Here is a 131,769-nt window from a genome sequence, read left to right as displayed (position 1 = left end):
AATATAAATAATTAGGGCTCTGGGAAGGCAGGCAGTTAAAAACAAAAATGAAAAAATGAAAAAATTGCCTGGGGCTGAAAGGGTACATACTCAGACTGGGTTACTATTAGTACTGGGGTAGAAAGGGGGTCAGTATTGGGCTCTTTCCCCTTTACTATGTTTATAAATCTTGTAGAGGAATTGCACAGTAAAATATAATATTTTGCAGATGATATTAAACTGTGTAAAGTAATTTAAAGAAAATGTGTCACCAAATTCAGTTATTTTCTGATTACAAATGTATTTATTCTATTTCCTGAACTTGATTATGGGGGCTGCCAACTTGCCTGAGCAGTTCTTAAATTAACAGAAGGTGCAAAGGTCATTGTACAAGGAAAAATTACACTGAAGAAAAATATAAACGCAACACTTTCGGTTTTGCTCCCATTTTGCATGTGCTGAACTCAAAGATCTGAAACATTTTCTACATCCACAAAAGACCCATTACTCTCAAATATTGTTCACAAATCTGTCTAATCTGTGTTAGTGAGCACGTCTCCTTTTCTGAGATAATCCATCCCACCGAGATTTTGTCAGCACATTCAACTATGTAAAGAACAAAGTATTTCAGAAGAATATTTAATTAATTCAGATCTAGGATGTGTTATTTTTGTGTTCCCTTTATTTTTTTGAGCAGTGTATATAGGTATTGACATGGAAAAAAATAAAAATAAAAAATCATTTAAAAGTATGTAAAACCTAAAACATGATTTAAACAATAGGTCATTTTCTGATGACATTTTCCCTTGAACACAAAAGAGAATAGTATACTGCTACAAATGAATCTGGATAGATTGGAGGCTTGGGCAGAGAAGTGGCAAATGAGGTTTAACACTGAAAAATTTAAGGGTATGCACATAGGAAGGGAAAATACATATCACCAGTACATACTAAATGGGCAACACTGGTTAAAGTGGCATGACAAGGATTTACCAATTTTAGTTGACAGCGACAGTAAACTATACTGAGGCAACCACTGTCAGGCAGCTTCTCCTACTAAGATCAAGGGATGCATCAAAAAAGGCAAACAGATACTGTTGCAGAAAATAAGTATAAACCCATTGTGCCAACCAACTAGTTTGATTTTGGGCTAGTTCTGAGGGAGTTATCCTGGCGATCCACTGGTTTTCACCCTTCAACCCCCTATACAGGGAGCTAACCTTCACTGCAAAGGAGCCTCCAGACAACTACCTCTTGGAGCAGTTACAGTATGGTTGGCTGCTGACCTACTGGAGTCAGGGACACCAGTACAAAGTACTGGGGAATCAGGTAGTCAGGAAACAGGCAATGGCCAAAGCAGACTCATCTCAGGGACAGGACTCATCTCAGGTTAATTTGCATATGTATCAAATCGATTTTTTTACACAATAAAAGCACACAGAGCTATGGGAACTGGGTATTGTGGATGTGCTAGCGGCCATCTAGCAACCCATGTCCTCAGCTCTATACACAAAATCCCGGTGACAGGTTCCCTTTAAGGTCCTTAGCTCTGTCTGCTACAGGGAAGGCTTCCATTACTTTTTGGCTGTTGGAAGCAATTTTATGAAGATGCAGGTTGGATTCTGCCAGCATTTGCTTTGCTTTACGGAGGATGGAAATTGCATCTTCAGGTGTGCTAGCAGAAGCAAGTCCATCATCTACATAGAAATGTCTCAATACAAAGTGTTTGGCTTCTTGTCCATAGCACTCTGCATTTTTCTGGGCAGCCTTTTGCATGCAGTATATAGCGACAGCAGGAGAGGGACTATTGCCAAATACGTGCACTTTCATTCTGTACTCGACAATTTCTTTGTCTATGTCATTGTCTTTGTACCAGAGAAAACATAGAAAGTCTCTGTGGTCTTCTCTGACAAGAAAGCAATAAAACATTTGTTGCACATCTGCTGTGAAAGCAACAAGCTCTTTTCTGAAGCGCATGAGGACACCTAGCAAAGTATTGTTTAGGTCAGGGCCACTCAACAGTACGTCATTTAAAGAGACTCCTTTATACTCTGCGCTGGAATCAAAAACTATTCTGATTTGGTTAGGTTTGTGTGGATGGTAAACACCAAACATTGGTAGATACCAGTGTTCCCTGTCTGTCTCAAGTGGTCCTGCAACTTCAGCGTGATCATTGTCTAGCATCCCCTTAATAAATTCAGTGAAATCTTTTTTCACTTCTGGCTTTCTCTGCAGTGTTTTGCTGAGTGAATGCAAACGCTTAATTGCTTGCTCCCTGTTACTAGGCAAAATACGTCTGGGTGTGCGAAAGGGGAGAGGGGCCACCCAACTGTGATTGTCATCTTGGTAAGCCTCTCTATCCATAATCTGAAAGAATATCTGATCCTCTATAGAGAGGACCTGTTTATCATCATCTTTAGTTTTCTGGAACACTGTAATCCCTAGATTGTCTATCTCAATGTTGGAATTGACATCTTCTTTACCATATAGTGTAGAAGAGTCACAGTGTTGTGTTGACCTGCCAAAGCTTTCCTTGACAACGAAGCTGTTGTGACAGGGACTGAGAAGGGATGTGCGTCCATTTGTTAACACAGACGTCTTCAAAGTGTTGATGTTGTCAGGCTGGTGCACTGTCCCCAGGCAAACTTCTCCTACAATGACCCACCCCAGGTCCAGTCTCTGAGCATAGGGGGCATTATAAGGTCCATTGATTTGCTGGCGCACCTTGTGTACCTGAAGGATGTCTTTCCCAAGAAGTAGGATAGAAACATCTGGCTCAACAGCTGGGATAAGGTGAGCAATTGAGCGGAGGTGAGGGTGGTGATGGGCAACTTCTGAAGAGGGAATCTCAGTTTTGTCGTCAGGTATCATGCCACACTCTATTAGGGTAGGAAGTGGGAACTGCACTTTCTTATTGAAGGATTTAATGGTAAAGTCAGTAACTCTTCTTCCTGTGGTTTCAATTGTCCCCGCACATGTCCTTAGAGTGTATGGAACTGCATTGGCCTTAACCCCTTAAGGACTCAGCCCTATTTCACCTTAAGGACTTGGCCATTTTTTGTACTTCATGACACCAAAAATTTGGAGAAATTAGCAAATTTCAAAGTTTCAGTTTCTCTACTTCTGTAATACATAGTAATACCCCCAAAAATTGTGATGACTTTACATTCCACATATGTCTACTTCATGTTTGTATCATTTTGGGAATGCCATTTTATTTTTTGGGGATGTTACATAGCTTAGAAGTTCAGAAGCAAATTTTAAAATTTTTCAGAAATTTTCCAAATCCCACTTTTTATGGACCAGTCCAGGTCTGAAGTCACTTTATGAGGCTTACGTAATAGAAACCACCCAAAAATGACCCCATTTTAGAAACCACACCCCTCAAGGTATTCAAAAGACTTCATGGCAAATGGACATAAAATGTAAGAATTTAGATTTTTTGGAAAATTTTCCAATATAATCAATTTTTTCCAGGAACAAAGCAAGGGTTAAGGCTACGTCTACACGACGACATTTTTCGCGCGACATTTTGTTGCACTAATGTCGCGTGACAATTTTTATAATGGCAGTCTATGGTGTCGCACTGCAACATGCAACATACTGCGACTGCGACGCAACAGTCGCAGAAAATCCATTCGACAAATGTCGTCGTGTAGATGTAGCCTAACTGCCAAACAAAACTCAATATGGGTTGCCCTGATTCTGTAGTTTGCAGAAACACCCCATATGTGGTCCTATACTACTGTTTGGCCAAACGGGAGGACATGGAAGGATGGGAACGCCATATGGTTTTTGCAAGGCAGATTTTGCAGGACTGGTTTTGGTTATACCATGTCCCATTTCAAGACCCCCGTTGCACCCCTAGAATAAAAATTCCAAAAAAGTGACCCCATCTAAGAAAGTACACCCCTCAAGGTATTCAAAACTGGGTTTACAAACTTTGTTAACCCTTTAGGTGTTCCACAAGAGTTAATGGCAGATGGAGAAACAATTTTGGAATTTCAATTTTTTGGAAAATGTTCTATTTTAACCAATTTTTTTCCAGTAATAAAGTAAGGGTTAACTGCCAAACAAAACTCAATATGGGTTGCCCTGATTCTGTAGTTTGCAAAAACACCCCATATGTGGTCCTAAACTACTGTTTGGCCAAACGGGAGGACATAGAAGGAGGGGAACGCCATATGGGTTTTGGAAGGCAGATTTTGCAGGACTGGTTTTGTTTATACCATGTCCCATTTCAAGCCCCCCGTTGCACACCTAGAATAGAAATTCCAAAAAAGTGACTCCATCTAAGAAAGTACACCCCTCAAGGTATTCAAAACTGGGTTTACAAACTTTGTTAACCCTTTAGGTGCTCCACAAGAGTTAATGGCAGATGGAGAAACAATTTTAGAATTTCTATTTTTTGGAAAATTTTCCATTTTAACCCTTACTTTATTACTGGAAAAAATGGGTTCACAGCCAAACAAAACTCAATATGGGTTGCCCTGATTCTGTAGTTTGCAGAAACACCCCATATGTGGTCGTAAACTACTATTTGGCTAAACGGCAGGACATAGAAGAAGGGGAACGCCATATGGTTTTTGGAAGGCAGATTTTGCTGGACTGGCTTTTTTTGGGTTCGTCCCTTCTTTCCAGTATGGGGGACCACACCTGGAAAATGGACGATCCGGGCGCCTCCAATTCCCGAGGTACTCCGGCCAGCTCTTTCCCGGTCACAAAAAATCAGGGCCTTGAGGACTGCCTCATAGAATTGGAGGAATGTCCCTGTGTTGCCAGCGCTCCGGGACAGCACAAAAGAGTTGTACAAGGCAACCTGTACCAAGTAGACCTTTTTTGTACCATGCCCGGGTTTTGCGCATGGCGTTATATGGCTTGAGGACTTGATCAGAGAGATCAACTACTCCCATATACCGATTGTAGTCGACGATACAAACGGGCTTGAGGACCGTTGCCGCGGTACCTCGCACAGGGACAGGAGTGATGCTGTTACCGTGGATTGTGGACAGTATAAGGACATCCCTCTTGTCCTTATACCTGACCAGCATCAGGTTTCCACTGGTAAGGGCACGGGTCTCACCCCTGGGGATAGGTACCTGGAGGGGGTAGGCAGGGAGGGCGCGTTGATTTTTCGGCACGGTCCCACAAGCGGACGTGGATCTGGCGGCAAGGGACCTGAACAAGGGAATGCTAGTATAAAAGTTATCCACGTACAAGTGGTAACCCTTATATAGCAGTGGGTGCATAAGGTCCCACACGAGTTTCCCGCTAACACTTAGAGTGGGGGGGACATTCTGGGGGATAAATACGGGAATCTCGCCCCTCGTACACACGAAATTTGTAAGTGTACCCTGAGGTACTCTCACAAATTTTGTACATTTTCACGCCATACCTCGCCCGCTTAGTGGGAATGTATTGGCGAAAACGGAGTCTCCCCTTGAACACAACGAGAGACTCATCAACCGCGACCTCCCTTCCAGGTACGTAGGCCTGCGCAAATTTGGCCCCGAAGTGATCGATGACCGGCCGTATCTTATACAGACGTTCATAGGCAGGATCACCTCGGGGGGGGGGGGGGGGGGGCATGCTGCATTATCTGCATAATGCAGGCATTTCCAGATGGCCTCAAACTGGGGGCGTGTCATGGCCATACTGTAGAGTGGGGTCTGGTAGAGGACATCCCCACTCCAGTATTGCCTGACACTGGGTTTTTGCACTAGACCCATGTGCAGCACGAGGCCCCAAAACTTCCTCATCTCGGCTGCACTGACCTGCGTCCAGCCACCGGGTCTAGCCAAAAAGGAGCCCGGGTGCTGAGCAACAAACTGTTTTTTTTTTTTTTTATTTATCTTTATTTTAGAAAGCATAATATTAATACATGAACCAATATTAATCACATCAGTGTACATAGTATAACAATCATAAACATCATTATATACAAATTCTACACATCATCCTAAGTTTACTCCTGAGATAATAGGAAATCTAAGAATCTCTCCCCCCCCCCCCCCCCATTGGCTGTCGTCCACTCCGTTCAATCAAGTGTGACATAATATCAATATTAAATATATTAAATATAGCTACGTAGTTCTGCGTGCGACTCTCCGTTTCCTTTCAATATCCTCATATATTTTAATTTGTTGAAGGTATTAACCCCACTCCCTTGTCGAGGGCGGGGAGACAGAACCCCAATACTTGATCAATATAACTTTCGCCACCATCAATCCCCTCATCCAAATCCGTCTGACCTGGGGCGGGACTTCCACTTCTGACCCATAATCTCCAAAGATCACTATCAAGATCCCCGGGTTATAGTTCATTGAAGACTCCTTTTGTAGGGTAGAGAAGACCTCATCCCAATATTTTCTTATTTTACTGCAGCTCCAAAGCAAATGGACATAGTTCGCATTAACATATCCAAATTTAGGGCAGCAACAATCCCGGTCTTTATTTTGGGGAAATTTTCCTTGGGTTTTGGGCGTATAGTACAATCGATGGAGGATCTTAAATTGGATTAATCTATGAGCACTGAAAACTCGCCTTTCTCACGTTCCTATAGATAGTGGACCACTGTAGTGGAGAGCAGTTCAACTCTTGCTCCCACTTACTTGGGCTTTTAAAAGGTGTTACAGTTGCCAGTGCCATTCGGAGTTTAGCATATAATCTAGATATCTTCACCTTCTCAAACTTCTGAGCGTCACAGTAATCAAAAAATATATTCTCTCGCGGAAAAATACAACCCCTATTCCTAGAGGCTTCAAATATAGGTTTCAAACGTGCATACATAAATAAATCTAATGGTGAACTATCGGTAAAACCAAATTCCGAAAGTGATTTAAAACGACCCAAGTGAAAAAGGTGAGACACCCTATTGATGCCATTACGTGACCAATAACCAAAATCTGTAATTTTGAAGAATTCCTCCAGCTCCCCATTCCCCCGGGGACTTTAAGGATCTCCTTCAGCCTGTTCCACACCCTCTGTAGTGAGCAAGGGATCAGCAAGGACCTCCTCATTCCCATAGACCCAGTCTCCAGACATGCAAAAATATTCTCTATTGGTTTATCGATAACTTTATTCAAATACCGAGAGAGTAAGCTCTCTTTCCAATAACAACAACGCTGAATCTGTGCACATAAATAATAACCTTGAAAAAAAGGTAGTGACAGCCCACCATCTGCCTCCGACAACCATAAATATCTCTGCTTTATACGCACCATCTTCCTTCCCCAAATTAGGTCGTTAATCAAGGTCTCCAATCTATGAAAGAAGATATCGTCGATCCAAATGGGGGAAGCACACATCGGGAACAAGACTATAGGCAAAATAATCATCTTAATCAGTGCTATTCGATCTGTCTGTGCCAGTATCAATTTCCGCCAAGCGCTAATTTTGGCCCTAACTTTATTCAAAACTGGGGCCAAATTAAGCTCATAAAACCTATTTATAGGAACCCCAATCTTAACCCCAATCCAAGGTATCGTTAGGGACCAAAACGCGGACTCGCTTCCCTTCATCTACAGCTTTCCGGTTCAGCAGGAGGAGCGATGACTTTGTCCAGTTGATCATATAGCCTGATAGTTTACCATAGTCTTCTATTACCTCTATCACATACGGGAGGATTTTCCAACCCTGATCCAGGAACAGAATCACGTCATCTGCATATAGGCTTATTTTATCGCTCACTCCCGCCACCCCGAAGCCATCTATACAATTATCTAAACGGATCCGACAAGCCAACGGTTCAATAAAAAGAGCGAAGAGGAGGGGAGACAGGGGACAACCCTGTCTCATCCCTCTCCGCATCATAACAGGAGAAGACCTAATACCGTTGATATTGATATATGCAACCGGCTGTTCATATAGCATTTGGGTCATTTCCAGAAATAGATTCCCAAGGCCAAAGTGAGACATCGTAGCCCACAAAAAAGGCCACTCCATCCTGTCAAACGCCTTTGCGGCGTCTAAGGACAGGATGGAGTGGTCTATACTGCCCCCAACAGACAAATTCAGATAGACCCTATATAGACTCATCTGTATTTGGCGGCCCGGGATAAAGCCAGACAAGCTATAACCCTCTTCAGGCGATTAGCCAAAATTTTTGCAAAAATCTTATAATCCGTATTTAGGAGCGATATAGGTCTATATGACCCCATATCGCATGGATCCTTCTCCTTTTTTAAGACCAGGATAATCCCTGCCTCTCTAAATGATGGAGGTAAAGAGCCGGATGCACAGGATTCATTAAAAGCCTGAAGTAGGATCGGCAGGAGTGATTTGGCATGGTACCTATACATTTCAAACGGCAATCCATCTGGGCCGGGAGATGAATTATATTTTAAGGAGGGAAGAGTCGCTTGGAGTTCCTCCAAAAGGATGGGGGAGTCCAACATCTCTCTATCTTGGATAGATAGCTGGGGGAGCTCCAATTGTTGAAGATATTGATCCATATCAGTACGGTTAAGCATAGACTCAGATTTATAGAGGGTAGAATAATATTTCACAAATTCCTCTCTAATCTCCTCTGCGGATCTCACCCCAGTTCCTTGTGGATTCCTAATTTCTCTTATACTGGTAACCTCTCTCTGGTTGGCCACCAAACGAGCCAAAGACCTGCCCGTTTTACCAGATTCGCAAAAACGATTATGGCCTTGGAATATGAGCTTGTGTTGTGCTTTTTTATATAAGAGTGTCTTAAGCTGTGAATTAGCCTTCTTTAACTGATTGATGTATTGCTCCTTGTGGCAGTCAATTAATGCGGCACGTAAACTCCTTATTGACTCTGTATGTTGTTGTTCCCTACGCCGTAATTCCATTCTAAACCTATTAATTTTATTAAAGTATAGGCCCCTAATATGGGCCTTCAAAGCGTCCCACACATAATGAATGTGTGTTGAGCCTACATTGAAGCCCCAAAATTCCTGAATATCCTGGTCTAATCGGGATTGCTCCCCTATCACATCAAACCAGTGCGGGTTCAATTTAAAAGTTCTTCCTGAAGTTGGGGCCTCCGCAAACACAATCAGAACTGGGGAGTGATCCGAGATTCCATGAGGTTCGTACTTCATTCTCAGGACGCGACCGCACAAATCCCGGCTTGCAAAGGCCAGATCAATACGGGATATTGACCCGTATGACTGGCTAAAACATGAAAAGGTTTTTTTATTGCCATAGAGGTGGCGCCAGATATCGACCAGCGCCAGCTCCTGGCACATAGCAGTCAAAGGGGACCCAGTGCGACCACGCCCAGAAAGCGAAGAAAACCGGTCCAGCTCAGGGTCAGGTACTGCATTAAAGTCACCTGCCACTAATAACGCACATTGATTTTTTGTGGATATATATTTGGCTAACTGTGAAAAAACCGTTGATTTAAATGGTGGGGGTATATAAATAAAGGCCAATATCACCTCATGCCCTTTCCAATACCTGTGAAGGAATACATATCTCCCTTCTTTATCAATCACACTGTCTAGCGGTTGGAACTCCATCCCACGATGAATATATACACTGACACCTCTTGCATAAGAAGAGTAGCAAGCGTGGTACTCAAGAGAAGGCCATTTCCTTTTCAATGTATAAATTCTGTCTGATATTGCATGGGTCTCTAATAGTACCACAATCGCAGGCAGATGACGAACCACAAGATCAAATACCACCGTCCTCTTCACTCTGTCTCCCAGCCCTCTCACATTCCAACATAGGATGTTACACGGCATATCCTATGAGTAGAGGTAATTCCAAATCCCCCATCTTAACGGAGAGGCACGCATAGCTACTAAGCAAACGACGGCAGCCAATCCCTCCCTTAAACCCACCCCCAAAAAAAACCCTGCATGGTTGACAAGGCATTTCACAATACCCATCAACCTCTCCCCTTCCACCAAACCTCCCCCCGCCACCTCCCCTCATTAACCTCCCTCCTCGCCACCTTTTCATACTATTTCATAGACCCCTTGAATCCAGCCATTGCACCGCCTCCGCCTGTGTGGAGAAGAAACGGACAGAATCATTATATACCACTCTCAATTTAGCGGGATATAGCATTGAGTACTTAATCTTTGCTGCAATCAATCTTTTTTTCACATCAAAAAAAGATCTTCTTTTACTTTGGGTCTCTCGCGAGAAGTCAGGGAATATTGATATCAGGTTACTATCAAAATGTGTTTCTGTTACTTCTTTTTTACGTCTAAGAACCCAGTCCCGGTCCTTTGAGCAAACAAATTTTGCCAAGATTGCCCTAGGAGGGGCCCCTGGAGGAGGTTTTTTAAAGGGGATTCTGTGGGCCCTTTCCACACAGAAGGTAGATGCATCATAATCTGGCCCCAAACTTTCTACCAACCACTTCTGGATAAAATTCGACGGGTTATCCTGTTCTACACCTTCTGGGAACCCTACTAACCGCAAATTCTATCTGCGAGACCTATCCTCCAGCTCTACCACTTTCCTTCTTAACCAAGAACGGTCTTCATCTACTTCGAACTGTTGGGCGTACAGGTTTGTCTGCTCCACCATCAGATTCACAAATGGGTCACTGAAAAAAAAAAAAGTCAATTTCAGTGAAGCCCACTGTGGGAATCTGGATTCCTGGATTGCCAACAAAACCTGGAATCTCGGGCTCAAAATCCACTAGGGATTACCAGCTAAGTTCACCGGTAGGGGGCTCCGGTGGGCTTATTTGGTGGGCCGGGAAACCAGTACGAGCCCCAGGGCGGCTCGTACTGGTGTGGGCCACAAGGTCCCTAGCATGTGGGGCCCCTGGCGGCGTCTCCGCCGCCTTGGGGGCTCATTGTCATCAGATGATGAGGAGGATGCGGATGACAAGAGGAACGTGGGGTCATCCTCATCCTCACTGGGGCTCTCGGAGTCGGAGGCAAGCTGGGCGTGTGTGTGTATGAGCGTGCGTGTAAAACTTTATTGTATGTGCGTGTGTGTGGGGGCACGGATGTTCAAAAATAATAATGGACAAGTGTTAGAAAAAAAAAAGTTCAAACTTGCTGATCAGCGGTGGGGCGGGCAATGCGCTAACAGTGGCCGGACGCTAAGAGTGCCGGCCACAGTCAGCGCACACAAAAAAAAAAAAAAGTGGTGGGGGGGGGGGGCTGGTGGCAGTACTCCAGGGTGGGCCTAGGGTCTCACAGCTAAGTGCTGTGGACCCCAACCACCAGAGACAATAAATCAAATAAAGTTGTTTTTTTTCCCCCTAACTCACTTTTCCCTTCTATCCCTGCCTAATCGTGCCTCTCCCTCACTGACCCTAACCTACCTGGAGAGTGATGGGTGCAGGAGGGTGATGGGTGCTGACGGGGGGATCACAGGAGCTGGTGCTGGATGGTGCAGGTGCAGCAGCAGGAAGAGGAGGGGAGAGAGGAGCGCCGGGAGTTTGAATCTCCCGCCTCTCTCCCCGCACCAATCAGCACCAAGGACAGCACCGCTGCCCCCAAATGCTCGGACTGTGATGATTTCAGCGGACATCCTGTTCAGATTAACCCCCGCCGCAATGTATTTTTAAAGTTAGGACGTACCGGTACGCCCTGGGTCCTTAAGGACTCGGCAAACATGGCGTACCAGTACGTCCTAAGTCCTTAAGGGGTTAAGGTTAAAGATATCAAAGAAATCTGACTTTGCAAGGGATCTGTTGCTCTGTTCATCTAGCACTGCATACATTTTCACTGCCCTTTCTCTCTTGCCAGTGGGATACACAGTCACTAAACAGATTTTAGAGCATGATCGTGCACTCTTGCCTTGTCCACATCAGGGCCGGCGTCAGAACCCGGCACACACGGGCAAGTGCCGGGGCCCACTGTAAGTTAGGGGGCCCACTCGTTTTCGTGCTACTTCAGTTAGTAGTTTACATACTTCAGTTAGTAGATAGTTCATGCTGCGCAGCGCCTCTCTCACATGATCTGACTCCAGGCAGAGCGTCTGTGCGCCGCACAGCGTTAGTATATTTTCCACAGCGCACAGGCACAGACTGTACAGTGTATGCCGGCCCTCAGCCAGCAGCAGGACTCGTCTCGGCGCAGCTGCAGAAGATTCAGACAGGACGCATAGCCGAGCCCAGAGAAAGCCTGGCCAAGCCGACTGCCGAGCCCAGAGGAAACCTGGCTAAAGCTCAAGATGAATGCTGCTGGACTCGTTTTAAATTTAGAATTCAGGTACTACAACAGACAGACCAAGACCAGTTCATGTAGTATGTTACATGGGGGCCTGCCTGCCGCCTGGGGCTATCTACAGTGTCAGTGTATACCAAAATAAAGGCTCAAAGGAGCCAATAATTGAACAGAGGACAATTACCATGTGGTGCTTTGCTCAGCAGCACACATGCCAAAACACAATATAAACTCCTATAAGAAAATACCAGAAAGCATGAAATTTATTATACAGTTCATTGGCAAAAATTCATAAGAGGAAATTTTCCTCTTATGAATTTTTGCCAATAAAGTGTATTATTGATTATTATTTTCTTATAGGAGTTTATGTTTTAGGCCTCATGCACACGGCCGTTGTGTGCCCACTGCCCATGGCTGTATTGAGGCCCGCATACGGCAGGTCTGCAACGCAATACATGGGCACCGGCCCATGTGCACTCCGCATCACAGATGCGGACCCATTCACTTGAATGGGTCCGCAATCACAGAGATGCAGAACGAACGCATGGATCGGAACCCCATGGAGTGCTTCCGTGGTGTTTCTGGCCGTGCCTCCGCACCCCAATAAAAACAAGATTTTTGTGAACTCACCTGTAAAATCTCTTTCTCGCTTTATTCATTGGGGGACACAGGACCGTGGGTATAGCTTGCTGCTGCCACTAGGATGCGACACTAGGCTGAAAGCTGTTAGCTCCTCCCCTGCAGGCTATACCCCCTCCAGCCTGGAGAGAGCATATCAGTTTGTGCTTCAGCAGTAGGAGAAACAGTACCGAAACAAAACACAACCAGTAAGGACCACTGCCCAACAAAAAAACCAAACCGGACACCAGCCCCAACCGGCAACTCGGACCCACTGGCCTCATAATAAAAGAAAAAATGGGTGGGTGCTGTGTCCCCCAATGAATAAAGCGAGAAAGAGATTTTACAGGTGAGTTCACAAAAATCTTGTTTTCTCGCTCATATCATTGGGGGACACAGGACCGTGGGACGTCCTAAAGCAGTCCCCGGGGCGGGAAACAACCACTGGCCCAGAACAAAACCAACTCCCTCCGGTAAGACACTACACTGCGGCCTGCAAAACTCTGCGGCCAAGAGCAGCATCCGCCGAGGCGAAAGAATGCACTCGGTAAAATTTCGTGAAGGTGTGTAAAGAGGACCAAGTCGCTGCCTTACACAATTGAGACGCCGAAGCGTGGTGAAGGTGAGCCCAAGAATCCCCGAACCGCCCTGGTAGAGTGAGCCGTGATACCGGGAGGAGGAACCTTGCCCTTAGAGCGGTAGGCCTCTGCAATGGTCGATCTAATCCACCGAGCAATCGTCACCTTCGAGGCTGCCAAACCTTTACGAGGACCTTCCGAGATTACGAACAGGGAGTCCGTACGTCTAAAAGGGGCCACCACTGCCAGGTAGATCCGCAAGGCCCGTACCACATCCAGACGGTGGAGAGCCACCTCCCTAGGATGAGAAGACTCAGGGCAAAAAGAGGGCAGAACAATGTCCTCATTAACATGAAACGCCGACACCACCTTCGGCAGGAAGGACGGCACTGTCCAGAGTACTACCTTGTCTTGATGAAACACCAAGAAGGGCTCTTTGGACAAGAGAGCCGCCAGTTCCGACACCCGCCGGATGGAGGTAATTGCAACCGGAAACGCAACCTTCCATGAAAGCATGCGAAGGGAGACTGATCGCAGAGGTTCAAATGGCTCGGACTGGAGCGCTACCAGCACCAGATTCAGGTCCCAGGAATGCAACGGTGGCCGATAAGGGACTGCGGTGTGAGCCACTCCCTGTATGAAAGTCTTGACCGGACCCAACACCGCCAGTGTACGCTGGAAAAAAATGGAAAGAGCAGAAACCTGACCTTTCAGCGAACTCAGAGCTAGTCCCAGCTCTAAACCCGCCTGAAGGAAAGCCAGCACCGTAAGGAGGGAAAACTGCCTGGGAGGAAAATCCCTGTCCTCACAGAATTTGAGGAAAAATTTCCACGTCCGATAATAGATCTTGGCGGAGGAGGGCTTCCTAGCCCTAATCATCGTGCGAACAACCGCATCGGAGAAACCTCTTTGCTTCAACAGGAAGGTTTCAATAGCCACGCCGTTAAACATAGCGTATTTAAACCCTGATGGAAGACTGGGCCCTGTGAGAGCAGGTCGGGCCTGAGTGGAAGGGGCCACGGCACGTCTCCCGGAAGAAGAATGAGCTCTGAGTGCCAAGCTCGACGAGGCCAGTCTGGGGCGATCAGAAGCGTCTGAATGCCCTCCATCCTGATTCTGCGTAGGATCCAAGGTAGGAGCGGTAATGGAGGGAACACGTACAGAAACGTAAAGTTGTCCCACGGAGCCACGAGGGCGTCCACGTCGTACGCCATCGGATCTCTTGCACGAGACAGAAAGCACGGGAGTTTGTGATTTAGCCTGGACGCCATCAGATTCACTTCCAGGCATCCCCACCGGAGACAAAGGTTCTCGAACACCTCCGGATGGAGAGACCACTCCCCCGAGTCCACCGTCGTTCGGCTGAGGAAGTCCGCTGTCCAATTGTCCACACCCGGGATGAATATAGCCGAGGTCACCGGAACATGGGCTTCCGCCCACTGCAGAATCCTTGCGGCCTCGTTCATCACCGTCCCGCTGCGAGTCCCCCCTTGGTGGTTGATATAGGCAACCGCTGTAGCGTTGTCCGACTGTATCCTGACCGGACGGCCCTGCAAGTAGGGGGTCCAATGGCAGAGGGAGAGGTAGATGGCCCGGAGCTCCATATATTGATAGGTAGTTTGGACTCCGACGGAGACCAAACGCCTTGGGCTGTCCGGGTACCGAAGACCCCTCCCCAGCCGCGGAGACTGGCGTCGGTCGTGACCACCGTCCATGACACTGGAAGGAAGGACTTCCCCGAGGACAGGTGGTCCGGTACCATCCACCAGCCAAGAGCCGCGCGCACTGGGTGGGACAGAGAGATCCTGAGGTCCAGAGAATCCCGGGACTTGTCCCAGGAGGACAAAATGAGCCTCTGAAAATCCCTGGTGTGGAACTGGGCGAATGGAATCGCCTCGAAGGAGGCCACCATCAGGCCCAGTACTCGCATGCAGCTGCGAATCGACACCCTGCGGCGCTGAATGAGCAGACGCATTGTCCTCTGAATGTCCGATCTCTTGTCCAGTGGTAGACGCACCACGGCAGCCTCGGAGTCCAGTGTCATGCCCAAGAATCTGATCTGAGTGGTGGGAGACAGGCATGACTTCCTCAGGTTGATTATCCACCCGAAGCGAGTGAGGGTGCTCATCGTAATCTGAAGACTCTCTTCGCATTGAGCCGCTGTAGGTGCCTTGATTAAGATGTCGTCCAGATACGGGAGAAGAGTAATGCCTCTGGAACGCAGAATCCCCAGAAGAGGGGCAAGAACTTTTGTAAATACTCGCGGAGCCGTCGCCAGACCGAACGGCAGAGCGACGAACTGGTAATGAGCTGCCTGGATGGCAAATCGAAGGAACCGTTGGTGGGCTGTGGCGATGGGGAGATATGCATCCTGGATGTCTAAGGACACCATGTGCTCCCCTTTCACCAGTAAAGCAACCACGGAACGGAGGGACTCCATCCTGAACCTTTGAACCCGCAGATAACGGTTCAACAGTTTTAGGTCCAGCACTGGCCTCACATCGCCCTCCTTTTTGGGGACCACAAACAGGTTGGAATAAAAACCCGTAAACCGCTCCTCCAAGGGAACAGGGGAAATCACCCCCCGTGAGAGAAGTGACTGGACTGCGTGCAAAAGAGCCGCGGCCCGGATGGGATCCCTGGAGGGCTGGGAGAGGAAGAAGCGGTTAGGGGGGAAGAGACCTGAACTCTATTTTGTAGCCCGAGGAGACAACCTCGAGCGCCCATGCGTCCAGAATATGGGGGTGCCAAATCTCCTGAAACAGGAGAAGACGCACAGGTGGGGACAAACCTTCATGCTGAAGGCTGCTTACCTGGGGCTGTGCGAGGCTGCTGAGGCCGCGGACGCCAGGCCTGCTGGGGCTTAAAGGATGGTCCTTTCCGCCGATCCTGATTGGGCGGCCCTGCCGCTGAGGTGGGTGCTGAACGGGTGCCCGAAAAGCGGCGAAAGGACTGAAAGCGAGAAGATGAAGTTCTGGACTGAAAAGGCCGCTTTGCCCTGGGTTGGGGCAGATGGGTGCTTTTTCCACCCGTAGCCTCCGAAATAATCTCATCTAATTTGGACCCAAATAGCCGAGACCCCGAGAACGGAAACCTCAACAGGGAGCGCTTAGATGAGGAATCGGCTTTCCAGGCCTTGAGCCACAACTCCCCGGCGGATGGAAGTGGCGAGAGCTGAGGAACAGGCGATCATAGTCCCAGCATCCAGAGCCGCTTCACAGAGATATTTCCCTGCCTGAGAAATTTGGAGCGCTGACGATTGAAGTTCAGCGGGAGGGAGGTCGGACGCTATGTCCTGGTTCAAACGGAGGGACCACTCCGAAACTGCTTTGGCTACCCAGGCAGAGGCGAAAATCAGCCGCAATGCCGAACCGCTCGCCATAAAGATCGACTTAGAGAGTGACTCTATGCGGCGGTCCACTGGATCCTGGAGGGACGAGCCATCCGCCACCGGGATGGTAGTGAATTTTGCCAAGCGAGCAACCGGTGGGTCCACCTTCAGTGGGGAGGACCATTTGTCCATGGACTTGCGTGGAAAAGGGTAGAGTAGGTCTAGGCGTTTCGGAATAAAGAAACGCAAACCTGGCTGGTCCCAAGCCTTCGTGGCAACGATAGAAAAATCGTCGTGTAATAGGAACGATTTGGGGTTCTGCTTCGTACGCAGAAATGACACCCCTTGTTGGCTAGTGGAGGGAAGGTCCTCCTGAACCTGGAAGGTGTCCCTTATTGCCGATATCAGGCTATCCACCATGGATGCAATCTGAGAAGAGTGCTCCGGATCCATATCTGCATCCGAATCCCCAAGCTCTCCTTCTGACAGTGAGTCACCTAAAAGGGAGGACGCCTGTGAATGGGATCCAGGAGCAGGGGGGGATGCTGAGGCGTCAGAGGAGGAACGGGTGCCTGCTCTGGGGCGCTTACTAGGAAGTCTGCCTCTGGTTTGTGCGCAATGCGACTGTGCGGGTTGCGCCGGTGGTGCTTTCTCTACCAAACGACCCAGCAATGAAAGGGTGGAATGGGAGATTTTTGAGAGGTCTACCACTGCCCGTGACAGGGACCTTGCCCAGTCTGGTTCCCCCTGGACAGGCCGCTCCAGGGCTTCTGTGGGCTGTTGTGCCCTAGGGGGATGGCTCTGTGCAGGTTTCTGACATGCAGAGCACAGTCATAGTGACTGACCACGAGGGAATTTCTCCGAACATAAGGAGCAGGCATAGTAAGTGGTCCTACAGGGTGCCTGGTGGGGGTCAGTGGCCGGGTCAGACATGGTCAAATCTCCTGCTGGATGGGGGTATCGATTGCCTACCGGTATGGAGGTCCCAGGTCCCGTGTCCTACCCACGCAGCGCCGAGGAAGAATCAGGAAGCTGAATCAGGGCGGGAGAATAAGCCACGCCCCGTCCAGCCCGGGACTGGCAAGCCACGCCCCCTTCCAACCTGTGACCGTCAAGCCACGCCCCCTTCCAGCCCGGGAACGGCAGCCTAATGCTGAAGTGAGGTCAGAATGCCTATGTTCCCCATGTCCGGCCCTGACCGCAGCGGTACTGGAACCGCTGCGGCTGAAAGGTAATGTGTGCTATGCCGCCGCCTCTAATAAATAGACCCAATATGCCGCAGAGCGGCCGTGCGGCGAGAGCAGTGAGGCCGGAGATCGGGCTGACGGACGGACGGGCGGGTGGGGTGGAAGATGGAGGAGGTTCTCCTGCAGCTAGGGGAATGAAGCAGATTACTTACCTGTCTTCATCTGTGTTCTTCACCCTATGATGCAACACCAGCAGGGCCACCCTATGACCGCTGGCACCATGCGACAGGGGTCCGGGCAGAGAAGGGCTGAAGAGAGGGTGGCCCTCTTGCTGGGGGGAAGCAGGGGAGCGAGGCTGCCCTGGTCCACTTTGCCTTCTTGGGGGAGGCAAGGCGGTGACTTAGATACACCGACCAGCCCCCCGGGGATACAGGGACGCAGGCGACCCTGTGCCCCCTTCCAGTAGTCTGTGAATTAAAGATAAAAATAATAAAATCAAAAGAAAACATAAAAACGCCACCCTGCAAAGCAGGGAAGTCTGCCTCCTACGACACTAAGCTAAAAACTGATATGCTCTCTCCAGGCTGGAGGGGGTATAGCCTGCAGGGGAGGAGCTAACAGCTTTCAGCCTAGTGTCGCCTCCTAGTGGCAGCAGCAAGCTATACCCACGGTCCTGTGTACCCCAATGATATGAGCGAGAAATAGAACTTATTCAATTTTTTTGCGGGGGGCAGACGGTTAACAGACCCATTCAAGTTGAATGGGTCCGGATCCGTCCCGGCCGCTGCACGGACGTTGCCAGTGCATTGGGGACCGCAATGGATGCACAACGGCCGTGTGCATGAGGCCTAAGGGCTCTTTCATACGAGCGGATGGCGTGCGGGTAATCCGCTGTGTGAAAGAGTGCCAAGCCCCGCTCCGGACAGCAGAGACACGGAGCATGAACATGATTGAAGATGCTTCGTGCCTCTCTGTGACATTTTTACTACAAAATCACAGTGAGATACAGTTGTCACCATGATTTTGTAGCAAAAAGATCACAGAGAGGCAGAGAGTATTATCAATCATGTTAATGCTCCGTGTCTCTGCTGTCCGGGATGGGGCTTGGCACTCTTTCACGCAGCGGATTACCCACACGGCATCTGCTCATGTGAAAGAGCCCTTAGGCCCCTTGCAGACTAGAATTCCTCCCGCAGCGAGTCCACATCGCAGCACCCAGCCTGACCTCCCAGTGCTGCCGGAGGTCACATAGCATTATATTGATTGATCTAAACCTTAAAAGTTCTGGAATGTATTGGATAACACTGGCATAATGCTGTTAGTGTCATCTAATACATTCCAGGACTGTAAGGGTTACATAGCATCATAAATCAATATAATGCTATGTGAATCCTGTCAGTGCTGGGAGGTCAGGCCGGGTGCTGCGATGCGGACTCGCTGCGGGAGGAACGCTCGTCTGCAAGGGGCCTTAGCACAGGGGGGCCCACTGAGGCTTTATCGCCCAAGGGCCCACATGAACCTGGAGCCGGCCCTGGTCCACATACTTCAGTGCAATTAGACATTACCGAAGAAAGTGGGGTCTCTTGTTGCTCCCTGCCCTGATCTTTCCTGGGTTCTACAGTCTCTAGTGGGGCAGGAGCAGAGCTGCAATATGTCTCTCACTGCCACATTCTGTACATTCTACTGGTATTTTGCAGTCTTTGGCAATGTGATAAGTAGATCCGCAGCACTTAAAACAGATGCCATTTTGTTTAAGGAAGGACAGCCGCTCTGCAATGGGTTTGCTTCTAAAGCCTTTGCATTTCTTTAGTGGATGTGGTTTTTTGTGTATTGGGCAATGTCTATCAGGGTTTTCTATGGTGTGTACCTTGTGGGTGCTTTGGTAGTCTGTGACTTCTGAAGGTACTGCTGTTTTGTGTGTGGATACAAAGGTCCTACCGTGAGGTCTCTCAGGTCTGTGCGATTGATTGCCGCTGGTGGTGAAGATGAAACTGGGATCACTTCGGATTTTCGCTTGCTGTCGGACAAACCTAGAAAACACAGAGAAAGGGGGAAAAGCGACTCCATAATCTTTGAATTTACCTCCCACAGACATCCACTTGTCTTGCAGATTTGAGGGTAGTTATTCTACTATGGGATTAGTGCCTCTAGCTGTATCTAGATACGAAAGTCCTTGCAAGTAGCCATCCTCTTTGGCATATTCTATCTCTAGTAGAAGATCACTTAGTTCTTGTAGCCACACGTTGTCTCTGTAGCCCACCTTGGGAAAGACTTCAAGTTTTTTCCACAGTGCTCCTTCAATTACTTCTAGGAATCCATACATTTCTTCTAGTCTTTTCCAGGTCATGTTGAGTCCTGCTGCAGGGTTGAACAGGTTTGCTCTTCTCACCCTCTTAGCATGCTCTGCTGACTCAGTACCAAGCCATTTTATCATTAAATTAAGCATTTCTGCTGGAGATAAGTTTAGACCTTCAGTGGCATGCAGAAAGGAAGATTTCCATGCCCAATAGTTTTCAGGACAGTCATCAAATTGGAGAAAGCCTGAGCTAACCATTTCTTTGCGGATGAGATATTTGGTGACATCCACTGCACATTGTTGTTTGCGCATGTAATCTATAGGTTGAGGTGATGGGAACACTTGTTTTTTGTTCTTAGGGGTTTCTGGTGCTTCATTCTTGGTTTGCTGGCAGCCGCTGATGTGGTTGATTGGGCCTGCTCAGGGGGTATGTTGATCTCGGCCTGAATTCCTTTGCTTCAGGTTTAAGAGACTGTTCCTTTGTATGCACATCAGTAAGGTTCTGGATGTACTCACTTGCAGAGAATAGAGGTTTTTCTGGAACCTCTGAGTCTTTATATGATTTTTCACTTCCTGACCGACTTATTCCCATGTAGGCAGCGGCCTTTGCTTCAGCAACTGCAGTCTGTCGCTGTAGGATGAGCAATTTTGATTCTAATTCCGCTTCTTCTTGAACTATGGCAGCATGCTTATCTGCTCTCTCTTGAGCTAGGGCACCTTCCCTAGCTGCTCTCTGTTGTGCTAGGGAAGCTTCCCTAGCTGCTCTCTGTTGTGCTAGGGCAGCTTCCCTATCTGCTTTCTCTTGTGCTATGGCAGCTTCCCTAGCTGCCTCCTCTTGTGCCAGGGCAGCTTTCTTTGCTGCTAACTCCTGTATCATCATGGCTTCTTTTTCTGCGTACTGTAGCTGGACGCGGGCAGCTTCTGCCTTGGCACAAGCTCTAACTGCTGAGGAAATCTTGCTAGCCCGTGAAGATCTAGACACATGCGACTGTGCATCGTCTTGCTGGGCACTGGGAATGTCCTCCCTGCCTTGCTATGTCGGCGGTAGCGTGTCATCAGCCTGGTACTTTGTTCCTGATCTTAGACTCATGCTGCAGTAATGGCGTCTGTTTATTCCAGACCGCCACGTGGGTGTCTTTTTACTGTTCTGCTTCGCGTTATTGACTGTATAACACTAGTCAGACAGCTTAACAATAATTCAGAAGTCAAGAAACGTGAGACATCAGATCTGTATGTATTCTTTTTTCTGAATAACTTTGTAAAACTACAACAAAACATATGTCAATACATTAAACATAATATAGCAGCCTCACTCCATCAGTGAGAGTACTCACAGACAATTCCATCATAAGTCCAGGAATAGATAAAGAGCTCCTCTGCATGCAGCCTGCTAGATCCAGGAGCAGTCATGAAATGGAGAAAATACAGTTCCAGGTTAAAGGTTACTGCCTCTGACTCTGAGAAAAATACACTTCCTGTAAAGTTCTGGCAAAGTAGTAACTAACTTTGACCACTAGATGGCAGCAACGTCAAACATAACATTGCAGTATAATCTTTTCAGCACATTACATACATTTACTATGCACAAAATGGGCAGAACAGGGACCCATATTGTTTAATATCTTTATCAGGGAAATTGCAGAAGGTCTCGATGGTAAGGTGTGTCTTTTTGCAGATGACACAAAGATTTGTAACAGGGTTGATGTTCCTGGAGGGATACACCAAATGCAAAAGGATTTAGGAAAACTAGAGGAATGGTAAAAAATCTGGCAACTAAAATTTAATGTTGATAAGTGCAAGATAATGCACCTGGGGCGTAAAAACCCAAGAGCATAATATAAAATCAGTGATACAGTCCTAACCTCAGTATCTGAGGAAAGGGATTTAGGGGTCGTTATTTCAGAAGACTTAAAGGTAGGCAGACAATGTCATAGAGCAGCAGGAAAAGCTAGCAGAATGCTTGGGTGTATAGGAAGAGGCATTAGCAGTAGAAAGAGGGAGGTGCTCATGCCGCTCTACAGAGCACTAGTGAGACCTCATTTGGAGTATTGTGCTCAGTACTGGAGACCATATCTCCAGGAGGATATTGATACTTTGGAGAGAGCTCAGAGAAGAGCTACTAAACTGGTACATGGATTGCAGGATAAAACTTACCAGGAAAGATTACAGGACCTTAACACATATAGCTTGGAAGAAAGAAGAGACAGAGGGGATATGATAGAAACTTTTAAATACATAAAGAGAATCAACAAAGTAAAAGAGGAGAGAATATTTAAAAGAAGAAAAACTGCTACAAGAGGACATCGTTTTAAATTAGAGGGGCAAAGGTTTAAAAGTAATATCAGGAAGTATTACTTTACTGAATGAGTACTGGATGCATGGAATAGCCTTCCTGCAAAAGTGGTAGCTGCAAATACAGTGAAGGAGTTTAAGCATGCATGGGATAGGCATAAGGCCATCCTTCATATAAGATAGGGCCAAGGGCTATTCATAGTATTCAGTATATTGGGCAGACTAGATGGGCCAAATGGTTCTTATTTGCCGACACATTCTATGTTTCTATACACTTTATAGGAGGGTTGATGAGCTCATTAGTCAAACAAGTGAACACCGAGCAAATGGGGAATTAATCCTTGCAATGCTGAAGGGAGAGGTTCAATGAATAGACACTAATACACACACAGAAAGAGACCTAGCAACCAGGCTGCAGTCTGCAGAATGGCACACAGGAGTCTGACGGCTCCCACCAAGCAGAAGATAGGCGAGTGCTGCAGTGCCTGTGCGGGATGTCAGTGGGAATGGAGAGTTGCCATGGCAGGTTAAACCACTTTACAAATCACTAGTCAGACCACACAGAGTATTGTGTACAGTTCTGGGCTCCTGTACACAAGAAAGACATAGAAGAGCATGGCAGGTTCAAAGCTAGGCAATGAAAGTAACAAATAAAATGGGTGGACTCAAGTGAAAATTAGGGCTATTTAGTTTAGAAAAAAAAAAGAGACAGCTGAGAGGAGATCTAATAACTATGTATAAGTATATGAAAGGTCAATACAGAGATCTCTCCCATCATCTATTTATACAAAGTGCTGCAGCTATAACTAGGGGGTATCATCTATAAGAAGGCTTATACGGAAAGAAGGGAGTAATTTACTGTAAGAGCAGTGAGACTATAGAACTCTCTGCCAGAGGAGGTGGTGATGGTGAAGCGGCCTGGATGGCTTTCCCGAGTATAATATTACTAGCCAGGGGCATTGCTAGGGTCTCAAAAGATCCGGGGCCCAAGCCCCAATGAATATTGCCCAATTCTCTAAGTCAACCAATCTCCACCCCCACCCCCCCCTGCAAACACTAGCACTGAAGACATTTTGCTGTACTTGCTAAACAGCTATACAGCAGCACGTACCTTTCACATCCAGTGCCTCCCAGGTGACGTCTCCTCTGATGTAGATCTTCTCTGTCATCATCTTCTCTATTCGGTCTGCATAACTTCTCTCAGCCGCGCCTCGTCTTTGCAGAGTGTGAAACACAGACATCTTAGCTTCCTCACTTTTCTCAACCCCCAAATACTATCCTGAAGAAAAATGAGTGCCCCCCATAGTAATAGTACTCCTCATAGTCCCACCAATAGTAATTCCCTCTAGAATTCCCTCATTATTAATACTTCCCCCTACAGCGATAGTGCTCCCCAAGAGTGCCTCTATTAGTAGAAGAGCCCTCCGGTATTAATAATGTCCTTACAGAGCCCCTATTAGAAATAAGGCCCCCCCATTGTTATCCCAGTGGTAATAAAGCTCTCTGCAGACCCCTCAGTAGTAATAAGGCCCCCATAATGCTCTAAATAGAAATAATGTGGATCTATAAGTCCCTCCTATAGAGCCCCCAGTAGTAATAAGAACGCTTAATGTCCCCTGGATTTAAAATGTCCCCACAGTGCCCCCAGTATTTATAATGCCCCCCTACTGTTCTAATGCTCACCCTGAAGTGCCCCAGTATTTATATAGTCCCCTACCGTTATAATGCCCACACATTGCCCCCACTATTTATATTGCCCCCTACTGTTATAATGCTCGCCTTGAAGCGCCCCCAGTATTTATAATGCCCCCTGTAGTTATATTCCTCTGTTTACTGTCCTCAAAAATTATAATTCCTCAGCCCCTCCACCATACAGTCCCATGTAAATAACATTATTTCCCTTCTCCGCCATAGAGTCCTATGTAGATACCATCACACCATCTCTCCAGCCTCCTCCAATATACAGTCCCATGTACATAACATCCCTCTCTATCTACAGCCCTCTCAAAAATACAGTCCTGCCTTGCTGTGTCGGCGGTAGCGTGTCATCAGCCTGGTACTTTGTTCCTGATCTTAGACTCATGCTGCAGTAATGTCGTCTCCGTTTATTCCAGACCACCACGTGGGTGTCTTTTTACTGTTCTGCTTCGCGCTATTGACTGTTGTATAACACTAGTCAGACAGCTTAACAATAATTCAGAAGTCAAGAAACGTGAGACATCAGATCTGTATGTATTCTTTCTTCTGAATAACTTTGTAAAACTACAACATAAACAAAACATATGTGTCAATACATTAAACATAATACAGCAGCCTCACTCCATCAGTGAGAGTACTCACCGACAATTCCATCATAAGTCCAGGAATAGATAAAGAGCTCCTCTGCATGCAGTCCCACGTAAATAACATCACCCCCTCCCCAGCCACCTTCAACATACAGTCCCATGTAAATATCACCCCTCAATATTCAGTCCCATGTAAATAACTTCACCCCTAACATACAGTCCCACTTAAATAACTACAACTCTCAACATTGCTCTGCCTCTCACACTGAGTAACCTACCCCTTCACTTACCTCTCCTCATGTTGCAGACCTTACCACAGCTTCTCCACAGGACTTCTCTTCACTGCTGAGCCATCCTCTCCTGCACTGGTCACATGATGGTGACATCATTGCAGGTCCTTTTCAGCTACTGCATTTAGAACTGATCACATGGACTGTGATGTCATCACAGGTCCTTCAGCTCTTGCAAGGCATTAGATTACACTTTTTACATGTGCATCAAATGTTGTCTGTCCCACTGACCCATTTTTAAGCAATGGAAGAATAAATAAAGTTTTTTATATCCGAAGGTGAGTGCCGCATTTTTCTTTTTCTTGTGCACTGGATCTTTGAAGATATTGCCTGTCGATGCAGAGCACCACCGCATGATCTACTACATATGCTTTGGTTTGCATCTGTGACGTTATCAGTACAGGACTACTATGACATTCACGTAGTGCCACTCAAGCTTTTTCTATGCTATTATTTTTATATTATATTAGATTCAATTGTATTGCCCTCCTGAGGATGGCAATACAGTTGGATCTATCTGGCAGGCAGTACATGCGGGGCCTGGCGCCCAGGCCCTGAATGTTTTAACCTAGCAACGCCTGTTACTAGCTATAGTTACTAGAATTCTGGAGAAAGGTTGCTGATTCAGGTAATCAATCTGATTGCCTGATTTAAAGCAAGAAATTTATTTTTAATAACATGAGGAAAATTGGATGCAACTTCTAAGAGATCATTTCCTAGATGGACATGTGTCTTTTTCATATGTTACTATGAAGTTATTTGCCGATGATGGGGATACTACCAAACAGTTTCCCATCGAACATGAGAACAAAGAGGCCCAGGCCCATCCAGTGTTAATTTCTGGACAATGCTGCTCCTTTCCAAGAGATCTGATCTGAATGGACTGAAAATGTGAAGACAAGTTGCCATCACTTTTTATAACCTTTTCAACTCTTCCCCAACTAACATCAGTGATGAGAAAAAGGAAAAACTGCCCTGTGAAAATCTAGTAATAAAAGTAAAAAACTATATACACTAATGAACCTGTCGTCAGTAAAAAAACAAAAAAAAACAAAACACAAAATAAAGTGTACATTTTTACAAACTATTGCACAAATGAAAAAAAAGATCACATGGAATTTTCTTCCCACAAAAGTAAATAGAAAACGGATTCTTATGTGTAAAATACACAAATAATAACTTTAGGTTAGAAGGTTCCCAGTCGGCCATTTCATTGGGATACTTCCTAAACACCCAGAATCTGCTTGCTGTGGCCCATTGAACTGTATAGCTGGTGTGGGGATTCGCTCTGGGATAAGCGGGTGCAGTACAGAGGCAAAGCACAAGTTCATAATTCAAATGTCCATGTTTATTCACACATAAGGTCAAACAAAAACACTCTTTGCAAGGATGGTGTATGTTCACACAGTAGAAAGTATGTGCATAAAAAAACATCACCTTGTCGGCGGTTCTGCCTCTAGCAGTCCAAATGCAGACTTTAGGAGGCCTGCACTCCCAAGACACAGGTCTCAGCTTTCCAGCCCAACACAGAGCTCAGTTCCCACACCAGAGCTCCTCTGTCAGAGAGAGGTAATCACTTCCAGCTGACACTGCCGGCTGTTTTTTTTATAGACCAGTCAAGACCCGGCCTGGAATGTGGGGAGTAGTCACCCACCCGGCACTTTGCCTACCCGGATCAGCTATACAGCCATACTAAAATAGTAAAGTGTCAATCAGCATTAGCTGCCGCTGACACCTGAAAATACCGGCTCTTACTTTACCGAGGCCAGGAACCTTACATACCTTCCGTCAAAGACGGACCCTTGCGCCTTCCTGCACTGGTCATGCTTTACTACAGCAGGTCGTTAGAAGGCCCCTAGCTGCCTGTCTATACCTTATGTATACAGTGTAGAGCTTAGTCCCAGTATCCATAAAAAAGCATCCTATTCTGCACAAGCACTGGGCGCGTTAAGCTGCTGTTCAGAGCTTGAGCCACTATAAAGTTTATTGTGTAAGCAAGAAGTGTAGGGGGTTTTAGGGAATATTTTGTGCAATCAACTAGAATTTGTGGTGGAATATGGCAGCAAATGTTTAATTCCTATGCCACCATACTGAAGGGCTGCTATGAATCCCATTGGTAAAACACATGAGATTAGTAAGGAAGAAAAATTCACCGAAAGCAAAAACTATATCTACTAGAAGAAGGATATCAGCTGGTTCAGCTTTTTTGGACTGGTCTGTACAATATAAAACACTGGATCAAAAAAAATAATCAAGAAATCATATAAACTCAGCAGAAATTGAATAGTACATATTTAATCACACATGAAATATCTGTAAACATCTGTAGATGTAATATAAATTTTAAACATAAAGACATAATATAGGCACAATATAATATCTTAAAAACATATTTGACCAATTCTAAAATATGAAATATTAGTATTTCTGGTCAGGCTAGCGGATCACCAAGTGAAATTCCCATTACACACAAATTACATTGCAGGTTTGTTTGACAAAGGCTGTTTTTATTTTAACAATATTCTTTGATAGATTATGATCCCTGGTACACTTTATTATGTCACTCTCACTTATCACCCTAGCACACTTTAAAGCAAATATTTTGCAGCTCATATACATCTATTCATGAGACAACAAAATGTCCAAAGGGACTTTTTCATATTTAGCCGCCTTTTCATAAAGAATGAGTTGCATTAAATGTCAAAACCGTTTCTCCTGATCATAAGGGAGGCGATGAACTTACAAGCACCACTCCGGTGCTTTCATACACTGCAAGAAGGGTGGGATCTTTTTGAAAGACATTTCATTTAATAAGGACCTGTCACTTCTCTTGACAGGTTTTCTTTTTAGGAAATACTTGTATTCTCCACAAAAGTCTTGCGCATCTTTTCTTACAACTCTGCAGTATGCTGCTCCTATTATTCCTGCTGGGAATTTATCAATAAATTGACAACTTGGTATTAGCAGTTAGTGTGTGTCCCTACATAGTCTGACACCGTGCAATCAGTACGAAAGAACTGTGTAGGTACATACTCTTTGGCAAGAGAATTTGTAACACCTAGTTATTAAATTATTAATGAATATTTAAGAGGAATAACAGGGGAATGGAAGAATACTGAACTTCTAAGAAAAGTGCTTCAGAATTATTTCAGGAAAATACAAGTATTAACTAAAACTGACATGCTGGATCAGTACCGGTGGTGTGAACTTAGCCTTTATTGAATTAAAAAGTACTATCCCAGACCACCCCTCTGTTCTCCAAGCATACATGGCACAATAATATTCAAATTCTGGGTCTATGTTGTAGTCACCAGAAAGATGTTCTACTTACAAAAAGCACATGCATACAGTAAAATATTTAATTGGGGAAAAAGAGGGTTTCAGCAAAGTTGAGATTTGCCAATACATACTGTAGCAGCGACCCCTGCCTTTCACATATATAATATAACATTTTATCTGAACCAGAACACAACCTAATAAGAGGAAACAGAGTAAAAGGAATTGTGGATTGTGCTTTTCTTTAAAACAACTATATACAGATCATGTAGAGGTGCAAACTACCACTGAGGAGCTAAATGTCCAGGGTTTTATATTAGAATCCTGGGCAGTGAGCTCATGATGCATCTAAGCATAGAAAATGAGAGACAAAAACATAGATGAAGAGTCCTTGAGTCAGAAGGTGGGAACACCGCTCAGTCATTGCCACCACAAAGCTTCAGCAGGATCTTCTTGTAGTCTCCAGATGTGTCACCCTATGAAAGTGGAGCAAGCACATTTAACACATGGCACAACATTCCAATTTTAAAACATTATACTTTGCGTTCTGTGCAGGGATTTTCTTAGAAAATATTGGGCTCCTAAATAATATTTTGGTAAACACCCTGCCTCCATACTGATGTGAATGCTGATATGACCATTGGCCACCTGCTCATTAAGACATTTTCACAATAGGTAGATTTTGTTCATGGACTCCACACAGAAATTCTGCAGCAAACTATGGTGAAATTTAAGTGAATAGGGGTTGTGAAAAAATCTGCACAGTTTTCAAATCTACAGCATGGGCTAGTACAACTGCAAATGCTGCCATTTTAAAACATAATTAGGCCCAGTGCAACTTCGGATGTCTTCACAGTTGCTTTACCTCGCCAGATAAAAAAAAGTTGATTAAACCTACTTACATACTTTCCTTATTTTAACTGCCCGGTTGTCTGATTTATAAACGGCCCACTCCTCCTCTGTGCAACCACATGACTAGTGACATGATTAACCACTTCCAGACCGGGCCATTTACCCCCTTCCTGACCAGGCCAAATTTTGCAAATCTGACATGTGTCACGTTATGTGGTAATAACTTTGGAACACTTTTACTTATCCAAGCCATTCTGAGATTGTTTTCTCGTGACACATTGTACTTCATGAAAGTGGTAAATTTGAGTCAATATATTTCCCCTTTATTTATGAAAAGATCCTAAATTTAACAAAAATTTTGAAAAATGTGCGATTAAATTTTTTTTTTATTTCTCTGCTTTTAAAACAGATATCTCATAAAATATTTATTACTTAAAGGGGTTCTCCGGGCTTTTAATATTGATGACCTATCCTCAGGATAGGTCCTCAATATCAGATCGGCGGGGGTCCGACACCCGGCACCCCCGACGATCAGCTGTTTGAAGAGGAGGCGCTGCCTCCTCTTCACTGTTTACCTTCTAGCCGTCGCCTCTGCAGCGGTGAGCAAGTGTAATTACACCCAAGCCATCCCATTAATTTCAAGGGGACGGTCGTAAACTAATGTAAGGGCACACGACAGGGCGCAGAAGAAAAGGAGCGCCATATGGTTTTTGGAAGGCGGATTTTGCTGAACTGGTTTTTAGATGCCATGTCCCATTTGAAGCCCCCCGATGCACCCTTACAGTAGAAACTCCCAAAAAGTGACCCCATTTTGGAAACTAGGGGTTAAGGTGCCAGTTTTATTGGTACTATTTTGGGGTACATATAATAATTAATTGCTCTATATTACGCTTTTTGTGAGGCAAGGCAACCAAAAAATGGCTGTTTTGGCACTGTTTTTAATTTTTACAACATTCATCTGACAGGGTAGATCATGTGCTACTTTTACAGAGCAGGTTATTACGGACACGATGATATAAAATATGCCTACTTTCTTTGTTTGTTTCAGTGCTAGCCCAGCGGTCTGTGTCGGCGCCGCTGCCCCTATCAGCAGGCACGGGCTCCCTCTTTTCCCTCCTGCCGCCCAGCTAACAAACACGGGCAGAAACTAACTTGGCTCTGTTTCCTTGCTGCTGGAGACTTGCACTGCTGCTGAAGCTTGCGTGGGTGTGTCTCTCTTTCCTATGTGGCAACACATACACGCCCTCTGTCTCAGCAGCCAATGGCCGGATTGCAGCTTGTATTTAAAGGCACTTCCTGCTACAGGAAGTTGCCTGAGCAACCTCAGTGTCTAGCTTGTCTAGTCCCAGTGCAAAGGTGTTTATCTTTACTGCCTTCCTGTGTACCGAATCCTGCTATTGAACTCCTGGACTTTGCCTGTTTGATGCCTGCCTCTGACCTCGTTTATGGACTTTGTTTTCCGCCTGCCTCTGACCTAATCTGTAGAGAAGTGAGGAACCGCACTCTGTTCAAGTAGTATCACCGGTGCCGATCAAGGGCTTATTAGGCCGTATCCAAGTGATAAACATTTGAGGCACTCAGTCTGGAAGTTTTGCAATTCAAATGTATTTTTAATTTTTTCATTTTTCTGCATCATCCATATGCCCGTGGTAAATTAAGGAATAACAGATTATTTCTGACCAGACGTTTCGGTCACGGTGGACCTTCATCAGTGGTCATGTTATCTGTGTACTGGATAAAGGTTTGCCTGGGCGCTGGATGCAGGACCCAGCGCCCAGGCAAACCTTTATCCAGTACACAGATAACATGACCACTGATGAAGGTCCACCGTGACCGAAACGTCTGGTCAGAAATAATCCTTCCTTATTCCTTAATTTACCACGGGCATATGGATGATGCAGAAAAATGAAAAAATTAAAAATACATTTGAATTGCAAAACTTCCAGACTGAGTCCCTCAAATTTTTATCACTTGCCTCTGACCTAAGACTTCGCTTACTGACATTGCTGGATCGCTGCCTGTCCTGACCCGGATCCTCCTGGCCACGCTCGTCCCCTCGGTGCTTGCGCCGAGCACTCTGACCCCCTGGTCAGCTGCCACTGACTTGGGGACTACTCTGGAGTGGCACCTGGCAGCTACCCTACGGCCCAAGCCTATCCCCACCATCAGGGGCTCTAGTGAATACCAGGTAGCTGCTTAGTTACGCCCCTCCGGAGTATACCCAGTCAGTGGCGCAGTGGGTCCACACCCGCTTGCATAACATTCAGTTTTACATAATAAAGCATTTTTGAAAAAACAAAGTTTTTGTGTCTCCATTTTCTGAACGCCATATTTATTTATTTTTTCTGCCGATCGTCTTGTGCAGGGGCTAATTTTTTTGCAGGAAGAGTTTCCGTTTTTATTGGTACCATTTTTGGGTACATATGATTTTTTGATTATTCATTATTACACTTTATGGGGCAAGGTGACCAAAAAATTGGTTAAGCACAGTTTTTATTTATTTATTTTTACAGCGTTCACCTGAGGGGTTAGGTCATGTGACATTTTTATATGGCAGTTCGTTACGGACGTGGCAATACCTAATATGTATACTTTTTTTTATTTATTTAAGTTTTACACAATAATAGCATTTTTTAAACAAAAAAAATGATGTTTTAGTGTCTCCATAGTCTGAGAGTCACAGTTTTTTTAAATTTTTTGACCGATTGTCTTAGTTTGAATCTCATTTTTTTGGAGGATGAGGTGACAGTTTGATTGGTACTATTTTGGGGGGCATATGCCTTTTTGATCACTTGGGGTTGCAATTTTTTGCCAAAGAAATGGCTTTTTTGGCACTGTTTTTATTTTTTACGGTGTTCACCTGAGGGGTTAGGTCATGTGATATTTTTATAGAGTTGGTTGTTACGGATGAGGCGATACCTAATATACACTTTTTATTATTTATTTCACTTTAACACAATAATAGCATTTTTGAAACAAAAAATTATGTTTTAACCCCTTAAGGACGCAGGGCGTACCGGTACGTCCTAACTTTAAATCATTATGCCGGCGCCGCAGGGGTTAATCGGAACAGGATGCCGGCTGAAATCATTCAGCCGGCATCCTGTCACGATGCCAGGGGGGGTCACATGTGACCCCCCCCCCCCGTGTCGGCGATCGCCGCAAACCGTAGGTCAATTCAGACCTGTGGTTTGCTGCGCTTTCTGCAGTTTCTGATCCCCGCGGTCCCTGACCGCGGGAATCAGAAATTTTAGTGTCCCTAAAATATCGATTTTCCACCCCCCCTGCATGATTTTTTGCCGGTGGGAGGTGCAGGGGCGGTGCGGGAGGTGAAGCAGGCGGGATCGCGATCCCCCGCCCGCCTCCCCTTGAATAATCGTTGGTTTTTAGTGGGTATACCAGGGTACCAGCACATTGCTGACACCCTGGTATAAACGGCTGACATCTGTGCAGATGTCAGCCGTTTAACCCTTTCCATACCACGGTCCGTACGGACCGCTGTATGGAAAAAGTTAACAGTAAGAGGGAGCTCCCTCCCTCTCCCATCGGGGGACTGCTGTGCCTTTGCAGCCCCCCGATGGAGAGGTTGAGAGATCCCAGACAGCCCCGTCCTTACCCTTCCCCGTCTGCGAAGTTCTGACCACTACTGAGCAGACGGGGAAGGTTCGCATGGCAACAGGACGCCGTCTCAGGCATCCTGCTGTCCATGGTGCTGAACAGATCTGTGCTAAAGGCAGAGATCTGTTCTGACAAAGTTTAAGTAAAATACAGTACAAAACACTATATGGTGTACTGTACTGTATTATACAGACATCAGACCCATTGGATATTCAAGAACCAAGTGGGTCTGGGTAAAAAAAAAATGTAAAAAAAAAGTAAAAATCAAAAAACACATTTATCACTGATTAAAAATGAAATAAATAAAATTCCCTACACATGTTTGGTATCGCCGCGTCCGTAATGACCTGATCTATTAAAGCTCATGTTACTTTCCCCGCATGGTGAACGCCATAAAAATAAAAAAATAAAAACTATGAGGAAATTGAAATTTTGCCCACCTTACTTCCCAAAAAAGGTAATAAAAGTGATCAAAAAAGTTGCATGTACGCCAAAATAGTACAAATCAAACAGTCATCTCATCCCGCAAAAATCATACCCTACCCAAGATAATCGCCCAAAAACTGAAAAAACTATGGCTCTTAGACTATGGAAACACTAAAACATATTTTTTTGCTTCAAAAATGAAATCATTGTGTAAAACTTAAATAAATAAAAAAAAGTATACATATTAGGTATCGCCGCATCCGTATCGACCGGCTCTATAAAAATATCACATGACCTAACCCCTCAGGTGACCACCGTAAAAAAAAAAAAAATAAAAGCAATTTTTTGTCATCTTACGTCACAAAAAGTGTAATAGCAAGCGATCAAAAAGTCATATGCACCCCAAAATAGTGCCAATCAAACCGTCATCTCATCCCGCAAAAAATTAGACCCTACTTAAGATAATCGCCCAAAAACTGAAAAAACTATGGCTCTTAGACTATGGAGACACTAAAACATTTTTTTGGTTTTAAAAATGAAATCATTGTGTAAAACTTACATAAATAAAAAGAATTGTATACATATTAGGTATCGCCGCATCCGTGACAACCTGCTCTATAAAATGACCACATGATCTAACCTGTCAGACGAATGTTGTAAATAACAAAAAAAAATAAACGTGCCAAAAAATCTATTTCTTGTTACTTTGCCGCACAAAAAAGTCTAACATAGAGCAACCAAAAATCATATGTACCCTAAACTAGTACCAACAAAACTGCCACCCTATCCCGTAGTTTCTAAAATGGGGTCACTTTTTTGGAGTTTCTACTCTAGGGGTGCATCAGGGGGGCTTCAAATGGGACATGGTGTAAAAAAAAAGTCCAGCAAAATCTGCCTTCCAAAAACCGTATGGCATTCCTTTCCTTCTGCGCCCGTTCAGCGGTTTACGACCACATATGGGGTGTTTCTGTAAACTGCAGAATCAGGGCCATAAATAATGAGTTTTGTTTGGCTGCTAACCCTTGCTTTGTAACTGGAAAAAAATATATTAAAATGGAAAATCTGCCAAAAAAGTGAAATTTTTAAATTGTATCTCTATTTTCCATTAAATCTTGTGGAACACCTAAAGGGTTAACAAAGTTTGTAAAATCAGTTTTGAATACCTTGAGGGGTGTAGTTTCTTGGATGGGGTCACTTTTATGGAGTTTCTACTCTAGGGGTGCATCAGAGGGGCTTCAAATGGGACATGGTGTAAAAAAAACAGTCCAGCAAAATCTGGCTTCCAAAAACCAAACGGCGCACCTTGCACTCTACGCCCTACTGTGTGCCCGTACAGTAGTTTACGTCCACATATGGGGTGTTTCTGTAAACGGCAGAGTCAGGGCAATAAAGATACAGTCTTGTTTGGCTGTTAACCCTTGCTTTGTTAGTGGAAAAAATGGGTTAAAATGGAAAATTAGGCAAAAAAATGAAATTCTCAAATTTCATCCCCATTTGCCAATAACTCTTGTGCAACACCTAAAGGGTTAACGAAATTTGTAAAATCAGTTTTGAATACCTTGAGGGGTGTAGTTTATAGAATGGGGTCACTTTTGGGCGGTTTCTATTATGTAAGCCTCGCAAAGTGACTTCAGACCTGTAGTGGTCCCTAAAAATAGTTTTTTTGTAAATTTCTAAAAAAATTTAAGATTTGCTTCTAAACTTCTAAGCCTTGTAACATCCCCAAAAAATAAAATATCATTCCCAAAATGCTACAAACATGAAGTACACATATGGGGAATGTAAAGTAATCACAATTTTTGGGGGTATTACCATGTATTACAGAAGTAGAGAAACTGAAACTTTGAAATTTGCAAATTTTTTCAAATTTTTGGTAAATATGGTATTTTTTTTATGCAAAAAAATTAACTTTTTTGACCCAATTTTAGCAGTGTCATGAAGTACAATATGTGACGAAAAAACAATCTCAGAAAGGCCTGGATAAGTCAAAGCGTTTTAAAGTTATCAGCACTTAAAGTGACACTGGTCAGATTTGCAAAAAATGGCCAAGTCCTTAAGGTGAAATAGGGCTGAGTCCTTAAGGGGTTAATGTCTCCATGTTCAGAGAGCTAAAGTTTTTTATTTTTTGAGGGGTTCATTTTTTGCGGGATGAGGTGACAGTTTTATTGGTACCATTTTGTGGGACCTATGCCTTTTTGATCACTTGGTGTTGCACCAAGTAGCTTTTTTTGACACAGTTTTAATTTTTTAAAATTTTTATGGTGTTTATCGGACGGGGTGGATCATGTGATATATTTATAAAGCCGGCCATCACGGACGTGGCAATACCAAATATGTCTATTTTATTTTTTTAATTTTTATTACTTAATTGGGGATTTTTTTTTTTACATGTGAAACCTTTTTTATTTTCACTTTGCGTCCCCCATAAGGTCATACAAGACCTCTGGGGGACATTTAACTTTTTTTTTTACTATTGATTTCTCCTGTAACTGGGTCTGACATAATAGCCCCAGTTACGGGGTAAATACATCCCCCAGAGAGGCTGTACAGCAGTATACTGCTCTGGTCTGTGGAAGACCCGACAGCTCCTGCACTCTCCCGGACCCGGCGGTTACATGACCACCGGACCGGGACAGGAAGCACATAGCATTTCCTGATCTGTATACACAGCGCTCATTGAGCGCTGCGTATACAGCAATATAAAAGGCTGGGAACTGTCCCTGCCTTCTCTCTGGGGTGCCCTGCTGTCACTGTCTGATCAGAAATAAACAACCGCCCATAGGACGTTTATAGTCTAAATCATCCCTAGTGACTGGTACATTTTTAACCATTTTTTTCCCTTTATTTAACCACCTCAGCCCCCAGTGCTTAAACACCCTGAAAGACCAGGCCACTTTTTACACTTCTGACCTACCCTACTTTCACCGTTTATTGCTCGGTCATGCAACTTACCACCCAAATGAATTTTACCTCCTTTTCTTCTCACTAATAGAGCTTTCATTTGGTGGTATTTCATTGCTGCTGACATTTTTACTTTTTTTGTTATTAATCGAAATTTAACGATTTTTTTGCAAAAAAATGACATTTTTCACTTTCAGTTGTAAAATTTTGCAAAAAAAACGACATCCATATAGAAATTTTGCTCTAAATTTATAGTTCTACATGTCTTTGATAAAAAAAAAATGTTTGGGTAAAAAAAAAATGGTTTGGGTAAAAGTTATAGCGTTTACAAACTATGGTACAAAAATGTGAATTTCCGCTTTTTGAAGCAGCTCTGACTTTCTGAGCACCTGTCATGTTTCCTGAGGTTCTACAATGCCCAGACAGTACAAACACCCCACAAATGACCCCATTTCTGAAAGTACACACCCTAAGGTATTCGCTGATGGGCATAGTGAGTTCATAGAACTTTTTATTTTTTGTCACAAGTTAGCGGAAAATGATGATTTTTTATTTATTTATTTTTTTCCTTACAAAGTCTCATATTCCACTAACTTGTGACAAAAAATAAAAAGTTCTATGAACTCACTATGCCCATCAGCGAATACCTTGGGGTCTCTTCTTTCCAAAATGGGGTCACTTGTGGGGTAGTTATACTGCCCTGGCATTCTAGGGGCCCAAATGTGTGGTAAGGAGTTTGAAATCAAATTCTGTAAAAAATGACCTGTGAAATCCGAAAGGTGCTCTTTGGAATATGGGCCCCTTTGCCCACCTAGGCTGCAAAAAAGTGTCACACATCTGGTATCTCCGTACTCAGGAGAAGGTGGGGAATGTGTTTTGGGGTGTCATTTTATATATACCCATGCTGGGTGAGAGAAATATCTTGGCAAAAGACAACTTTTCCCATTTTTTTATACAAAGTTGTCATTTGACCAAGATATTTATCTCACCCAGCATGGGTATATGTAAAAAGACACCCCAAAACACATTCCTCAACTTCTCCTGAGTACGGGGATACCAGATGTGTGACACTTTTTTGCAGCCTAGGTGGGCAAAGGGGCCCATATTCCAAAGAGCACCTTTCGGATTTCACTCCTCATTTTTTCCTGAATTTGATTTCAAACTCCTTACCACACATTTGGGCCCCTAGAATACCAGGGCAGTATAACTACCCCACAAGTGACCCCATTTTGGAAAGAAGACACCCCAAGGTATTCCGTGAGGGGCATGGCGAGTTCCTAGAATTTTTTATTTTTTGTCACAAGTTAGTGGAAAATGATGATTTTTTTTTTTTTTTTTTTTTTCATACAAAGTCTCATATTCCACAAACTTGTGACAAAAAATAAAAACTTCCATGAACTCACTATGCCCATCAGCGAATACCTTGGGGTCTCTTCTTTCCAAAATAGGGTCACTTGTGGGGTAGTTATACTGCCCTGGCATTCTAGGGGCCCAAATGTGTGGTAAGTAGGTAAATGACCTGTGAAATCCGAAAGGTGCTCTTTGGAATGTGGGCCCCTTTGCCCACCTAGGCTGCAAAAAAGTGTCACACATCTGGTATCTCTGTATTCAGGAGAAGTTGAGGAATGTGTTTTGGGGTGTCTTTTTGCATATACCCATGCTGGGTGAGATAAATATCTTGGTCAAATGCCAACTTTGTATAAAAAAATGGGAAAAGTTGTCTTTTGCCAAGATATTTCTCTCACCCAGCATGGGTATATGTAAAATGACACCCCAAAACACATTCCCCAACTTCTCCCGATTACGGAGATACCAGATGTGTGACACTTTTTTGCAGCCGAGGTGGGCAAAGGGGCCCATATTCAAAAGAGCACCTTTCGGATTTCACAGGTCATTTTTTACAGAATTTGATTTCAAACTCCTTACCACACATTTGGGCCCCTAGAATGCCAGGGCAGTATAACTACCCCACAAGTGACCCCATTTTGGAAAGAAGAGACCCCAAGGTATTCGCTGATGGGCAAAGTGAGTTCATGGAAGTTTTTATTTTTTGTCACAAGTTAGTGGAATATGAGACTTTGTATGAAAAAAAAAAAAAAAAAAAATAAGCATTTTCCACTAACTTGTGACAAAAAATAAAAAATTCTAGGAACTCGCCATGCCCCTCACGGAATACCTTGGGGTGTCTTCTTTCCAAAATGGGGTCACTTGTGGGGTAGTTATACTGCTCTGGCATTTTCCAGGGGCCCTAATGTGTGGTAAGTAGGTAAATGACCTGTGAAATCCTAAAGGTGCTCTTTGGAATATGGGCCCCTTTGCCCACCTAGGCTGCAAAAAAGTGTCACACATGTGGTATCGCCGTATTCAGGAGAAGTTGGGGAATGTGTTTTGGGGTGTCATTTTACATATACCCATGCTGGGTGAGAGAAATATCTTGGCAAAAGACAACTTTTCCCATTTTTTTATACAAAGTTGGCATTTGACCAAGATATTTCTCTCACCCAGCATGGGTATATGTAAAATGACACCCCAAAACACATTCCCCAACTTCTCCTGAGTACGGCGATACCAGATGTGTGACACTTTTTTGCAGCCTAGATGCGCAAAGGTGCCCAAATTCCTTTTAGGAGGGCATTTTTAGACATTTGGATACCAGACTTCTTCTCACGCTTTGGGGCCCCTAGAATGCCAGGGCAGTATAAATACCCCACATGTGACCCCATTTTGGAAAGAAGACACCCCAAGGTATTCAATGAGGGGCATGGCGAGTTCATAGAAATTTTTTTTTTTTGGCACAAGTTAGCGGAAATTGATATTTTTAATTTTTTTCTCACAAAGTCTCCCGTTCCGCTAACTTGGGACAAAAATTTCAATCTTTCATGGACTCAATATGCCCCTCTCGGAATACCTGGGGGTGTCTTCTTTCCGAAATGGGGTCACATGTGGGGTATTTATACTGCCCTGGCATTCTAGGGGCCCTAAAGCGTGAGAAGAAGTCTGGAATATAAATGTCTAAAAAATTTTACGCATTTGGATTCCGTGAGGGGTATGGTGAGTTCATGTGAGATTTTATTTTTTGACACAAGTTAGTGGAATATGAGACTTTGTAAGAAAAAAAAAAAAAAATTCCGCTAACTTGGGCCAAAAAAATATCTGAATGGAGCCTTACAGAGGGGTGATCAATGACAGGGGGGTGATCAATGACAGGGGGGTGATCAATGACAGGGGGGTGATCAATGACAGGGGGGGTGATCAATGACAGGGGGGGTGATCAGGGAGTCTATATGGGGTGATAACCACAGTCATTGATCACGCCCGTGTAAGGCTTCATTCAGACGTCCGGATGCGTTTTGCGGATCCGATCCATCTATCAGTGCATCCGTAAAAATCATGCGGACATCTGAATGGAGCTTTACAGGGGGGTGATCAATGACAGGGGGGTGATCAATGACAGGGGGGTGATCAGGGAGTCTATATGGGGTGATCACCACAGTCATTGATCATGCCCCTGTAAGGCTTCATTCAGACGTCCGGATGCGTTTTGCGGATCCGATCCATCTATCAGTGCATCCGTAAAAATCATGCGGACATCTGAATGGAGCTTTACAGGGGGGTAATCAATGACAGGGGGGTGATCAATGACAGGGGGGTGATCAGGGAGTCTATATGGGGTGATCACCACAGTCATTGATCATGCCCCTGTAAGGCTTCATTCAGACGTCCGGATGCGTTTTGCGGATCGGATCCATCTATCAGTGCATCCGTAAAAATCATGCGGACATCTGAATGGAGCTTTACAGGGGGGTAATCAATGACAGGGGGGTGATCACCACAGTCATTGATCATGCCCCTGTAAGGCTTCATTCAGACGACCGGATGCGTTTTGCGGATCCGATCCATGTATCAGTGCATCCGTAAAAATCATGCGGACATCTGAATGGAGCTTTACAGGGGGGTGATCAGGGAGTCTATATGGGGTGATCACCACAGTCATTGATCATGCCCCTGTAAGGCTTCATTCAGACGTCCGGATGCGTTTTGCGGATCCGATCCATCTATCAGTGCATCCGTAAAAATCATGCGGACATCTGAATGGAGCTTTACAGGGGGGTAATCAATGACAGGGGGGTAATCAATGACAGGGGGGTGATCAGGGAGTCTATATGGGGTGATCACCACAGTCATTGATCATGCCCCTGTAAGGCTTCATTCAGACGTCCGGATGCGTTTTGCGGATCCGATCCATCTATCAGTGCATCCGTAAAAATCATGCGGACATCTGAATGGAGCTTTACAGGGGGGTAATCAATGACAGGGGGGTGATCACCACAGTCATTGATCATGCCCCTGTAAGGCTTCATTCAGACGACCGGATGCGTTTTGCGGATCCGATCCATGCATCAGTGCATCCGTAAAAATCATGCGGACATCTGAATGGAGCTTTACAGGGGGGTAATCAATGACAGGGGGGTAATCAATGACAGGGGGGTGATCAGGGAGTCTATATGGGGTGATCACCACAGTCATTGATCACGCCCCTGTAAGGCTTCATTCAGACGTCCGGATGCGTTTTGCGGATCCGATCCATCTATCAGTGGATCCGTAAAAATCATGCGGACGTCTGAATGGAGCTTTACAGGGGGTTGATCAATGACAGGGGGGTAATCAATGACAGGGGGGTGATCAGGGAGTCTATATGGGGTGATCAGGGGTGATTAGGGGTGATCAGGGGCTAATAAGGGGTTAATAAGTGACGGGGGGGGGGGTGTAGTGTAGTGTAGTGGTGCTTGGTGCTACTTTACTGAGCTACCTGTGTCCTCTGGTGGTCGATCCAAACAAAGGGGACCACCAGAGGACCAGGTAGCAGGTATATTAGACGCTGTTATCAAAACAGCGTCTAATATACCTGTTAGGGGTTAAAAAAAACACATCTCCAGCCTGCCAGCGAACGATCGCCGCTGGCAGGCTGGAGATCAACTCTCTTACCTTCCGTTCCTGTGAGCGCGCGCGCCTGTGTGCGCGCGTTCACAGGAAATCTCGCGTCTCGCGAGATGACGCGTATATGCGTGACTGTGCGCAGCGCTGCCACCTCCGGAACGCGATCCTGCGTTAGGCGGTCCGGAGGTGGTTAAGCCATAATAAAATTTGATATAAATTTAAAGGCTATGCACACCTTGTGGGGCAATATTTTTTTTATTATTATTGAATGGTACTCATTTTGAGCTAAAATATTGTTTTCATTTGGTCTTTATTAATAAATGTTGAACCCTTTTCTCTGTACAGCCTTGAGATTCTCTAGTAGCTGTCCTGTGTTTATGCTGTTGCCCGTCAGCTGCGGATCCTTATCTCTGACCTTATAAACACATTATAGCTCAATTCTTATCTTACTAATATGATTATGGCTTAAATAAATGCTTATGACCTTTTAGCAATTTAGAGATAAGGTTTATTTGATGATCGGCACAAAGTGAAAGTATGATTCACAAAGCTAGATAAACAGTTAACCCATTGTGACAGAACGGCTGAATATTTTTTAATAAAGACCAAATAAAAAAATGTGTTTTTTTTTTAATCCAAAATGAGTAAAGTGCAATCATAATACAAAATTGCCCCCAAAGGTGCTTTTAAATAGCTTTTAAATCTTATTTTATGTGTATGGCAAAATGGCCTGATGCAAAAAAAAAAAAGAAAAAAAAAAAAGTTATAGCTATGAATGTTATAAGGGCCGGGGAGGGATAAGAATTGCTTGTATGGGGCCCTGAAATTCCTAATGGCAGCCGAAACTTCCTGCTTCAACATAGTATTCAACAACTCTGTATCACACCCTATGGTTTAAGCAGCACTAATTGAGAATTCCACTATTGACATTATAAATATATTTATTTTGTGGATTTGAAATTCATGCTGATTTGTCCACAATGTGTGAATGGGGTTTTATAAATTTTATTAACTGTAGAGTTGACTGCAGGTCTTACATTTGGAATCCACACAGAAAATCTGCAGTAAATCCACCTATTGTGAATATGTCATAATGCAAAGGTGGCCCAAAGGTCCTCTACTTTATGGCTTATTCCAAGGTTGCGCTTTTTTGCATCCACTATCCTCTTTTACATGTCCTTTGTGCCGTAATGTATGTGAAATTACAGGAAAAACTTTTGGTTTTGTTGCACTGTCAAATTGTGGAAAAAAAGGAACATGTGAAGGGATAGTGGTGGTGGTGATAGCCACGAGCGTAAGGGAATTTTACACAATTGACAGGGCTGGATGGCTTTGCCTGCCCTCCCCCCATCCTACTGTCTCCATTGGAAGTACACCATTGGTACATGTCTTTTCTTACCGTGATATCTGTGTATAGAGATCTGCCATACATTCTTTTGTATTCCTGACGTATATCTAGCAGATCCACTTCACTCCGAGACACCATGATACGGATCAGAGTCTTGTCTTTTGTTCCAGCACCCTACACATCAGAACAAATGCACAACTGACACATTCTCTAGATATTGAGGACCCTGATAATAAAGATGTCACTAGCAATATTGAAGCAAGAAAAACAAATAAAATGTAGGAGTCCGGTCACCATATCCACATGATAAAATCCCATTCTTTACCTTCACTATGTTGGACGAGAAATATATTTGTTTTACCCCTTCCCACACAACACATTTTCCATTGTGGAAAGAAAGTACTTCAGGTAGCAGGTAAGTATACTTCCCTCCGCAGGTACAGCCACATGGGGAATTCTTCCGAAAACAACCCCCACCCTGAAGATTAACAACCCTTTTAATGATACTACAACAGTGCTTGCCCTTAGCAGTTTTATGTTTGGCAGGGATGCTGCCGTACATAAGGGTGACCCTCAGATACTATGTTCTAGACCTTTCCTGATATCATAACGTAAAGGCCCTAAAGCCTGTATTAAAACTGTCCAATTTTTTGGCAGAGAATCGCTAATGTGCATTCGCACTAACGCATCTGGAAATGTAATACTGCCGCTGATTGCCCGATGAACGTGCAAACACATGATCTTCGGGCAATCCAAATCTTTTGACATGTTAAAAAATTGTTTGCAGGTGGAAGATTGTGGCGTCTAATAACCATCTGCCGCCAGAAAACCACTATACAGCATAGGGGCGAGTGATGGCATAGTGATCACTCAGATATTGCTGCATGTAATACCAGTGGTCTCCTCTGCTAGAGAGCAGGCGATTGCCAGGAAGGAACGCTTCCCTCCCGTCAACCACATCGGGCTGTGTAATACAGCCTTAACTCTCTCAACTACATGTTCACCCTACTGGCTCATCAGGAAAATATTCAGAGTGGCACAGACCTCTGAATTATAAAGTAGCAGGAACTAGATTCAAAAGAAAGAAAGTGGTTTGTGGCAGCATTGAAATAGGAGTCCTGTTACTATGTTGCTATGAACGTCCACTCTTTTTTTGTACTAACCGAGACTTGTGCAAAAAATTGCCCCACTATGCATCCAAATTATCCCACAAAAGTCCACATGATGCCCATGTTGATAGAAAAATGGAAAAAAAAAAATGTCTGCATCATTAAGACAAAATATGCTATATTCTTAAACTGTAAATATTGGTACAATGTTCTCAGAAAAAAAGTTATTTGGTTAGATGCTTTAACTGGCTCTTTGTCCAAGGCTCATCTTATCACAGAAGCGGATACATGCTTAGAAGAAAGTCTTGTACACTCACCTTCATTGCTTTGTAGAGACGTTCCGCAAAGAAAGCTGACGTGTTTTTAAGGCATTTTACTGAAAAACACAAAGTACAGTGAATGTGAAAGTCAGCCCAGTTCTAAAATAGTTTGGTGGAAAATGGTAGTGTGTTTTAAAAAGCGAAAACTAATGAGCGCTTCCGGAAGCGCTAATTAGTACACAGTAGGGTAGCGGTAACTACAGCTCCCCTGGTGCTGGCTTTACTCATCTCTCCATGGTCTTTCGCCAGCCCCGGCGTTGCACTCTACTGTGTCCTGACTGTGTACAGCTTCCAGAACGTACTGCACAATGGTTTGGCACTGTGCAACGTCAGGTCATTGTGTAGCGTACTGGATCTCCCAAGGTCTACTGAAGATTGGGGTCTGATGAAGATTGAAGGTCTGATATGAGGTCTGATTAATATTAGGGGTCTGATCTGATGCCTACTGGAGGACTAATCATCTGAGGTCTGATTAACACTGGGGGGTCTGATGAAACATATTTTTTTCTTAATTTTGTTTTATTGTCAAGTACGTCTTATAAAGTGAAAAATACGGTATATATATATATATATATATATATATATATATATATATATATACACACACACACCCCTTAAGATAGGTGCACACGTTGTGAAAATTTTGCTGATGCTTGGTCCGGACCTGCAGGCAGGATAGATGGGATTTTGAAGAAAGTCCTCATCCACACACTGCTGAAATATTCCATGCATAAATTGACATGTGCAGCAAGTCAATTATCTCTGCGGATTTCACTATTTGCAAAGCATAGAGCGAAATCCATTTAAAATCTGTGACAATATCTGTCTCTCTGTAATTTGTATTCACTAACTGCATTCACACTAGTATAAAACATAAATAAAGCATATGATGAAGAAAGAGCAAATAATTTTGAGTGTCATAAAATAAAACAGTAAAGGGGGTCATTTACCATCTTCTATGACTGTTTCAGGCATAGAAAAAGGTCTAAATCTAAGACAGCTCGGAAGCGGTCTTACATTTAGAAGCGGCAGTGGATCTACTGAAGTTAGGAAGGGGCCGGCCTGTCTTCATAACAGGCGTATCCACTGCCAGGTATAGGGGTTTATTAAGACTGGCATCTGAAACGCCGGTCTTATTAAATGACCCCCTAAGTTCTAAAGTACCAGGAAAGCACTATAATAAATAATGAAGTATTTGTTTTCAAGAATCATCATTGAATAAATACCTTTTAATGTGAAGCTACACTTTTGAAGGCCTTTTAGACTAATAAAGTAGGGAACTGCATTATGAGACACTGCCTAATACACCCTAACATTAACCAAATTGCAGCCATTACAAGTAGGAACAATATGGGTAATAAAGGAGAACAGTCAGTGACGGCCAGCTTAAACCCTCTGCCCTTTTCGCAGAATGCAGACTGTAGTTAATGGCTACCTCCAATTCTATCAGTCGAACATTAAATTCTCAGCCTGAAAGAACTTTTAAACAAAAATAATAAACTTTTAATAAAGATCTTTTTGTAAAACATTCTCGGGGCTGACAACACCCTCTACAGTCTAAAACAGGCAAACAGGAAACCTTGCATGTGCAGAGGGATTTAGGTAATTACCATACACATCAATGGTGTCCTGATTAATGATCTGTGGTATCCTGTCATTAGATACATTCACCTATTTTGTATCAGTGAATTTATAACAAGCTCACAGATCACATGAGCCACTGCAGGTCAACATGCTAGGTGCACAGCAAGCCCACTGATAATATCACTTCCCAGTGTCAATCCATTCATCTGGGTGTAAGGGAGGCGCTGGAAGAGCACTGTAAATGGACTTATGGCAGTGTTACACAAAACTGTTGTCCGCACTGCAGATGAATATCTAGCAACGCTATAGGTAACGGCCGTCTGTCCTAGCTGGCGTGGACTCAGTTTAGGTAGCACACGCTAATTCACACTGCAGGTAAGTATCTGGCAATGTTATAGGCAACTGCCCTCTGCCCTAGCTGGCGCGGACTACGATTTGATAGAACACGCTCATTCACACATAATGCGCTCAGGCAATTGCCGTCTGCCATAGCTGGTGTGGACCTGGTTTAGATCCCACACATTCATTCACACATCATGAGCTCAACGAGTTTATGCATAGAGAAACCTCTCACACTTCATCAGGAGCCCAAAAATGTAGTGGCACGTTGCACAATTACATAGCCGCACTGTAGCATGTGTGTTTCGGCGGTGTATTGGCCGCGAGCGGCCCAGTACACGCCGGACTGAAATAATGTCAACCCCTCCTACCGGGGGTAGATACCGGCTCAAGGAGCGAATCATGGATATGGGCGCGTCCTCCGACACGCCCCCCCAACTCAGCCGTCACGCAGATATGGTAATGCATTGCGGGAGGGAGCGTGCACGCACATTGAAGGTACGGGGGAATCAAGATCGCGGCCCGTGATAAATGAGTGAGAGATACTCACTATGGTACGGCGATCCGATACGGTTGGCAAAAGGAAGAATGGAATAACACCACATATTGACATCAATTGTGAGAGTTAGCAGTATGACATAGAATAAATTAGACAGATATCCAAGTGAGCATCAAAGCCAGTTAGGGTACATATCCAAAAGGTCTTAAAGCAGCTGTTATTATAATATCAAACATCAAATATATGTATGTCACCTATGTCAAAAGACATTGATAGACTGAGGGTGACAGAACATACGTGATATCGCAGTGTGATACGGCATATAATTGTTATAAAGATATAACTGAATTGATCTCACAAAAAGAGCTCGTCGTTTATTTGCTGAAACAAGCATATGAGTTCACTTCATTGAGTCCCTTAGGATTCACTGTCTGCAATTTAAAGACTATTGGGTCTCCTTATAGCAGGGGTGGGGAACCTCCGGCCCGAGGGCCGTATGCGGCCCACGGTATCATTTCATGTGGCCCCCGGCCCCCTGCCAGAACATAATGTGAAAATGCTTATGACCCCTTCCATTATGGAAGCGGTCATTAGCATACGGGAGGCACAGGAAGGTGAGAACAGCACTGCACTGGCTGTCCTCACCTTCCCTGGTCTTCTTTCAGCCCCACACTGTGTCCTGACACATCCAGCGTCAGGACGCAGTGCACGTAGACGTGCACTATGACCTGACGCTGTGCGGTGTGAGGTGACAATATAGTGCGGCAGGAAGAAGAACAGGGAGGGTAAGTGAATCTGCCAAGAGGCAGCGCCGTACGGAGCTGGAGAGGTAAGTTTATTTGTTTATCTTAAATACAGTATCTGATCTGATGTCTGATTGGGGCTGATCTGAGGCTAAAGGAGGGTGGGGAGGGTCTGATGGGGGTCTGATCTGAGGCTTGGGAGGGTCTGATCTGAGGCTGGGGGTGTCTGATCTGAGGCTGGGGTTTGATAGGGGTCTGATCTGAGACTAGGGGGGCTGATGGGGGCTGATCTGAGGCTGGGGAGGGTCTGATGGGGGCTGATCTGAGGCTAGGGAGGGTATTATGAAGGTCTGATCTGAGGCTGGGGGGTCTTATAGGGGCTGATCTGACCCTGGGGGGTCTGATGGGGGCTGATCTGAGGCTGGGCGTCTGATCCGGGTCTGGTCTGAGGCTGGGGGTCTGATGGGAGTCTGATCTGAAGCTAGGAAGGGTCTGATTGGGGTCTAATCTGAGGCTTAGAGGTCTGATGGGAGTCTGATCTGAGGCTGATGTAGGCCTGGGGGGTCTGATAGGAGGCTGATTTCAGGCTGATGGAGGTGGGGGCAGATATTTTGCTGAGAAAGGGACAAAGGCAGGGACAGTTGCGAAGAAAGAGGCAGGGAGAGTGAAAGCTGGGTGAACCCCTCTCTGGACCCCCTGGGTTTAGCTTCCTGCCATTAATGTCAAATAAGTAACATTCTGAACTTAAAAATTAGACTGCTATGTGTGGTCAATATGGCGCCTGTATTGTATGTAATATACTGTATATATATAGTGCAGGCGCTATTTTGTGCTGCAAAAATACAGCCCTCTAGATTATTTTAATTGAAGTGCAATTTCTGTAACTTATCCCTAAGTCAATTATATGTTTGACCAAATACAGCAGTAAAAAATTTTTATTGAGAATTTTGTATGGCCCCCGAATGATGTTACAAATATCCAAATGGCCCTTGGCAGCAAAATGGTTCCCCACCGCTGCCTTATAGAGTAGTGTCACATCAATGTCGCCTCCGCGCATGGATCTTTTAACGTGGTCAATCCCTTGAAATGTAATAGCATTTGGGTTACCGTCATAATGATCACATACATGACGTGCCACCGATGTTTCACGGTTGTTTTTAATATCCAACAAATGCTCACCAATTCGTTTGCGTAGCTCGCGCTTAGTCTTGCCCACATATTGTAGTCCACATTGGCACGTAAGCAAATACACCACCTCTGTGGATCTACAATTAATTAAAGACCTGATCTTTCATTGGTAACAGAGCTTGTAAACCCGCCTTCCCTTATGTTGTTGCATGCCACACAAGAGCCACAAGGAAACGTACCCATAAGGCAATTTTTTAGCCATGTTGCCGATGTCGGTTCCTGATAGAAACTGTGGACCAAATGATCACATAGATTTGAACTATGTCGATAGGTGACAAGTGGACGTGTGGGTACGAAACTTCCTATGTCAGGGTCAGATTGTAAAATTGACCAATGTATCTGCAAAATCTCTCGAATCTGCTTTGTCATAGGTGCCTATTATTCTTGGGGGGGATTCGTCCTGTGTTGTTACTTTAGGACTTAAAAGTTGTTCCCTTTTGACACACACAGATTGGTGGAAAGCCTGTTTCAGAATTTCCTGTGGGTATCCTTGGTCACTGAACCGGGATCTAAGATCACGAGCAGCTCTTTTAAAATCACCTAGTTCAGAAGTTCCTTCTTGCCCTCAAATATTGTCCCTTTGGGATCCCTTTCTTGCGTGCAAAAGGATGTCCACTGTCCCAACGCAGGAGACTATTTGTTGCCGTTGAACAGATTGGTGACAATTCTGCCTTTTGTCCCCCGAGAAATGGTAAGATCTAGGAAAATGATTTCATGCTCGTTGATCTCTGATGTAAAGAATAGACCCAGCTCATTCACATTCAGTGCAGTTACAAATTGGACAAATGTATCTTGTGTCCCTTTCCACAGTACAAATACATTGTCGATATATCTGATCATTTATCACGCCGCGATCTTGATTCCCCCGTACCTTCAATGCGCATGCGTGCTCCCTTTCGGACTGTGTTACCATATCTGCGTGATGGCTGAATTGGGGGGCGTGTCGGAGGACGCGCCCATATCCGTGATTCGCATCTTGCGCCGATACCCACCCCTGGTAGGAGGGGCTGACATTATTTCAGTCTGGCGTGTACTAGGATGCTCGCGGCCACTACAGCGCCGAAACATGCACGCTACATTGCGGCTATGTAATTGTTTAGTGTGCCACTACATTTTTGGGCTCCTGATGAAGCGTGAGAGGTTTCTCCACGCATAAACGCGTCGAGCGCATGATGAGTGGTATCTGAACCAGGTCCACGCTAGCCAGGGCAGATAGCAATTGCCTGAGCGCATTATGTGTGAATGAGCGTGTTCTATCCAACCTTAGTCCACGCCAGCTAGGGCAGATGGCAGCTGCCTATAACATTGCCAGATACTTACCTGCAGTGTGAATTAGCGTGTGCTACCTAAACTGAGTCCACGCCAGCTAGGACAGACGGCAGTGACCTATAGCGTTGCTAGCTATTCATCTGCAGTGCAGACAACAGTTACGTGTAACACTGCCATAAGTCCATTTACAGTGCTCTTCCAGCGCCTCCCTTACACCCAGATGAATGGATAGACACTGGGAAGTGATATTATCAGTGGGCTTGCTGTGCACCTAGCATGTTGACCTGCAGTGGCTCATGTGATCTGTGAGCTTGTTATAAATTCACTGATACAAAATAGGTGAATGTATCTAATGACAGGATACCACAGATCATTAATCAGGACACCATTGATGTGTATGGTAATTCTGTAAATCCCTCTGCACATGCAAGGTTTCCTGTTTGCCTGTTTTAGACTGTAGAGGGTGTTGTCAGCCCCGAGAATGTTTTACAAAAAGATCTTTATTAAAAGTTTATTATTTTTGTTTAAACGTTTTTTCAGGCTGAGAATTCATGAATCTAATTCGAACGTAAATTACCCTATCCTTATTAGTAGTGTTTAGCAGAACATTAAATGCATCAAATATGTTGAAATTTTATTGATTTTGCTCTGTTGCCTAAATCCCTGCACTTCAAGTAATTCACTGGCAATTATATATTGGGAAATTCTCAAAATATGTAATGCATTAAAGGGTTTTTTCTGGGGAAAATAAGCTTTTAGCAAGTGCACACAGTCTGCATCTCTAGATTCATACTTATGTGTTCCCTGCCGCTCCAGTCCTCCGCGCTGCCTCTACTGTGCTCATGTTCCAGTCCCCGCAGTACTGACATCCTGCGCAATATGGGCATAGTCACATACTCTGCTGCAGCCAATGAATGGCTTCAGCATGAACATGGCCACAAGCAGCAAGTTGAGCTGGATGTCAACACTGCAGGGACACTGGATGTCATCACTGCACTTTAAAGGGATTGTCTCATTTTGAAAAAACTAAATATGGAAATTAAAAGATTATATAAATAAAATGCAAATGCAATAAAATGAAAAAACAAATCACTGCTTACCTCTTCACTTCCCTGCCAATCCAGTGATGATGCTCTGGCAGTGCCTCTCTTTACAGGCAGCTGGGCCTCAAAGGACCATCAATTTTGGATCAACGAGGGATTGAAGAGCAAGTATTGTGTTTTTGTTATTCTATAGCATTTGCGTCTTTTTTATTTCTTTGTTTTAGAAGCAAGATAAGCGTTTAAATAACTATATTTCATATTATTTGAATTTGAGATATACATGAAGGGTAAAATGATTTCTAAAAACTAAATTAAATAAAGTTCATGGCACATTTAAAGCCATGGCATTTTAGAAAATCCTCCCAAAAATACTGTAAAATGGGAAAAATGTGGAGTTTTGAAGAGGATGAGCATGTAAAAGACACAGCACAGCAACCATACATGCATGGACACAGAACACAATGGATCCTTGCAATACTGTCAATGACACCTGGAAGTTATTGGCAGTCTAAGAATTACCAGACATCATCTGGAAGCTAATATGTGATCAAAGCAAGAAAGAGAGAGATTACCGGCAATAATATCAACAAACTAGTTATAAACTGAGACCATACATATATGCAAAAAAATCATACATCAGCCTAGAAAAAAAGAGGCCAAAAATTTACCAATAGCCTACAGAGTATATAAAATTTCTGTCTTGCAAATGTTGCTAGCAGAATGCAAATGCAATTAATGGCAGCCTGTATTCCATAAATCAACTGGTCAGAGTGCCCAACAGTATACTGAAACTGCCCCCGCAATTGGACCATTTACACTGCTAGCAAAGGGCATAACAGACTGCCAAGTAGATAACCCTTTAAAATATTCATTCAGCTTCTGTGATAAATTTAGTGATAATACATGGAGTCACAAAACGAAGGAAACATCTTTTCAAATTCTGGTCAATTTTGAATAAGAGTGGTATTCCAGGATCAGCAGAGGTGCAAGACCCCGCCAATGAACTGTTTCTCCCACTGCTGCTCCCACCTGGGTGTCAATACAGAGAAGGCTGCCCTTAAAGGGGTTCTCCGGGAATTAAGAAAATTTAAATACTTAAATATTACTTTATTATATATATATATTCCTAAATACCTTTTTTAGTTATACTGGCTCGTTTTGTCTGGAGAGCAATCATTAGGATAAATAAAATGGCCACCGTCCTATTAGTACACACAACACCTGTCCTAATCACACAGGAGGACAAGTTACTTCACAACACTGAGCTAAAGAGCTGCCTCATTCTCCTCTCCTATTTGTCAGGGATTATGATCACGAATATAGTTTAATATGATCTTCAGCTGAATCTCTTTAACCACTTAAGGACCACAGGTTTATACCCCCCTAGTGACCAGGCCCTTTTTTACAAATCGGCACTTCACAACTTTATCGGTTTATTGCTCGGTCATGCAACTTGGCACCCAAATGAATTTTACTTCCTTTTCTTCTCACAAATACAGCTTTCTTTTGGTGGTATTTGATTGCTGCTGAGATTTTTAGTTTTTCTGATATTAATAAAAAAAAGACCGCAATTTTCTCAAAAAAAGTGTATTTTTAAATTTTTTTGGGTAAAATTGTTCAAATATAATTACATTTCTATACAAGTTTGTGTCAGAATTTATTGTGCTACATGTCTTTGATAAAAAAAAAATCCAATAAGTGTATATTTATTGGTTTGCGCAAAAGTTATAGCGTTTACAAATTATGGTACAAAAATGTGAATTTCCGCATTTTGAAGCAGCTCTGACTTTCTGAGCACCTGTCATGTTTCTTGAGGTGCTAGAATGCCAGGATAGTATAAATACCCCCCAAATGACCCCATTTTAGAAAGAAGACACCCCAAAGTATTCGCGGAGGGGCATGGTGAGTTTATGTATGATTAAAAAAAAATTCACACGCTAGCGGAAAATGACACTTTCTGAGGAAAAAAATAAAATAATAAAGTTTCCATTTCTGCTAACTTCTGGCAAAAAAATAAAAAATCTCCCACGGACTCACTATGCCCCTCAGTGAATACCTTGGGGTGTCTACTTTCCGAAATGGGGTCATTTGTGGGGTGTGTTTACTGTTCTGGCATTTTGGGAGGGGCTAAATTGTGGGCAACCATGTAAAGCCTAAAGGTACTCGTTGGACTTTCGGCCCCTTTACGCACCTAGGCTGCAAAAAAGTGTCACACATGTGGTATCGCCGTACTCAGGAGAAGTAGGGCAAAGTGTTTTGGGGTGTATTTTTACATATACACATGCTGGGTGAGAGAAATATCTCTGTAAATTGACAACTTTGTATAAAAAAAATTAAAAAGTGTGTGTGAAAAGACACCCCAAAACACATTGCCCTACTTCTTCTGAGTACGGCGATACCACATATGTGACACTTTTTTGCAGCCTAGGTGCACAAAGGGGCCCAAATTCCAAGGAGTACCCTTTAGGATTTCACAGGGCATTTTTAGACATTTGGATTCCAGACTTCTTCTTACGCCTTAGGGCCCCTAAAATGCCAGGGCAGTATAAATACCCCACATGTGACCCCATTTTGGAAAGAAGACACCTCAAGGTATTCCGTGAGGGGCATGGCGAGTTCAAAGAAGATTTATTTTTTTGGCACAAGTTAGCGGAAATTGATTTTTTTTTGTTTTTTCTCACAAAGTCTCCCTTTCCGCTAACTTGTGACAAAAAGTTCAATCTTTCATGGACTCAATATGCCCCTCAGCGAATACCTTGGGGTGTCTTCTTTCCAAAATGGGGTCATTTGTGCGGTGTTTGTACTGCCCTGGCATTTGAGGGTCTCCACAATCATTACATGTATGGCCAGCATTAGGAGTTTCTGCTATTCTCATTATATTGAGCATACGGGTAATGAGATTTCTTTTTCCGTTCAGCCTCTGGGAAAAAATGAACGGCACAGATTTCTTCATTCGCATCGATCAATGTGAATGAAAAAATCTAAAAATGTGCAAAAAAAAAAAAAAGAGGGGAAAGGCGTCTGCCAGGACATAGGAGCTCCGCCCAACATCCAAACCCACTTCAGCTCTTATGCCCTGGCAAACCCGATTTCTCCATTCACATCAATCGATGTGGATGAATAAATCATTGCCAGAATTTTTTTTTTTTTTATACAAAGTGTTTGCCAAAGCATATGAACACCGCCCCTCAGCTCATAAGCCTCGGCAAACGTATCTTTTTTACTGCAGAGGAGAAATCTCATCTTGCAGCGCCGCATACACCGACTTTGTGTAATCTGACAGCAGCGCAATGCTTCTGTCAGAATGCACATCAGTGCTGCAGCTGGTTGATCGCTTGGTCCACCTAGAAGCTAAAAAAAAAAAAAACAACAGGCAGCAACGCAATAAATTTGTTAACATCAACTTTTATAAAATTTATATAACATTTGAAACAGAACATTAACTTTTTTGCTTACCTGTGATTTATTTTTTATTTTTTTTACCTTTAGAGGACAAACCTCTCCTTCCCCATGGGACAATGTGTAAACCGCAAATCGCCCAGAGATGTAGCGAAGTACATTATGCACTTTGTCCCAGGTGAAAGGAGAGGTTTGTAGCAGCTCTGTGTGAAAGGGCCCTAAGACCCCTGTGTGCCTGTCCTGTGTCACGCGATCCCTACACTAATAGTGTACCTGTGTGTGGTACTCATACTCATGCATAGGGCAGGCTGGTCAGGACAGTCAGGACAAAAAACTGTGGTGTCACGCCTTATTCCACCCCTGCTACAGACACAAAATCTTTTTTTTGGGGAACGTTGAGTTGGGGTACCAGGATAGACACTCAGGAAGTGTCTGCCATGTAGCCGGCTCACTACATCAGGGACTTGGGGCACGGACCCTCCTGGATACAGGATTTCCGAAATGATCTCTTCATGGAATTTTAGGAAGGATCCTGTTCTCCCAGCCTTACTGTAGAGAACAAAACTATTATACACAGCCAATTGAATTAAATAAACAGACACCTTCTTATACCAGCGTCTGGTGCGGCGGGACACTAAATAGGGAGCCAACATCTGGTCATTGAAGTCCACCCCTCCCATGTGAAGGTTATAGTCGTGGACAGAGAGGGGTTTCTCAATGACTCCAGTTGCCCTTTCAATTTGTACAGTCGTGTCTGCGTGAATGGTGGACAGAAGGTAAACGTCCCTCTTGTCCCTCCACTTCACCGCGAGCAGTTCTTGGTCACACAAGGCAGCCCTCTCCCCCCGTGCAAGTCGGGTATTAACGAGCTGTTGAGGGAAGCTCCGGCGACTAGGTCGCGCGGTGCCACAGCATTGAATTCCGACTATATGTAAGTGCCGAAGGAGGGCCACGCTTGTGTAAAAATTGTCCACGTATAAGTGGAACCCCTTGTGGAGTAAGGGTGACACCAAGTCCCAGACAATCTTGCCACTGCTCCCCAGGTAGTCAGGGCATCCGACTGGCTCCAGTTTTGAGTCTTTTCCCTCATAGACCCTAAAACGATATGTATAGCCTGTAGCCCTTTCACAGAGCTTATACAGTTTGACCCCATAGCGGGCGCGCTTGCTGGGGATGTACTGTTTGATGCCAAGGCGCCCGGTAAAATGTACAAGGGACTCGTCTATGCAGATATTCTGATTGGGGGTATACACATCTGCAAACCTGGATGACAAATGGTCTATGAGGGGCCGAATTTTATGGAGCCGGTCATAAGCAGGGTGGCCTGTTGGGATGACAGGTTTTATTGTCAGTGAAATGCATAAAGCGCATGATGACCTCAAAACGTGCCCTGGACATAGCAGCAGAGAACATGGGCATGTAATGTATTGGGTCTTTAGACCAATAGGACCGCAATACATTTTTTTTAGTTAGACCCATGCTGAGGATAAGGCCCAAGAATATTTTAAATTCGCAAACTGTGACTGGTTTCCACCGGAAAGGCTGGGCATAGAAGCTTTCCGGATTGGCGGTTATATATTGTGTGGCGTAGCGGTTGGTTTCTGCCACAACTAAGTCATAGAGATCCGCGGTGAAGAACAGCTCAAAAAACTCGAGGGCTGATGGGGGAGTTACTGCACATGCCACCGTACCAGCTTGAACTGCTTTCTGGTGCTCGCCACTTCACCAGGGAATACGGCAGTGCTGGTAGAAGGTCCAGGATGTGCTGCGGTGCTGGTGTATGCCGCACCATAAAAAAGATCAGCGCTAGCACCACTCTGCTGCAAATAAGGCTCATCACGCGGGGTATGCAGAACACTGACATGGGGTCGGATACTCCTGACCATAGCAGGGACCTTAACCTCATCATCTTCGCTAGCGGTTAGAGTGCCACTGCTATCTACAGGTTCATATTCTGAACCACTGGATTCAGCTGGTGAGGCGTCCCCATCGCTTTCATCCATCAGGGCCAGAATCCTGTAGGCCTCTTCAGCGGAATACCCCTTTTTTGACATTTTGGGCTAACTAAATTTAGGGGGTATTCCTCTGAGACTACCCAGGAAAAAGAGCAAACCTGCCTAGTAAAAAGTAGTGCTTGCGAAGTAAAGCTGCGATCGCTAATAAAGATCCAAAAAGCTCAAAAGTGATCTTTATAGCGCCGCAGCGATTTTACGGTGTTTTTGCAGTGATCAGAAAAAAAAAATTCTGTCTCTGCGGTGGGGCGGACTGAACGCAAGTGTGGGCACAAGATTAGGCCTGATCAGCCGAACACTGCGTTTTCTGTAGAGCCTAAGGTGACCCTAATGTACTGATATAGATCTGATTGCGATCAGTCTTGATCACTTACAGATACTATATAGTACTAGTGCTGATTAGCGACAGCGATGCATTGTGGGTCATTACGGATCCGTTTTGCTCCGCATCCCAGGACGGAAAGCAAACCACAGCATGCTGCGGTTTGCTCTCCGGTATGAGAACGGAACAGAATGCATTTTGGAGCATTCCGTTCTGTTCAATTACGTTTTGTCCCCTTAACAATGAATGGGGACAAAACTGAAGTGTTTTTTTCCGGTATTGAGACCCTATAACAGATCTCAATACCAGAAAATATTAACGCTAGTGTGAAAGTAGCCTTAGAATGGAGCTCATGAGGAGACATGAAGTACAGAGAAAACGGACAGGATAGACTGTGGCAATGGAGACTGCATACAATTGCTGCTGCTCATTATCCCCACCCTCCTCTCTGTTCTTCATGTCTCCTCATGAACTTCTTTCCTACAGAGATTCAGCTGAAGATCTTATCAGCTGTATTCAGGATCATAATCCCTAATGAGCAGAGAGGAGGATGAGGCAGCTCTTTAGCTCAGTGTTGTAAAGTAATTTGTCCTGCTGTGTGAATAGAACAGGTTTTATGTGTACTAATAGGACGGCGGACATTTTATTTCCACTGATGATTACTCCCCAGACAAAACAAGGCATTATAACTAATGAAAGGCATTTGAGAATATAGTTATAATAAATATTTAAGTATTTTCATTTTCTTTATTCCCGGAGAACCCCTTTAAAAGGGGTATCCCAGTTATAACAAGTTATTCCCAATCAACAAGATAGAGGATGGGACCCCCACCGATCACGAGGGGCCCCGTACCCTTTGGAGCCGCCCTGTAATGGACAGAGCGGTTGGTCGGCAAAGCGTGCCATTCATTTCTATGGGAGCGCCAGAGATAGCTGAGTACAGTGCAGCAGTAGGACACCCACCAATCTGATAGTTATGCCCTATACTGTGGATATGGGATAACTTATTACAACCGGAATATCTCTTTAAGTTGTTCTCCACAACTCTCTGAAATCTGCAACGCATGGTCTGTATAGTGTCTACTTTACAGATATCTGTAGATGACAGGGATATTTGTATAAGCTCTTTCTAGCTCGGATCCTCAGATGTGCTTAATAATAAGTCACTCACCCACTGCTAGCATGCCTCTCTCCAGATCCCCGGACATTTCACGGCAGATACTCTTCTCCAAGTCCCGGTTGCACATTCTCTGGTACTCGGAGAAAACTGAGGCGAGAAACCGTATATGTAATAAATGAACACAGTAGAATACTGGCATTTGGTTATATATGCTTTATTATGGTAATACATTTATATTCTGATTATTAAGAAGAAACAGCTCCCTGTATCATCCATGCAAATATTTAGAGGCATATTTATAATTTCTTCTTGCGAAAGCAGCACTAAAATATTTTTTTTAGATGCTTTTTTTGGTACGTTTTTTCACTTGCTTAACCTAAGTGTACAAGTGTATGGAGAGGTATGGAAGAATAGCAAACGCTTGTTTATTGGGAGAAAGCATTGTTGATTCAGACACCAAAATCATTGTTTACACAGCATGATCTGCTGCCCAGAAACAGTGATCTGCTGCCCAGAAACAATGAATTTGTATGATGATGAGCGATTGCAGTAGCAATACTCACTTCCATACAGGGGACATGACTGCTGCACATAAATACAGCTTTCGCCTCCTCTGATGAGCAGGCAGCTACCTGAAAATAATGTTTCGTTCTTGATAATAGACTGCACAGTCGACCCTTGGGGGCCTTAAAGCGGTTGTTCGCTTTTGTAATATTGATAACCTATCCTCAGGATACGTCATCAATATCAGGTCAGCAGGGGGCCGACTGCCGACAACCTCGCCAATCAGCTGTTTGAACAGACTGCAGCGCTAGTACGAGCACTGCCTTCTGTGCAACGTTTACCTGTTTGCCGTCAACACTGCAGGGGTTGTCCGCTTTTGTAATATTAATGACCAATTCTCAGGAAAGGTCATAAATATCAGAGTGGAGGGGGCTCGACTCCCAGCATCCTCGCCGATCAGCGGTTTGAAGAGACCGCAGCGCACGTACTAGCACTGCCTTCTCTTCACTGTTTACCTGCTTGCCGTCAACATCTCAGCGGTGAGCAGGTAAAATTACAACTAGGCCGTCCCATTCACTTCAATGGAATGGCTCCTTGCTATTTAAGTAAATAGGACAGAGCCATCCCATAGAGGTGAATGGGCATGGCGGAGTTGTAATTACACCTACTCACCGCTGCGACGTTGATGGCAAGCAGGTAAACAGTGAAGAGAGGGCAGTGCTAGTACGAGCGCTGCGGTCTCTTCAAGCCGCTGATCGGCGAGGATGCTGGGAGTCAAGCCCCCTCCGCTCTGATAATTATGACCTTTCCTGAGAATTGGTCATTAATATTAGAAAAGCGGACAACCCCTGCAAGCTTGCTGAAGGATGAGTACACAGTAGCAGGGGCAGACTGGCCATAGATCTACAGAATCAGGTACTTATGCACCTGGCTGGCAACAGAAACTGCCCTCCTGCATTTAACTGTATTGTCATCCTCAGGACAGTGATGGCGGCAGTATTGTGTACTGCACTACAGTATTGCTGGCCCTGCCTACTTTTATTGGCTCTGCCTTTTGTCAATTTGGACCTGCCGACAACATGGGGCCACTTTTAGTTTTTTTTCCAGGGCCACTTTAAATTCCACCCCTGCATAGTGGAGGGGGAGAAGCATGGAGGGGTAGCTGGAGACAGGCAAAGACAGAGACTAAAGCTTAATAGTGAGTGATCTACTATCTGAATTAAGTGCTGTCAGTATATCGAAACCACTTAGTTCTGCCATTTACTGCCCTCCATTACTGCTGTTGTTTCTGAGGGTGTGCTACAGAGAGTTGGGAAGCAGGATGCCCTGTTTATCTGGGCAGACATTTTTCCAGCTAGTCTCCATCCACCAGCTCATAACGTTTAGAATTACAGACGGACTGCTAGAAATGTTAGCTACAAGTCATATAAAGGCCAGAAGTAGTGGTATTCCTCATGTACACGCACAGCAGCTCATTCTGAATAACCTTATCCTGAAATATCAGATCTGACACATAACCACCTATACTCTGGCTGATATGGGACCACAAAACACAATGCGCTGAGCAAATCAAGGTACTACATTTTCTTCCATTAAATTTAAATAAGCGACGTTGCATCATTTGACTATCCTTTTTATTAATTTTATTTGCTTGAAGATGTGAATTAGCCCTAACAGGTTAACCATTAATCTGATGGGCATAACTTTCAGCTAGAGCCTAGTATAAACAATGTGACCTATGGGGCCTTTAAATGCACACACTGCATACTGCTGGTTAATGGCTAATCCTGAGGATATGCCATAAATGCTTTAGATGGGAGCGCGTGGTAAAGTGATTCTTTTTCTATTATACACTGGATACTAGACTATCTTCTTTATCTAATCTGTTTTTCTTTCTGATTGCACATGTGTAAAGGTCACTGTGTAGGGAGGAAGTTAGCCGTTTCCAGTATCTATTGTATTCTGAATGGTAGATCCTTGGCTATCAGCCTCCAACAGTGGTGTTATCTGTCATTGTAATCCTGACTGTGAGAATGACATGACTGCTTAGAAATGATATCTACAGAACATAAAGGGGGAGATTTATCAAAACTGATGAAAAGGAAAATGGCCTTAGTTGCCCATAGCAACCAATCAGATTCCACCTTTCAATTTCAGAGCTCCTTTGGAAAATGAAAGGACCATTTTTTTTTATACTTAAAGATATGGAAAAATAAACAGCAGCCATTTTGTGACACATCAATCCCTTACTTATATCAAAAGCAAAGATAAAATGACAACACTGATTCTGTTGGACTACAGGTTGTATGGTGTGCCTGATCTCCTCGGGCACATATAGAAAAAAATCTTATATTTTTCACAGTTTGCATTGAAATGAGAAAGGATCACAAGAGAGAGTGGTATTAAGGGAGGAACTGTTACGCTTGTTTTATTTTCTTGGGTGTTTTCTAATTTTGTGTTCTTTTAATAATAAAATAAAAAAAAACACAGTTTTTATTAGCGAACAAAACAATACTTTTCCTTACCCGCATTAAGGTGTGCCCTACTGCGTGAACACAAGATGGCATTGAACTTAGACTCGTCTGTTCCCAGACGATTCTCTCCAGCTGCATACAACTCCTATAAACACACACAAACACAGAGAAAAGACATACTTATGTCCATATACAAAACAGAAACATATCCTAGATAAGTGACAAGCAGCAATATCACATTGATGCTTTATGATCACAATAAAGTGATCAGCAATTCAGTTAAAAAACCTAGCATCACTTCCTTCTGGTGTTGAAAATCCATATAGAGTTGGTTTACAGCCTTCACTGACTCTTCAGGGTAACACCCAGAGGTGCAGAAGAAACTGTTGCCAACCTGCAGCAGATGTCCGGCTTGTCTACAGATAAAACAGCACCAAAAGGTGGGAACGCCCAAAAGCATCAGACTGCTCTCAAATACTGGAGAATGAACACAAATCTTTCAGTGGTTCCTGCTGGCAAATATTACTCATGAATCTTAAGTAGAAAAGTGGAAAAATGCCAAATGTCTGCAAACTCATTCAGTGTACATTAATTCACTATGGATTTGCAAATACAAGGTCTTAAAGGGAACCTGTCACCTCCAACAAACATCCTAAGCCGGCAGCAGTACCTTAGAGTAGCCAGCAGCATGTTTGTAACTATCATTTTCTTCCTGCAGGCAGATAAAGGAAAAGCTGTAAAAACGATCTTTAATCCCCTTCCCGCGCGCATCTCTAGTCAGGCTTGAAGTCACAGAGGCAGCGGCCTCCTTGCTTCAAGTCACGGTAACCACGCCCCCTTCCCTGTGATTGACAGTGCTTATGCACGACAGTTCAGCTGGCTCTGACGAACTGCCGGCTGTCAGTCACAGGGAAGGGGGCGTGGTTACTGTGACTTGAAGCAAGGAGGCCGCCGCCTCCGTGACTTCAAGCCTGACTAGAGAAGCGCGCCGGCAGAGGATAAAACAATGTTTTTACAGCTTCTGCTTCATCTGCCTGCAGGAACAAAATGATCGTTACAAACATGCTGCTGGCTACTCTAAGGTACTGCTGCCGGCTTGGAATGTTTGTTGGAGGTGACAGGTTCTCTTTAAAAGCTAAAAGATAAAGGTTATCTCAGGTAAGTAGTGCATTAGTAATTAGAGAACCAAGAAAAGTACCTTCCCATCTCATCATACATGTCTATGGCATGTGCCCGCCTATGGGACAAGCATTTGTAGATGTATCCTTCCTTTTCTTTTGGTACGACTTACCATGAGATGTGATAACCAGATATCGAGATAACCAGACTTGAAGAAGATGCAACACAGTAACAGAGGGGGATTTATTAAGACTGGTGTTGTGCATGCCAGTCTTAATTTGTCCTGGTCTAATATGAGATGCGCCAAAATTATTAAGATGTCAGGCCTCCAGGAGCTGGACTCAATTTCTGGTGTAATGGATGCCAGTTTTCTGGCACACATAATGTTAAATGAGTTGGGGTTGTAGAGATCCTGCCTGCAGCCTGCCTCCTCCCACCCACTTTTTGGAAAGTGGCAAGGGTGTTGGAAAAAGTTAAAGAATTGCAAATTTTGTCACTTTAGACAAACCAAAGTTTGTTTGGTTGAACTTGATGGACTTATGTCTTTTTTCAACCGTATTAACTATGTAACTATGTCCGTTCAGTCCATATGTCCATCAGAATAACTTCCTGGATCAATGACCCTTCTCCAGAATTCTTCACCTTCTATATAGTTGCATTGTCTCACTGCTCTTACAGTAAAGAATCAACTTCTGTGTTGGTGTAGAAACCTTCTTTCCTCTAGGTGTAGAAAATGTCCCCTTGTTATAGTTGCAGTCCTGGGTGAGATCACTGCGTCGGGCTTTGATACAGTCATGAGTACCCACACTGACTTCTACAACAGCTATAGGAAAGGGTCTATTAACCCTTCCCAGATTGAAGGGCAGCAACGACTGCTTCTCTATAATTATTGCTGATGTCTTTCCTTCTTGGCATTATATTAGCACATGCATGACTGCCAAAACTTGTGCTTTTATAGAGGTGGTCACAATTAAGTTAATTAGCAGCACCTGTCTGCTAGTAACCCTCTTAATTCCTATGTAAGCATTAATGTGGCAGACAATTGTCAGGAGGGAAGAGTTCCCTCCCGGCAATCACCTGCTCAGAAACAGACTGCTGCTATTACATGCAGTGATCTCCTCATCGCTCGTCCCCACGCTGTGTGGTTTGACGGCGGCAGATCGTTATTAGACACCACGATCTGACACCTGCAAACGATCATTTTTTTCACATGTCAAAAGACTAGGATTGCCCGATGATGGAGCGTTTGTTCGTTCATTGGGCAATCGGCGGCAGTATTACACTGCAAGATGATCGTTAACAAGTGTTCATACGAACGCTCTGCGATCATCTACCAAAAAATTGGGCAGTGTAATACCGGCTTAACTGTGTAATGTCTGATGTGTTGTATTTGTGATGTGATGTATTTATCTAATGGGAAGACTTTCTAAGGACCAGATTTTTTTTATTTTGTTCTGATACGTAAAAGAATTCAAAGAGGTTGTACTTTGTTTTCTTATGGCTGTATGTATACATAGTTTTTAGGTCACTCAGCAGCCTTCTTTTTAAACTAAATAACCCTAATTTAGATATTCTTTTGGGGTATTGTAGTCCAATTATTCTATTTATTACATTAGTTGCTCGTCTTTGAACTGAAGCTTTCTTATGTCTTTCTTGCATATGCTAAATTTATTAACTCAGTGGTTGTGATGTCAAGAATTTTGCTAGCATGTTGAAATATTGTATTGACTTTGTATAGTGAGGCAGTTCTTGACAAAATTCATGTTAAGCTACGGTTGGACACATGTGGAGAATGGGAGTTCCCTGACATCTGTTCCATCTGTTGAGGTGACCAACAGAGAATGGATGGAGAGGTGACCATTTAACAGCAGCCTCCTCATACATCTGGAAAGATATGGAAACGCAAAGTAAGTGTGCTTAGCTGTTTCCATAACCTTCATGACTCCTCTGGGATCTGCATTTATTAAATATTTATGGCACAGCCTGGAGAAATGCCATAAAAGGCTGAATGAGCACTACCTATTCCAGAGAACAATAATAATAAAAATTCATCCATGTTCTCACCTGTACATCACGCTGGACCAGTGACATATCTACATGGGCGCTCTCATCTCTGTTCCCCTGGAGAGTAAAAAAAAAAAAAACACTTGGTGAACTCAAAATATAATAATAAAAGGGATAGCATATCCTAACTAGGGAACATCTTGTCACATAAGTGACACTGTCACCTTCAGTAATTCTCCATTATGGCAGGCTGTACTAAAATGATTAAGCCTGATTTTCAGAAAGGACTGGCCTTATTTTAAATGGTGCTCTTTGTTATGTTTTTATGTCCCCCTCCCGATATGGTGTACTGTTATATAGTCTACAAATAAACATACCACACAGTATTGTGTTTAAGTAGCATTTCCACATAGCTGTCTAAAAATGTAATCTAAAAAATATACTATACAGTGTAAATGCATAAACTGTATATGCAATATACAAGACACTGCTCAATTAAGATCGGCAAACAGTGATCAAATAAAAGCTCCACACATTAAAGGTAGAGTGTCAGCACTTTTGACCATGTTGCTGACAGCATTAGGTAGGCACTGGGAAAGGCAGAACGAACCTACCTTTTGTGAAGCTCATCAGGAGTAGTGTGAATATGAATTTTTATTCTGCCAGATTCTGCTCCTGCAGGCAGAGCTTCACTGTGAGGTGCTCTATGTATTGAGCTGCTTCAAAGACCTTTCCCTCTGCGTATCATGTGTAGTGGTCTCCTGGTTAGATCCAGACAGCACTTCACAGTGAAGCTTCGCCTCCTGCACACTTACAGCAGTAGAATCTGGGCGAATAAAACTTCATATGCACACTAATCCTGAAAAGAAAAGCTCAACAAAAGTTATGTTTATACTCCATGGTCAAAAGTGCTGATAGGCTCCATTTAATTTATCTGACATACTAAAAACGCTGTGCAGCATCTAAATAATACAACGAATATTAAAATTTGTGCTGATCAAAAGGCACTGGTTTGGCCAAGGATCCCTGTGCATCCCTAAGGCCAGACATGCGGTCAGTGTTAGTAAGATACATTTCAATTAACAGTATATTTTGGACTATAAGACACACTTTTAGCAAGAAAAAAAAATCTTGCTAAAAAGTGCCCGCCTCTTACAGTCTGCAGTCAGGGAGGACCTGCAGTGTTAGAACTCCCTGACTGCTTCTTTAATAATTTGGCAAAGTTTTTGTACAGTGCCATGCCCAACCAGTGAGAGAGGTGTGAATCTGCACTCCTCTCTCTACCTGCCTGACAATGGGGCCAAACCAGGAACATTATACAGCTGGCACTAGTGCACAAATGTGAGTTTTTATCAAAGATGTGTATGAGTGTCTGTATGCATGCATACGCAGCAGAACTGTGTGTGCGCATGTAGCAAAGCGGTGTGTGCAACAAAGTTGTGTGTGTATGCATGCATATGCAGCAGAGCTGTGTGTACATGCAGCAGTGCTGTGTTTGCTGTAAAGCCATGTGTGCAGCAAAGCTGTGTACAGCACACTGTGTTTATATGTATGCAGCAGAGCTGTATGTGTACAATATCAGGCACCCCCTGATCAGCTACTAGAAGTGGCTAATGCACTCCGATGAGTGGCATGGTCTGTAGTAGTGGACAAGTGTCATCACATTAATTGGCCACATGGCCTACAATGAATGGTACGGTGCTTGGTATGCTGCGAGGAGGGTGCTCACTGCAGTGGTGCAGCCTCTTCAAACATCTGATCAGTGGTGGTGCTGGGAAGTCAGACCCCCAATAAACAGATACCGATGACAGATACTGGGGACAGACCGTCAATATTGAACTCCTGGAAAACCTCTCCCTCGCTAATTGTTAACAATCTCTTCCTACATTAATGATAAAAATGTCCTTCCACACACGTGTTACACAGATCTTTAAATGTATAGCTCATGTGCAAAATCTTTATACTGACCATGGATATAATTCTACATGTTTTTTGCAAAAATCAACAAGCTCAGTTTTTCCCAGAGTTTTTCCTTCTAACAAAATTAGTGAGCAATCCAAACTTTATGTCACTGCATTGATATGTTCTGTGCCCTGCTGAATTTTTAATAGGCTGATAAATGGGAAACACAGGCAAACATAAAAATCTATTGCAATTGTAAGTGTGCACAGATGGGATTACCTGACTAAGGGAAATGAGCAGTCTTTGGAAGTGTCCAGATGTGTCACTCTTAAGAGATTGTTCCAGCGTCTTCTTAAACTCTGAAGAGAAACACAATGCATCACGTTAACTATGTATAGAAAGAAAGTGTAATCTAATTGTATTCTGAATAAAACCTGGGAATTTTACTATACAAATTATCTGGGCGATCCGTACAGACACTAATACAAAGCAAGATTAGCATCAGGAGCCTGGCACATTTACCTGCTTTATACACTCTGTTGATTTCCTGAATTTCTGCATTGGGCCTAGATGCTAGGATCTCAATGAGACATTCCTCATCTGTGCCAGCACCCTGTGAAGATACAAAGAGGTTAGAGGCCATTCTTTTCTGATCACACATATTACTGAGTTTGCATCTTTGCATTGCACTCACTTTAATGGCATCATGGATTTCATGGGCGTCATAAACGACTGGCGATTTAATCATTGCTAAAATTGTTTTCTCAAAGTTCCCAGAAAGTTCAGACTTCAGGTCCTTTATCAAATCCTAATATGAAAGGAAATAATATTCAGTTTGCCAAGTACATTCCTGTATCATATCAGGCCTCAGCAGCCACGTGAGGTACAGTTCTTTCATGGATACTGGTGTACAATATGAGAAACTCAGAGCATTGTCCTATTCTGTTCCATTTTTCCAGATGGATCCAAACTCACCCATTAAGTGTATGATAGTGGGAGAAAAACAGAAAAGCTGTGTCCGTAAACTCCTAAGGTGGCCATACACACTAGATACAAGCTGGTTGATGGTTGAACAGCAGTTATACCATGAAACAATTGAGTAATGTCGCACTAGAATGGGGTGGAGAACCACATAGAGGTGCACCCACTAATCAGACAACACCCAGTCTGAAAATGGTGAATAATATAAATAATGGAAGTGGGGCACACTCTAAAAGTATAGGGATCTTTAATGACCATATAAATAATAACAATACATTACAATATCAGCAAATATAGAATTGGATGTGAAGCAGCAGATAAAAATGGTACCGACAATAAAATGGGTAGTGAAATAAGATGGTTATAAAAGAATATACACTACAGCTATATAAAATACATTAAATCAGACAATATATTTAATAAATATAGATCCCAATAATAATTATACGAATATGTGCGTTAGATTCAAATATTCAATATAATAGATAGTTCACTGGTTGTATTTTATATTCCATATAGGATTTGGGCAATAATATGGGTTATCCTCTCCCGTAGACAGTCCTCTATCACCACTATATATCAATGATCAAAGTCCCAAAGTCTCAGGCATATGCAGCTTAACTGTTTAATTATACAGCAGTCAGGCTGTTCATACGCACAGCGGCGTCCCGCTGTATTTGGAGTAAGGAGCGATCGCTTGTTGGAGATATGCAAGTGCTTACCCGAGGGTCTTTAGGTGCTGGATCATGGGCTCTCGACTCGGTAAGTCCGTGCTGTCTCCGGTCTATCTCCGGTCTCAAGAGCTAGTAACCAGATTTGAACTTTGGCGCCAGTGAGGTTTGTTTGCTCCACGTGGTGTAGTTACCTCTCGTATAATAGCAGTGGCTCACTTCGGCACCTCGCTGGTTAAAAGGCAATTTGTCCAGGCTTCCTCGGACTTGCAGGGTCTCTCCGCTTATTGGGGGGATAGTACCAGACGCGTTTCGGGGATTTACAGAAATGACCCCTTCCTCAGTGGTTAATTTCCCCCTACTTGTGTTCCTCTTATATAGTGGATAAAGTATGTCAAAAGGACTGGTTCGGAATCCAGGATTTTTGGGATTGGGATCCCTAGTTTCTAGGATCCCATCTTAAATATTAAATATAGAATAAAATAAAAGAATCTCCATGTAAGATTTTAGAACATCAGATCAAAGCCGCATCCAAACCGCATGTTATTTCCATGTCACTTCATTTTATTTATCTCTGAAAATCCTCTATGAGATGTGACAGTTCAAAATTGTTTTCTTGATCTTAGTTATATGAACGAAAATAAAGAGAAGCGAATATTGTAGAGTTTTGAAGAGAAAGCCATTTTTATTAAAAAAAAAATAAAAAAAAAACTTTTAAAAAACACTTATAAAAACTCCAGGATATTGAACTATGAAGAAAGTTGCATTGGAGTTGCATTGGAAGTGTATATGTTCCCTATGAGATAGGTCGCAATAAGAGATATTGGACAATTGAACGAACACCCATAAATATAGAGACACTTTACTATATTAATATGTGTACACACAGAATAATACACAGCCAATTATTATGAGCCAGCCACCTGATTTTTTCACATGAATGCTTTCCAAAATCTGATTATCATTATAGCACTATAGCACTCCCGATGTGTCTACTACAATGTGTCTCTAAGGGTTAAACCCTGCTATATAACTACTGGTCGCCACTATAATTGCATTAGAAATCAATATAGTAAAAGTCTATGTAATATAATGATTATCTCTGAGACCTGAAGATTTTTTGAGGAAAAAAAAGGGAAAAAAAACCTTGGAGACACACTAAAGCCGCATTGCGACACAGGCGTTATCAATGCGTTTTCCACGATGTATATTATATATTTTAAAAAAATGAAAGTAGGCTTGATTTAGGGGAGACTGATCACTCACTAATGTCCCCATACCGTTGTTGAAAACGGATGCTCCCATATCTATTTATTTTACCTATATATGTCTATTACCTTTTCTATATTTCTGTCGATATTTTATATCCCCCTGTGTCTTGAATGTATTTATAAAATGGTTTACTTAATAATTATTTATGTAAATTTTTAGATCATTATGATAGGATAAATTACTGTGAATATATGTTTAAACCAGAAGCCGAAACTAGGGATCCCAATACCAAAAATCCTGGATTCCGAACCAGTCCTTTTGACATACTTGATCCACTATATAAGAGGAACACAAGTAGGGGGAAATTAACCACTGAGGAAGGGGTCATTTCTGTAAATCCCCGAAACGCGTCTGGTACTATCCCCCCAATAAGCGGAGAGACCCTGCAAGTCCGAGGAAGCCTGGACAAATTGCCTTTTAACCAGCGAGGTGCCGAAGTGAGCCACTGCTATTATACGAGAGGTAACTACACCACGTGGAGCAAACAAACCTCACTGGCGCCAAAGTTCAAATCTGGTTACTAGCTCTTGAGACCGGAGATAGACCGGAGACAGCACGGACTTACCGAGTCGAGAGCCCACGATCCAGCACCTAAAGACCCTCGGGTAAGCACTTGCATATCTCCAACAAGCGATCGCTCCTTACTCCAAATACAGCGGGACGCCGCTGTGCGTATGAACAGCCTGACTGCTGTATAATTAAACAGTTAAGCTGCATATGCCTGAGACTTTGGGACTTTGATCATTGATATATAGTGGTGATAGAGGACTGTCTACGGGAGAGGATAACCCATATTATTGCCCAAATCCTATATGGAATATAAAATACAACCAGTGAACTATCTATTATATTGAATATTTGAATCTAACGCACATATTCGTATTCGTATAATTATTATTGGGATCTATATTTATTAAATATATTGTCTGATTTAATGTATTTTATATAGCTGTAGTGTATATTCTTTTATAACCATCTTATTTCACTACCCATTTTATTGTCGGTACCATTTTTATCTGCTGCTTCACATCCAATTCTATATTTGCTGATATTGTAATGTATTGTTATTATTTATATGGTCATTAAAGATCCCTATACTTTTAGAGTGTGCCCCACTTCCATTATTTATAGCAGTTATACCATGGTTCCGCAGACCCAGTCATACACATTTTACCCTAAAAGGGTTCTTTCACACTAGCGTTATTCTTTTCCGGTATTGAAATCCGGTAAAGGGTCTCAATACCGAAAAAAACACATCAGTTTTGTCCCAATGTATTCTGAATGGAAAGCAATCCATTCAATATGCATCAGGATGTCTTCCGTTCCGTTCCTTGTACGGTATATGACTGGACAAAATAGTGCAGCATACGGATTTCTGGATCCGGCAGGCAGTTCCGGCAACGGAACTGCCTGCCGTATTCTTCTAACGCTAGTGTGAAAGTACCCTAAGGCTACCTTCACACTAGCGGCAGCCTTCTCCGACAGGCTGTTCTGGCGGGGGAAGAGACTGCCAGATCCGTGCTGCCGCTAGTGCACCGTGCCGCCGGAATTCCGCTCTGGTCCCATTGATGGAGGCCGGCGGCACAATGCACTAGCGGCAACACGGACCTGGCAGGCTCTTGCCCTGCCGGAGAAGGCTGCCGCTAGTGTGAAAGTAGCTTACGTCAATGGTGCCTGATCTGTTTTTTTGGTTACAGAAAAAAACGGATCAGGCGCCCACTGACTCAGGTTTGTTCAGTTTTTATTTAATACAAAACGGAGCCATCAGGATGTATTAAATAGAACGGATGCTTTTAATTCAGGTTTTAAGATCCCCTGCCGGATGTGAGAGTAGCCTTAGTTAAGTCACCATAAAACTGGTGACATATTCCCTTTAAAACATAATGGAACACAAAAGTTATTAGGGGCATTTATCAAGGTGTTTACACCACTATTGTATCATAAAAAGGTAGCAAATTATAGTGCACGCTGTATTTGAAGCCTAATTTGCAACTTTGTACTTCTCTTGCTACATCTATTGGCAAGTGGCAAGAAAAGTGGATGGGGCTTACCAGGAGGGGGCATGGCTTTCCGCATCCCAATGGATTTACATTGCACCAGAAAATAGCATAAATAATAGTTCAAATCTACGCCTGCCGGCTCATAGCTGGTATAGACCTAAAAGTTTGGTGCATGGACTGCCCGGAAATATGCAAAATCTATTATAGGGGTTATCCCACGACTAATGTAAAAATGATATAGTACATGACAACCAGTTCATAACAAAGCTAGAACCAGAGATCTCCTCATTCATTGCTCTGCTAGATTTATATCAAGCTGGCAGCTCAAGAGGAGTGTCTTTTCTGCTGCAGCTAAGGGGGCGTGTCTCAGCTCTCCCTATCATAGCTCAGGAGGCAGTTAAAGAATGAAACTGAGCATGTGCGGCCATCTCAGTAAGCAGGTCAAAGAAACAAGAAAAATAGCAGGTGGCGCTATACAGATACATTTTTTTGAATAACACATTGGCTATGCAAAATTTTTAATTACATGCAATTACAAAAGTATTCAGATCCAGGTGCTGATTTCAAACCTATAAAATATTTTTTGTGGGCAACCCGTTTAAGAGACCTGTGCCTCTTAACCACTTAGTGACCACCCATACGTGTTTTCACGGCGGTCACTAAGGGGCCTTGGGCTGGAGCGCCGCCTTTTTACAGCGGCACTTCAGCCCAAGTTAGCACTTAAATCAAGCGCTGGAGCTCCGTGCTCGCCGCTACCGGAAGTAGCTGAGGGCTCGGGGCAGTGATCAGAGACTGTGACAAGCGGTCTCTGATCACGTGATCGCCGTGATGCACTGTATCACGGCGATCACCGAAAATGTGCCGGCAGTAAACTTTCTCCCTCCTCTCATTTAAGAGAGGAGGGAGAAAGTCTCTGATGCAGGGATCGGGTCTCCCAGCTTCCCCATAAGGGAAAGCTGGGTCCCAATCCTCACCCCCCCCCCCTGCCCTCAAGAAAGATGGTGGCAGTGGCCCAGCACATGCGCACACTATAAGCCGGCCGCCGCAGCCCCTGCAGTATGTCTCTCTCCTCAGGAGGGTCCAAGAGAAGATACAAGCGGCACTTCTGCTTTCAGTGGTGCGGTGCGCGCGTCACGGGAAGAAGATCCACAGATAATGGTATAGTAAGGACCAGCACTCGCTTAAGTTATAATTTCAAATAGATTTAATGGTCACATACAAAGTTTGTATGTGACCATTAAATCTATTTGAAATTATAACTTAAAGGGTTTCTATCACTTCATATCACATATTTAGGTGTCAGACACTAGCGATCCGCTAGTGTCTGCTCTAACAAACCATCCTAATATGATAGGTTTTGGGGCAGCCGTTTTGCTAAAATAACAACTTATATCTATATGCTAATGAGCCTCTAGGTGCTATGGGGGCGTCATTAGCACCTAGAGGCTCCATCTACCTTCCTAAACTGCCGCCGCCCAGCGCATCCCTCCAGCCCGCCCATCTCCTGCTGAATGCGATGATCTGCGATCCTCTCCGTGCGCGTCTCTGTTCTGCGCATGCGCAGTGAATGCCTGACCGCTTCCCTTCTCAGACTAAAGAGAGGGGCTAAAGAGAGGTTGTACGACCAGTCACTGTCCTTGAATGCCAGCTTGTCATTATAGCCCTATCGGTGTTCTTGTATCTTGTGAACAAACTGGAATTTCCAACATAGTTGGGAGACATTTTGCTCTGTTTTCTTGCACTTGTTGCCTTGCACTACAGTTCATTTTTTTTCATTTTGGCGAGACATATGTTCAGGCAAATGCCTTTTTAGAAATCTGCCTCCCTTATAAGTGCACAGCTTCACTTCTACCCATCTAAAAATATTTTTTTCTCCAATTTCCTGTTAAAATGTTATTAACAATTTGAATAAAACCATATATACTAATTATTTCATCCTATAATAATTTAGCATTCAGCGTGCTTACTACACCACTAGATGCATGCTTTAAGGAATCTAGTTTTTATGTTCAATCATTTTTTATTGAATTACTGAGATGAAAGAAAATATAACGTGTGGGCCACTAGTAATTGTACATATTGCATAACAGTCTATTAAACATACATCCAGTAGTAACGTGTCATAATTCACAAGCACCAGGGCATCTGCTCAGATGCTGCCTACCTGGCGCCATTCTGTATGTTGGATTGTCATACAAAACATGTACTTTTTTTTCCAATAGAAACAGTGGTAAGGCTGCATAACATGTAACATTATATAACATTAGATAACAGTGTTTAACTTGCCAGACATTGTTTTTGGACGGTTTTTCAAGGTAAGCTGGATAATACACATATTTATCGTTCTTTATAAAGCGTTTTACGTCATAACGCCATAGGAGCTCTTGAGCAAAGGGCCCCAGGTAAGATACAGGTGTGCCGGTGACATGATGAAGGGAGTTAGTGCTCTTTCGTAACGGTATGTAGTGGCAACGGTAGATAGCACTTCATCTAGCGGTGGGGTCCATTTTTCCTTCCAATGTCATGTATTTATTAGCTTAGCTAAATAATATTATCAGTATTTTACAGCATAGTATTCTTTCTCTCTTTGGGAAAATATCCAGGTCCAAATAGAGTAAGGCTCTGTGTCATATACCACCTTAATAGAGTTTTCATTGCTGCCTCGTAGTGTGCACTACATTTGCAGGCTAAATTTGTTACAAGCAATGCAGATGTCCATTGCTGTGCGTCAAAGGAGCAGTCCAAGTCCTTTTCCCAGTGTAAAATTGGCCTGGTTTTCCTGAATGCACTATGGGAATCAATCAATCCGTACGCATATCTCATTATCTTGGCGGTGCTTTGAAGTATTGGCAACAGCTGTGCGTGTCATGTCTCAATTCCTTCATATTTGTCAGCTAGGAAATGTCTTATTCTCAGATATTTCAAAAATTCTTCATTTGGAATAGAATAGGTGTTCCTAAGCTGTTCAAAGGTGAGTATTGTTCCGTTGGAAATTAAGTGGGAGATTAACGTGATGCCTTTCTGTATCCAGCCTGAGATATCTAAGTCTTGTATATACAGTCGTGGCCAAAAGTTTTGAGAATGACAAAAATATTAGTTTTCACAAAGTTTGCTGCTAAACTGCTTTTAGAGCTTTGTTTTAGTTGTTTCTGTGATGTAGTGAAATATAATTACACGCACTTCATACGTTTCAAAGGCTTTTATCGACAATTACATGACATTTATGCAAAGAGTCAGTATTTGCAGTGTTGGCCCTTCTTTTTCAGGACCTCTGCAATTCGACTGGGCATGCTCTCAATCAACTTCTGGGCTAGTTCCTGACTGATAGCAACCCATTCTTTCATAATCACTTCTTGGAGTTTGTCAGAATTAGTGGGTTTTTGTTTGTCCACCCGCCTCTTGAGGATTGACCACAAGTTCTCAATGGGATTAAGATCTGGGGAGTTTCCAGGCCATGGACCCAAAATGTCAATGTTTTGGTCCCCAGCCACTTAGTTGTCACTTTTGCCTTATGGCATGGTGCTCCATCGTGCTGGAAAATGCATTGTTCTTCACCAAACTGTTGTTGGATTGTTGGAAGAAGTTGCTGTTGGAGAATGTTTTGGTACCATTCTTTATTCATGGCTGTGTTTTTGGGCAAAATTGTGAGTGAGCCCACTCCCTTGGATGAGAAGCAACCCCACACATGAATGGTCTCAGGATGCTTTACTTTTGGCATGACACAGGACTGATGGTAGCGCTCACCTTTTCTTCTCCGGACAAGCCTTTTTCCAGATGCCCCAAACAAATCGGAAAGAGGCTTCATCGGAGAATATGACTTTGCCCCAGTCCTCAGAGGTCCATTCACCATACTTTCTGCAGAAGATCAATCTGTCCCTGATGTTTTTTTTGGAGAGAAGTGGCTTCTTTGCTGCCCTTCTTGACACCAGGCCATCTTCCAAAAGTCTTCGCCTCACTGTGCGTGCAGATGCGCTCACACCTGCCTGCTGCCATTCCTGAGCAAGCTCTGCACTGGTGGCACTCCGATCCCGCAGCTGAATCCTCTTTAGGAGACGATCCTGGCACTTGCTGGACTTTCTCGGACGCCCTGAAGCCTTCTTAACAAGAATTGAACCTCTTTCCTTGAAGTTCTTGATGATCCTATAAATTGTTGATTAAGGTGCAATCTTAGTAGCCACAATATCCTTGCCTGTGAAGCAATTTTTATGCAACGCAATGATGGCTGCACGCGTTTCTTTGCAGGTCACTATGGTTAACAATTGAAGAACAATGATTTCAAGCATCACCCTCCTTTTAACATGTCAAGTCTGCCATTTTAACCCAATCAGCATGACATAATGATCTCCAGCCTTGTGCTCGTCAACATTCTCACCTGAGTTAACAAGACGATTACTGAAATGATCTCAGCAGGTCCTTTAAGGACAGCAATGAAATGCAGTGGAAAGGTTTTTTTTGGGATTAAGTTAATTTTCATGGCAAAAAAAGACTATGCAATTCATCTGATCACTCTTCATAATATTCTGGAGTATATGCAAATTGCTATTATAAAAACTTAAGCAGCAACTTTTCCAATTTTCAATATTTATGTAATTCTCAAAACTTTTGGCCACGACTGTAGATATTTAAATACTGGATAGGTACGGTACTTTGTCCCATGTAAATAATGATTCTCTGTCCGCTCTGATATGAAAGTCCCTCCAACACACTAGAGTGGAGTATGTTAGTGGAGAGACCCTCCTGAGCTGAGGTAGAATCTTTGTGTATTCAAAGGTGAGAGCTTTGAGTGTGGTAGGTGAGACCAGGTGACTTTCTATCTGGGCCCAGTTAGTATTTAATTCCCTTTTTCATTTCGATATTATTTCAACTTGTGTTGCTGTATGGTAAGCTTTTATGTTATGCACTCCAATACCACTGAATAATTTTTGTCTTGTGAGTAACGAGTATGCTATTCTGGGCTTGTGGTTTGTCCATATAAATCGTGAAACGCATCGTTGAATATCTGTGAAAAATCTGGTCGGGATCTGTATGGGGACCGTGCGAAATAGGTATAACAGCTTTGGCAAAAATAGCATCTTAAATGCTGCTATTCTCACTGTCCATGATATTTCAAATTTAGTCAGTCTCGAGGTTTCTTCTCGAATATGTGTCAGCATGAGTAAATAATTCTGTTTATATAGTTGGTCCATTGTGAGGGAAATTTTTGCTAAAAGATATTGAATTTTCTCTGTTTGCCAGTCCAATGGGAAACGAGCTGTTAGGTATTGTGTAGAAGAAGGAGTAAGGGAAATTGGCATAGCCTGCGATTTGGAAGTATTTAGCTTATACAAAGATAGTCGTCCAAATCGGTGGATCCAATCTAAAACCTTAGGTAAAGAACATTCAGGGTCAGATAATGTCAATATTACATCATCTGCATACAACGAGATTGTGTGTTCCTTGTCGTCGATGTGTATGCCTTTAACTTCTGTCTCAGCTCTAATCATGGCTGCCAGAGGTTCCATGCAAAGTATAGATATCAAGGGGGACAAAGGGCAGCCCTGTTGAGTACCGTTGGTTATATTGTAACTGTCTGATAATACCGCATTAGTCCACACTTTAGCTGAGGGTGCTGAATATAAGGCTTTTATGGCACTCAATATGCTGTCTCTAATGCCAAACTGCTCTAAGGCCGAGAAGGCGTGAGACCAGCCAATGCATTCAAACGCCTTCTCGGCATCCAGGGACACCAACAAAGCTAGCATTTTGTGAGAGTTTATGTAGTGTAGTATGTTTAGTACTCTTCTAGTATTGTCATAAGCTTGCCTGGTTTTGACGAACCCTACTTGATCTTCATAAATCAAAGTCGTCAAAAGAGGTGCCAGTCTGCCCGCTATTATTTTGGCATAGATTTTGAGATCCGTGTTGAGGAGTGAGATTGGGTGGAAATTGTGGCCTGTCTGGGGTTTTCCCCGATTTGGGTAAAGTGACAATTAAGGCTTGCTGGTTTTCTTTGGGCATGGACCCATCTAACATAGCTTTATGACAAATACGCAGCAGAGTAGGGGATAATAGATTCATATATCTCTTATAGTATTCTCCTGGAAGGCAATCAGGTCCTGGAGACTTATTTGAGGGGAGGCTTCATATTGCCGTCACAACCTCTGTTTGTGAGATGTCCCTGTTTATGTCCTCCAGTTGTGAGGCAGTGAGAGATGGAAGGTTGGCTTGCGCCAGAAAGGATTGAATGTCAGACGCAGAGGGTTGTGATGTTAACGGATCTTTCTTTAGGTTGTATGAGGATGCGTAATACTTCTGGAATTGGTCAGCTATTTTGGTTGGGTCAGTGATTCTAGCTGCGGTAGATGGGTCAAGCAGTTATGGTATACAGGATTTTGCCATCTGTGTTTTCAGTCGCCTAGCCAATAATTCTCCCGCCTTATTGTTTTGCAAATAATATCGTGCCTTAGTAAAGAACAGATGTTTGTTATAGTCTGCTAGTAAGTGGTCTCTTAGTTGTTTTCTAAGAGACTGCAACTGCGCCTTGTTAGATTGGGTTTGAGAGAGTTTGTTCAGAGTCTCAAGTTTTCGGATATCTTGGAGCAAAGATTGTGTTTTATGAGTTCTTTGTGTCTTAAGTATATGGCTGATTTTCAAAATTGAACCCCCGATGACCGCCTTATGGGCGTTCCAAAGGCTAAATGGGTTCTCAACTGAGCCTGCATTTAGTTCAACATATTGTTGTATGTCTTGTGCAATTGTTTTATTATGGGTGGGATGCAAGAATATGTAGGAATTGCATCTCCAGATAGAGGCAGGGGAGCGTTTATATGTTTCCTCTAGCGTAATAGTGACCGGGGCATGGTCAGACCATGCAATGGTGCCTATGAAGGCTTCACTGGTCTGCAATAGGGTATCCCTATCTACCAATATTAAATCAATTCTGGAGTAATTGTTGTGAGCCGCTGAAAAGAAAGAGTAATCTCTCTCAAATTTGTGTAGCAGTCACCAGGCATCATAGAGACCTTCTGCCCACAAGAGATCTCCCAATGGCGAGCTGGGTGTCCCGCGGGATGGGGAGTATTTATCTAACTGCGAGTTTAATACACAATTGAAATCTCCTAGAATCAGGAGCCTGCCTTGTGTTATTTTATGCGAGTGTCTGATCACTTTTTTACAAAACAGTGTCTGTTGTTTGGCGCATATATCGCGGTCAGGGTATAGGTCACATTATTAAATAGAGCAGACCAATATCACATATCTACCATGGGTATCTACATGATAATCTATCAATTTAAACGCTACCGCATTCCTAATAGCGATTAACACTCCTCTGGATTTCGATGTAAATTGGGACTGGAACACTTCTGGAAACCCATGGTCCTTGATGCGGTGCGCGTCTTTAGAGACAATATGGGTCTCCAGGGCACAAAAAACATCACATTTTAGACTAAGAGCTTCTGACCACATATGTACATTCAAAGACGCTATGCGCAGGACCATATTGGTAAAATGGGAATGTGATATTCTGTCAGGGTTCCCAGTGTGTCCAGACCTCCTTCAGCAATAGTATCCAACCTCTCTGGTTTTACATATCGTGATTGAAATATCTGACATAACAACAAAACAAGAACATAAAGAAAAATGCTCACAGTGTGGCGAGCAGAACTGCGAAATCGCAACGTGACGAAGTAGGGTCTCGCCCTGCTTAGCAAAGGCAACGTAACTGTAAAACTTTCCTTACGACTAGGACAGGTGAAGTCTCTGTCCTTAAGTTCCATCCTTGTAGGTCAGAGGAGGGGGGAAAGATCTCTCTGGGCTGTGATAGTCTCCATCGACCAGCGCCCGAGAATCACATGAAAGGTAATTGCTGTGCTTCCTTGAACTATTTGTATTTTCGAGGTCCATTCCATATTAGTATGTTGTGGAGCAGGTCTCCGCTTGGTATACGATGGAATCTTGATCTGCAATTTTTTAAGGTGATTAATGCCAGCTGCTGGTGTTTTAATAACTTCATTCGAAGAGTAGGCGAGTCGGGAAGCCCCATCTATATAGGATGTGATTATCTCTTAATGCTGCGGTAATCTGCGAAAATTCCCTGCGTGTTTGCAGCGTCACTGCAAATAGGTCCGAGTAAAGAGTGACCGTCTGGTATGGCGCAGGCAACTGAGGATATTTTCTTGCTGCTTGGAGTAGCTTTTCTTTAATGTGAAAGAAATGTACCCGTGCCAGAACATCTCTAGGCACCAAGTCCGCCAGATGCTTAGGCTTCGCCACTCTGTGGATTCTGTCGTTGTGGGAGGAGACCAGTTCTCCCATTTTTGTTTCTACATGTTCAACTCTGGTTTCTACTTCTTTAATAGCATCATAGCTTTAAGGGAGAGTTCTGTAACCTCTTTCTCTGTTACTGGTAAGCTATCAAATATGTTTGTGGGGTCTGTATCTAGGCTAGCAGTATTGGAGCAAGTGTCCCTCTTCTCACTTGTTGGTACAGTAGTATATTGCAGCTCCTGCGTCTGTGAGCTGTCCGTTGATACGCACCCCATGTACTGTGACTGGGAGGCAAGATGGCCGCCGCCACGTGTAGTGGACTCACCAGGAGGACCAGTCTTCGGTCTCCTTGGGAGGTTCTTCTGCTGCGAGTCTCCAGGGGTGGCGAGCCGCTGCTGCGTTTCGTCGAAGCGTCGGCCTCTCTCCCCACCACTTCAGAAGCAGATTCCGACGGGGGGTAACTTTTGGGGGGGGTGGGGGGGTTCTATTATTCTGACACTTATAAGCCTCTGCAACCTTGGCTTATTGCAGGAAAAAATATGTACTTCAAAAATTTATGTTAAAATGGTAAGTCTCCTAAAAAAAAGTTAAAAATTTTTGTAAGTGCAGCCAAAATAAAGATGTGGAAATATATTGCATCTTTCTCTCAAGGGAACAAATGTCCTCAGCGAACAGTTCAAAGTATTTGCTAAGGAGCATTTAAACTAGGAAAGGGGAGAAAAAGAGTGATAATCCAGCAGTCCAACTGCCCCCCGTAACAATGCCAGAAGATGCCAGTAGCACATAGGTTAAGAAATGACAAGCTCAGAGTCTAGTCTACAAATGCTCGCAGTTTAAGGAATAAGATCAATTAACTGGAGTCTATAATGGCATCTGAGAATATAGCTTTAGTGGCTGTTACTGAGACATGGTTCAATGATAGTAATGACTGGGATATAACAATACCAGGGTTCTCTCTATATAGGAAAGACAGAAGGCAAGAAAGGGGGAGGGGGAGCCCTGTATCTGAAAGATAGCATAAAATCTAATCTAATACAAGCTAGAGAGACCAACTTAGAGTCAGTTTGGGTTACGTTGCAGTCAAAGAATTAGATAATCTACTAGTTGAGAAAGTTATCATTATTAGAGTTTAATCTTCCTGATGTAAACTGGAAAACCAAAATAGCTACTGGGATTATTTCTACAGCAAGTAGTTGAGGAGCCAACCCGGAAGGAGGCCATTTTAGATTTAGTATTCACAAATTGGAAGTTGGTATCTGATATTACTGTAGGGGAAAGCTTGGGATCTAGTGATCACCAGTCGGTGTGGTTTACTATAAGTACAGTGACTGAGTCACACCACACAAAAACAAAAGTTTTAGATTTTAGAAAAACTGACTTTTCTAAAATTAGATTAGTGGTATACAAGTCCCTATCTGATTGGAACAGTTTCAATGGAGTCCAGGGGAAATGGGACTACTTAAAAGTGGCATTATTGAAGGCAGCAGATAATTGCATTAGGCTTGTCAGTAAAACCAAAAAAAGGAAGAGACCACTGTGGCACTCCACAGAAGTTGCCAAAATCATTAAAAACAAAAAGATAGCATTTAGTAATTATAAAAATTAAAAAAACGAGGATGACAGGTAAATTTATAAGATTAGGCAGAGAGCGCCCAAGCAAGTTATAAGAGCCTTAAAGCACAGGCAGAAGAGAAATTAGCTCAGTCAGTGAAAAAAGGTGGTAAGATATTATTCAAATACATAAATGAAAAAAAGGAAACTAAAACAAGGAATTACCAAATTAAAAACAAAAGAAAGAAGGTATATGGAAGAAGATAAAGAACTAGTTCACTGCCTCAATGAATACTTCTGTTCATTTTGTAACCATACTTAACCACCTCAGCCCCCCTAGCTTAAACACCCTTAATGACCAGGCCACTTTTTACACTTCTGACCTATACTACTTTAACCGTTTATTGCTCGGTCATGCAACTTACCACCCAAATGAATTTTACCTCCTTTTCTTCTCACTAATAGAGCTTTCATTTGGTGGTATTTCATTGCTGCTGACATTTTTACTTTTTTTGTTATTAATCGAAATTTAACGATTTTTTTGCAAAAAAATGTCATTTTTCACTTTCAGTTGTAAAATTTTGCAAAAAAAACGACATCCATATATAAATTTTTCTCTAAATTTATTGTTCTACATGTCTTTGATAAAAAAAAAAATGGTTTGGGTAAAAGTTATAGCATTTACAAACTATGGTACAAAAATGTGAATTTCCGCTTTTTGAAGCAGCTCTGACTTTCTGAGCACCTGTCATGTTTCCTGAGGTTCTACAATGGCCAGACAGTACAAACACCCCACAAATGACCCCATTTCGGAAAGTAGACACCCTAAGGTATTCGCTGATGGGCATAGTGAGTTCATAGAACTTTTTATTTTTTGTCACAAGTTAGTGGAAAATGATGATTTATTTCTTTTTCTTTTTTTTCTTACAAAGTCTCATATTCCACTAACTTGTGACAAAAAATAAAAACTTCTATGAACTCACTATGCCCATCAGCGAATACCTTGGGGTGTCTTCTTTCCAAAATGGGGTCACTTGTGGGGTAGTTATACTGCCCTGGCATTCTAGGGGCCCAAATGTATGGTAAGTAGTTTGAAATAAAAATGTGTAAAAAATGGCCGGTGAAATCCGAAAGGTGCTCTTTGGAATGTGGGCCCCTTTGCCCACCTAGGCTGCAAAAAAGTGTCACACATGTGGTATCGCCGTATTCAGGAGAAGTTGGGCAATGTGTTTTGGGGTGTCTTTTTACATGTACTCATGCTGGGTGAGAGAAATATCTCGGCAAAAGACAACTTTTCCCATTTTTTATACAAAGTTGGCATTTGACCAAGATATTTATCTCACCCAGCATGGGTATATGTAAAATGACACCCCAAAACACATTGCCCAACTTCTCCTGAGTACGGCGATACCAGATGTGTGACACTTTTTTGCAGCCTAGATGCGCAAAGGGGCCCACATTCCTTTTATGAGGGCATTTTTAGACATTTGGATCCCAGACTTCTTCTCACGCTTTAGGGCCCCTAGAATGCCAGGGCAGTATAAATACCCCACATGTGACCCCATTTTGGAAAGAAGACACCCCAAGGTATTCAATGAGGGGCATGGCGAGTTCATAGAAATTTTTATTTTTTTGGCACAAGTTAGCGGAAATTGATATATATTTTTTTTCTCACAAAGTCTCCCTTTCCGCTAACTTGGGACAAAAATTTCAATCTTTCATGGACTCAATATGCCCCTCACGGAATACCTTGGGGTGTCTTCTTTCCGAAATGGGGTCACATGTGGGGTATTTATACTGCCCTGGCATTCTAGGGGCCCTAAAGCGTGGAATATAAATGTCTAAAAATTTTTACGCATTTGGATTCCGTGAGGGGTATGGTGAGTTCATGTGAGATTTTATTTTTTGACACAAGTTAGTGGAATATGAGACTTTGTAAGAAAAAAAATAATAATTTCCGCTAACTTGGGCCAAAAAAAATGTCTGAATGGAGCCTTACAGGGGGGTGATCAATGACAGGGGGGTGATCAATGACAGGGTTGTGATCAGGGAGTCTATATGGGGTGATCACCCCCCTGTCATTGATCACCTTCCTGTAAGGCTCCATTCAGACGTCCGTATGTGTTTTGCGGATCCGATCCATGTATCAGTGGATCCGTAAAAATCATACGGACGTCTGAATGGAGCCTTACAAGGGAGTGATCAATGACAGGGGGGTGATCAGGGAGTCTATATGGGGTGATCACCCCCCTGTAAGGCTCCATTCAGACGCCTGTATGTGTTTTGTGGATCCGATCCATGTATCCGTGGATCCGTAAAAAACATACGGACATCTGAATGCAGCCTTACAGGGGGGTAATCAATGACAGGGGGGTGATCAGGGAGTCTATATGGGGTGATCACCCCCGTCATTGATCACTCCCCTGTGAGGCTCCATTCAGACGTCCGTATGTGTTTTGCGGATCCGATCCATGTATCAGTGGATCCGTAAAAATCATACGGACGTCTGAATGGAGCTTTACAGGGGGGTGATCAATGATAGGGGGGTGATCAATGACAGGGGGGTGATCAGGGAGTCTATATGGGGTGATCAGGGGTTAATAAGGGGTTAATAAGTGACAGGGGGGGTGTAGTGTAGTGTGGTGTTTGGTGCTACATATTACTGAGCTACCTGTGTCCTCTGGTGGTCGATCCAAGCAAAAGGGACCACCAGAGGACCAGGTAGCAGGTATATTAGACGCTGTTATCAAAACAGCGTCTAATATACCTGTTAGGGGTTAAAAAAATCGCATCTCCAGCCTGCCAGCGAACGATCGCCGCTGGCAGGCTGGAGATCCACTCGCTTACCTTCCGATCCTGTGAACACGCGCGCCTGTGTGCGCGCGTTCACAGGAAATCTCGCGTCTCGCGAGAGGACGCGTATATGCGTCCAGGAGGAATCAATCAACCACCTCCAGGAGGCGTCGCTGCGTTCGGCGGTCCGGAGGTGGTTAAAGGGCTTCTGTCACCCCCCTACAGTCATTTTTCATATTTTGGCTACTTAAAATCCTTACACTGCGATTTATCAATATATAGTGCTCTTACTCTTTTTCGTTCAGTAGTTTCTTCAAAAACGGGACTTTTATAATATGTAAATTACCCCTCTACCAGCAAGTAGGGCGGCTACTTGCTGGTAGCAGCCGCATCCTCCTTTTATAAAGACGCCCCCTCCTCATGTTGATTGACAGGGCCAGCGAGCGCTCTCGTCCTCTGGCTGGCGCTGTCTGCGCTTTAAATCTCGCGCCTTCGCCGTACCGGTCTTCAGTCGGCGCAGGCGCAATGATAGGAGGACGCTCACTCGGCCGCTCCTTCGTCAGTGCGCCTGCGCCGGGTGTAGATGTGACGTCATCGGCGCAGGCGCATTGAGGAAGGAGCGGCCGAGCGAGCGTCCTCCTCTCAGTGCGCCAGCGCCGACTGAAGACCGGTACAGTGCAGGCGCGAGATTTAGAACGCAGACAGGGCCAGCCAGAGGACGAGAGCGCTCGCTGGCCCTGTCAATCAACATGAGGAGGGGGCGTCGTTATGAAAGGAGGATGCGGCTGCTACCAGCAAGTAGCCGCCCTACTTGCTGGTAGAGGGGCAATTTCCATATTATAAAAGTCTGTTTTTTGAAGAAACTACTGAACGAAAAAGAGTAAGAGCACTATATATTGATAAATCGCAGTATAAGGATTTTAAGTAGCCAAAAAATGAAAAATGACTTTAGGGGGGTGACAGAAGCCCTTTAAGGTGAGGATTGTGGAACATCTAAAATCCCATGGATTGAAAGATGAAAAACAGCATGGGTTTACTTCAGGGAGATCATGTCAAACTAATCTTATTGATTTTTTTTATTAGGTGACTAAAATAATAGATGGCGGAGGTGCAGTAGACATCGCTTATCTAGACTTTAGTAAGGCTTTTGATACTGTCCCACATAGAAGGCTTATCAATAAATTGCAGTCTTTGGGCTTGGACTCCCATATTGTTGAATGGATTAGGCAGTGGCTGAGGGACAGACAACAGAGGGTGGTAGTCAATGGAGTATATTCAGACCATGGTCTTGTTACCAGTGATCTGTTATAGTGGTACCTCAGGGATCTGTTCTGGAACCCATATTGTTTAATATCTTTATCAGCGAAATTGCAGAAGACCTCGGTGGTAAGGTGTGTCTTTTTGCTGATGACACAAAGATTTGTAACAGGGTTGATGTTCCTGAAGGGATACACCAAATGGAAAAGGATTTAGGAAAACTAGGAGGAATGGTCAAAAATCGGGCACCTAAAATTCAATGTTGATAAGTGCAAGATAATGCACCTGGGGCGTAAAAACCCAAGAGCAGAATATAAAATCAGTGATACAGTCCTAACCTCAGTATCTGAGGAAAGGGATTTAGGGGTCATTATTTCAGAAGACTTAAAGGTAGGCAGACAATGTCATAGAGCAGCAGGAAATGCTAGCAGAATGCTTGGGTGTATAGGGAGAGGCATTACCAGTAGAAAGAGGGAGGTGCTCATGCCGCTCTACAGAGCACTAGTGAGACCTCATTTGGAGTATTGTGTGCAGTACTGGAGACCATATCTCCAGAAGGATATTGATACTTTGGAGAGAGTTCGGAGAAGAGCTACTAAACAAGTACATGGATTGCAGGATAAAACTTACCAGGAAAGATTAAAGGACCTTAACATGTATAGCTTGGAAGAAAGACGAGACAGAGGGGATATTATAGAAACCTTTGAATACATAAAGGGAATCAACAAGGTAAAAGAGAGAATATTTAAAAGAAGTGATATCAGGAAGTATTACTTTACTGAGAGAGTAGTGGATGCATGGAATAGCCTTCCTGCAGAAGTGGTAGCTGCAAATACAGTGAAGGAGTTTAAGCATGCATGGGATAGGCATAAGGCCATCCTTCATTTAAGATAGGGCCAGGGGCTATTCATAGTATTCAGCATATTGGGCAGACTAGATGGGCCAAATGGTGATTATCTGACGACACATTCTATGTCACTTCCGTGTCCCAACTTGGCTGCCGGCCGAATGTCATTGAAAGTGCATTTCTTACATTCCCATCTTGACTTTTTCGTCAAGATGGGAATGTAAGAAATGCACTTTCAATGACATTCGGCCGGCAGCCAAGTTGTTCATATGCTGTGCTTATGTTGTCTACTAATTCAGCATAGTTTGCAGCTCGTCTGTTCCCAAGGAAGTTCTGCACTACTAGCGCAAATGCATCCCAAGCTGCAAGACGCACTTGCTTTGTCAGATTCTTGCGCTGATCATAAGTCGTTTATTTGCCACATATGTAGAAGAAATTGTCTGGATCGTTAACACATTTGCGTTTATCCATCTTAAGTTTCAAAACTGATAGCACTATAACAGATCACTTTATCAAAATCTGTCCAGCTTGCCTTATATACTTACTGCTGACATCAGCCCAAGTGCATCCGAACAGGTCTGGACATGTCCATTGGAATATATCCAATATAATGCATTAATATTATAACTGAATAGGCTTTGCATGCATAACATAACCCTTTATTAGGACGTGTTAACCCTTTAAGGACCCGTACGGCGGAAGTCCGGTCCCCAAACATGTCACGTGCAGCGGGCGCCATAGGGTTTCTGCTATTTTAAATAGCACATGCATGCGATCAGCCATAAGGCTGATCGCATAAATTTTCCCTTTCAGATGCCATGGTCAAATATGACCATGGCATCTGCGCAGTCTGGAAGCGGAAGTCGTCCCCTTCCGCTCCGGTAACAGCGTTCCCCGGCTGAGATCGGGGAACCTGTTACATTGATCTAATGGGCTGAAGCCTCAAGCAGGCTTCAGTGCCTATTAGATGACTATACCAATACAGGCCACTAGGTGGCAGCATTGTATTGGTATAGTGCAAATTAAGTGTTCAATGGTGTCTATATGTACAATACAATGGAAATATAAAAATGAAGTATGCAGCATTTGATTAGACAGAATACCTACCTTTCCATAAGCTGTTTTGAAGGATAAACTGATTTGTTGCCTCTGCTTGCTAGACCGGCTACCCAGGCATTCAATGATGGCCTTTTCATCAGTTCCTGTTAACAGAACATACAAGTTTTTATTTAATTGAAAGTGCACAGCAATTCAAAAATGATAGATTACGATATTTATATTTAAGTCTTCTAAGTAACAGTTTATCTGTACCTTTTTTCAATAAATTTGATGTACACTCTAATGCTGCCCACAACTATTTTCCCCAACAGTCCCATACATATGCATGCTTGGCCATTAGGAACACCCCCATGAGATAGTTGGTGGATCCCAACGAAATGTGCAGGTTTGGACAACCATTTTATTAAGAGTATGGACACCTTAAACCAGTCCTGTCCAACTCGTCACTTGCAGATGCCACTGTGACCTTTAAAAGTCCATTTGGTGCTGGCATTTGAGGGCGTAGTGCAGATCTTATCATGCACAGAAGTTTGTGCTTTACTGACAACACTCGATACTGTTCAGTACATATGGCACTAAATTCTCCACTAGAACGGCTATAAATAGTGTTCAGTATGGGACATGCCATGCTATGTAGATGCTATTAGTATGCAGACATATGCATGCCCCATGTATGATCACTGGTTTAAAATGCCTTTTACCATTATCAATTTTTATTTTTTTTATTTTTTACAAAACAACTACTTTGGTGCCTATTAAAAAAAGGTAAAAACACAATTAAACTAAAGTGGCCCTCTAGTCCAAAATTAAAATTTGACTATACATGACATCCCACCCATCCACTGCTCTAGGATGGACCAGCACTGATGACACAGGTCCCATGTCCATTTCAGGGCAGTGGTGGACATGTCTTACCTGTTCCTGCATCAGTCTACATAAGGAAGTCTGAGATGATGAGGCGATCTAAAATGAATCCAACTGGGGACCAGAACAGAGGCAGCACATGAGAGGTAACTGGAGGGCACCAGGTATGTGGAGGATACATGTCTCATATATAGTCAGATTTTAGGTTTGGACTAAAGAAAGCTTATGAAAATTAGAATGGGCAGCTATGAGTATAAACCGCCTGAATGTATTACAAGTTCAAAGTAAAGACATAGGATGATATCCTCAAGAAACATTGGTAGCTGCATTTTGCCCCACATTTCCTTACCAAATCCTTTCATGGCCTTTCTGAGAACTTCAGCATCTCTGAGTGGATCAAAGTTTGGTGCATCGGTAATGGTACCTCGTTTCCTTGCCTGGATAGAAAAAAAGCAATTCACAAATTAACTTTAAACCACTTTAACCTTATTGTGGTTTATAAAAGAGAAACGATATAATAGATTAGCAAGATTTAAACAAATGTGAGACTCTATGGAATATAAAAAATTACCATTGTTGTTGAAATACTAGGTGTTCCTGAGGGTAGTGATGGATACTGCGGCATGGAGGGGTTCACTGCTGGAGCCTGAGGATAACTTGGCATTGGTTGCTGGCCAGGGAATGTCATTGGTGGCTGACCTGGTGCTGGCATTGGTGGCTGCCCTGGTGCCATCATTGGTGGCTGTCCTGGTGCCATCATTGGTGGCTGTCCTGGTGCCATCATTGGTGGCTGTCCTGGTGTTGGAATTGGTTGTCCGGGAAGCTGGCCTGGGTATCCTGTATTAAACCCTGGTATCCAAGGTTGAGGTCCACCCCCTAGAGAAGGGTACATACCCAAACCAGGAACTTGAGGTTGCTGTGGTGCCCCATACATAGGTGCTTGTGGAGGTGGATAACCACCACTTGCTGGTGGATACACTGCTTGGGAAGGGTCCATTCCTCCATATGGAAAACCTGATCCTGTCTGTGACAAATAGATTAGGTTCAATGAATACAATTAAGAATGTTAACTAGATGTTCTATAACTCTGCATATATTTTTTCTCAATATCTTTTATCCCAAAGTTCTGCAATCAACAGAAAATACTATCAACTCACATTTATAGTTTCTTAATTATCTCACAAAGAAAGATACAATGCATAATGCCATATAAGTAAATTCACTAAAAGAGGATTTACACAGCCCGACTGAGCAGGCAGTTATCGTGAAGGAAACGTTCCTTGTAGATAATTGCCTGCTCGTCAGTGGCAATGAAGGGAAGTGATTATCTGCAGTGCTATCGCCTGTTCTCCTACAGATTCACTATTTCTGGGCAGACGATCGTTCTTGACACAGTAAGATCTGCTGCCCAGAAATGATAATTTAATGTGCTGCATCAACAATTTATTCACCCGATGAATGAGCGTTTTGCTTGTTCATCAGGTAATTGGTGGTACATTCATAAAAGCCTATTATTGGGAATAAGCATTCATAGCAAAGTTCTTTCCAAATAAGTTCTTTCCCTGTTGTCAGAACTGCATCAAATAGTTTTAGCTACTAACAGTTCTCCTGTATGCTGTTCCATAAAAGGTTGCGATAAATGGCAGTCTGCAAAGGTCATTATGATGTCATTTTGTGGTAAAATCTGCAACTTTTCCCCACTCATGCCACTTTTTCCGAAGTGGCAAGAATAAGGGGCGTGGCGTGGACAGAGAAGCGTGGAAGCTGGTAGGACCAGCTAATTTATAATTTTCCACGCCTATTTTTGGCATGGAAAATGTCTTAAAGAGGTTGTCCAGGTTCAGAGCTGAACCCGGACTCACCTCCATTTTCACCCCGGCAGCCACCCCTGACTTGAGCATCGGAGCAGTTCATGCTCCGATGCTCTCCTTTGCCCTGCGCTAAATCACGCAGGGCAAAGGCATTTTTAGGAGTTCCGGTGACGAACCGGGCTCTCCATGGGGCTGCCAGGAAGCACAGTGACGTCACCAGCACTGATAGGCGGGATTTAGCGCTGCCCTAGCCAGTAAAACGGCTAGGGCAGCGCTAAAGCCCACCCATCAGAGCCAGTGACGTCACCGAACACACTGCCGGGCGGAAGTTTCCTCCCGGCAGTGTGTTATTAAAAAAAAAAAAGAGCCCGTGCCCTGCGCAATCGCCATCGCCAACAGAACCCCGAAAGTGAAGGAGGGCGCACTGCGCATGCTGGCTCACTTATTTCCGTTGAGCCCATAGAAGTTAATGGGAGCGGTGGCCAGTCATGCGCAGAGGGACTTAAAGGGGTTCTCCGGGCTTTTAATATTGATGACCTATCCAGCTGTATGACAGGAAGGCACGTGCAGTGCATGCGTGGCGTCTCCCTTCTGTCTTCCTGCTCGCCATAGACATAGCAGCAGCAAGCACACATGCACTCCGCGTACCTTCCCTTCATACAGCTGACAGGCAGGGGCAGTGCTCCAGATGGCGACCAAAACTTTGTAGTCTTGTCGCCATTTGCGCCTAGACCCTCCGCTGCTCTGCCGCTTTCACATTAAACTGACAAGGCACGCGCTTCTTCTGAACAGCACAGGGGAGAAGGAGGCAGTCCTTCCCCCCTGTGCACCGCTCGCTGCTGCCGCTGCCACCAATGAACTGATAGAAGCGAGGAGGAGGGGAGGGGCTGTGGCCACTGCACCACCAATGAATATTGTTTATGCTTAATACAAACGTAGGCTGCGCTGTGGGTGCCGGCCATATCCCATACCCGGCACCCAGCCTCTATGACTGTCCGCTGCTATTAACGCCTCAGGTGCGGCATCTAAGGGGTTAATAGCGGCAGATCGCAGCGAGCAGTCATAGGGGCTGGGTGCCGGGTATGGGACATGGCCATCACCCGCAGCACAGCCTACGTTTGTATTAAGCATAAACTATATTCATTGGTGGCGCAGTGCACTGAACGCCCCCCCAACATTATAAAGCAGAATCATTGGTGGCGCAGTGTGCCCCCAACCCCCCCAAGTATTATTATATTATCATTGGTGGCAGTGGTAGTTCCGATCGGAGCCCCAGCAGTGTAATCCTGGAGCTCCGATCGGTTACCATGGCAGCCAGGAAGCTATTGAAGCCCTGGTTGCCATAGTCGGCTCCCTGCTGCTGTGTGCACAAAGCACAGAGCAGCAGGGGGAGTGTAAAGTCCTATTCACCCTGATAGAGATCTATCAGGGTGAATAGGACAAGGGATGAAAAGATCCCAGGTTCTAGCCCCTAAGGGAGGAAATAGATATTAAATAAAAAGTTTAAAAAAAGTTTAAAAACAAACCAAAATATTAAGTTTAAATCACCCCCTTGCCCAATTTTACATATAAAATATATAAACAATAAAAAAATTACATATCGCCACACCCGAAAAAAGTGCAAACTTAAAATATTTTAAAATATCTCCTATGCGGTGAACGCCGTAACAGAAAAAAAAAAAGAAAGTGCAATTTGGCATTTTTTAGTCACCCTGTCCCGACAAAAATTAGGTAAGGACTGTTCTATTATGGTCCAGACGTTCCATAAAATCTGTAATGCACGCAGCTTTTTTGTTGATTTTTTTTTTTCACGTGGTATCGAGTATTGCAAAACTTTTTCATGGTATCGAAATAGAGTCAAAATTTTGGTATCGTGACAACCCTAGGTAAGACGTGTGTTTTTTTAATTTTTTTATTATACCGTAATTATATGCATTTTAAATTTGGTGACAAAATTTTTCAGGTTAGGAGCCAATGGCTCCTTGATATTTTTTTTAGTCTGGAGCCCTGGGGGGTGTCGGAATCCCGCCAATCTGATATTTATGACCTATCCTGAGGAAAGGTCATCAATATTAAAAGCCCGGGGAACCCCTTTAAGACTGGCGCGGAAAACAGCGGTCTTAATAAATGTCCCCCAATATTTTTATATTCAAAAACCTTTAAAGGGGTTGTCTCACTTCAGAAAAAGGCATTTTTAATGTAGAGAAAGTTATTACAAGGCACTTATTAATGTACTGTGATTGTCCATATTGCCTCCTTTGCTGGCTTGATTCCTTTTTCCATCAGATTATACACTGCTCGTTTCCCGGGGGTTTTATCACCCTGCAATCCATCAGCAGTGGCCGTGCTTGCACACTACAGGAAAAAGTGCCCGCCTCTCTGGTGGCTGGGACTACGGGAGTGCGCATAGTCCATCAATTTTTTCTATAATGTGTAAGCACGGGCCACCGCTGCTGGATTGCAGGTTGGTCGTAACTAAGGTGGAGTGAATGGGGTTCAAATTGCTGTGTCCAAACTCGATAAAAAAAAAAAAAAAAAAAAAAAAAAACTCTGTTAATAATACGGGCTCTGCCATACTGTAGATTGTATGTCTTCCGCAGAGGTGCTTCCAAAGTTTCTGCAAATCTCGCCTCTATCACGTGTCAGTTTGTTTAATCACATAAATTACTGTATCAAAATACGAAGCCAAACTCGGCTTTGTTAATAAGGCACAAAGCCAAGTTCTGCTTAGTATTTTGACACAGTAATCTGACACGAAATAAAAGCGAAATGCAGTAAGTCTCATGATATTTGCAGAACTTCAGAAAGACCTTCTCGGAGAACATACATTTTACAGTAAGACAGAGCCCACATTCTTAAACAAGTTTTTAAACTCATTGAGTTTGGATACAACAATCTGAACCCGATTCGCTCAATCCTAGTCGTAACCATGGAAATGAGCAGTATATAATGTGATGGAAAAATTAAACTTGCCAGCAAAAGAATCAATATAGACAATCACAATACATTAGTAAGTGCCTTGTAATAACTTTCTCTACATGATTAATGCCATTTGCTGAAGTGACTCAACCCCTTTAATTACACTAATGGCAGTTTTCTTTAAAGGCAGATTATTTTTACATTTATGACAGCACTCACCATATATTGCTGTGGATTATACTGTTGAGAGAAGCCTGTCTGCATATCCAATCCAATGGGAGGTTGGTTACTGGGTGCACCCCATAGGTTACTGCCTGTAGTAAAAAAAAAAAAAAAAAAAGCCAACATTTTAGAGAAAAAATAAACTGTTTTGGTTGCATGACAATCAAACTTAATATTTTACCACAAATATTCTAAGGCAAAAAAATAAAAAATCAATAAATCTGAAATTAACCCCTTAGGATACAGACAAAATATAAAAGGTTTTAAGTTAATACATAAAAGACACAAATAAAATCATATAATATGATTCTGAACCTTTCTTGGAGTCAAGGATCAATGTAGGTAAATGTATGCATGTCAGGTACAGTAAAGCTTGCAGCAGTACTACACTCACTGACAAACAACATAGTGCATCCAGATAGTAATGTCAGACTACAGTTATGTCTCAGTAAATGATTACAGGTGTGGTCTGGTTAGACACTGGGTCTTGCCACAAGATGGCATAAAACTCTTTCCTCCGCTGCTCTATCAAAAGATTCTCCAAGGCCACTTTTGGTTAGTGCACCTCTTGGTGAGAGATCGTTGACTGCTAGAGATGCCTTTATGATGCCCAGTGGACAGACTTTGAGAGGGGGCACATCACTGTACTGTAAGAAGCAGGCTGGTCATTTCAGCAAACTACCCACTATCTAGAATTCTAGACTGTTCTGACCTAGCTGTTAGGAGCAGTGGTTACATGAGGGCAGGCACACAGTGAATAGGCTCTGGACGGCCCAGACAGACCACCAGTAGAGAGGCTAATTTGATCGGCAGACAAGCAACAAGAAGCTACCATAGTTTCATGGTGCCACCTGTGTCTGGATGGTGGACATTCATTACACACCCCTGTCTCTGCCCAGGCAATCAGCAGAAAGTAATTTGGTGTCATGGTGGCAATTACATGTCCTGCCATCGTCTCCGTCATTTGCAGTGATGTTGTGAACAGAATCCAGGTTCTGTTTGGGATCCAACAATTGTCGCATTCAACTATGAAGGCCTTGTGGGGATTGCTTCAATCCTGACGTGACACACTGCGCCAACTGCTGGTGTGATGATCTGGGGAGCTATCGCATAGGACAGTCAGTCACCCCTAGTAGTGATACAAGGGAGATTAACAGCTAAGCCATATTTACAGGACATCCTGGGGCCACATGTGCTGCCTCTCATGGCAGGACTTCCAACTGGCATTTTTGAGCAGGATAATTTTTGCCCACACACAGCAAAGGTTTCCCAGGAATGTCTCCACCAGATTATTCCAACACTTCCTTGGCCTGCCCAGTCACCAGATTTATCATCAATCAAGCATTTATGGGACCAGCTAGGACACGAGCTTCGGCAACTAGCAGGATCGACAGACCCAGCTACAACATCTGTAGGCAAATGTGCTGCAATATATACAGAACCTGTATGCCTCCATGACCAACCGTATCTCATCTTGTATCCAGGCTAGAGGCAGCCCAACAGGGTACTAGAGCCTCCTTTCAATTGTACAGATTTCCCCAATAAAAACTTATCCTTTCACTAATATTGTAAACACTTATTTCATCATTACATTCACAGATAGAAAGTTGAAGTCGATTCTATCAACTCCTTCTTGGGCGTTATGTTTTTGTCAATCTGTGTAATTTGACATAAATCAGACCGTATATATACAAAAGTTTGGATTACTTACCTGTAGGAATAGGGGGAAAGCCACCCATTGGAGGATAACCAGGATAACTCATTGTTTACACCTGAAATGAGAGGTTGTGTGTTAACTGTCAATGCTGTATATGCATGCATTTAGGCCGGCTCCGCATAAGGTGTAATTCTTCGCTGTGGATCTCGCCACCGATTAGTGAGGATTCCACAGCAGTCAATTCACCAAGGATTTCAACTTATATATAAAAAGGTGTTAGATCTGAAGCGAAAATTCTGTTCTGCTCATCTGTACTTACACTTAAGGTGAATTCACATTCGGCAGGTTTGTTTCTGAAATTCCTGCGACTATTCATTTGCTCTGAATGGGGTTTACAAAAATCTTTGTACCTGCCACCAAAATAACCCTATTCAGACAATTCACTGAAATCTCAGATTTCAGACTATTCATTCACTGAAATCTCTGCAACATAATGGTTCTGCCACATGTGAATACCCCCAAAATTGGGATTTGTAACTCAGAATCCTATGGATATGCCATAAATGTCTGACAGATGAGGGTCTGGACCTACATCTATGTTGAGAATGACAACCTTCCCCTTACTCCACATGCACAGCCACCTCTCACGCGAATAAGGGCTCATTCACACGGCCGTACGAACGGATGCACACCCGTTCCGCAATTTTGTGAAAGGTCTGCGGATCCATTTCATTTCTATGGGCCCTCAAAAGATGCGAACAGCACACCGTGTGCTGTCCGCATCAGTTATTCCGTACCACGGCTCCGCAGAAAAGATAGAACATGTCCTATTCTTGTCTGCAATCGCGGACAAGAATAGGCATTTTCTATTATGGTTGCGGCCATGTGCGGTCCGCAAATTGCGGAACGCACATGGCCGGTATCCGTGCTTTGCTGATCTGCAAAGCACTAAGGCCGTCTGAATGGGCCCTAAGACAAATGTATGAGGTGGAAATGCAGTGTAAAAACCATTTATTTACAGGGAATATTCTGCATATATGGATCAATCACCTGCAAATCGGAGTAGCAATGGTGATCAACTGAAGCAGTAGTTTTAATAAATTTTGCATAAATCAGTATAACAAACATAAGAAACTTTATAATATATATTATCACAGAAAAATGCCTGTTTCTCCACTTACTGTCTGCCACATGTGCTTACCATTTACCATACATTCACATATAATTATTCTTGAGAGATTGATAGATAGGGTTACATACTGTATCTATGGAGTGTAGGCAGCGAGGAGGAGTTGTCTGCTGGAGTGAGACTGGGCCATGCTGCTCCTGGCTCTAGTAAATTTTCTAAACCTAGTGCTAGATTCATAACTACGGATTTGGGAGAAATACCGCAGTACTCGATGTCTTCACTGCAATTCCTAATTTATTCACCAAGAATGCGATGTTTCAACTACAATGAGTCTTTTTCAAGCAGAGTCATCCTACAGAAATGGTCCCCTGATGAACCGATTTATTGTATATAGGGGAAACGCGTCGGGACGCACTGTAATTTGGAGACATCAAGCTATATGGGAAAATTGTCTTATTATACATAGGCAGCATGATATATGGGAGTTTTTTTGGATAGGTAGGGATTTTTAGGAGAGCCACCGATAAGTGGGGCCGCCCCTTTTGGGGTGATTACTCTGCTTTTAGGCAGGGACAGTATAGATCAACAGGGATAGTATCCCATTGCCTAAGAGCGGATTTGCTCCAGTCGTTTCCCGTGTCCCCATGGATGGTCCAAAGATCCACTGAAAAGCGCTGCAGCATCTGGCATTCAAGTACCCCCACTACTGAGGTCCAAAGTATCGTGAGTAACCACACCTGTGGTAATAATTGATGCCTACAACATTATACCCCTATATTGTGATAATTGGCTCCTTTGCAACAATTGTATTATATATGTATTTATTGTTTTTGATGTGGAAATATTTTTAGTCATCATTATTAAAAGTGACGTTTTAAGGGTAACTAGTTTGTTCAGTAACACTCCTCCATATACCTACCCAGTTGTGATAGAATTGTTATTTTGTAGTCACTCTCATTGTAGTCGAAACGTCTCATTCTTGGTGAATAAATTAGGAATTGCATTCAAGACATCGAGTGCTGTGGTATTTCTCCCAAATCCTTGATTATCAGGGGCCGGCTGGGCTAAGGCCTAACACTGCTGGCACCGCCAGTTCATGGACTGTCCAATTTGGACCTAACTGTAGTGCTGCTTAATTTTAGATGGCTGACTAGTGATGTAAAATGTCTCCCATGCTGCCGCTGCTTATGAGGGGGTGTGCCACACAGGATCTCCTGTTGTCTGCATGTGCTGTGAACAAGAGACATCATAGACATCATAGCTAGTCTCCAACTATTAGGGTAGGGTTACACAGTGACTCTGGTCGCAGCCAGGATCGCTGATAGCGGTGATCTCATAGAAATGCATGGGATCACCACAGCAATCACAAGAAATACAATATGGCTGCCACAGCAATCCCATTAATTTCTATGAAATCACAGCTACTCTGCGATCCTGGCCGTGACAGCTCTCGACACGTAGCCCTAGCTTTACCTTAGAGAAAACTGACGAATGATGAAGTCATATAGTGATCAGATACAGTGATTTTCCCTAATATACACACACTGAGGCATGCTATGACAAGTCCAGTGAAACAACAGGTTTGGTTTCAGTTAGGGGTGGGCGATATGGCCTAAAATCTATATTGTGATATAATTTTAAGCATGTGCGATATGCGATATATTCTATATTTTGGGGGGGTTACAATTTTATTTTATTTTTACTTTTTATTTAATAACTATTAGCCTCCTTAGGGGCTAGAACCTTGTCCTATTCCCCCCTAATAGAGCTCTATTAGGGTGAATAGGACTTCACACTCTCCCTGCTGCCCTGTGCAGTGAGCTGACTATGGTAGCCAGGGCTAGAGTAGCTTCCTGGCTGCCATGGTAACCGATCGGAGCCCCGCGATTACACTGCAGGGGCTCCGATCAGAAGCTTCCACCCTGGGGCCACTGCCAGCAATGATTTAATCGTGTGTATTAATATAATACTTAGAAGAAGGGGAGTAGAAGGGAGGGGCTGTGGCCACTGCGCCACCAATGAATATAGTTAATATGCCTGAACACAAACGTAGCCCTCATGTGCCGCCCATATCCCATACCTGGCCCCTATTACTGCGCGCCGTGATCCGGTTTCCCTGAGTTATTCTGTGGTGGTTGACAGCTATGATAGGCATATACGGTTATCACTGTGAGAAGGGCAGGAATAGCGTTCCACTCATGATTACATCAGACTCCTAATAATTTGCCCACCATCACAATATTTTGTGAAGTTTTGGCCAATATGAGAACAGACCTGTCCCCTGTAATATGTGGCTTTTACATAGAATAACATCTTCAGGTGACAAGGATGCAACCGTACCATCCATGATGATATTTACTATTTAAAGCTGGACATTCACATAACACATCTGTGAGCCTAAATCTTATTTAACCAAAACGCCCCAGACTACCCCATAAACTGAGATTAGCCGAGTATGCATGCTTATAGGCCAGATCTCCCTAACAAACTAGGATCAGTCATGTTAAAATCCAAGGTTGCCCAATCCTTCCATCCCTATTTGCAAAACACAGGATGATTGTGATCGGCCTTCCTTCGCATACCATGCGAGTCATATAATCCATTTGCCATAGTTTGACCTGGTTTACCACCGTTAGACACCCTAAGGAAGAGCAGATGGATAGCAACAAACTAGGTCCACGCTCTTGACTACCTCCAGCATGCATGGTCATCTCCATCCTAGAAGAGTTGGTGGCAATCATATCATTTCTGCTCCTGTACTGCAGGAGAACATAGCCATGGAAATAGTGTGGAGGGAGTAACTGGCAAAAAGTATAAGAAAACAAGTTTAAAGGAACTAATACAGCGACAACTCCAGTTCTCACCTGCAACCTGATGTACAATTAATACACAACATAAATGCAAGCATTATTGTTTGCTCATTTTCACCTAATACCTCGGGGCAGTGTACACAAAGCAATACAACTAATTACAGATCATCTCTAAGTAATCCTTGGGTTCCCTGCTACACACAGCACAGAGGAGAGCCCATGGGTCCTTGCATCAGGCTTGAAATGGGGAATTAGTGGGCATCATATGTGAAGGCTATCTGAGAGAAGCCGCCCCAGGGAGTGAGGTCAGTTAGGCACATTTACACGCCCGTCAGTCAGAGGATTAGACTGATCACTTCCATCAACCAGATCCCTTTATACTGCACAGAGACATTTTATAACATATGAGAAAATATTTTTGCAATCGAGCGTCACCTGAAATGCCTGCGCCGTTAATACACGAGGTCACAGTTACTGCTTATGGGAAGTAGATTATGAAAGCTGCATAATTGTGTCCTGTGCACATTGGGAAGGAGTGACAGTGCAGGAAATGTAGGGAGCATTGAGCAGAGCTTCCTGGAGATGTTTCTGACAGCGCACGTTACAGATAGAGGAGGGTGTATTGAACAGGACCTGGAGCCTGTTCACCCAGGGAGTGTCTGCTATAAAAATAGCTCCAGCAGCTGCCAGATCCGCTGCAGTCCCACCCATACAATCCTAGTAAACACTTCAGGACTGCCTGCCTAGTAACCAGCACTACACTACATGCCCTGCCTGAATCCAGAGACACTGGCTGAGCATATCACTGCTAGCAATTATCTGCCGGTGTAAAGATGCCGCGATCACCTGATGAACGAGCCAAACGCCAAATCATTGTTTGCCAGCAGCACATCGTTCTGTCTAAAAGTCCCTTTAGACGGGACAACTCAGCAGGCGACTGTCAGAAAGGAACTGTTTCTTCCCAGCAAGCGCCTGCTCGTCAGTGGAATGCAATAGCATTAGTGATCACTCGTCCTCATACTGTATTTTTATGTAATGTCCATTGCTTTGTCATCTTTATGTTATCAGTAAACTATTTTTATAACTATCTGCAAGGGTTTTATGTTACTCCGGGGTGTATGAACTGCAGGGGGTGTATAAAATACACAGAATAAGTGGGCTATATAGGAAAAAAAGGCAACAGCTTAGGAACAGTATTAGAAGGGAAGGGAGATGGAGATTGATACAGTGGGATGCGAAAGTTTGGGCAACCTTGTTAATCGTCATGATTTTCCTGTATAAATCGTTGGTTGTTACGATAAAAAATGTCAGTTAAGTATATCATATAGGAGACACACACAGTGATATTTGAGAAGTGAAATGAAGTTTATTGGATTTTCAGAAAGCGTGCTATAATTGTTTAAACAAAATTAGGCAGGTGCATAAATTTGGGCACTGTTGTCATTTTATTGATTCCAAAACCTTTAGAACTAATTATTGGAACTCAAATTGGCTTGGTAAGCTCAGTGACCCCTGACCTACATACGCAGGTGAATCCAATTATGAGAAAGAGTATTTAAGGGGGTCAATTGTAAGTTTCCCTCCTCTTTTAATTTTCTCTGAAGAGTAGCAACATGGGGGTCTCAAAACAACTCTCAAATGACCTGAAGACAAAGATTGTTCATCATCATGGTTTAGGGGAAGGATACAGAAAGCTGTCTCAGAGATTTGTCTGTTTCCACAGTTAGGAACATATTGAGGAAATGGAAGACCACAGGCTCAGTTCAAGTTATGGCTCGAAGTGGCAGACCAAGAAAAATCTCGGATAGACAGAAGCGACGAATGGTGAGAACAGTCAGAGTCAACCCACAGACCAGCACCAAAGACCTACAACATCATCTTGCTGCAGATGGAGTCACTGTGCATCGTTCAACCATTCGGCGCACTTTACACAAGGAGATGCTGTATGCGAGAGTGATGCAGAGGAAGCCTTTTCTGCTTGAGGTGGGCTAAAGCACATTTGGACAAGCCAGCTTCATTTTGGAATAAGGTGCTGTGGACTGATGAAACTAAAATTGAGTTATTTGGCCATAACAAGGGGCGTTATGCATGGAGGAAAAAGAACACAGCATTCCAAGAAAAACACCTGCTACCTACAGTAAAATATGGTGGTGGTTCCATCATGCTGTGGGGCTGTGTGGCCAGTGCAGGGACTGGGAATCTTGTCAAAGTTGAGGGACGCATGGATTCCACTCAGTATCAGCAGATTCTGGAGACCAATGTCCAGGAATCAGTGACAAAGCTGAAGCTGCGCCGGGGCTGGATCTTTCAACAAGACAACGACCCTAAACACTGCTCAAAATCCACTAAGGCATTTATGCAGAGGAACAAGTACAACGTTCTGGAATGGCCATCTCAGTCCCCAGACCTGAATATAATTGCAAATCTGTGGTGTGACTTAAAGAGAGCTGTCCATGCTCGGAAGCCATCAAACCTGAATGAACTAAAGATGTTTTGTAAAGAGGAATGGTCCAAAATACCTTCAACCAGAATCCAGACTCTCATTGGAACCTACAGGAAGCGTTTAAAGGCTGTAATTTCTGCAAAAGGAGGATCTACTAAATATTGATTTCATTTCTTTTTTGTGGTGCCCAAATTTATGCACCTGCCTAATTTTGTTAAAACAATTATAGCACACTTTCTGTAAATCCAATAAACTTCATTTCACTTCTCAAATATCACTGTGTGTGTCTCCTATATGATATATTTAACTGACATTTTTTTATCGTAACAACCAACGATTTATACAGGAAAATCATGACGATTAACAAGGTTGCCCAAACTTTCGCATCCCACTGTATAAATCTCCAATTCCCAATAAGCAAAACCCCCCTTTATCACCAGATCATCACTAACAAGCAATTTTAGGAACGCTCGTTAGCGATGATCTGACTCAGTAAAGGTTCCACCGAATACCTGATGAAGGAGCAAAGCGCTTGTTCATTGGGAAACTGCATCTTTTATATAGTCACAAAAATTATAGTTTGCCAGGGGCAGTTCAAGCCGTCTAATCACACTTTGCTGCCGGCAAATAATGGTTCTGTATGGGGATGAACGATGGCATTAGTGATCACTCCTCCCCATACTGAGGAGGAGAGCGCTGCATGCAATTGAAGCACTCTTTTACTCACAAGCAGGCAATAGTCGGGAAGTAACGCTTTTCTCCCGACAATCGTCAGTCTCATCTGCCAGTGTACTACAGCCATAAAGCTTTGTTCACATTAGCATCATGGCCAATGATGGATCCTACAGACTTACAATATGTCTGTCGGGTTTCAGTCTATTTTTAAGAAAAGAATAGTACAGCACTACACCTTCTTAAGGTGGCAATAGACTTTAGATTAATATTGGCTGAAGCAAATTAATTTGGCAGGACTAGCAGACCATATAAAGTGTGTAGGAGTCAGATGATGGGAGGAACAGTTGGGTGTGCTGAATTTCAACATATCCAGTCCTTAGTTCTCGAAGGAGATAAGACACCCATCAGAGCTACTTGGCATCTGCTTCCTCTCCTCTCTCTATTGATATCACATTCACACTTTGCCAAGTGTGCATATGTATGGGGGGAGGGGGGGGGGAGTAAAGTTGTTGCCCAAATGAGCACTTGAGTCCTAACTGTAGCCTAATCAATGAAAGTCAAAACAGCGCAGAAGAAAGAAAGGGAGAAGATTGGCAAAGGAAAAGATCTTCCTTGTGACATGCAGGAAAGAATTAGACAAATCAACTTCATCAGCATGATTGTGCATTTACATGACCGTATCTGTTTTAAGGTCTAATTGCGGATCCGCAAAATATGGATGTTGTCTGTGTGCCTTCCGCATCCCTATATCCGTTCCACAAAGGATAGAACACGTCCTACTCTGCCACACAGTCAGAATGCAGACCAGTCCCGACTTTCCCACTACAGCTTTGCACTGTAACTTTGGATCTAATAAATGTGATTTCTACGTGGCTGGTGAGTGCTGTGGCTATTTCTCTTTGTGTGGATCTGTATACTTTGACTTCTGGTACCACTACAGCTTATTAACTGCCCGGATGGCCTCCCGTCTGGTGCCGACCACATTCTTGAGATAGAATGTGCCATAAAATACTTTAATTCACTTCTTCATTAAAACTGGCATAAATTGTGATGTTTTGGCCACACTCGGCCTTTATTAAGCCAAAATTGCGTAGTGTACAGCCATATTTATTTTACTCACTTGTATAGTGCTGACATATTCTGCAGCGCTTTACAGACGTTACCATCAAGCTGTCCCAATGAGGGTCATAATCTAAGTTCCCTATCAGTATGTCTCTGGAGTGTGAGAGGAAACCCATACAAACATGGGGAGAACATAAAAACTCCATGCAGACGATCAGATTCAAATAAGGACCCCAACTCTGCAAGGCACTAGTGCTAACCACTGAGCCACCATGCTGCCCATATGAGACAACTGGTTATACACTGCTCAAAAAAATAAAGGGAACATACAAATAACACATCCTAGATCTGAATTAATAAAATATTCTTCTGAAATACTTTGTTCTTTACATAGTTGAATGTGCTGACAACAAAATCACACAAAAAAATAAATAAATGGAAATCAAATTTTTTTAACCCATGGGAGGTCTGGATTTGGAGTCACCCTCAAAATTAAAGTGGAAAAACACACTACAGGATGATCTAACTTTGATGTAATGTCCTTAAAACAAGTCAAAATGAGGCTCAGTAGTGTGTGTGGCCTCCACGTGCCTGTATGACCTCCCTACAACGCCTGTGCATGCTCCTGATGAGGTGGCGGACGGTCTCCTGAGGAATCTCCTCCCAGACCTGGACTAAAGCATCTGCCAACTCCTGGACAGTCTGTGGTGCAACTTGACGTTGGTGGATAGAGCGAGACATGATGTCCCAGATGTGATCAATTGGATTCAGGTCTGGGGAACGGGCGGGCCAGTCCATAGCATCAATGCCTTCGTCTTGCAGGAACTGCTGACACACTCCAGCCACATGAGATCTAGCATTGTCTTGCATTAGGAGGAACCCAGGGACAACCGCACCAGCATATGGTCTCACAAGGGGTCTGAGGATCTCATCTCGGTACCTAATGGCAGTCAGGCTACCTCTGGCGAGCACATGGAGGGCTGTGCGGCCCTCCAAAGAAATGCCACCCCACACCATTACTGACCCAATGCCAAACCGGTCATGCTGGAGGATGTTGCAGGCAGCAGAACGTTCTCCACGGTGTCTCCAGACTCAGTCACGTCTGTCACATGTGCTCAGTGTGAACCTGCTTTCATCTGTGAAGAGCACAGGGCGCCAGTGGCAAATTTGCCAATCTTGGTGTTTTCTGGCAAATGCCAAACGTCCTGCACGGTGTTGGGCTGTAAGCACAACCCCCACCTGTGGACGTCGGGCCCTCATATCACCCTCATGGAGTCTGTTTCTGACCGTTTGAGCAGACACATGCACATTTGTGGCCTGCTGGAGGTCATTTTGCAGGGCTCTGGCAGTGCTCCTCCTGTTCCTCCTTGCACAAAGGCGGAGGTAGCGGTCCTGCCGCTGGGTTGTTGCCCTCCTACGGCCTCCTCCACGTCTCCTGATGTACTGGCCTGTCTCCTGGTAGCGCCTCCATGCTCTGGACACTACGCTGACAGACACAGCAAACCTTCTTGCCACATGCTACCACTAGAGTGAAAGCACCGCCAGCATTTAAAAGTGACCAAAACATCAGCCAGGAAGAATAGGAACTGAGAAGTGGTCAGGTCACCACCCGCAGAACCACTCCTTTATTGGGGGTGTCTTGCTAATTGCCTATAATTTCCACCTGTTGTCTATCCCATTTGCACAACAGCATGTGAAATTGATTGTCACTCAGTGTTGCTTCCTAAGTGGACAGTTTGATTTCACAGAAGTGTGATTGACTTGGAGTTACATTGTGTTGTTTAAGTGTTCCCTTTATTTTTTTGAGCAGTGTATAATTTGAAGCACAAACAAATCATCTTTCATACTTAAAGCTCCGTCCCCCAGTATTTTCGCTGACTTGGTAACACTGCCACTTTTTCTCCTGCGCATTCCTTCTCCCAGGCTGTAGCGTTGTCCAATCGCAGCACAGAGCTCACAGCCTGGGAGTTTTTTTTCTCCCAAACTGTGAGCTCTGTGCTGCGATTGGACAGCGCTACAGCCTGGGAGAAGGAATGAACAGGGAGAAACAGGGCAGACTCCTCCCAGTGTTACCAAGTCAGCGAAAATACCGGGGGACATAGCGGGAGAATGGCGCGGCGCCCCGGCATAGTAAGTGCAGTGAGATCCCGGGGCGCGGCTCTACACAGCCTGATACTTATCTTACAATGTTTGGACCGATAAAAGGTCCTTTTTAAAAGGGTCACCTTGCACATGATTATCTATGATGTATATGTGACCCTGGAAACTGTTTTTTGCATTGATGCTTGTACGGGGATGAGAGAAAGTTGAAGCACAGAATACAGGAGGTGGTGCAGGAGAACAGTACTGAATATTTGCCATTACAAACTGTAAAAGCCTATGCAGCACATTTTAACATGACTGTATTTTCCAACACGTACTGTTGATTTGAGTTGGCTCCATCAATAAACTAATGTCTAAGGTGCCATCAGAACTTTGACCAAAAGCTAATGATAGGGAAAAATAGGATGGACAGGTTCAACTTTTACTTAAAGGGAGTCAGTCAGCACATTTACCCCTTTTTAACAGTTCCCATAGCGATGTAGCCACAACACAGATGATTAAAATGGTACCTTTATATGCTTTTGTGGACTTGTAAAACTGCCAAAAACTAACTTTGATGCATATGTAAATGAGGGCTCACAAGTGCCCAGGGGTGGCGTCCACCGCGTTGGTGCCCAGCAGGCAGCTCTGCCTCTTCGGCTCTTATCCCCGCCCAGCCTCTTCCTCTGCCCGCCCATCTATTTTCTCTCCCCCTCAGCGAGATCCGGCGCCTGCGCGCTGACTTCCTTGGCCAGGGCATGCGCACTGCGATGCCCATTGCTGGCACAGCATAGCAGTAACTTGTGCGCATGCGCCGGCTAACGGCGCGAAAACTGCAGAAAGGAGGCGGTCCATCGGCGCAGGAGAAGAGGAGGAAAGCTGAGCGAGCAGCTGTCACTGCAGACACAGAGAGCCAAGAGAGGTAAATTTATCTGTTTTATTCGTTAGCCGGCGCATGCGCATAAGCTACGGCAATGCCGTGCCAGCAATGGGCATCGCAGTGCACATGCCCCGGCCGAGGAAGTCAGCGCGCAGGCGCGGGATCTCGCTGAGGGGGAGAGAAAACAGATGGGCGGGCAGAGGAAGAGGCTGGGCGGGGATAAGAACCGAAGAGGCAGAGGTGCCTGGGCACCAACGTGGTGGACGCCGGCCCTGGGCACTTGTGAGCCCTCATTTACATATGCATCAAAGTTAGTTTTTGGCAGTTTTACAAGTCCACAAAAGCATATAAAGGTACCATTTTAATCATCTGTGTTGCGGCTACATCGCTCTGGGAACTGTTAAAAAGGGGTAAATTTGCTGACAGACTCCCTTTAAAGGGTTTCTGTCACCAGAATTAACCCTCTAAAATTTGCTGACATTAGCGATGTGCTAATGTCAGCAGAATCTAACTCTGCTATTATGTTCATTGATGCCACCCTTACTGCACAATTCTTACTTTTATAATAGGGCTGCACGATATGGTAATTTTGTGCGATTGCGATTAGGGCCCTAAAAATTGGGATAACGATATGCAATGCAATATTTTAAGGGAATTGTGCTAGAGGTCTATTTGCTGTGGATGGCACTGTTATGGAGGGGATCTGTGGATGGCACTTTTATGGGGGGGATCTGTAGATGGCACTGTTATGGGGGGGGATCTGTGGATGCTACTGTTATGGGGGGGATCTGTGGATGGCACTGTTATGGGGGGGGATCTGTGGATGGCACTGTTATGGGGGGATCTGTGGATGGCACTGTAATGGGGGGGGTCTGTGGATGGCACTGTAATGGGGGGGGGATCTGTGGATGGCACTGTAATGGGGGGGGGATCTGTGGATGGCACTGTTATGGGGGGGGGGATCTGTGGATGGCACTGTTATGGGGGGGATCTGTGGATGGCACTGTTATGGGGGGGATCTGTGAATGGCACTGTTATGGGGGGATCTGTGAATGGCACTGTTATGGGGGGATCTGTGAATGGCACTGTTATGGGGGGGATCTGTGGATGGCACTGTTATGGGGGGGGATCTGTGGATGGAACTGTTATGGGGGGGGATCTGTGGATGGCACTGTTATGGGGGGATCTGTGGATGGCACTGTTATGGGGGATCTGTGGATGACACTGCTATGGGGGCATCTGTGGATGACACTGCTATGGGGGCATCTGTGGATGACACTGCTATGGGGGCATCTGTGGATGACACTGCTATGGGGGGGGGGGGGGATCTTTGGATGACACATATATAGCATCTTATGCTATGTGCCATCCACAGATCCCCCCCATAACAGTGTCCCTGCAGTGTGAATGCCCCCAATACAGGGCATCTGGATTAAGAATGACAGCGGGGACCGGTGCAGTCTCTGTATTCTAATGCACCGGCCCCGCTCACTGTTGTATAATCTTATCTAACCTGTAGGCATTGTTATAATAATCATGTGTAATCCGGCTGTATTACTTACAACTAAATTCCGTAGCAGAGAGGAGGGAGGTGGCAGGCCGGGAGGGCGACGCGTCACTCACTAAGTCACGCGCCCGAGCCGCCTGCTCCATTCATAAAGTGGGCAGCGCAGGTGCATGACCTCCTGGCCTACCTCCTCCCTCCTCTCTGCTACGGAATTTAGCTGTAAGTAATACAGCCGGATTACACATGATTATTATAACAATGCCTACAGGTTAGATAAGATTATACAACAGTGAGCGGGGCCGGTGCATTAGAATACAGGGACTGCACCGGTCCCCGCTGTCATTCTTAATCCAGATGCCGGCCGATGCATTAGAATGCAGGGAATGCACCACTGTCATTTCTAATCCAGATGCCGGCCCCTAGCCCCTCCTCCCTCTGTTGATACACCCGCCGACCGCACTGTGCGGCAGCTGTGTATCATTGCAAGCAATCGCAGCATTTTTGGGTCGTCCAAATCGCCATATCACAATCGTCGATTATCGCGATACGATTGCTTTGCGATATATCGTGCAGGCCTATTTTGCAATATGCAAATTTGCCTCTAGGAGCAGGGGCATTGCTCCTGTTCCTAGATGCTCCGTTCTCCTACCTCATTCCACACCCTGCAGTCCTTGATTGACAGGCTAGCGTTCGTCTTCTCCTGCCGGCACTGTGTGCTGGGTAAATCTCGCGCCTGCGCCGTGCCATTTACCCAGGTTCAAAGTCATTAAAAAACTTCTAGCAGCAGGTGCTGATATCATGCAGATGTTCTGCAATAAGGCGATGATGTAGAGAGGAGCTACATGGCACCTCCCCCCTCTCCTCCTACCTCGCTATGGTTAACTGCGGCGTCCGCATGGATTGGGGCCCCTCTGGATGATGGTGGTGCCGCCGTGCTGCTCTTTAAAGTTGGTGCTGCCTGGACCTAGGAGGCTGCGGGCTCCCACTGGCTTTCTTCGTGCCCTCCACTTACTATAGACAGGATCGGAAGGCTGGCGGTCTGATTCCTTTGTCTATATCTACCTCCTCCTGCCTCAATGCTTCTCCTGCCTCCCGGTTTCATGAATAAGTTATCTCCTGCCTCCACTTCACTCCTGAAAACATCAGAAGGTTTGGCTGTCTGAGCCTGTTGTTTTTATCGGTTTTCATCTCCCTCAATGCCACCTCCTGGCTCTATGAAAAAGTCATCTTCCACCTCTATGAATAAGTTACCCATTTTATGAGTTTTGAATGTGCCTCCCTAATCCCTTGGCCGGTTATCAGAGATTATATATATATATATATATATATATATGTGTGAATAAGTGTCTACAGCCTGTCCTGTCTGTGATATTCCTGATTCTGATATCAAATAAACATTGGGACTGATTTGGATGAACTGTTGCAGAATTTTCTTGACCTGCTTGGAAACTATTGGAACAGTTTATATTGAGTAGGGGTGGGCGGTATAGGCGATATAGGCGATATGCGATATAAATTTGGGCCACGATATGGATTTTCGCCATATCGCCTATATCGCCGGACCGCAATATGATCGCGCTCTCTGCGCGCACCATTTTCTCCTGATGAGCCGGCCGGCACAGTGGAGGGAGAAGGAGGGAGTCCCTCCCTCCCCACTGTGTGCGGCTGCCGCTGAACACCAATGAGGACAGAGTAGGAGGAGGAGGGGAGGGACTGTGGCCACTGCACCACCAATGAATGTGCCGGCCATATCCCATATGTAAAGTCCTATTCACTCTAATAGAGCTCTATTAGGGTGAATATGACAAGGGTTCTAGCCCTTAAGGAGGCTAATAGTTATTAAATAAAAAGTAAAAAAGTTTAAACCCCCCCCAATATAGAAAACAATATATCGCAATATATATCGCATATCACACATGCTTAAAATTATATCGCAATATAGATTTTAGGCCATATCGCCCACCCCTAATATTGAGGATATTTTTTTGTCTTTCTGGTTTTTCTCTTGAGGTTTATTTTGCTGTTTTTTCTTTTTCTTCCCCCTCCCTTGCTCCTCAACTTCATTTGGAGTATTGGAATATAACTGAACCGGAGGAATTAAATGGAGATTTAATACAGAACATCTCAACGCAGCTCAGGGTAATTCAGACAGATGTGGTCCTGATAAGGGATGATGTTACAAAGATCCAGGACAGAGTTACAACTATAGAAAAAACTGTGGGGGCTTTGGAGAATGAAGCTAAAATATCCAAATCTGAAATTTCCACATTTAGAATGGAGATTAATACTCTTAAAAAGAAGGTGGTGGATCTGGAGGACAGGTCGAGGAGATGTAATTTGAGAATTTAGGGTCTACCTGAAGGCTTTGAAGAAAAAAAAATGTTGTCAAAATGATACAGACCCTAATTCAGGAAAAGTTTGGAAAGGAACATTTCTCCCCTCTGTTTCTGGTGGAAAGGGCACACCGGGTGCCAGGGGGTAAACCTATCCCTGGGAGACAGCCACAGACACTCTTGGTGAAGATATTGACGTCCCGAGATAGGGATATGGTTTTGAGAAGGGCAAGGGAGTGTCCTCCTATTGTGTATAATGGGAGTAAATTGCTTTTATTTCTGGATTTCTCTAAAGAGATCCAGGAAAAGAGACGCAGTTTTATGGCGGCAAAAAAACGTTTACAGGGAAATGACATTAGATATTCATTCGTTTATCCAGCTAAATTGAGAATAGAGCTTACTCCTGCATAAGTAAATCTGGAAACTCCATGTCTAGGAGAGACGTGGCCTTGATAAGTAAAAACCATCTCAGATTTATTAAATCAATGAAATACGAGGCCAGGTTGCTATCGGACCATGTACCCCTATCTCTTCAAATAACCAGGTGGGGCAACGATTATAAAGTAAGACCTCTATTTAGATTGAACCCACATTAGCTGTCTATAATGGATAGGGATACTCATGAATTGGTCAAACAGGAGATGAGTCATTTTTGGGATAGTAATGAGAACACAGCTAGAGTCCAACTGATATGGGACACATTTAATGCCTTTACGAGGGGAATTTTTGTTACTAGTATTTCAAATCTAAAAAAGGCCTATGTCGAATTTCTCTTGGAAAAGGCCCAGCAGAGACTCTTTTTTTAAGGGACAAAAATATTTATCTGAAGCAGGGAGACCAGGGAAACTCTTGGCAAGGGTGATCTCTAATCAAGAACCAAAAAAAGAGATAGTTAGTATTCGGTCTTCTGAGGGTGTAATTATTGAAGAACAAGATGGTATAAAAGGGAATCTTTTTGAAGTATTTTGCCGAATTATATAACTCAGATAAGGCTATATCAGATGAAGAGATGAATTCATATTTGGACTCTGTTTCTTTTCCCAATTCTTACTGATACTCAGAGAGAGTTTCTAGACCAGGATCTCTCTCTAGAGCAGGGCTGGCCAACCTGCGGCTCTCCAGCTGTTGTAAAACTACAATTCCTACCATGCCCTGCTGTAGGCTGATAGTTGTAGGCATGGTGAGAGTTGTAGTTTTGCAACAGCTGGAGAACCGCAGGTTGGCCAGCCCTGGTCTAGAGGAATTAGAGGCTTCACTGAAGGTATGTTCCAGGGATTTTTCCTCCGGGTCAGATGGACTCCCATATGAATTCTATCATAAATATGGGGAGATTATCCTCCCTCGTTTACTTAGGGTTGTTTTAGGATCATTTGAGGAGGATAGCCTTCCAGAGTCAATGACAGATACTGTAATAACACAAATATTGGAAAAGGGCAAGGACCCATCAGATATGGGTCATATAGGCCTATTTCCTTATTGAATACAGATATGAAGCTTCTCTCAAGAATTCTGGCTACAAGGCAGGTTATTACATCAATTATACACCCAGACCAAAATGGGTTTATTCCTAATAAAGGAACTTACTATAATTTGCATCATTTGTTTGCCAACATACAGTCCTCCAGGGGGGTCTCTTGCTCCATTCTGTCTTTAGACGCCTCTAAGGCGTTTGACATGGTGGAGTGGAGATTGCTTTGGAAGGTTTTGGGAAAGATGGGATTTGGTAATAGATTTATAGATATGATTAACCCCTTAAGGACTCAGCTCTATTTCACCTTAAGGACTTGGCCATTTTTTGCAAATCTGACCAGTTTCACTTTAAGTGCTGATAACTTTAAAACGCTTTGCCTTATCCAGGCCATTCTGAGATAGTTTTTTCGTCACATATGGTACTTCATGACACTGGTAAAATGAAGTAAAAAAAATTCATTTTTATTTATAAAAAAATACCAACTTTACCAAAAATTTGTAAAAGATTAGCAAATTTCCAAGTTTCAATTTCTCTACTTCTATAATACATCTTGAAATTTTTCAGAAATTTTCAAAAACCCAATTTTTAGGGACCAGATCAGGTCTGAAGTCACTTTGCGAGGCTTACATAATAGAAACCACCCAAAAATGACCCCATTCTATAAACTACACCCCTCAAGGTATTCAAAACTGATTTTACAAACGTTGTTAACCCTTTAGGTGTTCCACAAGAATTAATGGAAAATAGAGATACAATTTCAAAATTTCACTTTATTGGCAGATTTTCCATTTTAATAATTTTTTTCCAGTTACAAAGCAAGGGTTAACAGCCAAACCAAACTCAATATTTATGGCCCTGATTCTGTAGTTTACAGAAACACCCCATATGTGGTCATAAACCGCGGTACAGGCACACGGCAGGGCGCAGAAGGAAAGGAATGCCATACGGTTTTTGGAAGGCAGGTTTTGCTGGACTGTTTTTTTTGACACCATGTCCCATTTGAAGCCCCCCTGATGCACCCCTAGAGTAGAAACTCCATGAATGTGACCCCATTGTTGGTACTAGTTTAGGGTACATATGATTTTTGGTTGCTCCATATTACACTTTTTGTGAGGCAAGGTAACAAGAAATAGCTGTTTTGGCACAGTTTTTATTTTTTGTTATTTACAACATTCATCTGACAGGTTAGATCATAGTGATATTTGTATAGACCAGGTTGTCACGGATGCGGCGATACCTAATATGTATTTTTTTTATTTTATTTATGTAAGTTTTACACAATGATTTCATTTTTGAAGCAAAAAAAAAAAAATCATGTTTTAGTGTTTCCATATTCTGAGAGCCATAGTTTTTTCAGTCGATTGTCTCAGGTAGGGGCTCATTTTTTGCGGGATGAGGTGACGGTTAGATTGGTACTATTTTGGTGGGCAAACGCCTTTTTGATCGCTTGCTGTTGTACTTTTTGTGATGTAAGGTGACAAAAAAATTGTTTATTTAGCACACTTTTTATTTTTTACGGTGTTCATCTGAGGGGTTAGGTCGTGTGATATATTTATAGAGCCGGTCGATACGGACGCGGCGATACCCAATATGTCTACTTTTTTCCCTATCTTTTACCAATTTTTTTTTACTTTATTTGGGGAAAATGACGTTTTATCTTTATTTTTACTTGAAACTTTTAATTTTTTTTGGGGGGGGGACTTTTTTTTCAACTTTTTTTTGTCCCACTTTGGGACTTCAACTTTTGGGGGTCTAATCCCTTTCACTATGCATTCCATTGGAATGCATTGGCTGTATGAGTAATACTGTGAGTATTACTCATACAGCTTCCGGCCTGTGAGATCCAGAGGGCTGGATCTCACAGGCTCGTCACCAGAAGGCAGCGCAGATGCCTAAGGAAGGCATCGCGCTGCCTTCCATGCCATCGGGTCCCCCCTACAGCCGCATGGGGACCCGATGGCACCTCCGATCACCGCCGCCGCATAAGGTAAAAGCCGCAAACCGCAGGTCTGAATTGACAGGATGCCCGCTGAATGATTTCAGCAGACATCCTGTTCCGATCACCGCCCGCAGCGCCGCAATCTAGTTTTAAACTTAGTTCGTACCGGTACGCCCTGAGTCCTTAAGGACTCGGCAAACATGGCGTACCGGTACGTCCTAAGTCCTTAAGGGGTTAAGCTATTGTATAAAGTCACCTATTGCAAGATTGAATATCAATGGGAGCTTGACAGAGAGCTTCTCTTTCAGTAGAGGTAACTGTCAGGTATGTCCACTCTCTACTTTACTATTTGATATCTATTTTGAGCCCCTTGCTGCTAGAATTAGGCAGGATTCTGGGGTTGAGGAGTTTGGGGTACTAGGAATAGAGGACCGCATTTCTCTCTATGCGGATGATGTGCTGTTTTTTATAAATCATACTAATACCTCACTTCCCAAACTTATTCAAATAGTGAATGCCTTTGGTGTAGTCTCGGGCTTTGATATTAACTGGTCAAAGACAATGCTTATGCCTGTGGATAAGTCTGAATACTCTATTGAAGGGCCCTTGAGTTTACTTAGGATTTCTGATTCATTTGAATATTTGGGCATGATTGTATCCCTAAACTGGAAGATTTTTTTGCATCTAAATCTGATTCCATTGATAAGCAAGTTGAGGTCCAAAGTGACGGTATGGTTTTGACTTCCTTTATCTAGAGCTGACAGAATATCCCTGGTTAAGATGGTGATATTACCCCAACTTCAATTCCCCATTGTGGATTGAGGATACATTCTTCAAGTTAATTGAGAGAATTATTAATGATCTGGTGTGGGGAAGAAAGCGGGTGAGCTTCAACTGGAATATCTTTATAAGCCGTTGGAACGGGGAGGGTTGGACCTTCCCTATTTTAAGGGCTATTTTATAGCTTCACAGCTATGGCTTTATAATCATTGGGAGGAAAGTCCACTTTGTAGGAAACTGTTGAGTAGATCTACATATGATAATATCTTTACATTATTAGAGTCAGGGTTACTATCCGGAGTTCAACTGGATTATAAGTAGGGCTGCACGATATGGGAATTTTGTGCGATTGCGATTAGGGCCCTAAAAATTGTGATAAAGATATGCGATGTGATATTTTAAGGGAATTGTGCTAGAGGTCTATTTGCTGTGGATGGCACTGTTATGGAGGGGATCTGTGGATTGTACTTTTATAGAGGGGATCTGTGGATGACAGTGTTATGGGGGGATATGTGGATGACAGTTTTATGGAGGAGATGTGGATGGCACTGTTATGGGGGATCTCTGGATGGCACTGTTATGGGGGGCATCTGTGGATGACACTGCTATGGGGGGGGGGGGGTCTGTGGATGACACATATATAGCATCTTATGCTATGTGCCATCCACATATCCCCCCATAACAGTGTCCCGGCAGTGTGAATGACCCCCAATAATGGGGGTGGGGGCCGGAATCTGGATTAGGAATGACAGCGGGGACCGGTGCAGTCCCTGTATTCTAATGCACCGGCCCCGCTCACTGTTGTATAATCTTATCTAACCTGTAGGCATTGTTATAATAATCATGTCTAATCTGGCTGTATTACTTACAACTAAATTCCGTAGCAGAGAGGAGGGAGGAGGCAGGCCGGGAGGACGGCCAGGAGGACGGACGGGCAGCGCGTCACTCACTACGTCCTGCGCCGCCTGCTTCATTCATAAAGTGGGCAGCGCAGGTGCATGACGTAGTGAGTGACACGCCACCCGCCCGTCCGCTGTGCAGCGGCCGTGTATCACTGTAAGTAAGCAGCGTTTTTGGGTCGGCCAAATCGCCATATCGCAAACGTCGATTATCGCGATACGATTGCTTTGACGATATATATCGTGCAGGCCTAATTATAAGGAATCTAGAAAGTTATTTACTAAGAGGTGGGGCACTGTTAGAGATAGGTTGGAAATAAGGGAATCTCTCCATTGTACACCCCTGTGGTGTAATTATTATTTACAGGAGTTGGATGATCTAGCTGAAGATAAGTACTGGCAAAAAAACAATATTCTGTATGTTGCACAAGTGGTGGATAATGGAGATATACTTCCTTTTCTGGAGTTGGCACAAAGAGCGCATATAATTGATTTATCGTGGTTTAGATATTTACAGTTACGTTCGCCACTGTGTAGTGTAAAGGGAAAATTTTTGTTACGGCTAGACTCTACATTTTTCAAATTTTATAAATTGTTTCTTGATGCACTATTTAATGATTTACGTTCCCCCGGACAAATGGTTTTTGGATCTGTTTTAAGGATTAAGCCAGGTGACTGGGGGAAAATAATGACTAACTTAAGAGTAGTGTCACACAATTTGAATCATGTTTTGGTTCAATTTAATATTATACATAGACTACATGTCACACCAGTAAGGCTTAAAGGGAACCTGTCACCGGGATTTTGTGTATAGAGCTGAGGACATGGGTTGCTAGATCGCCACTAGCACATCCGCAATACCCAGTCCCCATAGCTCTGTGTGCTTTTATTGTGTAACAAAACGATTTGATACATATGCAAATTAACCTGAGATGAGTCCTGTCCCTGACTCATCTCACATACAGGACTCATCTCAGGTTAATTTGCATATGTATCAAATCGTTTTGTTACACAATAAAAGCACACAGAGCTATGGGGACTGGGTATTGTGGATGTGCTAGTGGCGATCTAGCAACCCATGTCCTCAGCTCTATACACAAAATCCCGGTGACAGGTTCCCTTTAATAAATGTGGGTTGAGAGGTACGTCTAATTGTCCACGATGTGATTTACCTGGGGCTGAATTTTTGCACATGTTTTAACTGAATACTGGGAGGCAATAGATGCTTATTACCCAGAAATTGAAAATAGTAATTCCATTTCGGATTCTGGTTGATTTTTCCCCAATTAATTGTGATAAGTATAAAAGGACTCTTTTGATTAAAATACTCTTTTTGGCAAGGCTTTTAATAACACGAGGTTGGTTTTCACAAAATACTCCTAGTGTGTGTGTATATGGTTGAATCTGGTCAATAAGATTAACCCCATAAGGACCTCTACCGTACATGTACGCCGCTGGTGGACGTGACTTAAGGACCAACGCCATACATGTCCGGCGGGCTGATCGGGCGGGTGCAGGAGCTGCGCCTACCCGATCAGCGGCAGGGGTCCGGCAGTCACTGATAGCCGGACCCCTGCTGTATGCGCCGTCATCGGTGAAAAAGTAGCATCATGGGGAATGATAAACAGATAGGGAATAAAATTATTTATTAAAACAGACTTGCCACAAGAGGTGACAAAAGCATGCATATACTCAATTTTTGGAGCAATGTGTGCCAGAATTCTGGCAGATTATGCTTAGTAAATTTTCCCCAATATCAGCTCACAGGCAAAAGCAAAGTATTATGTAGTCTATTACAGCTCCACAGGGTTGTAACCAAATCCTACTAGAAGATCCCTTCCAACAAAATGACCACACCAGGAACACCAGAATGACAACAGAAGGAAAATGACCAGTAACTAGGCCTCAAGGCTAGGGAAAGGGAAATGGTGACCACCTGAGGAAACCCTAAACCTAGTACTGACTCCTGTCAGTATGAATAGATCCTGAAGGTGGGAATATTCATACACAGGAAACCTAGGCCCTAGTAACCATGAAAAGCCCTAGGATTAGTGACATGGTCTGAGACTACTGGTTACTTCGTTGAACGAACCAGCTTCTCCCTGAGGCCAACGAGCAAATGGGAGCAACAAAATACCAAGAGAAGTACACTTATCTTCAATAAAAAATGGATGAGCAGGAACTCAGATGAGAACCACACACCAGCTCTTCCAACTCCAGGCAGAGAATATCAACCGCATGGTATGAAGTGTGAGTCCAGACTAAATAGAGGAGCAGTAATGACCACAACTGCACCTGAGACAAGAGGTGTGATCATTACCAACAACACTGCAACAAGTGAAAACAGATAGGCTGTCAGATGACCTAACGTGCAGACAGTCTTTCAGATCTTCTAACCTCTGTCACTGGAGGGACCGTGACACCAGCCCTCCTTCTCCAACACTTCAACACTTCCTGCCCTACATACACTAGAATCGGAGGGGGGGGGGGGGGGGGGGGGCATAAGATATGGCTGCAGCTTCACAGAACAATGCACTGCTTTTCTAGTTTATTTTTCATGGTCTGCAATTGTGATATCTGACAAAACAAGACCAACTGACAAAGACACATAAGGAGATTATGTTATGTTTTGTTGGTGGTTCTTTGTGTTTTGATTCTAGCTTTAGTTCCCCTTTAAAGCCTTAAAACAGAGAGATCACAAAACCACAAGCCACTTCCTTCAGGTTTTTAAAGGGGGTCTATAATCTTCACATATAGATCACTCTCTCTGTTTATCCAACTTTGTGGCAATAGTTTAGGCGAGGCAAGACCTTCTCATTAAACATCAGTGTCTGACCTCACAAATGCTCTTTTGTGCTAATTGGAAAAAATTCCCACAGACACACTCCAAAATGTTGTGTAAGGCCGTGCTAGAAGAGTGGAAGCTGTTAAAGCTGCAAAAGGAAGCCACCTTCATATAACTAGAATGGGAAGTCCAACTAGATCATGTAGGTGTGATGGTCAGGTCTCATACTTTTGGCCACATAGTGTACATCTATACCTGACTTCCTGTCCACACATAAGGCGCTGTGTCATTTGGAGAGTCATAGTGTTGATCACATACAGCTGACGATCAGAAGGGAGTGGATAACTCCCAACTACAGCCACCAGTAAGAATAGTCCCTTCACTGCAATTTACATTATGTATCTTTCTAATAAGCTAGAGATTAACATTTTTGTTAGAGTGCTTCTTTATTAAAGTTTGTAGGTTTTCCCCATATTTATAAGGGCTTCCCACAGGTACTATGGCTTCCTCTAACTACAGAAAAAAAAAAAAAAACACTATAAAATTGCCAAGTGTGCTTGAGAAGGCAAGTCAGAGTCACATTAAAGGTACGCCCCTGGTGACATTTTACAGACCCCCAGGGCGAACAAACCATACAGCGGTAATCATACTTACCTGATCCCCACCAGCTTTACAGGTCCAAGGCCATTAGAAGAAGCCATTTTGATTCTGATTATTCTGATCAGAACCATTAACACTGTCTAATCTTCCTATGCCCCAAACACTAGGAGCACAATGGCCCAGATACAGTTGCAAGAAAAAGTATGTGAACCCTTTGGAATGATATGGATTTCTGCACAAATTGGTCATAAAATGTGATCTGATCTTCATCTAAGTCACAACAATAGACAATGACAGTCTGCTTAAACTAATAACACACAAATAATTAAATGTTACCATGTTTTTATTGATCACACCATGTAAACGTTCACAATGCAGGTGGAAAAAGTATGTAAACCCCTAGACTAATGACATCTCCAAGAGCTAATTGGAGTGAGGTGTCAGCCAACTGGAGTCCAATCAATGAGATGAGATTGGAGGTGTTGGTTACAGCTGCCCTGCCCTATAAAAAACACACACCAGTTCTGGGTTTGCTTTTCACAAGAAGCATTGCCTGATGTGAATGATGCCTCGCACAAAAGAGCTCTCAGAATACCTACGATTAAGAATTGTTGACTTGCATAAAGCTGGAAAGGGTTATAAAAGTATCTCCAAAAGCCTTGCTGTTCATTAGTCCACGGTAAAACAAATTGTCTATAAATGGAGAAAGTTCAGCACTGCTGCTACTCTCCCTAGGAGTGGCCATCCTGTAAAGATGACTGCATGAGCACAGCGCAGACTGCTCAATGAGGTGAAGAAGAATCCTAGAGTGTCAGCTAAAGACTTACAAAAGTCTCTGGCATAAGCTAACATCCCTGTTAGCGAATCTACGATGGTGTAGAAACACTAAACAAGAATGCATTTCATGGGAGGATACCACAGAGGAAGCCACTGCTGTCCAAAAAAAACATTGCTGCACGTTTACAGTTTGCACAAGAGCACCTGGATGTTCCACAGCAATACTGGCAAAATATTCTGTGGACAGATGAAACCAAAGTTGAGTTGTTTGGAAGAAACACACAACACTATGTGTGGAGAAAAAGAGGCACAGCACACCAACATCAAAACCTCATCCCAACTGTGAAGTATGCTGGTGGGGACATCATGGTTTGGGGCTGCTTTGCTGCGTCAGGGCCTGGACGGATTGCTATCATTGAAGGAAAAATTAATTTAAGTTTATCAAGACATTTTGCAGGAGAACTTAAGGCCATCTGTCCACCAGCTGAAGCTCAACAGAAGATGGGTGTTGCAACAAGACAACGACCCAAAGCATAGAAGTAAATCAACAACAGAATGGCTTAAACAGAAGAAAATATGCCTTCTGGAGTGGCCCAGACAAAGTCCTGACCTCAACCCGACTGAGATGCTGTGGCATGACCTCAAGAAAGCGATTCACACCAGACATCCCAAGAATATTGCTGAACTGAAATAGTTCTGTAAAGAGGAATGGTCAAGAATTACTCCTGACCGTTGTGCACATCTGATCTGCAAGCACTGGAAACGTTTGGTTGAAGTTATTGCTGCCAAAAGAGGTTCAACCAGTTATTAAATCCAAGGGTTCACATACTTTTTCCACCTGCACTGTGAATGTTTACATGGTGTGTTCAATAAAAACATGGTAACATTTAATTCTTTGTGTGATATTAGTTTAAGCAGACTGTGATTGTCTATTGTTGTGACTTAGATGAAGATCAGATCACATTTTATGACCAATTTGTGCAGAAATCCATATCATTCCAAAGGGTTCACATACTTTTTCCACCTGCACTGTGAATGTTTACATGGTTTGTTCAATAAAAACATGGTAACATTTAATTCTTTGTGTGATATTAGTTTAAGCAGACTGTGATTGTCTATTGTTGTGACTTAGATGAAGATCAGATCACATTTTATGACCAATTTGTGCAGAAATCCATATCATTCCAAAGGGTTCACATACTTTTTCCCCCTGCACTGTGAATGTTTACATGGTTTGTTCAATAAAAACATGGTAACATTTAATTCTTTGTGTGTTATTAGTTTAAGCAGACTGTGATTGTCTATTGTTGTGACTTAGATGAAGATCAGATCACATTTTATGACCAATTTGTGCAGAAAGCCATATCATTCCAAAGGGTTCACATACTTTTTCTTGCAACTGTATACTAATCCTATAGGTGGCATAAGCTTAGACAGGCTGCCTAGACCTGCACCACGTTTATCTCAGGTCAACGCGTCTTGGAAAAAAAAAGTGAACAAACCTTGATCCATTTTGAGTCATTTTTTAAGAGAGATATTTGGCGCAAATACATTAGAAAATCTGGGCCGATGTGTGCTGGGAACTGTTGCACCATATCTTAAAGGGGTTGTTCAGTTTAGGACTTTTTTTTACTGTCAACCTCAGCCTGCTGCACCTGTTGAATAAAGCATACTCACCTGCTCTTCGCTTCTCAATTCCAGCTCCCTTTATATACCGACTATATAGGTCTTACTTTCTACGGTTATTTCAGATCTCTCAGGACTACCTATGGTCCTCATACGTCACCGTTAGATTCTTGCACAATAGAAAAGGATTGTGTAACACATTGTACAATGAGGACATCCTGCAGTATGAAGGCAGCTACATGCCTGTGATAACTGGACCCCACCAACCCCTTCAGCTATGTGCAGTCACCTGGCCAGTACACCACAGGAAAATAGCCATCAGGAACTAGAATAATGCCGCCTCTGTCAGGACCTAGCCCGCCGTTCTATATTTAAGGGATTGCACAAAAAGGTACATAAAAAAAATACCTTTTGGCTGAAGTCCTACTTTCCTCCCGTGAGGTCACAATGCCACCCTTTTAAGCTCCTGGCTCTGGAAACACACCATCTGCATTAGAAGCAAGAAAAAGACGGCGGCACAGTATTAACCTGTGCACTGCCAGCTGCAGCGAAAACAGGCAACGCAAGGAACAACATTTGTAAAACTGCCTGACGGATTGCCTTAGACTACTATAACATGTATGGGCAGTTCCTGTAATTCCTGCCCGAATTTCATCTGAGCGGCAGAACGTAAAAAGGTTGTTTACATCTCTACAGTCTCAAAAGACTTGTTCCTGGCATGAGAGTGATCCTAATGGCGGAGGAGCAGGTGACGTTCTGATCGCTGCATTTATTCCCAGCCCTATTTAGAGTACATTGTACATTTCAGTGATAAACTATGGCTGATGAAGGTTTGCTCAGCTCGGGCTGGGTTCGTATCGGCGTTCTTAATTCCGGCAGTCTCTTCTGATGGGGGAACAGACTGCCAGGATTCACTGTATCTGGCGTACATGTCGGCCCTTGGCCGGACAAAAAGTGCTACATATATGCCGGTAAGTGGCCGGACCGCAGATGGATCTTATTACAGTGAATGGGGATCCGGCTATGCTGGATACAGTGAACTCCGGCAGCCAGAGACAAAACTGCAGATGTGAACCCAGAATCAAAGGGATTATTCTGTCAGGACATTTATCCCATCCTTATCTCCCCCAACATCTGCTATCAGGGAGAGAGGCCCTCCATACACATTAGATGTTCGGCCGTCCAGCATAAAGGAGTGTGCCATGATTAAAAGTTATCCCCTGATGTGTAATGTACACGCAGACAGAGAGGCCAATGCTTTTTTCTATAGTGTGCAAGAACGACCACCGCTGTTGGATTGCATGGTGGTCATAACCATGGAAACTAGTAGTGTATAATGTGATGGAAAATGAATCCAGCCAGGAAAGGAAGCAATATGGACAATCACAATACATTAGTAAGTGCCTTGAATTAAAGGTCATCAATATCAGATCGGCGGGGGTCTGACACCCCCACTGATCAGCTGGTTGAAGAGAAGTGCGCAGCCTTCCCTGCATAGTTTACCTGCTCGCCATCAGCATCACAGCGTTGAGCAGGTGGAATTACAAGATGTCATCCCATTCACTTCTATGGGACGTCTTGTTCCTATACACTTGAATAAGAAGGAGCCGTCTCACAGAAGTGAATGGGACGGCTTCTTGTAATTAACACTGCGGTACGTGTGACTGTACAGACGTGGTTGCTAGTGTAACGATGTCTGTTTGTACCGGGGCTGCAGTGACGACAGCCAACTCGGGGGGGGATGGGGTGGGAGGTCATAGGTTTAGCTTTTACACTATTGGCGAATTTACTGTTATATTTATAAATGGTGCAGGATTTTGTGTTATGTGATAGGGCAGTTTGCTACTGTTGTATAGTAACTATCCTGTGCTGGCTGTTTTTACTATCACAACATGTGTTTTGTATAGAGAAGAAAATGAAAATAAATAAATTGATATTAAAAAAAAACAAAAAAAAAACACTGCGGTGTCAATGGCGAGCAGGTAAACCGTAAATAGAAGGCAGCGCTGGCACGGAGCACAGCCTTTTCTTCAACCAGCTGATCGGCAGGGGTCCGAGGATAGGTCATCAATAAAAATAACTTGGACGACCCCTTTAACTTCCCCTACATGATAAATGCCATCTGCTGAAGTGAGACAACCCCTTTAATGTATGTGGAGTATAAACTGTGTCGCCTGGCTGGTAATGGAAATGTAACATCCTGAGGAAACTGGTAGAACAGAACAAAACACACATTTACCAAGGACAGGGCTCCAGAATTCGCCGTATGTCAAATGTATTGAGCTAGATTTATCATAACTGATGTAAAGGAAGACTGGCTTTGTTGCCCATAGCAACCAAATAGATTCCACCTTTCATTTTCCATAGGAGTTCTGAGACATGAAATGTGGAATTTGATTGGATGCTATGAACAACTAAGGCTACTTTCACACTAGCGTTTTACTGGATCCGGCAGGGTTCAGTAAAAACGATTCCGTTACTGATAACACAACCGTCTGCATCCGTTATGAACGGATCCGGTTGTATTATCTTTAACATTGCCAAGACGGATCCGTCATGAATTCCCTTGAAGGTCAATGGAGGACGGATCCGTCTTCTATTGTCAGAGAAAACTGATCTGTCCCCATTGACTTTCATTGGGGGTCTTGCTCCGCATCCCAGGACGGAAAGCAAACTACAACATGTTGCGGTTTGCTCTCCGGTATGAGAATGCAACCAAACGGAACGGAATGCATTTTGGACCATTCCATTCTGTTCAGTTCAGTTTTTTCCCCATTGACAATTAATGGGGACAAAACTGAAGCGTTTTTTTCCGGTATTGAGCCCCTATGACGGATCTCAAAACCGGAAAACTAAAACGCTAGTGTGAAAGTAGCCTAAGCCAGTTTTCCTTTGCATCAGTTTTGATAAATCTCCCCCATTATGTGTTACACCCATTTATACAAAAGTGTCTAGAAAAGGGGGCATGGATTTCTCAAAGCATAACATGCACTACGTATACTAATGGCGTGCCTCGGCCTCGCGCAGGAGCCAGAGAAAAGCGTCTCGTTTCTTCCAAATGTGCCAAATCTATGGCTGTGAGAAACATCTCCTGACTGCTTCCTTAAAGGCTCCGCAATCTCATGTTCAGGAAAAAGTTCAGCCATGTTGACCCCTCGGTGAACTAGACCTATGTACATTCCATGCGATCACGTCATCCATGCGCGTGGGGCGCCCTGACGTCACTCTGAAGCGCCCCGGGAGCCGCACGGACGGTAAGTATACTGCTCCCCCGCTCCCCATTACACTTTACCATGGCAAACAGGACTTTAGCGTCCTGGCAGCCATGGTAACCATTCAGAAAAAGCTAAACGTCGGATCCGGTAATGCACCGAAACGACGTTTAGCTTAAGGCCGGATCCGAATCAATGCCTTTCAATGGGCATTCATTCCGGATCCGGCCTTGCGGCAAGTGTTCAAGATTTTTGGCCGGAGCAAAAAGCGCAGCATGCTGCTGTATTTTCTCCAGCCAAAAAACGTTCTGTTCCGGAACTGAAGACATCCTGATGCATCCTGAACGGATTTCACTCCATTCAGAATGCATTAGGATAAAACTGATCAGGATTCTTCCAGCATAGAGCCCCGACGACGGAACTCTATGCCGGAAGAAAAGAACGCAAGTGTGAAAGAGCCCTTAGCTGTGTGCAGGAACAGGACCTGTGGTGACGTCACTCCGGTCATCACATGGTTCCGTCACATGATCTTTTACCATGGTGATGGATCATGTGATGACCGGAGTGACGTCACCACAGGTCCTTTTCCTGCACACAGCAAAAAAGAAGACAGAAGAGATGCCGGGCTGCGCGAGCAAGTGGATTAAGGCGAGTTAAATTATTATTATTATTTTTTAACCCCTCCAGCGCTATTGTACTATGCATTCTGTATTCAGAATGCTATTATTTTCCCTTTATAACCATGTTATAAGGGAAAATAATACAATCTACAGAACACCGATCCCAAGCCTGAACTTCTGTGAAGAGGTTTGGGTACCAAACATGCGCGATTTTTCTCACGCGAGTGCAAAACGCATTACAATGTTTTGCACTCGTGTGGAAAAATCGTGCATGTTCCCGCAACGCACCCGCACATTTTCCCGCAACGCCCGTGTGAAAGAGGCCTTAGGGCGTGAGCAATACCTTATGTATATATCCGTATGCACCTCAGGGTGAGGATTCCTCAGCTAATCAAAAGGTCTGGAGAGGAGCCCACGTACACGCCCTGACCACTGCCCGTCATATGCCAGCTTTATGGACCCTGGCCACTGCCTGTCATATGCCAGCTTTATGGACCCTGACCACTGCCCGTCATATGCCAACTTCAAGGACCCTGGCCACTGCCCGTCATATGCCAGCTTTATGGACCCTGGCCATTGTCCATCATATGCCAGCTTTATGGACCCTGGCCACTGCCTGTTATATGCCAGCTTTATGGACCCTGGCCACTGCCCGTCATATGCCAGCTTTATGTACCCTGGCCACTGCCTGTCATATGCCAACTTCAAGGACCACTGCCCATCATATGCCAGCTTTATGGACCCCGGCCACTGCCTGTCATATGCCAGCTTTAGGGACCCTGGCCATTGCCTGTCATATTCCAACTTCAAGGACCCTGGCCACTGCCCGTCATATGCCAGCTTTATGAACCCTGGCCACTGCCCGTCATATGCCAGCTTTATGAACCCTGGCCACTGCCCGTCATATGCCAGCTTTATGTACCCTGGCCACTGCCTGTCATATGCCAACTTCAAGGACCACTGCCCATCATATGCCAGCTTTATGAACCCTGGCCACTTGTCATCTGCCACGGACCTGCAGGTTTTTCTGCCGGGCTCCTGTGACCTCATATGGTAGCGGTGTCTATGGTCTTCCGCGATTTGTAAGGAGCTTGGCTGCTAGAAGAGGGCAGAGCCAGTCCGAGTCCCACAGCCAGGACCTGCCGGTGCCCTGCTGGGGGGCAGCCATAGTGCCAGCGCCCTGTGGATCAGCAGATAGTAAGTCCCGGTCATGGCCACTTACCTACAGACACCGCGCAGCTCCAGTGACCGTCTCCAGCTAGGACTCAGCAGTAGGAAGTCTGTCAGAGGAGGAGACGGTCCCGCCCAGAAGAAGGAGCGCGGACATGACACTGCTGAGGGAGGGCTGCGCCGCCTCCACTGGAAACACTGACTCCGCTCAAGTCGGTTTCGTTCCTGTCCACTTTCTTATTCAGGGCTGAAGCTGCTTTCTTGTTCGTCCAGTTTCTTATTCAAATACACCGTACACGACACATAAAATGTGGCCAAACCCATTAACCCTTTCCTAACCTGGCGAGTTTTTGAGTCTTCTTTTTTTCTCTCCCTGCCTTCTCAGAGCCATAACGTGTTTTTTTTTGTTTACATAAGACTTGTTTTTTGCGGGACAAGTTTAATGGGAGCATATAATATTGCACACGATGTAGAAGGGAGCTGGAAAAAAAGCCAATATACATATAGTTTTTTTTTTATGCTTTACTTCTTTTGTGGAATAAAAACCTTTTCTTAAAGGGCTTCTGTCACCCCACTAAAGTCATTTTAATTTTTTGGGCTATACTGCGATATATCAATATATAATGCTCTTACTCATTTTCGTCCAGTAGTTTAATAAAAAAAACTGACTTTTATAATATGTACATTACCTCTCTACCAGCAAGTAGGGCGGGTACTTGCTGGTAGCAGCCCCATCCTCCTTTCATAATGACGCCCCCTCCGCATGTTGATTGACAGGGCCAGCGAACGCGCTCGTCTCCCTCAGTGCGCCTGCGCCGATGACGTCTTCTCTTTCGGTGACTGAGGGAGTGCTGAGGAGGCGAGCCTCCTTCTCTCAGAGCGCCTGCGCCGAATGAAGACAGGCGCGGGATTTGAATTGCAGACATATTATAAAAGTCAGTTTTTTTATTAAACTACTGAACGAAAATGAGTAAGAGCATTATATATTGATATATCGCAGTATGAGGAATTTAAGTAGCCCAAAAAAACATTATGACTTTAGTGGGGTGACAGAAGCCCTTTAACCGCCTCCGGACCGCCTAACGCAGGATCGCGTTCCGGAGGCGGCAGCTCAGCGCAGAGTCACGCATATATGCGTCATCTTGCGAGACGCGAGATTTCCTGTGAACAATCGGAAGGTAAGCGAGTGGATCTCCAGCCTGCCAGCGGCGATCGTTCGCTGGCAGGCTGGAGATGCGATTTTTTTAACCCCTAACAGGTATATTAGACGCTGTTTTGATAACAGCGTCTAATATACCTGCTACCTGGTCCTCTGGTGGTCCCTTTTGTTTGGATCGACCACCAGAGGACACAGGCAGCTCAGTAATAAGTAGCACCAAACACCACTACACTACACTTCCCCCCCTGTCACTTATTAACCCCTGATAACCACCCTGTCATTGATCACCCCCCTGTCATTGATCACCCCCTTGTAAGGCTCCATTCAGACGTCCGTATGTTTTTTATGGATCTACGGATACATGGATCGGATCCGCAAAACACATACGGACTTCTGAATGGAGCCTTACAGGGGGGTGATCAATAACAGGGGGGTGATCACCCCATATAGACTCCCTGATCACCCCCCTGTCATTGATCACCCCGCTGTAAGGCTCCATTCAGACGTCCGTATGTTTTTTACGGATCCACGGATACATGGATCGGATCCGCAAAACACATACAGACGTCTGAATGGAGCCTTACAGGGGGGTGATCACCCCATATAGACTCCCTGATCAGCCCCCTGTCATTGATCACCCCCCTGTAAGGCTCCATTCAGACGTCCGTATGTTTTTTACGGATCCACGGATACATGGATCGGATCTGAAAAACACATACGGACATCTGAATGGAGCCTTATAGGGTGGTGATCAATTACAGGGGGGTGATCACCCCATATAGACTCCCTGATCACCCCCTGTCATTGATCACCCCCCTGTAAGGCTCCATTCAGACGTCCGTATGTGTTTTGCGGATACGATCCATGTATCCGTGGATCTGTAAAAAACATACGGACCTCTGAATGGAGCCTTACAGGGGGGGTGATCAATGACAGGGGGGTGATCACCCCATATAGACTCCCTGATCACCCCCCTGTCATTGATCACCCCCCTGTAAGGCTCCATTCAGACGTCCGTATGTGTTTTGCGGATCCGATCCATGTATCCGTGGATCTGTAAAAAACATACGGACGTCTGAATGGAGCCTTACAGGGGGGTGATCAATGACAGGGGGGTGATCACCCCATATAGACTCCCTGATCACCCCCCTGTCATTGATCATCCCCCTGTCATTGATCACCCCCCTGTAAGGCTCCATTCAGACATTTTTTTGGCCCAAGTTAGCGGAAATTATTATTATTTATTTTTTCTTACAAAGTCTCATATTCCACTAACTTGTGTCAAAAAATTAAATCTCACATGAACTCACCATACCCCTCACGGAATCCAAATGCGTAAAATTTTTTAGACATTTATATTCCAGCCTTCTTCTCACGCTTTAGGGCCCCTAAAATGCCAGGGCAGTATAAATACCCCACATGTGACCCCATTTCGGAAAGAAGACACCCCAAGGTATTCCGTGAGGTGCATATTGAGTCCATGAAAGATTGAAATTTTTGTCCCAAGTTAGCGGAAAGGGCGACTTTGTGAGAAAAAACAAAAAAAAAATCAATTTCCGCTAACTTGTGCAAAAAAATTATAATTCTATGAACTCGCCATGACCCTCATTGAATACCTTGGGGTGTCTTCTTTCCAAAATGGGGTCACATGTGGGGTATTTAAACTGCCCTGGCATTTTAGGGGCCCTAAAGCGTGAGAAGAAGTCTGGGATCCAAATGTCTAAAAATGCCCTCATAAAAGGAATGTGGGCCCCTTTGCGCATCTAGGCTGCAAAAAAGTGTCACACATATGGTATCGCCGTACTCAGGAGAAGTTGGGCAATGTGTTTTGGGGTGTCATTTTACATATACCCATGCTGGGTGAGATAAATATCTTGGTCAAATGCCAACTTTGTATAAAAAATGGGAAAAGTTGTCTTTTGCCGAGATATTTCTCTCACCCAGCATGAGTATATGTAAAAAGACACCCCAAAACACATTGCCCAACTTCTCCTGAGTACGGCGATACCACATGTGTGACACTTTTTTGCAGCCTAGGTGGGCAAAGGGGCCCACATTCCAAAGAGCACCTTTAGGATTTCACAGGTCATTTTTTACACATTTTGATTTCAAACTACTTACCACACATTAGGGCCCCTAGAATGCCAGGGCAGTATAACTACCTCACAAGTGACCCCATTTTGGAAAGAAGACACCCCAAGGTATTCCGTGAGGGCATTGAGAGTTCCTAGACTTTTTTTTTTTTTTGTCACAAGTTAGCGGAAATTGATTTTTTTTTTGTTTTTTCTCACAAAGTCTCCCTTTCCGCTAATTTGTGACAAAAAATAAAATCTCACATGAACTCACCATACCCCTCACGGAATCCAAATGCATAAAATTTTTTAGACATTTATATTCCAGCCTTCTTCTCATGCTTTAGGGCCCCTAAAATGCCAGGGCAGTATAAATGCCCCACATGTGACCCCATTTCGGAAAGAAGACACCCCAAGGTATTCCGTGAGGGGCATATTGAGTCCATGAAAGATTGAAATTTTTGTCCCAAGTTAGCGGAAAGGGAGACTTTGTGAGAAAAAACAAAAAAAAAATCAATTTCCGCTAACTTGTGCAAAAAAAAAATAATTCTATGAACTCGCCATGACCCTCATTGAATACCTTGGGGTGTCTTCTTTCCAAAATGGGGTCACATGTGGGGTATTTAAACTGCCCTGGCATTTTAGGGGCCCTAAAGCGTGAGAAGAAGTCTGGGATCCAAATGTCTAAAAATGCCCTCATAAAAGGAATGTGGGCCCCTTTGCGCATCTAGGCTGCAAAAAAGTGTCACACATATGGTATCGCCGTACTCAGGAGAAGTTGGGCAATGTGTTTTGGGGTGTCATTTTACATATACCCATGCTGGGTGAGATAAATATCTTGGTCAAATGCCAACTTTGTATAAAAAATGGGAAAAGTTGTCTTTTGCCGAGATATTTCTCTCACCCAGCATGAGTATATGTAAAAAGACACCCCAAAACACATTGCCCAACTTCTCCTGAGTACGGCGATACCACATGTGTGACACTTTTTTGCAGCCTAGGTGGGCAAAGGGGCCCACATTCCAAAGAGCACCTTTAGGATTTCACAGGTCATTTTTTACACATTTTGATTTCAAACTACTTACCACACATTAGGGCCCCTAGAATGCCAGGGCAGTATAACTACCCCACAAGTGACCCCATTTTGGAAAGAAGACACCCCAAGGTATTCCGTGAGGGGCATTGAGAGTTCCTATACTTTTTTTATTTTTTGTCACAAGTTAGCGGAAAATGATGATTTTTTTTTTTCTTACAAAGTCTCATATTCCACTAACTTGTGACAAAAAATAAAAACTTCCATGAACTCACTATGCCCATCACGAAATACCTTGGGGTGTCTTCTTTCCAAAATGGGGTCACTTGTGGGGTAGTTATACTGCCCTGGCATTTTAGGGGCCCAAATGCGTGCGAAGTAGTTTGAAATCAAAATCTGTAAAAAATGGCCGGTGAAATCTGAAAGGTGCTCTTTGGAATGTGGGCCCCTTTGCCCACCTAGGCTGCAAAAAAGTGTCACACATGTGGTATCGCCGTACTCAGGAGAAGTTGGGCAATGTGTTTTGGGGTGTCTTTTTACATATACTCATGCTGGGTGAGAGAAATATCTCGGCAAAAGACAACTTTTCCCATTTTTTATACAAAGTTGGCATTTGACCAAGATATTTATCTCACCCAGCATGGGTATATGTAAAATGACACCCCAAAACACATTGCCCAACTTCTCCTGAGTACGGCGATACCAGATGTGTGACACTTTTTTGCAGCCTAGATGCGCAAAGGGGCCCACATTCCAAAGAGAACCTTTAGGATTTCACAGGTCATTTTTTACACATTTTGATTTCAAACTACTTACCACACATTAGGGCCCCTAGAATGCCAGGGCAGTATAACTACCCCACAAGTGACCCCATTTTGGAAAGGAGACACCCCAAGGTATAGGCTGCAAAAAAGTGTCACACATGTGGTATTGCCGTACTCAGGAGAAGTTGGGCAATGTGTTTTGGGGTGTCATTTTACATAGACCCATGCTGGGTGAGATAAATATCTTGGTCAAATGCCAACTTTGTATAAAAAAATTGGAAAAGTTGTCTTTTGCCAAGATATTTCTCTCACCCAGCATGGGTATATGTAAAATGACACCCCAAAACACAATGCCCAACTTCTCCTGAGTACGGCAATACCAGATGTGTGACACTTTTTTGCAGCCTAGGTGGGCAAAGGGGCCCACATTCCAAAGAGCACCTTTCGGATTTCCCCAGCCATTTTTTACACATTTTGATTTCAAACTACTTCGCACGCATTTGGGCCCCTAAAATGCCAGGGCAGTATAACTACCCCACAAGTGACCCCATTTTGGAAAGAAGACACCCCAAGGTATTTCGTGATGGGCAAATATGAGACTTTGTAAGAAAAAAAAAATCATCATTTTCCGCTAACTTGTGACAAAAAATAAAAAGTTCTATGAACTCACTATGCCCATCAGCAAATACCTTAGGGTGTCTACTTTCCGAAATGGGGTCATTTGTGGGGTGTTTGTACTGTCTGGCCATTGTAGAACCTCAGGAAACATGACAGGTGCTCAGAAAGTCAGAGCTGCTTCAAAAAGCGGAAATTCACATTTTTGTACCATAGTTTGTAAACGCTATAACTTTTACCCAAACCATTTTTTTTTTTTACCCACACATTTTTTTTTTATCAAAGTCATGTAGAACAATAAATTTAGAGAAAAATTTATATATGGATGTCGTTTTTTTTACAAAATTTTACAACTGAAAGTGAAAAATGTCATTTTTTTGCTAAAAAATCGTTAAATTTCGATTAATAACAAAAAAAAGTAAAAATGTCAGCAGCAATGAAATACCACCAAATGAAAGCTCTATTAGTGAGAAGAAAAGGAGGTAAAATTCATTTGGGTGGTAAGTTGCATGACCGAGCAATAAACAGTGAAAGTAGTGTAGTGCAGAAGTGTAAAAAGTGGCCTGGTCATTAAGGGTGTTTAAGCTAGGGGGGCTGAAGTGGTTAAGGTTATATTCAAACAAACGTATTTGTTTCCGTGTCCATTCAGTTTTTTTTGCGGTTTGGATGAGGACCCATTCATTTTAATCCACATCCGTATGTCTGTTCCGTAGACCCCGCGAAAAAAATAGAACATGTCCTATTCTTGTCCGTTTTGCAGACAACGTTAGGCATTGTTACAATAGAGCCATACAGACGTCATCCATTTTTTTTACGGAACACATACGGTCGTGTGAATGTAGACTTAACCCCCGTCTTTAAAGATGCCTATTCTGTATGTCCGAATAAAAGATAGAACATGCCCTATACTTGTCCGCAAAAGCGGTTTGTGGCCCCATTCAAGTCTATGGTTCCACAATAATGCGGAATATGTTCCATATACAGTCCATATTTTGAGGATTCGAGTCCGCAAACTTTAATACCTTGTCATGTCACCTTTGAATCTTTATTAAAATACCTTCCGTTTTTTTTTGCCGATCCGCCAAATAAGGAACAGATACGGAAACATACATTCCTTTTTTTTTTTGCAGACATGCAGAAGATTTCGCTGAACAAGTGATCCAGATATTTGCGGACCGCAAATAACATAAGGCCGTCTGAATGAGCCCTTAATGTTAGTGCTATACTAACATTCACCAGCAAGCTGTGCAAGAGAGGCATGGCCTGCTGGGACACTATAGGCAGACCTGGGGCCTTCACTAGGCCCCGGCCTGCATGCATACACATCCACAGCCCACAATCTCATTCATGGGGTGCCGATGAGAGACAAAGAGAGTCCAATCCCCATTTAACAGCTTTCATGATGCGGATGCTATTGCCCTTGGCATGTACAGGGTTAAACGACCCAGAACGGCGCTCCTGTTGGTCTAGGTTGTTAGAGCAGGAGTGCGGCTCTCTTGGGAAGACCCGTGCAGCGGGTCGACTGGGCCGCCATAAAAAGGGGACCCAACACACTATCAGATTGCCATTTCTATTCAGTAATGGTGTTTAAAGGGGTTCTGCACTTTGTTTTAACTGATGATCTATCCTCTGGATAGATTATCAGCTTCTGATTGGCGGGGGTCCGACACCCGGGACCCCCGCCAATCAGCTGTTTGAGAAGGCAGCGGCGCTCCAGCAGCGCCGTGGCCTTCTCACTGTTTACCGCTGGCCGAGTGACGTCACGACTAATATCAACTAGCGTGGGCGGAGCTAAGCTCTGTTCACTTGAATGGAGCTTAGCCCTGCCCACTCTAGTTGATACTAGTCGTGACATCAGTGGGCCGGCGGTAAACAGTGAGAAGGCCGTGGTGCTACT

General features: G+C 43.8%; 1 protein-coding gene across 1 annotated transcript; it reads right to left on the bottom strand.

The window, feature by feature from the left end:
• Nucleotides 1-27,455: 27,455 nt before the first annotated feature.
• Nucleotides 27,456-124,414, bottom strand: ANXA11 (annexin A11). The gene is made up of 15 exons (XM_040434932.1): nucleotides 124,282-124,414; nucleotides 93,484-93,544; nucleotides 91,770-91,864; nucleotides 87,392-87,844; nucleotides 87,170-87,257; nucleotides 86,005-86,099; nucleotides 65,973-66,086; nucleotides 65,801-65,891; nucleotides 65,558-65,637; nucleotides 63,437-63,493; nucleotides 60,305-60,398; nucleotides 57,327-57,422; nucleotides 43,755-43,813; nucleotides 42,380-42,502; nucleotides 27,456-28,721 (listed from the first exon to the last, which is right to left on the bottom strand). The coding sequence occupies exons 2-15, from the start codon at nucleotides 93,533-93,535 to the stop codon at nucleotides 28,662-28,664; spliced, it is 1,557 nt and encodes a 518-aa protein (XP_040290866.1). The 5' UTR covers nucleotides 93,536-93,544; nucleotides 124,282-124,414; the 3' UTR covers nucleotides 27,456-28,661.
• Between the last annotated feature and the right edge of the window lie 7,355 nt (nucleotides 124,415-131,769).

This window comes from Bufo bufo, chromosome 6 (genome assembly GCF_905171765.1).
Source record: "Bufo bufo chromosome 6, aBufBuf1.1, whole genome shotgun sequence".
Taxonomy (NCBI): Eukaryota; Metazoa; Chordata; class Amphibia; order Anura; family Bufonidae; genus Bufo; species Bufo bufo.
Note: the sequence above shows the minus strand (reverse complement) of the source record. Positions and strands in the feature narration are given on the sequence as shown.

Excerpts from the sequence above, each read along its gene's own strand:
- ANXA11 (XM_040434932.1), bottom strand. The coding sequence starts at position 93,535 with ATGAGTTATCCTGGTTATCCTCCAATGGGTGGCTTTCCCCCTATTCCT. Across the intron at positions 63,494-65,557 it reads TGCTCATTTCCCTTAGTCAG|GGGAACAGAGATGAGAGCGC; the intron begins GTAATCCCATCT and ends TTTACTCTCCAG. Across the intron at positions 57,423-60,304 it reads TAGGGCACACCTTAATGCGG|TTTTCTCCGAGTACCAGAGA; the intron begins GTAAGGAAAAGT and ends TTCTCGCCTCAG.